Source organism: Falco rusticolus, chromosome 15, assembly GCF_015220075.1.
Source record: "Falco rusticolus isolate bFalRus1 chromosome 15, bFalRus1.pri, whole genome shotgun sequence".
NCBI lineage: Eukaryota > Metazoa > Chordata > Aves > Falconiformes > Falconidae > Falco > Falco rusticolus.
Window position 1 is genome coordinate 3,275,588 of NC_051201.1, and position 131,913 is coordinate 3,407,500.

Sequence of the window (131,913 nt, forward strand, 5' to 3'; positions counted from 1 at the left end):
TTCTCAGATAAGAGTTGGGTTTGCTCAGGTTTACAGAGTTACATTTAATTGGAGTGCTCCGAGTAGCAAGAACTGAGAGGTCTCCATAAAGACTTCGGCAGCCGGGACATTAATTGCATTATTTTCTTTACAGATAAATCTTATTTGGTGGAGCCAGCATCATCAGATAAAACACAGATAAGATCAAACCTTGTCTTTAAATTCCAGATCTCCTGGCTTGAGAAAATATGGAGATCAGATTACAGTGTAACTTTTAATGGGCTTCAGAGATTTCTGCCCAAGCGGGATGGTAAAAAATGTAGATCCTTCAAGATCCTGGAAGGAGCAGATACCCTGTATTTGTGCAGTAGTCAGCAGTTTCAGATAAGGAACAGAGGATATTCAGGTCTGATTGCTGCTTTGCTGATGTTTTCCACATAAAAGCTGTGCTCTCCTTCAGGAAAAGGATTCAAGTCTCTTCAGCAAACATGAAAGCCAGCCCTTATACCCGGTCTAATTCTCCTTGTCGGCTTTGATCCAAAACATTCTTCCAAGCAGGAGAAGGCTGGGGAAGGGAGAGAGGAAGGGACCAGGGGGAAGATTGAATAACGGAGCCAAGAGGCTGCTCTGGAAAATCACGGCTGAAGTTATAGGAGGGGAATTAATCTTGAGAGGCTGTACATAGCAGTTTCATCCATCAAGCAGGACACTGGTGACATTATTAGAGAAGATGGAAAATGAAATCACAAAATTATCTGTTCTGTTTCTTTGACATTTTTTTTTTTCTCCTTTCTTTTCTCTTTTCGTTCCAGGCAGCGTTTGCAGCAATACCGCTTGCACTTGGCAGTGGGTTATTAAAAGCACCTGGCCATGAAAGGCAATCAGACCACAGGGCATGTTCGGCAGTGCCGCAGTTGCAGAGCTGTTGGTCCACACGAGCAGGGCACCCAGCCGAGGGGCCCCGCGTGGGCTGCCCCAGCCACTCGGGCTGCCGGTCACGGCAGCTCTGCCGCACAGCATCGCTTCCCACCACACCACAGCTCCTGCCAGGCTTGAAATCCCTGCCCATCTCTGAGCATGGGGACATTCAATCCAGCCGGAGGTGCCAGAGGTGGGAAACACTGGTACTGGCTAGAGGGCACCTGTGTTAGTATTCCTTTCTCCTCCTTCCTGATGCTCTGATGCTCTCCACCTCCATTTCTTGCTTTTTGGTCTTTGCTGCCCACCTCCTCACATTTCCACCAGAGATATTTCACCCTAAAGTCCCACTCCTTCCTCTTCCAGTCTCTCCTCTGCAACTTCCAAACCCAATTTGAGAGCAGTGGGAACATGGTAATTTAAAACCAACAACCTAAAAAAATATCTTCACTGGAAACTAAAAATAGTTTTATTTCTAAATAAATTTTAAAAACCCTCAACAGACTTTTCTTTTGCAGTCCAAACACAGGGACACCCCAACTTCATGGGAATCCAAGAGAAAAAGGGACTAGAAGGGAGCTATTGCCCAAAGTTCAACAGCCCAAGCTGTGTCCCTCTCCCAAGTGATGTGCAAAGAGTAAACACGCAGAATAAAGCATGAAAAGTGGTTAAAAAGACTCAGTACTCTTCAGACGCCAAGTCTCTTAGTAAATTGGAGGAAGAATTTATCACACAATGTCAGAAGTGGATCATGCCCTAATAAGAGGAAGAGTTCTGGTTGGTTTTGAGTCCTAATTGACTATTATCTCATAAAGAAAGTAGGGAAAGAGAAGCAGCAAAGAAATGACCTGAGGATCTCTGAGTTGTGCTGGTGGAAAGATCAATTCATAATGCTAAGAAGAAATGTAAATAAATTGTCCATCTTGGTGGGAACTGAACCCTGGGGTTCCCATGGCCTGCCATCAAAAATAATTCCTTTTTTCTTCTGTGTGTATGCATATATATGTGCATATATATATGTATAGTTATATGTCTTTTTAATCACATAATAGAGCTTGTGGGCATTTGGGGAGTGGTACCCTGGTGAAACAGCATTATGTTAAAGACTGAATTGTACACAGCAGGCAGTGAGGTTTGTACTGAGAAGCCTTTCTCTCCTTCGCTTGTTTTTTCTCTGCCTGATTTCTGGCTTTTTCTGGCTGTTGCATTGAGGGGTAATTTGTAGGGGTCGACACACTGTAGACTCGAGCACTGTGACTTATGCCGCTACTGTTTTCACTGACAGCAGAGAGTGAATTCTGTATAATAACAACAATAAGTAGTAATATCCAGTTCTTGCAAAGCTCTTTAATCTGAGTTTCTCAAAGTATTTTGCAAAGGGAAAAGGCATTAGAGCGGTTACTCTAATGGAAAAAAAAATTTTCAGCCACTTCAGTCAGGGGTTTCTCCTCATCCTGATGGAAATAGATTTGGCAGCCACGACCCATGGTCACTTGGCTTTCGTGGCTGTCAAACTCAGCACTAACACGACGGGCAGAAACCGTACAGGAAGGCTGGTCTGAAGAGCTGCTGTCTCCCTGCAAAGGGACATGGAGATCCACATCATCTCCAGCACGGAAACTGGAAACAGATTTGACTGGTATCAAAATACCTCATGGAGATGGATGCTCAGCTCCCTGCAGGGGCTAGCTGTCCTGCTGTGACCAGAAACATCCCTCAAAGGGTGAGCAATACCTCTCCATAACAGGATGGAGGCTGAGGCTAGTGGGTTTGTACTTTTTGCGGGCCTATTTTTTCTACCATCAGACTTGGAGGACACGATGTATCTTCTTTGCATTGATTCTGTCACAGTGATGGAGAAATTGCTGCATCCAAAGGAAGCAACGTGACCTAACAGAGCACAGCCTGTGAGGTTCTTTCCTCCCTCCTGGGCACTGGGAGAGAAGATCCTGGTGATTTCTGGGTTTCCTGACTTGGTTCTTTGCAAGTTTGACACAGTCCTCCTGGGCTGCCTATGGCAGATAATGTCTTGCTGACCGTAAGATGAAGATTGGATGGATGGATGGATGGATGGATGGATGGGACTCACTCACACAGCTCTGCTTCTAAGCTAGAAGGAGAGAGCAAAACCTAAGCAACAAAAATACAAGCAAAAAGAGAAAGCAATTCTCATTTTCCCATTTTTCTCCAAACCTGCACATAACCTAGACACAGCAATGATGGTCTTACATTAAAAACCAAGTTAGCCCAGAATACAAGAAAGCACATGTGGGAGGGTGGTGGTCAGTAGCTGGCTCTGGGGCTACTTATCTGTGTCTGTCCTGGCCTCTTCAAGTGCCTCCATCACCATAAAGAAGTCAGAAATGCCCCTCTGCCCTCACCCCAACCTCTGGTAATAAATCTAGGGAGATGCAATGTATAGCACGAGTGAGGGACTGTGCCAGAACTGTCTCCGGAGTAGCACAGCCAGGACAACAGTACCAGGAGAACATAAATTTCAGCCTGCTCTGCCTTATACCATGAATGCTGAGAGAGAGAAATGTAATACAAGCCTCTCCCAGGCCATTCCTGTGCCAAACAGCAGCCTCTATATCATTTGTTGGTTTATTATAAACAGGCTCCTACTGCAGTTTTGAAGCAGATATTTTTTATGAATAAACGTGGGGCTTTTTTTTTTTTTTTTTTTCTTTTTCCCCTGGAAAGCCATTGCTTGCAAACCTTCACGTATCAATGTCAGAAACCTCAAGCATCCCTGCAAGCCTTGGAAGCCCAGCGGCATGTTTGACTTCTGGAGCCGTGCGTGGGGCGCAAGGGTTATTTCAGGGTTACTCCTGGAAATCCCACTCAGAGACTTGTTATCATTTGCCTTTCCCAGACCCGCCTGTACTAGGAGCCTCCGCAATGTTTCCTCCATAAATGATTAGCAGCAGTTTTAATGTTCATACCCAGATTCCCTGTTTACTACTTATGCAAAGGCTTTTTTTCCCCCCCCATCAGTGTAAACACAGTTGATCACTTTATATCCTCTGTATATTGTTTCTCAATATGAATGAAGCGAAGCAGGCTAAGCAGCAGGCATTCAGATTATGGCTTAACATAAACTTACAGTGGGTTGCAAAGTGTTTGCTTTTGGAAACTGTGAAAACGACTTGAACTGTGTAATAAGGACGTGGTCATATTGTTAGCACTTACCATTTGATATTTTAAAAAAAATAGGGCAACGATATCTTTGGTGCATACAAATTTGATCTGTTTACCTTGCTGGGGTTTTTTTGCTCTTTTTTTTTTTTTTTTTTTTTTTGGTCTTTTTAAACAGCTCTCACTGGACAAATGTTATATCTGCTACTGCATAATCCAAGACAAACAAACCTGCTGTGAGTGCATTTAAAAGAAGCAGGTTCTTACATTCAAACGAGGTAAAGAGAAAGAAATATTTGACCTTTTTGCCAAAAATATTATGGCTTACATTTGTTTTTTATTTTCCTTTTATTAAATCACTTTTATAAACCACTCAGAAGTTTAAGTTTATTCTGTGACAATTAGTTTATGGTGTTTCTGAAGTGGATTTAGATTTAAGTGATAAAATTACAGGCCAAAATTACAGCCATAATGGAAAATACTGGTTCATGTTTGGCTTTGCATACCACAACTGAAAGATTACTGGCCATTGCCAATAAGCAGGAGGAAGTAAAGATAATAGCATATGCGTTTATAGACATGATCTGGATTCCAGGACATGCCACAATAGATTTGTAGAAGGTGAACTGGAATATTTTAGCTGTGTTTCATTAATGGAGAAAAATCTGGCAGGTTGTAAAGAGGTAACTGTAGTTCAGACACTTGATTTGTATGATCTTTCCAGGAAAAATGCAGATCTTTTAAACCTTCAAATTAAAACAGCTTTCTGAATCCCAGTTCATCTGATTCCATCACAGCGTAATTCCCTCTTTCCTTGGTGTTTTCAAATAAAAAACCCTGAAGTGATCAGAATGTTTTCTTGGGATGGAACTTGTTGGTTTTCAGGGGAACACTTACAAAACCAGAATAGTCTTCTGGGAATGGGACATATCACCAAAACAGAGGGTTTGCAGCTCAGCAAGATGGTCCTGCATGATCCCAGCTGGTGCAGAGCCTTGTGGCAGTCCTAGCTCAGGCATCGGCCCCTTTCTCCCATGCACTGCCTCCAGCATGCTCCTTGCTCACAAATCCCATGGGCTGCATGAGTGCCAGTGAACGTCAGTCAGACATGGAATGTCCTGGGGGCTCCCACAGCAGGTTCGGTTCCTCCTCCCTCCTCCTTTTTCTCCCCAAAACCTGAAGCATCAAGACCTCGCCAGCAATGGGCAACAATTGCACCCCATCTTCATTCGAGGTGCTGCCCTCCAGGTCTCAACCCCAGCCAACAGCAGTGTCAGGGGAGCTGCAGGATTCACCTCTCCTCCTTTTCCCTTCTCTCTCCCTCCCTTTCTCCCTCCTTCCCCCACCAAAGGCCATGGTTTTTCCTCCTCTGTTGACCTGCCTTTGCTTTGCTTTGCCTGATCATCGGGCAGAGCAGAACCAAGAAGAGAAAGCCAAGCCCCAAAGCAGAATGCTGTTGTTCTGCATGTACACATGAGAAAACATCCTTAAAAGCTGGAGCTTTCCAATCGGTTTGACCTCCCGCTACCCCATTGTAAAAAAGAAGGAAACCAAGGAGGTTTTCCACACAAAATGTCTTTGAAACATCACGCATTTGAAAGTTTGCCATGGACCAAGGTGATGCTTTTTCACCGCGCGTAAGCAGGGAGCAGGGTGGGCACCTAATGCATGTGCTCCTGCCACTTCTGCTATGGCAGCACCTGCACTCACGGCTCCGCAGCGAACTCATCCCCCTGCCTGCTTCCATCCACGCCCAGAGGAACAGGCACTGGAGGGAAGGAGGGTTGTGCACACACACGGGAGGAGCGGGGCCGGGGGGGTGTAGTTTGGGTTTTGGCGGTTGGTTGGACACCACGGCATCCATTCCTCAGTCAGCATCTCTCTCTTTTGCTCTTGGTGGGTGCTCTGGTGTCTCATAAGGTACAGGGACGCTATGGTTATGCTGCAGTCACAGTGCAGACGGTCAGTCAGCTACCAGACACAAATCCACTGCAATTTAACCTTTATTGGTTTGGATGCTCATGGGGAATATTGTCTAGGTCTGAAACTTCCTAAATTTGGTTTAACCCAGAGCACATTCACGATGAAAATAAGCCCAGCTGAGCCCTTCGGTTTTCCAAGCATTTCCAAATTTGCTGTTGCACAGGAAGTATTACATAGGACTTGATGATCTTAAGGATCTTTTCCAACCTAAATGATTCTATGATTCTAGGAATTAACACAGCCCGCGGGCAGAAGAAAACAGGTTACTCGGACTATGAGAAAGCACTATGGAAGAAATTAATGTTTAACGGTCCCCAGGTAAATTTGCTTTGAGGGATGCAGATGGCTCAGAGCCTGCTTAGCGTCCAATTAGCTCTGAGAAGTGGGTTTTATTCTGATTGCTAATTTGCAGATGCAGAGCACCACGTGAAAGGTTTGCTGTTGAAGCGCTGTGATGAGCACTTTTTAAAGACTGTTCTTGGAGAACTTTGAGGAGGGTTTTTCTAAAAAAAAATGATCCAATGCTGTTGAGAAACCGAAAACATTAGTGGTCTGAAAGAGTGTCATTTTCGCTGTAAAAATGTACAGGGTAGTTTGGCATCTCTGTCTGACATCTGCTCCTCATTGTCTTGTGCCAATGCAAACTCATCAAGTCAGAAAAGATGAAATACTCCCCTCTGCTCCCAAACCCACCTCTCCTCTGGCTTGCTCGGCAGCTGTCAGCAGCTCAGCCACCTTGGTTTCATTACTGAACCATTCCCCCTGGCCAGCCACTTCTGCTGCTGACAGTTATGCTCTGAGTCTTGCTGAGCATGTTTAAGAGGCAGCTTCCCCATGGCTCTCCACATCTCCTTCCCTTCCAGAAAAGTCATTGTGGGACAACTCTTATGAGAAACCCTGTGTCTTAATGTAAACCCGTGCCAACAAGAAGGCTTAAAGATGAGTGTCTGCACTGTCCTTCACTAGGGAAAACTAAGCAATATCAAAAATAAAAATATGAACTGAGAAACCAGAGGTCCAGAAAGACAGACAGTGTGGAAATGTAACCATGAAAGTCATAAAAAGGTAAATATTGCAAATTTAAATTTATTAAAACCTTTCAGATTTGACACAATTTTACCTGGTTCATTCTCTTGGTTTTGCTTGAGGTAGTGAGTCTTTTGCTACCGATTGAATTAACAACATTACGCATGCAGTGGTCAAAAGGGGAAAAGGTTGGGAGGGGGAGGTAGGTCCCCAGGAGATGTTGAAGGGTTATTTAGAAATCCTACAGCAACAGGAGTTGCCAGGAGAAGAGTTTGGGGGAAGCAAGAAAGCTTAGGAAGTCAATTTGTGCTGAAGGGCTGTATTTTTGAATCTAAACCAAGGCAGCTTTAAAACAAACCAAAGACCCAGTGGATCCAGGCTTCTGGATATAGCATGTGAAAACGTTGGCCCCGAGTGATGCCTAAATGTATTGCAAATCCCAGCAATTGCACACACAGGGAGGCCCGTAAAAGCTCAGCTTTATGGGACCTGAGCCTGAGCTCAGAAGCTGAAAGAAGCTGCAAGTCTCTCCGGGCCCATCTGCACAGCCCAGCCGCCTGCTGCCGGTGTACAAGCAAAATGCAGCTGCAGAACAGCTGTGCCGAGACCCCGAGCCTGGCGTGGCCCCACAGCTACCCCAGGCCTGCAGTGTCTGCAGAGAGCTGAGGATGCCTGCTGGGGTGGGAGCTGCAGAAGCACCATCAGCTGTGCTGATGACCCATTAATCCAGCAGCTCTTCACACCCCAAGCCCTGCAGAAGCACTCAAGGTCCTTACCCAGCACCTGACCCCAATCATTCTGCTAAGGAGCACACAACTCTCCTTAGCTGGGAGTGCCCTCACTGCCTCTACCCATCAAAGGGTGAGCCAATCCCATCATTGCTGTAGGGGGGAGTTGCATTCCTGGGTCTATTTCTACGAGCTCAGCCCTAAGCACCCTTCCTCACTTTGCTCTGGCCATAGCTTGTTGTTCTGGGGATGGACCCTTGGATGGTGTCCTGCTGCACAGGCATTGCTGGTTCCTCATCTTGGTTGGGCTCCTGGCTCTGCTTCCAGTCCAAGTCACATGTGAGTAATGCCTTTGATTTCTTCAGTTCTTTGCTTTTGTTTTCTCCTGTGTTGGCACCGGAATTTAAACATGGCTCTGTCTGCTGAGACTGGCTATTCTTGTCTTAGTCAAGGTCCTCTTGTGGGATCTTTTGCCAGTATGCTTTGAAAACTGTGCCAGGTATGCAAAAGTGTTTAAATCTGTGCCCAAAAGATGAGCCTGGGCTTGTCTCAACACATGGTTAAGGTATCAGTGTGGCTTATAGAGAGCTTCATTCAGGAGTTCTTTAGGATCATTGCACTGCTGTGTATTTGTTTTGGAGAGATTGCTTGAGGTGTCTCTACCAAGATCAATTTGACTTCTTTGCATGCCCTGGCCATGTGTGCAGACAGCAGCCTGGGGTTAGCAATGTACAGCTATAAAGTGCCGAGATGGATTTTAAGACCTGAGCTTTGGAGACCAAAACTATTGAACTCCCCTCTTAACTGAGAGCTTTTTAATGTCAGATTTTTCGTGGCTTCTAGCATTTATCCTGGTTTGGGCTTGTCCATGTTCTTAGTTCAATGTAGTCGGTACCATTTCTGAATTGTAGCTGAAATTTGCAGTCTTCCCCCAAGATCTGCAAGCAAACCAGCAAGCTGCCTTTTACTTCAAGCTGGAATATGTCCCAAGCCTTTCACCACTCATCTCAGGGTATTGACAGCTCCAAGCGTTTTCTCTAAACTGTTGATGTTGTTGGTATGGTTGTGATATTTTCTCCTTAGTCTTGAACTGCCGTGCTTCGTTTCTTTGTTTATATAAGCCTCATAGCATTCATTAGGAGAGCCTGGACTGGAAAAAATGTCTCATGCATAAAGCAGTTTGTTAGGAGAATGGAAAACCAAATCGAAGGCTATGGTGTGGTGGACCTATACAATAGTTTATACCATACTAGTTTTTCAGGGCACTGGTGCATAGGTCCAGAGTCGGTGCTGACTTAGTGGGTGCACAGGTTTAGCTGCTTTCTTTCCACTGTCAGGGCAGCTGGAGGAGATCTCCAACACCTGGGAGGTGGGTTGCACCAGTAGGCCTGATGACTGGAAGCTCTGGGAGGCTTTGCAGTGAATCTAATGTGTCCAGACCTGGGATGCTGAGTGAGAAGGTGGTTTGCGTGGTCCGCGTTCGCTACGTGATCCCTGCACCCTGGCATCTACACAGGAGCACTGGACAGGAGCCTTGTATCCCAAATGAAGAAGTCTCAGCTCACAACAGTCCTAAACCCTCTTAAACTGTGTTCTAGGTCTGTGCTTGCCGTTGGCTCCCCAGTGTTGGACAGACAAGCCAACTGCCGGGCCCTACCTTGAAGGGCTGTTAAAGTGGAGATGTAATGTCTGAGCTGGTGCTCACCTGAGCCTGTCCAGCCTGGGGGTGGGAAGGGGGGGTTGTGCCCTCTAGATGTACCCAGAGCAAGCCTAGGGGTCATACCCAAATCTAAAGCCTTTCTCCAGGCTTTTACGTGGCGGAGGGACTTTCCTTAGTTTGTCAATACCTCTCTAAGGGCTCTGAACGCTTTCAGAGACTGATGTATGTCAAGGCCGGCGTTGGTCTAGGTATTTCCTTTCTGCTCAGTCGGGGCCACTTCTGTCATCCTGATTATCTACCGAGGGGTTAAGTTCCCTGTGTGAGATGCTGATTTCATTACAACCCTCAACTATAAACACTTCGTGCTGCGTGCTGCAGCACTGACTAATTGCTGGGTGTTATTGGCAGATGGAAAAGCGTGCACGTGGGCCAGGAGATCAATTCAGCCCCTTGCTCGCTGCCAGCAAGTGAGTTATCTCCATCTCAAGTGATTTTTATTTCACTTTTTAATCTTATTTGTAAATGTGATCCCCTGATGACACAATGTACAAAACCTTGGCTTGCAGCACTATGTTGCTGAGATGAGGCTGGAAGGAGCTCCAAAAGGCATAAGCTATTTTAAATGTGAACTTAAAATCCTCCTCCTTTATTTTCTCCCTGTTTGGACTGGTTTGGGCTAAGTGCATGAATGAAAAGGGGAGATGTTGCTTTGTGATTTAAAGGAGGAGGTGGGAAACATGCTTTGCATCTAGATAAGGAACCAGAACCCTGGTGGAAGCTGGTTTCTTCACCCAACTCTGTTTCCCAAATATTACCGAATGGGTTGCTTTTCACTTACTCCAGGTCTCCTGCTTTTTCTGTAAGATTTAATCATAACTCAGATCTGCCCCTGAGAAGTTGCAAGGATGCTAGAGATAGTTCTAGTTAAAAACCTGCTGCAGCTCTTGTTCAGCTTGCTACTGAAATACTCCGCCATAGGTATATAGGAAGGAAGGATTCTGTTGAGCCTGGTCTTTCCATAGCTTTGTGCAAGGATGTGTTTAATTAGTGAAGCTTGCTTATATCTAATTCTACATGGTTAAACATACATTTAAAGTGTTGTTTCCATCTTCAGAAATGTTGGAGGAATGCTTTGGCTCCAGCGGGAGCTATGTACACTGTTACCTCTCCTGATCTAGTCCTGACCAAGTGTGACTCTGCCCATCCCCACCTGCAGCCCTGTGGGTGCCTTTGCTCAAGTGGGCAACCACAGGAAAACCAGCGGAGTGGCTCAGGGAGGTTCAGGCTGCTGCTGTTGGACAGCAAGGCATGATGACACCCATGGGTGTATCCTAGAGAGAACAGCTGTTGTGTGCACCATATGGGGGATCTGCTCTGGGATGTCAGAATGGTACGCGGAGAGGATCCTGCCTTGCAACAGGGAGAAGGGGATGGGGCAGGATGGTAAGATGCTGGGAAATCCCTCCCGGCCTTTCTCTGAATTCATGTCCAGATAGGGCTGGGAGATAACTGCATCTACCATCCAACTGCTAGGATTTCCTCAGAGCATGAGAAACACTTTTTATGCCTCTGACCTTGATCTAAGTTTGTTTCCTTTTAAGCTGCTATTTAAAAGGACGGGGCGGGGGGAGTGGAGTGGTGTAAGAGAAAGAAGAAAAGTTTGATTTCTTTAATGTTCATGGAAGCAAGCAATTGATAACACTTGCAAGAGCCAGGCAGAGAGCCAGAGGGATACTGCATGAGACAGCTTTGCCAATGAAGTACAGCGCTGCTGGCTGGGGATGCAAAGCTCTGCTTGTTTACGGATCCAGGCCACCCTTAGAGATGCTCTTGCCAATTGCTCCAGACTGAAGGGAGTTGCGCACTGAGCTTTATGATCTGAACAAATGCCCACCAGGGACTGGGTCAGGACCACCAGCTTCATGGTCCTTTCCAAAGTCTCCAGGCAGATGACTTTCCTGCTGGGAGGCGAAGGGATTAACTCCTGCCTTGAACACTCCTTTCATGACTGCTTTGGTTTTGGGAAAAGTTGTGGGGGTTTACCTCTTTTTAAGAGAGGAGAAATGCATGAAAAAAAATAATCATTGTTGCATTTTTATTTGTGAGTAGAAAATAGTTCTTATCACAGCTCTGGGAAACTATTGTTCTGATTTTTATAAATATGCTTGTATTCCCCTTGACTTTTTTCCTCTCCCTCCCCACTTGCTATCTGCCCTGCTGTATGCCCTTGGCTGCTTCCCAGATGCCTCACGATATGAGAGAAGATAAGCTGTTAGAAGGAATAAAAATCAGAGGGGCTGCACATCTCTCGCTCCCCTAAATAGAGTCCTTGCCTGGAAATTCCCATACATTCAATGTAAAGCCCCATGATTTCCACCGAGACTACAAATTATCCCAGCCACCTTCTCTCCTGGATGGAGACTTGCAGATCAACTTGAGGATGGGAATCGTGTTTCTGCATCCCTGGGCGCATGCCTGTCAACAACGTGTGAACAAAGCCTGGGTGACCTTGCCAGCATCTGCTCTTGGCCAGGCGCCCTTTGCTGACAGCCTTCGTCCTGCTGGGCAAGGCCTGAGGGTTAGAGGGGAGGGGGAACCAAGAGCCCCCAGGCAGAGAAAGATTTTCAGCAGTGATAAGAAATTTGGGCTGAGCAGGTAGATATTCGGTGTTTTGGAAAGTGAAAACCCCAATGCTTTTACAGTGTTTTGAAGGTACTTTTTCTGTAATGCTGTGGACCGGTGTTTGGGAGCGAGAAACTTCAAGGATATCTGAGAATCAGGAAAGAAAAATCCTTTGCCATCCCGTTTTCAAGCACTGGCCCCAAGGATTCGGTTTTAGTCTTCTGGTGACTTGCAGAATGGCATTGGCTCTGTTCTCCTTCCTTGAAAAGGAAGTAAATAAGACTAGCAATCCATCTTAAATATATTGTAACATATCGGATTGCCTTTTGCAAAGTGTAATAGCTTCTTGGGGCAGAAGGTGCTGTGTACAAAGCCAAGTACCAGAGGGTGTAAATCACTGCGATGGGATGAGGTTTCTAAGAATCCCTCTGCGATCAGTCCCCTGGATCTGTGACTCCCTCTGCAACGCATCAGCATGCTGCAAGGCTTGGTGTCGTTACCCTTTAAAATCCTTATGAACTGAGGCTTCTTGGACAGGTGGGAAACACTTCCAGGCCAGTTTTGGGGGACTCTTGTTTGCAGATGAGATGGGTTTGCAGAAGCATCTCACGCTGTTTGTAGCATGTGGGAGAGTCACCGGGGTGCAGGGGGGAGCTGTCAGAAGGCAGTGATGTTATGGGAGGCTGAGCAGGGGTGGTTAGATCCCTTTCCTTGCAAAACCAGCCAGGAGGAGGAGGTGTTTTAGGGAGAGAGGAGGAGGAGGGGAAGAGCTGACCCCCACTAACGCTGTCATGCTGCGGTGCCTGCTCTGTGTTAAGGGAGGGAAGGAACGGTTACGTTGCTGCCCAGCTCACCCGCAGCACTCTGCCTTGCCTTAAAAGAGGCAGAAATCTAAATCCCTGGGTAACTTCAAAGCAACTCGGGGAAGATTAGGCTCAGAGTCAGGCAGCAGATGAGCAAGAGTGAGGAGGGATTTTGAGGCTCAAATGCTGCTCAGCACCCTTAAGCCACCTCTCTGGGGAGGAGGGAGGGAACTTGCCCCTCTGGTTTGGAGATGCTTGTTGCAGATCCAGGACCCTGTGGCCCATGTTACCCCCTGCTTTCTAGTTCCCAAGCTGCTGGCTCTTCCTTCCTTTCTCACTGCTCTCTGCTCCTCTTCATTAGCAGCGCAAAGGAATCGTACTCAGAAGTATGAGTTCATCTCCTAAAACTTTGTACTGATGCCAGCGGGTCAGTCACTTTGCAAAAAGAAACTTCCCTTCAAGAAACACTATCCCTTTTGAGAAAAGGCCAACAAACCAGAAAAACAAACTATCAAAAATACTGCCTTCAAAAACAGTCCTTCACTTAAGTCTGTTTCTGGTCTTGCCCAGTTGGATAGCTGTTAGCGTAAGCAGAGCCTCCTGCGCTCTTGCGGCTCTGCCAATGACCTACAAAACTGCTCCTGTTGGGTGACTGAACCTGGCCACCCCATACAAAAGCTGGGCAGCAGTTTCTGGCAGAGGCAAAGTGAAGTCTTGCACAGTTCCTTTCCCATTAGAGAAGCACATATGCTGTGTGAAGCTATTGACCGCATATATCCACCTCTTGGCGCATCTTGGCTTTGGTCTGAGGACTGTCTGGAGAGGCTGGTAGCTATCAAAGAACTACTACTGCTAAAGCTGTTTGTGTAGACTTCTGGCCATCACTCTTGTCCCTAGGACCAGGATGCTTCTGGGGAAGGAGTCAGGGTATGTCAGGCTATGGCAGTGGCACCAACAAGCATGGCACATCCTTGTGTCATAGCAATGCCAGGTGGGGTTCTCGACCGTTTCTCATCAAGCACGAGATGGTTATGTATGGAAGCCAGTGCCTCCTTCGAAGGAGCCGTAGCTTCAGCTTGCTCCTTTTGCAGTCAGTGATCCCTGTGAGGAACAGCACACCCTGGCTAACACTTGGTTGGGAAAATGTTATCCTGCACCTCCATTTCTCAAAGCATCCAGACCCCAAATCCCAGAGTTGCTTCCAGTGTGTGTTACTTTACTCCCTCACAAAGTCTTCTCTCATGCTGAAAAAGTTTTCACATTGAGCAGCAGTGAAGGCAGCTGAAATGTGTTATTCCTGTAGTGAAATAATGTTTTCCTAATCTCAGCATCTTTTTTTTTTAAGCATGTCCACATGTAGTACACTTCCAGAGCAATTCAAGTCCAAGGCACAGCTGCAGAGAGTACTGAGAGAGATTTAACTGCTGGCATGTTCCAGTCCTGCACGCCTCTGTCAGTATAAGAAACTAGACCAATTACTTGCCTACCCCTCTGCTTGAGTGAAATTTTTATTTGTGTTTTCTTATTACTTCCTCCTTCCTCTCCTGAACGTAAGCCAGATGTGCAAGGTGGGCAGAAGGAGGGACAGAATGCCTGTCAAAGATCTCAGGGTGGAGGAAGTGTTGGTAGCATGGCAGCACTTTACCTCGAGCTGATCAGTCATCAAACTGGCTGCATCAGAAAATCTCCAGCTCAGACATGCAGGAGATCCCGAGGAGCTACAGGTCATGGGGACTCGGGCAGTAAGACATCGCATACCCGTAGGCACACTGACCCTCCGTGGCCACGTGTAGGGAGCAGTCTGCGTGGCCACTTGGGTGCTCTGAGAAGTAGCGCTGGCCATGAATTCCTTGATAAAAGCATAATTTGTTTTATCCTTTTCTCCCTGGAGTTTTCATGGCCCTAGAGATGCTGTGTATTGGGGCAGAGTTGTATTCCCAGTCGGTGGTTGAGGATCTGGGCTAAAGCGGAGATGTGCTTTCCGCTTGTAAGGCTTTCAGCCAGCTCTCCTTTGAGGTCATCATCCCCATGTGTTCTTCCCCCTTGCCAAATCTTCCTCTCCTCCAAACACACTCACCTGAGTCACACTGACAGTATTACTCTGGACTGGGCTTCTTACGTGAGCACAACAAGGGGAATCATGGCTTCAGGCTTGGGACCAGAGCCGGTGGTCTTGCTGGCTGCCAAGATGGAAATTCAGACTTCAGGAGTTCAGAGTCAGAGAGGTTGCCTGCATCCCTGCTGATGCTCTTTCCTTGTTTTCCGTGCTTCCTCTGGCAGGACACCCGTAGGCAATCCTCTAACTTAGTTTCTAAGAGGAAGCTGAAATGGTCACTGGTTTTTGTTCTTGATAGAAATCTGGGCATCGCCATGGCAGAGGGCTAGTGAGATGAGGCCAGGTTGTTGGACTATTGCAATTAGTAGATGGTCATTCCACTAATGACAATGTTGCCAAGATTCAGTTAAATACAGTCAAGTATTCCATGCAAAGAACTAAAACTGGCAGTCTGGATGGTGATGCAGGCTGGAAGGGACCTCGGGATGTCCTCTATCCAACCTCCTGCTCAAAGCAGTCAGCTATAATCTTGCCAACATCAGGAAAAGCTGGAAATAACACCACTGAAGACAGTGTTTACTTGTTTAAAGACAGATCAGTTACAAGAAATGGCAGATATTTTACCGTGGTTTTGTCTCTGGCTGCATCATGGAGAAGGCAACTCAGTGGTTCTTGGAAAACATTGAGTTATGCTTTGTCTTTATTGCCCTGCTAAATTCCCTAGTTCTTCTGCCTGACTTCAAAGCCCTGGCTTTCCAAATATGTGAAGGATGCTTTTCGGTCTTTGCTCTAGGAGTATTGTCTGTAACTGTAGCTATGAGGCAAATGAATCTGTTCTGTGAATAATTCAGATTGATTACCTCAGTCCTGTTCCTTAAACTGGGTGGATGTTCAAAAAGCTGCATAACTGTCACCGTGGCTGTTCCCTTGTCTCTGTTGATGTTATCAGGACCGAGCGGCTTAGGAAAAGTGGTAATGGAGTCACTTGAATGTGAGCTGTCTCCTACACAGAGACATCTCATTATGGCTTTTACCCCTCTGAGGTCTTGTGGCTCGCTTTTCCATGACCGTGATGGTGGAGAAGAATACATTCTGTCTTTGCTTTGGCTACATGGTGAGTGCCACACCAAATGTAGTTACCTGGGTGTGCTGGGGTACCTTTGGCTGCTAACCAGGGTATAGGATGCATTCCACATCAGGGTGTTGGTATGGCAATGTCGATTTGAAGGATCACCTCAAAGAGAGGCCATACTGATCTGAATAGACTCATCTTTTAATACACATAAGAAAGGGAGACTTGGAGAAAAAACCAGCCTGGCCGATGTTTTAATATAGCTGTCACCTTTCACTGCTGCCTTTTCTCTTTACTCTGCCACCAACTGAGTGGGATGCTTATGCTATTAGCTTGCCTAACCAATCTAGAATTGGATTTTTTAAATAGAAGCTGGCCTTTACCACTCCAGTGCAGTCCTGAAGGCTGCAGCATGCAAACCAGTGCCCCAAATCCTGCTGCAGAAGCATCCTCTTGGGAATGAAGATGAAACTCTCCCGTTTCTCCTCCTGTTTCTGTCTAGCTGACCAAACCAGAGCTTTCAGGAGTGAAATGCATCTCATCCCACTACTACTGAATGCTATGCAACCTCCACACCTGGGGTCTGAGGTGATTGCTAACTTTTTCAAAGCTCCCATGAGCCCTGACCAACAGATTTGTCTAGCATATTCCCAGTAAAAAATCACTGCTTTTGATTACTCAGCTGCTTCTAAGTAAGCCTGACTGCTTAGCACTGTCAGCTGCAAAGGGCTGTGAATGAAGGAGAGCAAAGCCCATTAGATCTAACCCTGAGCTGCTGGAAATGAATCCTTTACCGTGCTCAATGTGTTAAGGAATCCAGTGGTTTTCTCCTGGATAACTACTTTATATCACCCTTACCTATTAACTTCTGAGTTGTAGGCCTGTAAAGCAGCGATAAAAAAACGAGGGATATGGATTAGATCCAACATATCTATTTATTTCTCCCCGTAGGCAGAGATGAAGATACAGCAATCCTGAAAGTATGTAGCACATGCTGCTGTTTTGAGCCCGACGACTTTTAGTGTCAGCCCTTATCCCCTATTCTCTTTAGGCTCTCAGGCTGATGTCGTATATCCTAATCACACTTAAATCTATAGGGTACCACCTCATTTGTCAGTTACCACAAAGCATTTTTGCTGTCAGCCAGGACGAGGTCCATGTTCAAGCCATGATCAAACCTTGGACACAGAGCGTGAGCAACAGCTCCAGTGAATATTCCTGTCAGTACATGGATTAGAGTCTTCTCTAAAGCACCTCCTGCCAAGGGTCTGATGTCATCTGTCTTCTCAGATCAGGGAAATGGTGTGAATTCAATTTTTGTGCTGAACAAATCCCTTTCTACGAAAGCACTCAGGCTCAATACCAAGAATTCGACTGATTTCTTTTTTCCCTTCTCCCCTTCCCCCCCATCCCCACCCTTATGAGGTAGATGCTGGCATTTGCTGTGGTTATAGTGTATGTGAGGAGATGACAATTTATGTAATGATAGCCTCTCAGTGGACAAAACTTCTTAGAATACAAAGGACTGAGCCCAAGTTTGAAATCAGGAGCTTAAACATGGAAATCTAAGAACTGGAGGATATTGTGGATCCCATAACTTGCATTCAGTAGTGGGCATGTGCACCCAATTGGGCTTAATACCAAGATCTAAGCTACAAATATTCCTGCCCCAGGTTAGGCTGCACCCCAGGCTTTGGTCTAAAAATGACATGGCCAGAGTGCAGTTATTGCTTTCTGTACAAGCTGGTACTGGTACCTCCAACCCTACTGGACCTCTGTCTCAGGACTTGTATTGACACCTACAACCACAATGAAGCACCTTAAATTTCTCACAAAGGCATTACTTGGTACCATGCCTTCAGAAGTACACACCAAGTTGGAGACAGATTTGAGGAATTCCATGAAATCTAGCCCCAGCTGCTTGTAGAATGGGGTAGAAGGTTGAATACTCCTGGATGTCTAAGCTGGCTGTACTCAAACACGAGCAAGATGTGCTCAGTGGTGATCCCATGGGTCTGGGACATAACTAGAAAGCCCTCTGTGAAGAGGCATCATCAATTTATTTCATCTCTATTGCCCAGTAGGCTAGATGTAGAGCCCTCTGTGAAGAGGCATCATCAATTTATTTCATCTCTATTGCCCAGTAGGCTAGATGTAGGCTCCTAGATTGGCTGTGACCTCCCTGAGATCACACAGGAGATCAGGGCATTGCCAGATACCAAAGCAGGTTTCTGGGTCAGTGTCCCCAGAGCATCTTCACGCCCACCTGGAACCATGCACGGAGCATGACTTTTGTTTAAAACATAGCACTCCGTGGGTTTTATCCCTCTTTGGGAACAGAAGAGTTGAATTAATCCATGTTGCTTTTATGTTGTTTTGTCACCTTTATCCCCTTGGTACTTATTCTCTGGAACTGCTAGGGTCTCGGGCAGAATTGCCAGCTGAAAAGTGTCTCTGGAGCTTTCTTGGGAATGCAGCTCATGTTGCTCTAGCCAATGTGGCTTTAAACCTTGTAGCTCGAGAACTGCTGTGACAGCACAGCATTTACCGTGAGCTAACAGAAGTATACAGCTAGCTCCTTGAAGATTTACAGTTCATTTGTCTTTCTGCACGGCACTGAGGATAGCTCTGCTGATTTATGTCCAGCCTATATATGTTGACATGAGCTACATGTAGCCTCCCTGAGCACCATCAGATGCCTAGCACTGGTGATGGTGGGTTTCATGCTTCCATGGGAAGCCTGGCTTGCAGCAGCTCCGCACCTAGGCACGTCCTTACTTCAGGTGACAGGTACAACCTCACCCGGAGCCTGAAGTGCTGCAGTGCTTTGAACTCCAGCTCAGTGCATGGTTTGGTGACAACCATTTAAGATGAACTTAAAATCTGTTTTTAAAGGGGTGTTGCCATTTTCAAGTTTCAGTGTTCGGTCCCATCTCCTCACAAAGAGTAGTAAGAGCTGTTGAAACAATACCAAAAAACCATTTTATAAAATAATCCTCTCGTCTTCCTTCTGTCACTACTACCAAGCTGAATAAAACCCAGAATTTAGGCCTTCATTCAGCAAAGCACTTAAATGAGCGCTCACATTTTAGTGAGCACGCTTGCCATGGGCAGTTTCTGTTCCAATGCATCGCTCTTGTCGCCTTTCTGAAGAATTATTAGTTGTTTTTTAGAACACACCTTTCAAAAGAAAGTCTTCCTCCTTCCACAGTGAGTAGTCATCAGTCTGACAACCCTGCTTTCTGCAACAGTAGATTGCAGAAATGCATTGTGGAAAAAGATAAGACTGTCTTGGGAGTGCATTTGTTAAAAATGGATTATTTTTTTTAATAGGACATTGTATATTTGCTATATAGACATGAATTTGGCAGGTGGTTTGACTGTAATAACCAAGATATTGCAGAAAATTGAAAGTGTCTTTGCCAAACTGCAGAGCTTCCAGTTTGGATAACTTTCATCTAGAAATGGATATAACTTTTAATGGGTTAAATCAGAGTAGAGAATAATTTAGAGATGAAATCGGATTAAGCCAGTCCTGTTTTGGTCAATATGCAAGTAAAATACATCTTTTTATACTTTTTCCTTCTTGTGTAGGGACCAGGCTGACCAACCTATGATCCTCCAAACTTGTGTTATAAGTGGTGGTTGCTCGACTAATTTTGTGCCGTGTGAGGTCTGAGGAAGCAGCTCATGAGAAACTGCAGAGTAACTTGGGGTGAAGCAATGTTATTTATCATAATAATTACTAATCCCTTAAGAAAGCAGAACAATGTTTGGATTGGATGTGCAGAAAGATTAAAATTTCAGCCTGTTCTTGAGTTTCTCTTGATTACAAGGTGTTCGTTAGCAGACTGTAATACTTTTAGATCTGCAGTGTTTAGAAATCCAGAGGATACTCGTGAAGCCAGCTCTTCCTTTAGCAGACCCTTCCCTAACCAAATACCCACCCAACCGCTGGAGGGAATGCCCTCATCTGAAACAGATAATCCTCCCCCAAATAAAACCTTCCTTTCCTTCTTTTTTCTTCCCTTTTTTTTTTTAGCCGCTGCTATGCAGTATCATGTCCTATTGTATTCCATTATCATATCTTGTCAAGTCATGGCATGGTATGAAGCAGCTTAATGTGGTGGAAGGAATGCAATGCTATCTGAAGCCAGCATCTACAGTAATCCCCTCTGTCACCTTTCCTTCCCAGAGCCTGTTCGATGCGTTTTGTGCAAAGTGGAATCGACCAAAGCTTCTCATTTTCATATCTACATGGTATAATGTTACCTAAACAAGAAGAAAATCCTGTGTGAGATATCAAAGAACAAACCTAATTCCCAGAAGTCATGCCCAGTATTTTTGTTGGACCATCGCTGCCTGCCTCTAGCCAGAGAAACAGCTTAAGCCACAGTTCTTAGATTTTTCCTTTTCATAGATTAAACATCTGTAGTACCTAAATCCTCATCTTGTTTCCATGGTCTTTGACAATGAAAGTGTGATCCTTTATAAAAACCTGGATGGCTTGCAAAAACTTTAGTCAAATCAGTATAGAGATTTCAAACCACCACAGTCTTTTGGGAGAGGGGAGGGGAAAAAAAGTACCTTTTGAGGTTTTATTTCAGACCAGTTGCTCCCATAGACGTCTCTCAACTGTCTGCTTCTACTTCAACTGCACGGGAATTTCAGCAACATCTTTACTTCCCAGTGAAATGTCTGGGCAGGGATGCCTTTACATAACTTCTCTGCCTAAGTTGCATAAAAATCAGTTCTGCCAAGAAAGTGAGTGAGTTTGCACGTCTGAAGTCTTCGATCGCTATATATGGTTTTTATTTCACTCATTGGACTTGTTATCACATATCATCCTTAAAGGTGGCTGAACTTATTTCCCCTCTCAAAGATAGGGGTGGTAACAGAAGAGTACATCAATTTGGTTTTATTTTTAGGTATAAAGTCAGAACACTGGAATCCTAGCACAAATGCATTATAAACTTCAGAGTAAAGCAGGTCCTGTTTCTATGTTGTATATATGTACAGTATCTGGCACAGCAGGATTCGGGCAGGTAACTACAAGCATTGTTAATGCAGATGATGGCAAAAGGGGCCTCTTCTGGGTGAGACATGATTTACTTTCTGCCCGCTTCCAAATATATCAAAGATTCACAAAAATCTCTATTTCAAAGAAAAATGGGATAGCATATTTAAAATGTCTAGAGAAAGAAAGCTGGGGTTGAAGGAGCTAAATTAAGGTCAGCTTGAAGGAGGAAAGCCACAAACTTCTGAGCTGGGGGTGTGCATGTGTCCATGCAGATCTGATATTGCCATCTGCGTAACGAACCTGTCCTAGGAAGAGGCCACGGTAAGAGTTGCAGTCTGTTTCCCTGAAATAATCCTGCAAGATGCTATGAAGTATTCCCAAACTATGCATCATCCCAGAGTGTATCTGTGGATGAAGCATTAAACCTGTGCTGTCAGAAGAACAGCATGTACTTTCTAGATGCAGGAAGGCTCTCATCTGTTTTTTAAATTCTGCGTCAGTGCTTCAACTTTGTTATCATCAATTCAACCTACCGCATCAACACTTACTGCTTCAAGACTAGCCCTTCTGGTCTTTCCAGTGGGACACCTCCAGCTCTAGCTGTACAGAAAAACCTCTCCCTTTGACTCTATTTATCCCCAGGAGAAACAGGTCCAGTGTCTCTAGCTGCCCTGCATTTACAGTGGTGCCATCAAGCCACAATGGTGATGGGGCTGGAGGAGAATCAGGTCTGCCAAGCAGTTGGCTCTGATCCCACCTACTGCACAGCTAGATGGGATTTACATGTTGTCTGAAGCCAGGCTGAGAGGAAGCCACCTGCAGAAAACCGTGAGCTTGACTGCTGGTCCTGGGCCACAGTTCAGTACAGAATGCAAACAGAATTTCTCTGGTAGCGTTAGGGACATTTCCTGGCAACTTGGTGGCATCAAGTACCTTAATTTTTCCCCCCCCCTGAATAATTCTCCCTGGATTGTCAACCCAAGTCTTTCAAGCTTGCAAGATGTTTTAGGCTTCAGTTGCCCTCAGAGCATCAAACACTCAGCAGATCTCCTTTCTGCAGCAGCTTTCCTTGCGTAGCAAGTGGTGTGAGCCCTGTCCCATGCATGGGGAAGTGTGTGCGCAGAGGTGTGCAACACTTGGATGGTGTGGTCCAACAGCTGGAGTCATGCTTGTGGCATCGCAAATATGAGTCCAAAAACTGTTTAAGGAGTTTCCAAGTCAAACACTTGAGCACATTTTGTAGCCTTTGAAATACAGCTGGCTGAAAACTCCTGACAGTGTGATCTATTAGGCTGTGGAACAGTTTCCCCAGGGAAGTGTTGGAAGGGCTATCATTCGAGTCATTTAGTGTTGAGGGGAATATACTATAGGGAATAATCCCTCATTAGCTGGACTAATGGATCTTTCTGCTTAAAATTCTAGTGCTCCTACAAAAAAATCCATTGACATCTTCTTGTTCTTCCATATGCTTAAATTGGCAGGGTTGTGGGGCCGCTGGCTACATATTTTAGCTTTTGTTTATAAGGCATATAAATTTATCAAAGGGGGGGGGGTTCATGTGTCAGGCAAAGTGTTGTAGTGTCAAGAGTGATCTAAAGAAAACAGTCATGGGGATAAATGAAATGTACGTATGTTAATTTCTAAAAAATAGGGAGACTTGTAGATCCTCCTTGAGAAGCTCTAGCTCTGAGCAAGCTTCAGGCAATGAAGGCAGGACAGACAGCTGAGTCAGATCGAATGCCGAGTTAACCAGCCACTGGTGGATAGCAGCTCGCTGGGCCTGGCTGGTGCATTTCCAGTACATCTCTTACTCCCTTTGGACTTGCTCCTGGGATAGCACATTAGGTCCTGTGCTGCCTTCAGAGCTGGTGTGATGTGTCATTTTGGTCATGTCTGGTTTCATATTAGTCATTCTCATGCTCTGGATGTGAAAGTATCCCAGGTCTGGTCCTCTGGCACTGGCTGTGGGAACAGCACTGTGACTTTGAGGACCAGGTGGCTGCTTTTTGGATGACAGCTGCTTCTTTCATTCATGATCTTCCTGTGTAACCTTGGGGATGTCACTTAGATATTTGAGATCACTTATTAAAGGTGTAAGGTAACAGCTCTAATGGGCAATTCGCTGACTACTGTCTTAGCAGGCTGGATCCTCACTGGCTTTGTGTTATTGATGGAGAACATGGGAGGTACCTTCCCAAACCTTGTTATTAAGACCTAGTATGAGTGTTGTGGCTTTCCTCCCGTGGACTGTGTAGGTCAGCCAAGATCTTGTCACTTCAGAGAGAACCAGCTCACTTACTGCTTCCTTGGCTATAGCTGCCATAGGTGCATCGGTGGCAGTCTGTCCTCTCAGGGCAGAGGAGGTAATACTGATGTAACTTCAGAATTTGTAGTGGAATTCGTTAAGGGCTATTTTTTTGGGTGAAACAGCCTTGGCTTCCCAGTGTCTTGAATATTTTCCAGCAATGATGATTTTCCCTTCTGTGCTTCTTTTTTTAACATTATATTTTCCAAGTGGACAATCCCAAAGGTGGCCGGTTTAACTGGGGAAAAAAGAAAAGAGTCACAGAGATATTTTAAATGCGACGTGAATTTTATGCCAAAAAGTGTCTTTTCCATATTTATAAGCCCCTGTCATCCCCTCTCCCTCCGCCTCCTCCTGCTTAAAAGGAAACTCCATTACAAAGGCAGGAAAGAACATCAAACAAACCTCGCTTGGCAGCCATGTCTATATGTGAAATTACTGTCAGAGTACAAAGGAAGACTCAAGATTTAGAAGGTAACATGTGACAAGAGAATGCCGTCCTTCTCAATGTCTTTACCTTTTGTTGGTGAGAACTGGGAAGGGGTTGTTGTTGGTGCTTTTTTGTTTTTTTTAGAAAAAATCTTGCCAATTATAGAAAGCCAAAGACACAAATCACGGTGGAAGCCCGCAGGCTGTGGGCTATCTGGCTCGCTGTAACTGTACGGCCCCGATCGCAGCAGCCACTTCAGCCAGGGTTGTGTGTAGGCACGTGCTCACCCCAGCTCTATCCTTCGGGGAGGTGGGTACGTGTTTGGGCCACCCCAGGAGCAGCCATTGTGTGAGGACACAGGAGCCTTTGATGGAGCCACCCTGAGCTGCTGGGAGCTGGGCAAACGCTCTCAGCTTGCCTTGGTCATAAGGTAAAATGTGCTCAGTGGAAGCAACTGTGTGTGCTTTACATGTTGCCTTTGCAGTGGTTTTAAGCAGATGTAGGGTTTTTTTCCCTAGGGAGGCAAATTAAGGGCTTGTAGTTATTCCTGCTCAGTGAATTCAAATTAATTCATGGATTAATGTAACAGTGGTATCCTGTGTCTTGAAGTAGCTGTATGCCTTGTCTTTGTCTTCATCTTGGAGACTGTTAGGGCTATTCTTATTCATGCTCTGGCAGTCCCACCTTTTGTGCCAAAACAGTGCTCGTTTTCCACCCTTCCCAAGCACAGGTGCTGCAGGAGAGCAGGGCAGTGAAAGCAGAGAAGGAACACGGGCTGCCGTACCCCAGCCCTGACCCCCCTCTGCAGAGACGTGGGACAGGAGGGACTGCTGCCCTCGCCAGCCTTGGCTGCTTGGGCTCTGCTCACAAATTTAGATGTTCAGGTGTTGTGACAGTGTTTGTAGCCCAAAAAATACCAGATCACAGAGCTGGCTGTCTCATTTGGGTTTCCTACTGTGGGTGGAAGCATCTGCCCTGCTGTTCCCCTGCCCTGCCCTCCCAAATGAACGCTAAGCTGAGACCAGTTCCATGCTTGTCTTCCCCTTAAATATTTTATAAAATGTTTGCATTTTTCACCTGATTCTTGCCCTGTATACTACTGTGGTCTGTCCCCTATGCCAGAACTTCTGCAGAAGGAGCTGGTTCATGCTCTGTGTGGCTGTTAAGGTGCGAGTCTGTCCTTTGCTCTTTGAAAGAGGATTTTTTCTAAAAGCAAGGCTTTAATACAAGAGGAATTTTTAATCACTGTCTTGAAAATTATTTGAACTCCTCTGCTGTAATTAAAATGTGAATTTAACTTCTCAAAGAATGGAAGTTTTCTTTTTTGGCTGTTGTTGAAATGTTTGTACTACAAGGTCTTTCCTCCTTTATTTTAGGGGACAGAGGTATTGTTTGCTTGGGTGTTGTTCTGGTTTTTTTTTAATACAGAGTTGATCACAAGCTACAAGTGACATTTGACCTCAGGCCAGACATTCAGAAGCTCCACACTGACCATATCTTGTATCGTTGGGAAGAATAATGCCTCTTCCTCCTCCTTTGAGAACAATAAAACTGAGCCTTTTTCATTTTCCCTTGGAGGAGCAGAACCCTTTTGAAAATCTGTCCGGGGAGGCATGTCTGCAAACCTGGATTACACTTTGCTTTCCAGTCTCATCAGAAGTTTTCTTGAATGAGGTGCAAAAAGTGGCTGAAAGCATGGGGGGAGGAAGAAAAACTCTTCCGTGCATGTGCACACACATACACACACACACACACACACACACACACACACGAGACGGAGACACTGGTTAGCAACATAAACAAAAGGTGGGTGGTAACCCCCAAGCTTTTTTTTGACAGCCAGTGGTGGCAGTGATGAATTTGTGAAGTTATCTAATTTTCCACTGTTTTAATTAGAGGCCTGGGCTATGAGACCTAACAGCTGGGCTCTTTGTACTGCTTTCTGTTGCCTGACAGAGAAAAATTTCTACTGTGTCTTCAGCCAAGCTTTCAGTCTGACCTGAGCAAATGAAACTTCTGGGACTCATAAACTGTGGTTTCTGGGCAGATTGCTTTTTGAACTGCTCCTTAGCTATCCTAACATGCAAAGAACACAAAGGCTTACAAAGTGAACTCCCTTTGTACTTTAAAGCTAATGGTGATGCTCATTAAAGAGGTAGGAGGAGAGTGGGAGGGGAGGGAGGAGCTCTCCCTGGCATATTAGAGGACTTATCAAGTGTAAAGTTTCTTCTGATGGGAGACAGCAGAGTTGAGGCCAGTTGGGAAGTTATAATGCTTGAGTCCTTGAAAGACAATGACTTTGGTTGCCAAGCATGGCCAGTTGAGCAATTTAATTTATTACTCAGTTCCTGCCAAGTGATTTTTAAAGCTTTACATTAGACTGGATGTGCATCACAGTTCATCATCCCTCTGCTTCTCAAGGCATGCACTGTAACTACTTTCTTTCACTATAATCCAGAAGGAAAAAATGTCAGAGGAATTTTTAGACCTGAATTCAGCTAAGTCTTAAGTCTTTACTTAAATCCCATTGGAGTCAAAGGAATTAAGCAAGGCTTTGACTTAAAGCACATACTTAATTGCTTTGCTGAATCAGAGCCCATATTCTGATTTTCTTCTTCAGGAGCACTTCGTACCCAGAAATGTGTTTTCAGTCTGTAAAAGACTGGCGCTCCCTCTTTCCCCACCTGCTCACCTATGGCAAACTTCCTTGGGGCTGTTTTGCCATAGGAGTCAGAGGGACTTGGTGATGACAAGGGTACTCAAGCCAATGCAGTTCCAACAAACCAGAAAGTCAATTGATTTGCAAGGAACTTGGTGAAAATAGCTTTTCTGTAAAGGCAGTTGAGTAATAACCTATCACTCAAGCAGCTGTAAAAAAAGAACCCTTTCCAGCACGTGGGTGAAGAATGGTGCTTTTAGTAGCCACAACTGAAGTCCTGGCTTGGATAAAAATGTAAGGCATGTCCAAATACTGCAGCAGATGAATTGGGCAGTGCATTGAGGGATTTCAGGCCTTCCATCATTCACACTGGGAACAGGACCATCATCTGCTACAGCCTTCTTCTTGCCCCTCAACCTGTGCAGCATCCCTACCAACTCCAGGAGAAGGGGTAGGGGAAAGAGTGACCAGTTCTTGCTGTGGTCCATGGCTGGAGAGCAGCAAGACACCCACCTACAGATAGACTTGGGAGCTGGGGGATATTTTCCTCCTCTTCCTCCTCCTCCTCAGATGAAAAAGCATCTGATCCAACCATGCTCCTTAACCCTTTAGACAGCAGTTCAGCTTTGCCTGTGCTGCTGAGAAATCTTGACCCAGCACTACTGATGTCTTTCTCAGAATCCCATTCTTTGGAAATATCCTGAAGCTGTACTGTTGAAGCTTGCTTGGGGAGCAGCAGTTATGTACATACGTATTTAACCTTGAGCACTGGAGGTTTTGGTCAAAAACCACATCAGCTGTAATGACGTCTCTGCTTTGCTGGAGGCACAGAAACTAAGTAGCAGATAGTAACCAAAAGTCACAGTGAGACAATAGTGGAAGAGTGTGGTGGAGCACGGTTTGGGCCGTCAATGTCAGCTCAAAGTTTTTATGAGAGCACGACTACTTCCAACAAAAATCTTTTTTCCAATCTGATAGGAAGAGGGACTTTATGGCAACTTGGTCATGCTTCATTCTGATGCCATCACAGTGGTTTTCCCCGTAAGTTTGGATCTTGTCGTATCGTATGAATTCATCACTGTAGCAGGGTATTCAGGGTCTGCTTGATTCATCTTGTGTGCAACATGGAAGGAGTGAGAAGGGAGACCGCAGTGCTCCTCTGCTGGAGGAATCTGTCTCCCTGATCTGCAAAGTGAGACTCCTTGCATGCACTGACTTTGCTGCTTTCCCTTCCTATGTGATAGGAAAGGATGGGGAAAAGCCTGTTGTGACTTTCCCTGTAAGCTGGTGAGTGGATTCCTCCCATGAAAAAGGGAAGATCTGGATTTGATCTCCATCCAGTCCAGAAAGGTCTCCCACCCACAACTCCCTCTTTCATGGGCAAGTGTTGGCTCTACTGGGCAAAAGTTCTTGTTTTCTGCTCTTGTGTCTCTTTGGGTTGTCCTGTGCAGCTCTCACGTGCTAGGTGTGATCTGGGCACAGCTGTGCCCGTGTGGGGGCTTTGGGTAGAAAGTAGGGATTCTGCCAGCCCTGAGTCTAATTAGTGAGACAGTGCTGAGTGCATTTTAATGGAGGCTGCTCTGTCGCCCCATGTGGGAACAGCTGCACTTTTCTCTAGGATGAAGTGATGGCTGACATTAAGCAGTTTCCAAGTCCCAGGTGCCGAAAACCCAACTAAGATGGGATTTAAGCCAAATTCAGGTTGCATTCCAGTCTGTGATGAAAGGGAATTTTGAAACATTTGACTTCCCTGCAGAGCAGAAATTCCATTTCCCAATCAGCTCTAAGTAATCACTTAAAGATGGACTCTAAACTGAGATTGTTTTAATGTGTCATCTTGGTTTTAATTGCTTATAATCCTGAACAAATGTTATCAGACCATCAGAGTCTAAGGATGAAGCAAGAGCTGGGTAGTGATTCAGATGGGATCGCCTGTTGCCAAAGAGGAAGTCCTGGGACAGAGATGACTCTATTGCTAGAGCAGAAGACAAGACAGTGAACTCTCTGTTTACAGTTGGCCACTGAAAGAATGGGATAATTGCAATTATCAGAGTGAAACTGCATTTTAATGACTGCTTCATTTTAAAAATACGTATGTAAATCTCCGAGACAGTGGAGAGGTGCCAATTTGCCCCGGCCGAGCAGTGGACCCATTATCTCCTTCAAAGAGCTGGCAGCTTTACCCGTGGCAGAAGTCGGACATCGGGGCAAACTGTGCTCTCCTCAGTTAATGAGCCACAGCACCAGGCATGCACGGACCACACCAGGCATCAGAGGAGAGACCCACAGCAACCGCAAAGAGAAGAATATCTTTTCATTTCCTTATAGTAATCTCTGTCGACAGCTCTGGGAAGAGGAGGATGTGGAAGTTTTTGTACAATAACCTGCATTCATCTGGAGGAGTTTGACTGGAGGAGATGCTAAACTGTGGGTGCTTTTCACCCTCTGCAGTGGGTGATGAATACTTCTGCTTCTACGGTTCTCCCTCCTTCTGTGTGCTTGCCACCCTCTTCTTACCAATTTACCTCCTTCCCCATTTCAAGTGGTTTCCCTTCACCAGGATACACGTGACCCATCTTCCCTGGGACAGAAGGGATACTACATTTCCCAAGTTCATCCAAGATACTCAACTCTATGCTCTAAAGAGCCTTTGTATTTCGAAAGCAAAACTTGACGAGCTGGACTTTGTTAGGATTGCTGCCTCTCAAAACTACTGATGATGAATTTCTGAAGAGGCCAAAGGAATAAGGAGCCAGCACCTCTTGGGTTAGATGCTTTGGGCCCATTAAAGACACTGGGGGGTACAATGTGTAGACAGAGATACACAAATGGTCAGCAAGATGTTGGGAAATCAAGATGCTTTAAAGGATAAGACCTTTCCATACATGGGTACTGGCCGAATTCAGCCCTGTACTATGAGTAACTGAACAGGAGCTGTGCTCTTAACGCTAAATTTATTAGTCTTTTTGTTTCAAGGTCTTCAGTAATTACCATCATGTGACTGGGGTTCATCGAGCTAAGAATGTTACACGTCCTGCTATCTGGTGTGGGAGTTCTCATATACACAACCTAAAAATGTGGAGAAACCACAGATTTATGAGATCATGCTTTTTAAGTATGCCCTCGTCCAAGAAATAGTAGTTTCTAAATCACTCGCACTCTACATTCTTACCGACATATTGAATTTGCTTTTATGAAGTAGGCACTGGTCCATGATATTAATTGCCATATTAGTAAAATATATTTAGAGAGGACTGGAGATTTGCCATGTCACTTTCTAACTCCTTCTCTCTTCCCGACTCGTGGAGGGGAGGAGGGGAACTGCCGCCTGGATGCTGGCCAGGCCAAGAGGATGGCTTGACGCACGTTGGAGAGCATGAAAGCTCTCACTGAAATATGCTAAAGACACTTGAAATGGCTGGCTGAGCTCTGGTTCACTCGTTTCATCTATCGTTCAAATCTCCCTCCCACGTTAAAGAATTTCCCTCCGATGTCTCAGGCCCCAAAGATGACGGTGATGTAGGCTGGTGGGTTCCCAGGAGCAGATCTTTGTGTAAATTGGTCACAGCTCCTCTGAGTTTAACGCTGTGGAGTTTGCAGCACTAAAGCAAACTTTGCTAGGAAAAATCAAGCATGCCCATCTATTAGTCACCACCCCAGTTAGGAAAGCTGATGAAGAGCCTTTCTAATTAGTCCTGTATTGCTAGGGACCTACAAAAAGCATTGTGAGATGAAATTCAGGGTTTTTTTGTTCCCCAAATCAATAAACCCTGTCCTTTATTTGAAAGATCTGCTTAACAGGGTTCTTCCTCTGCATTTTCTTTCAAGATAAGGCTTCCAAATCCACAGTCTGACAGTGATGATGAGATTAAAGATATAAAAATAATTTCCATAGAGGATGCTGGTACACTTTTGTATTTTTATTATTTTTAACATATTTCTATATATAAATGTCAAGTATATATTTATATATTATATTTATAAATATAAATAAATATTTATATATGTTTTTATGTATAAACAATTCTATATATTGTGTATATATATATACAAAGATTTGTACTTTGAGTACATATTTGTACTCAAGGTACAAATCATCTGTTACAAAACTTCTTGGAAACATCAACTGACCCTTATCTGTGGGTGCAAGGGGGTCTGTTCCACTGGTGGTGCTGGTTCTAGGGACTCATATTTCATATAGCATTTAATTACTTGGGGCCATTTGTATTCATTAGTGTGAGTAAGCAACTGAGTGGGACACTTTTAAAGTTAAGCGTGACTCGGTGCTTTATGTTGAGTTTTGTGGGCTATACTCATGTGGATGATGTATACAGCTCCTCTCTGTCCTCCCCTGACTTGTATTATTAATCTGATACCCTTTCCCAGCCCTTGCTGATTCATTCCTTTGCTGTTTCTTCCTTAAGCTTGCTCTGTGGAGGAAAAAACCACAACTCTGGTTCATGGGCTTTTACCATCTAGGAGACATGGACTCCTGTAAAGGCTTATCCGTTGAGAAAGCATTCAGCACTGAGTTTCTGTATAATGATAGGGTGGCTTGGATGACATGGCAGTAACAGGCAGAAAAATCATAAATTATTTCAATGATGGCAACCTAATGTCAAAACACAGCACAGTGCAAGAGTGTGAATTAATCTCTGTCACTGCTGCTGCAATCCTGCCTTTCTGCTCCTGCTGCCATGTCACCTCGGTTCCTTTCCGCTGGCCCTAGGACTTGTCTAACCTGGCTGAGCCAGCAGAAAATGCTGTGTGAATTTTGGGCTCAGTTTCCTGCTGAATCGGTTAATTATGGAGTCAGGTGAGCGCAGAAACTGGTCTTAAGGACAAGTGAATGGGGGTTGTATCCTTGCGCCACCCTCTCATTGCTAGGGTTCAGGTATTACTTAAGCTAAAAAGCTAGAGTGAGGCGTGCAGTAAATCTTCCTGTTACTGGATGGTGCTTTTTTTTAAGCATTTCCAATGGGTCTGAGATTTTGCAGCTCTCTGGGCTCACCCAAGGGGGCAGGGTAATCAGTGGCCCTGAGGTTTTGCAGAGCATCCATGGCAGAGGTGGAAGTGAGCAGCACTGCTCCTGGGAGCCAGTTTTTACTGCTAAAGCACTCATCCAACATTTTTTTTTTCCTAGGGAAACTTGCAGAATAGTTGTTTGAATTAAATTTCTGCAATTGATGATAACAGAGTGTTTTAAGCAAAGCACAGGTAAAAGCTGAGTGAATGCTGGCTAACTGCCTACTTGTCTCACTTTGGTTTTTTAATTTGGACTTTTGATTTTGCAAAACCTCCTTTCCAAAATTGCCAAACCTTTGCGAACCTGACTTGTGTTTTCTGATCAGGATAATTCACAGTTCCAAAGATCCTATTTCACCTGCCACTGCAAGCTCACTTCCATTTTTATTGTAGCTTTTCCATTCGCAATAATTTTATTGCTCCTGAATTCCTGTGCCTGAATGCATCACAAGAAGTTAAACATAGAAAGGAATATTGCTGCCCATGCACAGACCTTTAGCAGAGAAAGTCCCATTATTCCCTAGAAGAAACTCAGAACTAATTCCCTCCCGTGTCCCTAGCCAAGACACATTTTCTGCCTATAGGACACCTGTCAAAGAGGAACAGACTTTTTATAAAATAAACAAAAATCGTTTGGTGAGCAAAATCAGGGAAGAGAAAAGAACCAGCCAAGTTCCGGATATCCTGGACAGCAGTTTTCATGCTTCCTTCAGCTGTCTTGAAGAAAAATATCATCCTCTTCTAGCCAATTCTAGTTTTATTTTCAGCCTGAGGATCATGCTAGGAATAACTGGACAACATAGATGAAATTTTCTTTCTTGCCTAATATAATCAAAGGCTTAGTGGACAAGGTGAATGATAGCAGGAGCTATAATTAAATGTTCTAGGTCTTGAGGTATCTAACTGATCTGAATGTCAAGAGCAGGATGAAAAATTAACTGAAATGTGCGCAACGGACCTGTGCGGAGATGTTCCCTCTCTCTGGTATGGCCCGGGATTAAAGGGTCACATTCCAGCAGCCTTAAAACACGGCAGTGCTCAGGCCTGGCACGCAGCTTTGGGCTCGCCCATCATCTTGGTGAAGTTCAGGAAGGACTTTGGGCTTCTCCTCTGGGGACAGTGCAGGGACTCAGCTTCATGGAGAGGCAAGCACTGAGGCCTGAGTTGGAGCAGCAGCTGATGACTCATGTTGGGATTGTGGTTGATTGCGTTGGACTTGATGATCTTCAAGGTCTTTTTCAACCTAACTGCTTCCATGATAATATGATTCTAAGTCCTTGATGTCCAGGGCAGAGATTTTGCCTCCTGTCTTTATGGCTGGTAGGGTACCAATTATTGAGCTTTATGAAAAGATGGTGTGGCCTTGTTGAACTTGCCCTGGATCAAAAACTCAGCTGTGTGGTGCTAGAAATCAAATTACTTCTGGTACTGAGCATGGGCGTTCATGCCTTTTCAAAGGCTCTGTTGCATTTGTGGTGTGTTGGGTCCCTGGCCCTTGTGTCCCAAATCCAAACACAAGATGAGATGGCAGATGGATGTGGATGGGCAGGGTTAATCTGGTACCAGTTGGGCATACTCTGACTCCCTGCTTAGTTCCTACTTGGCTTTTCCTTTCTCTCTTGACCTCAGTAGTCTCCTTTCCTTGCACTCTCTAAACAACACCCTCCCCTAAAACTGTATCTTAAAAACCAAAACATCCCAGATGCACTGTTCCTAATTCAGAAACTCCGTTCAAATCAGGCAAAGAAATTGAAACAAAGACCAGAGCAATTTAGACAAAACAGAATTGCCGCATGTTTTAATTTGCTGCAATTTTCCTGCATGCAGCTCAGGAACCTCTGGGCGTTTTATATGGTAAAGTGTGAAATTACATTAATGCTGGGAGGTGGAGGCCTTTCCATCTTAAGCAGATACTGTGCGACTGTTTATCCACAAGTTACGAAAATGTTTCTGCTGTTGGCTGATGTTCAGTCCCATGAATAATATTTTGCAGAGGAGTTTGCTCTCAGATTAGCACAAAATGATCTCTGCATGTCTAGGAGCAGCTTTATGGTTATTCTGCTTGAAAGCAGGGAAGGTTTTTGAAATCCCTCCTGTTCCTTGGAATATCTGTGTTTGCCTTGGCATCCAGGCAGCGCAGAAAGTAGGAACCCCACAGAGGAAAAGTTGCTTTACCCTGTGCAGATTGCGAGTGGAACATGATCCTCTGAATCAACCATCTCATTTCTTAGAAAAAGTGAAAAATATTAAATTACTCATGATAGGGTGGAGCCACTGCTGCAGTCTGGCTCTCCTTGCATTTTGAAACCCAGTGGTGTTCAGCCTTTTTTTTCCTCCTCTCAGAAAAACTTGTTGCGTTTGAGCTACCTGAGCCTAATCCTGCTTTTACCCTGGGGTAAATCAGCAATCCATCACTCAATTCAATGGCGTTTCCCAGTGACTTATCAGGATTTTTTTTGGGGGGGCGGGGGGAGGAATCTCAGATCCTACTTTTCTCACCATTGGAGAAAGGATTTAGATAACAAATTTAAGATTGATTGTTCTTGGATTCTTTAGAAATAGCTTCTGTATGTCCAAGTCTCCAAGCTACACAATGAATGTCAGTTGGGGTAAATGCAGGTTTGGGACCATTACAGTGCAAAGACTTCCTTGAATTTCATTCTCTTGTTCTTACAAAGGTGAACCTGAGACTCCTGAATCACTGCTGGACTGTTCCACCCCTATAAAACCTACATAAATTTGGAGTAATGCATTGGTCAGGCTTCTATTTCTTGGGTTTCATCTTTTATTCATTGCTTTTGAAGGGTCAAACATTTCCAGCTTTTGAAACATGGTGGTTTCTCCCATCTTTTTTTTGATTCTGAAGGAGATCTTTACTGCAGTTCAGTGAAGCACAAATGCCTCTGTGCTGTGTGCTGGGAGCATGGGCTGGTGCTGGGTCGGAGATGGTGATATGCTTTGCTAGTGACTGCGTAGCCAGCTCTAGAGACTGAACGAAAACACTTGCTCAGCTTTGAGAAAGCACTGTTTCAGGACAGAAGGCGGTGAGCGCATACAGCAGGCAACAGCGCTGAAGGAAACCTCATGTGTAGGTTTGGTGACGTTACCCTTTAATTCCCTTACAGCAGTTTCCTATCCCTCCACTCTCAGAAGCAGGGAACCTGCTCTTAAGATTTCTCAATTTTATATACTTCTAGGATAAAAATGCTCACTTTGCTTTTTCTGCTCAGAGTTAACAATTCCCTGTGCTGTTTTCCAGTGGTTTTTTTCTTTTCTATAGTTTTCCTATCTCACAGTTTACCTTTTAGCTGAGAAAATTGTGTTATTGCAACTGCTAACCTTTGGGATTGAAGGGACCTGGTAACAGCACAACCCAGGGAGCAGGACACACAGATTTTGTGATGTTCTCAACTTAAAGAACACAAAGACATCTCAGCTTGAGAAACTCTTTCAAGCTCCTGATGATCTTCAGTGTTGTCCGCAGTGACAGAAACATGTAGCTTGTGGTTTAAGATAATAGTCAGTTTTTTGGAGGATGGTCAGATAGGAACACTGGCAAATCAGCAGATCCAACACTTAGCTGCAGCAGCTGGAGTCCAAAACAGATAAAAGCTTTTTAAATATGTTGATAAACAAGATTTTCTATAGTCTGCTTACTTTTCCTACATAAAGGAAGTTATCTCTGGAAAAATGGAGGAACTGAGCAATATGGAAAAAAGGCATCAGAAGGCCTCAGTGACCTGAGGACGAGCTTTAGAGGGCTTGTATTTCAGCTCAAGAGAGAAAGAGCAAAGTCTCTAGCCACTTTTGACCAGATGTCTTTGAATTTTAGCCTGACCAACCCAAAAGTGGTACACAGGGGAGACAGTATAACACACTGAAATAAAATCCTTCTCGCTGTCCTAAGATCTGTAGTGAGGAGGGTTTCTCAGCTGAAATAATTCATTAAACAGATTAAGGAGGTGCTTGTGCATATGGAGGTCATCTTTGCACAACATAGCATCTCTATTGACAGGATCAGACCTTTTCTCACTCCAGATGACCCTACCAAGGCCTCTATATTATGTGCATGTCATCGTTGGGAAAACATACACAGGCTTCATTGTCAGAAGGTATTTTTTCCCCCTGTGCCTATTGACATGTTTACGATGCTCCTTACTTTTTCTGTTTTGCAAGCAGCATACAAAGCATGCTTTGGGAAAATATTTGCAGAAACTTTGGCAAGGGTAGCCTTAGCTTTGCCCTGTGCTTCCTGCAGGTCCGTGGGGAACCCGGTCTCCCGAACAATGGGCTCCGGCTATCAGCCCTCAATGCTTGACCTTTCTGCGTTTCGGCTGCAGGTCGCTGTGTGCACACATCAGCTGTACTTTCTCAGCCCCAATTGTTTGAAACTGCCTGAAAACTTCCTATTGAGCAAATGGATTAAAATGACCACATCAGTTTCCATCCCCCACCTGCTTGGTACCTGCAAAACAACTCAATTAGTACAATTTGTAAAAATTTCTACAATGGTGGTACATTGTTATTTCCTGCTCATGCACCTGATGGTTTTGCACCCTGTGCTGACTCAGAAAAAAAAAAAATTTGACTCATTAAGACTGTGAATTGGACTGAACAGAGAAAGGCTGGGGGGTGAGACAGAGACCTGAAATGAGGAGGGGGTGGGAGTGAAAGTAAGAGGATCAGAGCAAGCAGGACGGGAGCACCAGCACTGGGAGCGTGGCTGGGCTCACCCTCTGGAAGTGCCCTTCTACCCTGACAGAGAAAAGTTCTAGTTAGCCTTACTTAAACAGAAAGCCTGAGCTGTGGCATCTCCCTGCTGCTCTTTGCCTTGTCCCTATTTCTGCATCCCTCCCCACCAGGGCTTCTCAGAGGAAACCAATTCTCTCCATCTTATAGAGGTGCAGAGGTTAACTTGCTCATTGCTGGGGAAGAGGCTGACCTTGCTTCATGGAGACACATAGGATGCAGGAAAATACAAAAGAGGACAGAAATGACTCTGTTCTGTACAAACCTTTCTTTTTTGAGGTTGGTCCTTTTCCAAGAGCATCCTCAGCATGTTCTCTGGAAGGTAGCAAGTGAGCAGCTGCCAGCCTGGTGCACCTCACCACCCTGTGCTAAACCCAGGCAGTGGTTTTGTGGTTTTGTTTTCCCTTCTGTTGTGGAGGAGTTGCACAGGTTCTGATCCCTGCACTTATCATGTGTGCACTTATCAAAGCTTGTAATTAAGATGTCATTTGAGGAACTGGATGAATGCTTCTTTAAGTAGAAGCAAGCAGAGTTTTTGGTGTATTTATACTTTGCAAAGTTTGAGGAAGGCTGTTCAGTCAAGACTGGACCGCCCTGGCAGCCTTCTGTGGTTCGATCCATTTTCTGTTTACAATAAGGGGGGGGGGGAGAAAGAAGAAGGAAAAAAAAACCACTTCTAGTCATCTGCAACATTGAAAGCAGAAGGCTGGAACTGTATGAAAAACTGGAAGAAAACTTCCTCTGGAAATCACAGGCTGAGATTCTGAGCGAAGTGATGCCATCTGCCAGACTGAACTAGTCCAGAGGCGGCCAACCTGCAGCTCTGGGTTTGCATGCCAGTTTGCTAGGTGCTGTGCCAGTGAGCCATCAGGAGCTGCTGGATCAGGCATCTCTGGGTCACTCTGGGATCTCTCTGTGTGATCAGCCTGCACTAATCCCGCCAGAGAGCACTGGAGTACCTGGGGAGCTGCTGGAATCCGCTACAGACACACATCTTTGCAGGCTTTCCAAAATGGGAGCTAAATCTTGGACAAATTAAGTGATGCATGTGGTCTGTGGCACTGGGCAGGTTGGTTATCTCTGTCCCTGCATCCCAAGCCTGCTCTTCAGCTCTCTGTGCAGCACAGTGGGTGGATCCTGCCCTACCTTGATAAAACTGCTCTCCTGTCGTATGCATAGAGCAGTGATTTTTTTGAAGAATACTGGGATTATCAAGGTTTGGATTAGCGAGCAATTTCCTGAGTTTCTCAACATCATAAATGGGGTCAAAAAGGTCTTTTTGAATGGAACCCATTAATCTCCTTGTTGTTAGCAAGGAAACGTTGAAAAGTGCAGGTGTTAACAGTCTCTGTGTTATTTTTGGGAGAATGTGAACTGAAACACTCACAGGAAGCATAGTATTCCCCTGCCAGCATCCTGGAGTATTATTTTAGGCAGCAGAACTAAGGGTTATGTGCAGGATTATGCTTTCATCACACCTTTAGGGCTAGAGCACTTCGTGTGCAAGAATTTTGCCTGGAGCATTTCTCTTCTCTCTTCTGTTTTTGAAAATTAAAATAATCACTGTGGTCCCTGTCAACCAGCAGCGTTATGATGCAAGTCCTGCATAAAAGCAGGACAGAAGGCGGTCATCAGATCACAGAAGGGATGCTGCTCTGCTTAAGGGATCATTTCAGCTTGCTCTGAAATATGGCAAGACTGCAGCATTTGTTCCCGTGGCTGCCCTTTGAAAGGCTTCTTCAGCAAAGCCTTTCTACAAATGTACTTCTGGAAATGAGCCCAGGTAGGAGCTTTTGGATCTGGATCCAATATCCAGCCTTTTTGCTGACTTTAGGACCAGACTGTGAGATAAGTGAAACAAATGAACGGGAAGGGATCAGGCAGGTGTGGAAGTGAAGTGATAGGGTGAGGGTCCCAGTGTGCCTTAGTAGCAGAGAAAATCCAAATTAGAAGAGCTATAGCCATCCGACTGCTGCTGCCTCCTGCTACGGACTCTTCTTCCTAATTGAAGGAAGCCCTGTAGCTAAAGCAACATCCATATCCCTACAACAACAACAACGCAAGCTTGTGTTTCAGGCGCACATCTAAATATGTTCACCAGTTGAAAGGTTTCCAAAACATGTGAACTTCTGTGTGCGCTGGGCAGAGCTGTAACATGTTCTGATAGCAAAGGAAACGAGCTGAGGGACTAAAATAAGCAAAAATACTCAAATTAATGTTAAAGGTAATGAGCAGTAAATAAAGCAACTTGGTTGAAGCATGGTTTTCCAAGCATGGATGCCTTAATGTAATGTGGCTGTGGAATCGCTTGTTTTCCAAGCATGGATGCCTTAATGTAATGTGGCTGTGGAATCGCTTGTTCTTGTGAAGAATGACCTTATGTGGATGCCGCTGCCTAGCCAGACAGTTAACAAAGGCACATCGCAGGGTAAATGTCAGGCAACACTGGTGGCTGAGTGAATGTGCTGGCTGGAGAAACTTTCCCCAGTGACATGAGATAGTTATAAAAAGAATCATCTCCACAGAGATTCATAGGGAAGCCATCCAGGATCCCTCAAGAAATTAATGACCCTCAGAGATGAAGGGCTTGATGTTCTTTTCTGATACAAAAATGCTGAGTGGAGGAGCAAAGTCACCCCAAACCTTCCCATTTATGTGTTTTGGTTTGTCCTCCTTTTTATGTTACTGGAGTACATCAGCTTTCCAGCCAATAGAGCTGGTAAGAAAGGCCGCGTGTCAGTTGGGTTTTTTCCATCAGCTGATTAAAATCTAGATTACAATCAAACAAGAATCTCACTGAATATGTAAGAAATTCACTTCCCATCTCCACCAACCTGTCTTGCACCACTGCTCTGGCAGGCCAGGCAATTTTCTTCTGAATATCTAGAATTTGAGATGGGTTAGTCATCCTCAGGCACTCTTCCAAGGAGCCCTTTATCAGCTAAGAGTTCTTTTTTAGGGTTTGTGGAGTTGTGACTAACAAAGGAGGTGCAGCTTTTAAACGCTGCAGAAACCTTCTTGGCTAAGAAAGCGTGGATGCTCGAGGTCCGCCCCAGTCGTCATGCCTATGGACTTTAAATTGGGCAATGGGATCTCTGTGCGGTTACTAAGTCTGCAGATATATGGCTAAATGACTGTTAAGCTTTGTGTTGCCTCAATATTTACCAGATTTGTACCCAGTTACTATAATTATGTGACTAATCAGGTGCATAATAGGACTTGCTTGGTTTTAGTGCTGACTTAGAAATGCCAGGAGGAGCTCAGGTTTTGCTAGCATGTTTACAAAACAGCAAATGGGGGACCTAGGAGGCTCCCAAGAATACACTGCTGGAAGCTGTACAACACAATCCAAACTGGATGCTTTCCCCAGACAGCAGGCTAGTAATGACTCCCAGTTTTCTACCCTCTCTTTGCTTAGTGTGTTAAATGTTGCTTCCCAAGGTGATGGAGACTTCAGCAGAGCAGGCTGATAGGCAAGCACCCTAGCCCACCAGCACTCCGTGTTTCTGATAGGGGAGCTAGTGATTGCTGGCCACTAAAAGGCAAAGGGAGGATAACTTCCCAGTAACCAAAGCCATAAATACTCTCTTTCACCTTAAATGGGATTAATAAAGATACTCCCTTCTCTTAAATGCACTAGTTTAAAATAATGCACTAACTCCCCAGCACATTTTTTTTTACCTGACATCTGTTCAAACATCTGCTCAGCAGGATAAGAATGAATCATATTACACTGATTATATTTGCTTAATTCTACCATGTAGTCTTTGATCCACATCAGGTCAACATGCCTAGCCAGATACCGCGAAAACCAAACTTCAGCCTGTGTGTTATTGCACCAAACAATTACAGTGAAAGGCTCAGACCCTGACTGTTGGCTGCTTCGACACAGCCCGGAGAAAAGCCATTTCTTGTTCACAGGCTGCTGTTCCCAAACAGACTGCGTGTGACGGGGGGGGGGGGAGGGGGGGGAAGTTTTGCATCTGGTTGCTCAAGTTTCTCCCAGTGAAGGGTAGTCTGTAGCAGACTGTAGATTTCCTCCGGATGAGGAAAGCTCTTCCCTGCTCCCACGATACATGAGGTTTTGCTGGGCCGGTGTGCAGCGAAGGGCACAGTTTCTCCGATGCTCCTCGAGCACATCTGATGTCTGCACCGGGCTCCCCCAGGGCTGTTCCTTCATTACTTGTTCCAAAATCCTCGTTAAGGCTTTGGAAGGGGAAATCTTCTTTTCCTCATTACATCATTCCGAAAGGGATGCTACAGTAAGAGGATCACAAGCAATTTGATTTTTTTCCTGTGTGTACCATAACCTTTGGCATTCAGTCTAAACGAGCTCTACACACATGCGTGACAACTTGCCGCCGCTATATAGGATTTCCAGCATGTGCCCTTTCCAAAGTGCTGCTCAGAATAATCCCCTTGATATGTGACTCAGAAGACTTCTTTTGATTAAAAAATAAAAGGAGGAAGAAAGAAGAATTAAAAATCACCTAAGCCAAATTATTTTATTCCGTGGTTTTAATTAGGTAGTTGGGAGCATACCAAGATGGAATTACCGCACATTTGGAAGCATCTCAGGCAGCAGTACAAATTACTTAGCTAAAACTAAAAGCTTCAGAACTCCCATGGATTATGTGGAGGCCCAACTAGAGCTTCACAGGACAAGTCAGACGAGGAAAAGCTGGTTTTATTTACATTTATTAAAGTGCTCATAGGGGTAGAATATACAATACAGCAGGATGATAGTCTTTTCATTTTTTTTTTACATGTGTGTATAGATTATTTTTTTCCCAAAGATGGCATCAAAACTCTTGGAGTCCAAGACAGTAAAATGAAGAATGTCAGAACTGGAAAAGAAAGCTGGGAGGACTGAAACGAGCTCTCTCTATCCAGTAAACCTTGGTTGTTTTCTCCCAGATTTTCCTGTGATGTGCTGTGACAAACTGGAGAACTTCCCCCCCATGACAGCATTCATGAAAAAGTTGCCTGCAACTTAATTAAGAGACAGTTAATAAACGGCTGGGATGTCTGTGGCTATGCAGGGTTTTTGTAGGTGTCAACAAATGTTGTTTCTAGCTCCAGAGGTAAAACAGGGTGCACAGGTGGGAGGACATGCAGATGCTTTGGGTTAGGGCATCTTCTGTGGGCAAAGTGTGCAGATGAGCCCAGAGGCTGGATCCCAAAGTGTCTTTTGATGTCAGCTGAGCTTTCTAGGTTTGCTCATAACCACAGGCTTTTTTTTTCCAACCCATTTGTGTTGCCCATATTTTGAGGGATGCTTTTACTCTTTCGAAAGAGATCAGCCCAAAACCGGTTAAAATTTTTTAAAAAGGACAGAGAAAGCCAAAAGAAAGACAAAACATGCTGTAGAAATTATCTGGGCATCCCATTTTTCTCCACCAATAAAAAGGAAGGAGAAAAAAAAAAAAAAACACCAATAAAAATCCATGCCCAGGGAAAGCAAATGACTTCTCCCAAATGTCTTTGGTTAGTCAAAGCCTTGTTGTCTTAGAAAGGGAAAAATGTGTCTTGAATAGTTTCCAGCTAGTTTTAATTGGGATATCACTGCTTACGTTCCTTAGAGGTTTATGTCAGGGTCACCTAGAGCAGATGGATGAGTAGCCTGTTGTAGCATCAGTTCGAGTCCAAGGTAAATAAAAATGGATGTTAATGACACTTTGTTTCCAGCCCTGATGTGCTAGGGAGCCCAGCGCTCCGAGGAGGGGAGGGGGAGCAGAGGACGGATGCCCGCTCCAGGCACTGTACCATTTCTTCATCTTGACGTGTTTGGGTGTTTTCTCAAGCCAAGTTTCCTTGCTTTTGTCCTGCTCCCCTGCTCCTTTCCTGGTACAATTCACACACACACACAAAAAAAAAATCTGTTTATAGTGCCTAAGACACCTCGTAAATAAGCCAGGAGGTCTGTAAGAATTTACTGGAGCTTTGCCGATACCTGCCAACCTCTTATGTTTAGATGTGGGTGTCCTCTGAAATAATTTTTGGATCCTTTCAGGCACAGGGGGTGTTTGGAAAGACCCTAGAAAAAGTCCGGGTGATGGAGGTTTGGATCTCGATGCCTCCAGGTTTCTAGAGCCCAGCTACCTGGTTGCCCCCCAGCCTCCCTCTCCCCACTTCTCTGATTCAAGGTTCACTTTAAGTCCTCTTTCATGACATATCGACTTGCTTTGGGGCTGGAGCACTGCAAATCAGAGCCTGCCTCTGGGCTTTATCATCTTATGAACACTGAGACTCCTGTGCTTAAGCAGTTGTGATAGCCACAGAATAATTGACGTTGGAAGGGACTTCTGAAGATCCCCTGGTCTGTCAAAGCGAGACCAGCTTTCAAGTCGCACGAGGTGGCTCAGGTCTGTTGAATTTCTTCTAGGCAGGTATCACACTGGAAGACCTTCTGCCAGAGCTGGCAGTGATCAGCTGCTTTCTGGCAGAAAGGCTGAGCACTTTAAGCATCCCAGAAAGCCAGATGGTTTCCTTAGTCCCCCCAGAGCAATCCCTCCATGCTGCATTGGAGGTAGCTCAGCAGAAGGGCACGGTGGGTTGAAGCTTTCATTCCCGATTCCAAAGACTAACACTCATAACACCTTGCCCTGCTCAGGAGGAGGGGGAAAAATTAAATATTAATAAAAAGCAAAGATCAGTTGGCCAGTTAAATCATCCAAAAGCAAAGCAGATGCAAAAGGATGACAGTTTCTTGTTTGTCTGCTGGCCAATTCTGTTCCTCAGGATTTCAATTACAAACCTCAATGCCTGGAGGTGGCAGGAAAGGCTTAAATTGTTCCATGTAGAATTGCGGCTCAGATGGAAGAAAACATATTTATTTTTCCTGATGAGGATGGGGTCACGGTGATTTCTCCTTGCTGGGTTTCTCGCCATGAGCACGCTACAGGGGGAAGTGTGGGCTCTTGTTGGGCTTCCAGAGAATTTACTTTGAAACCTTTTGCAATGCTTCTGAAAGTAAGAAAAATGTTCCCATTCATTAATGCTCTGGTGCAAGAGGGAGGCAGAGGCAAAGGAAAGTACATGGTCAACTAGAATAAATGCAGCATTGCTGGGATTAAAGGTAGAGAAAAGGCAGGGGGAATATGATTTTTCACAGGGAAAGAAAAGAGCTGAACTTTAAAAGACATGTTTTTGCCAGAGCTCAGTGCTGCCTTTTTATTATTCTAACTGTTGTGAGTTGAAAGTGATCTTCGAAGATTTATTCTAGTCTGTGGTTTTGGATTCCTAGCCGATAGCTGACCACCTCTGAAACATGAATAATCCAGACTGGATCAAGCCTCTACCCATGTGCAGAGCAGTCTGTGCCGTTGCCGAAGCGGTTGTAACTTGGACAAAATGGGAGAAAAAACAGCCCCACCTGTCACAGCTCTTCTCTGCCCCATCTTTTCTCTGTCCCCTGAAAAGCTCTCTATCCAGACTTGAGGAGTAAGCTCCTGTTCTAATAATATTTTTTAAAATAAAAAATTCAACGAGATCAGCCAAATTTTTGTCCTACATTGGTGGGTTCTCTGCTGGAAATGTGTGATGGCTCCAGTTTTTGTTGTGGTGGTGAGAAGCCACTGGCTTTTTGTGCGTGTGAGCAGGAGTGAAGAAACAACCAGAAAAAAATGATAGGGCCAGAGATGGGACTTTGCCTGGTGCAGCCAGGGCTACACTGCTGTGTCCCCTCTGCAGCTGCCTCTGTCCATCCTCATCACCTCGGTGAGGAAGGCAGACCGACCAGCCTCAGACCATGACTGGCACTGGGCTCAGGCCATCTGCCTGGAAAAGTGCCTGGCAAAGCCAGCAACAAAATTAGTTTTCTCAGCTTGCCAGTAAAAGAAGTAGTATTATCGCGTTCTTCGTAACCATAATTAAGGCAAGATTGAAAAGGACCATGTGAAGCTGTTGGTGTTGAAATTATATAAGGTCTGATTAAATGCCTTTATTAAAATCCCATTTAACCTGCACATGCAGGCAGGGGAAAGTTTCTGTGTGCAGAAATCTGATTTACCCCTCATAAGCTGAACTTGGCATTCGTTTGACTATCTGCAAAGACCAAATTTTATATACATATATTTATACATATATCTTTAAAACATCTGGAGAGATTTTCCTGTTTTTCTGGCTATTGAAGCTTGCAGGAAATGTACCACCACATTAATTTATTCTTTTTTAACTTTTCAAAGGTCTGTAATCACTTAGACTGATGCTGCTCTTTACAAACATATTCCCATCCAATTTTACCCTCGTAGTTCAATGTGTGTTATACCGTTAGACAGAAATTGTCAATGGAAGAGAGAGGACCTGGCAGCAGCATCTTGCCCTGGTTTTGCTTTCAGTAAACCCGTTAATTGTTGAACGAATCAAAGCAGAAATTTCCAAGAAGAATTAATCTCTCATAGTAACATTATCCTGAGCACTCCTAAGGATCAAGGTATCGAAGAAGCTTTTATTTTTTAACTTAGAGGAAGTCGCAGGAAGATGGTGATCCAACACCTGATCCTGAAATTGTCTCCACTGTACTGGCCCCCAGCCAGCTGAAATTTTGTCAGCGGCAGTTCTTTCCATTGGGTTGTGTCCTGTAGGGAAAGTTTTACTGAAAATCATAGCGTACCTTGCGCCTGCATGAATCGCCAAACTGGATCAGGCACAGCCCTGCGCCCGTGCTATGGCCTGGAGTGACTGACACCTGTCAGTCAGAAAGGCAGTGACTTCTTCATTTGGGACTGGAGATATTTAGCTACAGATACAAGAACGAGGACAGCTTGGTGGGAAGAGTGGAGCAAGATCCTCTTAAAAAGAAGGCTGGCAGAGCTACAGCAGACCTATTTGTGCGCAGGGCCACAGGCACGCTGGAAGGGGCTGGAGAGCATGGGGCGATGGTGAGGAGATGGGGTTCCTCTCCAAGAGGTAGAGCTGGATTCTACACTTACTGTTACATACGTGCATGTTGTGCAATGTGGAAAAATGGGTTAGTGCCATCCACGTGCTTCTCGTGGCCCTAATTCCAACCTCTGAAGTCAGTGAGAAACTTTCCGCTGACCTTGGGAAGACTCAGGGAGGACCCCCTGGCTGTGCTGTGGTTAGGGAAATGTCTGGTCCCTTCCTTGACCCGCCGTGCAAACCTCATGCTGGCCGTGCTAATGGGAAGGCAAATGCCCAGGGGTGTCTTTAACGCGTCTGTCACTGCTGCCTCCTGGCTGTTCCGGTAAGGGTAAGGCACAGAAAGGGATGCTGCTCTCTGATGACTTTCCGTGCTCCTGAGGTTGCATTGTTTTAAGTGTGGAATTATCAACACCTTTCACGTGGACCTAAGTCTGCTCCAGGTCACGCTAGCAGGAGGCAGCAGGGGTAGCACCGCCGGGTGGGACAGTTAGCCCTGGGTGCATACTGCCATTTGGTTTTTGCTTAAATATCAACACACTTTTTTTTTTTTTTGTAAGTTGGAACATTGCAAAAACATAAAAGCTCAGAAATCAAAGGTTTCCTGTTATAAATAATCTTGTATCCCTTAGGCATTGAAGGGGAAAATATAGCCAAGATTAGATTAAAAGATTTTGGGGGCTTTTTGTGGTTTTTTGTTTTTTTCTTCTAATTTTTTTTTTTTTAAATCTAAAAATAACCTGTGGGTGGGAGGTCGAGGTAAATGTTTCTTTTCAATTGTTTCAGAATATGTTTATTAGTGTGGAGTGTCAGTTTGTCTTTCTGGCAAAAATGTTAGAAATACATATGTCTCCACCTCCAGGGGTCCCGAATCTCATGCTAATGGGGATCCTTTTTCGGGAATGAAAATTTCACTCTAGTAAACACACAGTAAAAAGCTGCAGTATTTGATCACTTCAAAAATCAGTTGCAAAACATGGGGAACTTGAAATCTGTGGTAACATAGCTGAGATCCAAAAGTCCTAAGAGTTTTTTTGATACAAATACACTGATTTTATTCAATGCTACGTGTCTGTACTCAGATTTATAATTCTTTTCCCAGTGGCAGCAGAGAGGACGCTAGATTTTTGGATCCATTTGTACACTTGGTACCCAAAACAGCCACCGGGCAGGATTTTTTACAGCGTACAATGATGAGGTGTAAAAAAACTCCGTACTCTTACTTGTTTCAGGACCACTGCCTGATCATTTCATTTGAAATTTCCAGCTTCTGAGCAATAGGGAGAAATTGTTCCTTATGCCCTTTGCCTGCCACTCATAATTAAATGTTTGTCAAATCTTCCTCCTCTCCTTTGAGCTTTCTCTTTTTCTAAGCTGTAATTCAGGTTTTTCTTCAAGTGTAAAAATTCAAGCTGAGTTACAGTGAATTTTGTCTGCCATTTTTTCATTCATTCATACAGTAGGATCTTTCTTTAATCCTCTACAAAAGCTATTAGTTTTGGGAATATGTTTGGTATCAGGAAAATCTATCACCTGGCTTATCTGTTTTCTTTAACAAAAATGTATGAAAATATCTGCTGATCTGCTGGTTTAAACAGCATCTCTCTCCTCTCCCTTTAGAAATACTGCACAGATGAAGGCATGTACCCTCAGTTGGGAAAAGTGTAGTTGCATCCTGGGAAGGATGGGAGAATGGTGCTTGTTTATCAGTTCTGCTCTGGACTGTGGGGTGATGCTTCTGCTGATAGCCTAGAAGGAAGCATTTTGACAATTAATGAAGTAAACGTATCCACTGCCCCAAGGCTGTGTTATACCAGCAGCTGTGACGGCATGCTGAGGTTGGGTTAATCTGTAATTAATACTAGGAGAGAAAATTAAATACCTGGAACCTACGTAAAAATAAGTTTGGGTGTGAAAACCTGTAATCTGTGCAAGAAGAAAGAGGTAATGTTTCCATTTATGAAAGGCATTTTACAGAGCAGCAGTAAAAACCTGCACAAGCCCCGTTAAGCCTGAGCTCGCTGAGGCACGGCGGCTTTATTGCCCGCGAAGGTCGCGGCACGTGCTGACACCATGCAGGTGGCTCGTGTCAAAGCAGAGTCCGTGACCTCCTCCTTTTGGGGAGAGGGGTCTCCTCCTGGCCATACATCCTTCTGTTGTGCCTTCTAGGGTTTGCTGTAGATGACGGGTGCCCATCGTGGGGTGAGCAGGTTGGACTGGCATCAGAGGTCTGAAGGCTGTTGCTCTTCCACAAAGGATGGATGAGGAAGCAACTGCTGAAGCTTCTTAGGCTAATGAGAAACTCAGTGGTCCCATGGGAGGATGCAAAAATGTGGGTCCTTGGCTCCACCACTGCGCCACTGGGAGGTCTTGGGCATTTCCCCCTGGTTGCCAGATGTACCTATTCAAGGAAATTCTCTTGGGCAAGACCCTGTAGTCCTTCCGTGCTCACCCATGGCCACCTCTAAAGCCTCCAGTTCGTGTGGCTGTACAAATAGTGCTGTGCTGCAAGGCACAACGGTGCTCCTCAGGGGGCCGTGATGGTTCGCAGGAACATCGCTAGGTGTGGCGTTGATCATTCAGAGGACGATTAAGCCTATTCCTGCTATAAATAGCATCGAAGATCTTTCTCTTTTTCACCTTGATCACCTGTAGAGATTCTTCATTCGCAGTCAAATACCTTACTGCCTGATCCCTATGGCAGACCTCACACCAAATATCCGTTGCCTTATGACACCCAAGAGTTATGTATGGGCAGGAGCAAGGCTTGGAGTCAGGAGGAGGAAGAATTGGACTCAGGCCAACATTTTCGAAACTGCCAGGGTGACCGTATCCTCAAGTTCTCATATCCTTTACCTCAACATCTACGTAGCTTTGCAATTTCAAGGCACATGGAGATAAGACTTTTGTCATTGTAGAGTGGTTCTGATCCCCTCTGATTCCCACTGGCAGGAATTTTCATTTGTTAGTGTTAATGGAAATGACTCCAGTGATGTAGATATCAGTAGAAACAAGTGCCCTTAGATATTTTTTTTTCTGGAAAACCTCCAAAACCTTTTGGTAGGATTATGTTTCTGTTTTATTTCCAGGTTTTATAGTCTTGTAGATAATATAAAGTTAAATAAACTAGTCTCGCTCCTTTAGTCTGCATTTATTTATATCTATCATTTCCATGAAAATCAAGAAAACACACACATGTAGGATCAGAGGTTTGTTCCATATCGAATTTGCCTGAAGTTAATTGAATTGCAGGGAATATCTAAGAATGTTGCAAAAGTAACTTCTGGAGAGAGTAACCTGAACATGTCTTGAGATAAATTTTCAGTGGGTATAAAAAACTGTATGTTTGCTTCGGGAGACTATTTACCCTTTCATGGTTTTTTTTTTTGTTTTGTTTTGGTTTTTTTTTTTTCCAAAAAGTTCATATACACACAAGGAACACAGCTTGAATCCATTTTAGCAAGTTCTTCTCTGGTGAAAATTAAAAAATATTAAGGGCATGTGCCAGTTTGTTGGCTTTTTGATACTAGATCCAAAGAAAGAAATTCAGCTTGGTAAAATGACCTGGTGCAAATTTTTTTAGATCTTGCGCATTAGACTCGTAGCCAGCTACGTTACGATGTGATTCTTTATGACACAGCTGCAATAGCAAGTTACTAATAAAAGGATTAATGGTTAGAATAATAGTAATTCTCAGCAAACTATGTGATATGGGAATACTGGAATACGCAATATGAAAACGCAGTCGTATTACTATAAAAAATCTTGCCCACTATGCACACATCCACACGCACACATGTGGTTTCATAATATCCTAGATTGCAAAGAACAAATGGAATTTAGGAATGATTTGGTTTACAGTTCCCTTAAGTAACATTATCTTGTTAAAGACATTAACCTCAGGCCTTTACTGTTATATATTTGCTTTTATTGTTTTCATCCTGGGGAGCAACCTGTAGGAGAGACACTCAACAGGAAAAGAAGGTTCAAAGGGCATCAAAACATTGATTTTCAAGATGGCTGAACAGCTGTCTTGGGAGCAGTGTGCAATTATGAAAAACAGACATCTCTGTTTAGCCTTCCTTATTATTAAAAATCTTCACATACCTTGGAAACCCTAATAACTGGGGTAAGATTTAGCCCAGCATCATCAGTGTTGCTCCACGGGCTTCGATACCTCCGCTAAGCAGAATTTAACCAGGTGAAGCATACTCTCCTGTGCGCTATATACCACCGAGTGCTGGCAGGAAGGCTGAAACCGAGTCAAACAGCCCCTTCCAAAAAGATTTCCCCCAACACAACTGTAGCGATCTACGTGGGATTTGTTCTTTCTATTTACCCTTGGGGCTTTTAGACGGTGTTTTGTTTGCTGTGGGTTTATGGGTTAAGTATGCACAAATCTTAGAATAAACTTTGGGAGTAACGTTTCCATTTAAGTTGCTTGACAAGTCCATTTTAAAACCCCTCTGGAAGCCTCTGCATATGCTTTCCAGAATTGCTCCTATTCCTTAAAACAGGTGTTCTTCCTTGGTTTCTCTTTTCCCTGCTGAAGGCCAAAGCTTTTTAAATGCCTTTGGCAAACCCTACACTGGCTAACATGCTGTCTAGGGACAAATTATATCGCGTGATGAGTTATGTCGTTTCCAGAGCATTTGCCACAGCTTCTCACCTGTGCTTTAAATGAGCTGGGGATGGGGTAATGCTGCACGCTCCCAATTGCATCATTCCTCATGGGCTCAGCTGCACAAAACGCTCCGAGCAGAGAGGTCCTAAGCTGCCTCCCGTTTGACTAGATGTGCCCACGTGTCCAAATACCTGCTGGCTCCTCGGCTGCCCTCCCTGAGCACGTTGCCCAACGCGCAGCACCGTGCTCACAGGTGGAGGCAGTCTGCATCTCGCAGGCAGGGGGTGGAAGGAGCTGGGCTGTCTGTGGAGCCCTCCTCCCTGAGGCAAAGCAAGTGAAATAGAGGTGACGCCAAAATAGACAAGACCATGAGAATGGGATATTCTGGGGAAAACCCAGCTGCTCCCGAGGGAAGGGGGGAAAAAAAATCCCTATGTAAAATATATACATTCTTTGAGTTCCATTATTCAAAGAGAACTCAAAGTCCCATTAATTTCTTGTGCAAGTAAAATAGCTTCTCTGGAACATACTCAGTACACAGATGCCCCAGACACAATGAATTCTGAGCTCTTGCCTCAAGGTTTCTAATCAGAGTCAGCTTATTCACATAGTCGCAGATTCAAAGGTCATTTTGAGCAGGCAATGCTTTTTTTTTTTCCATTTGCAGTTGTCCTCTTAGTTAAGGCAAGGACTCTGTTAAGTGACATCCATTCAAGAGGTCACTGCACACGGTTCACAAGGACAAGCAGGCTCTTCAAATTTCTACCAGCTCTCATTTCAGGCTGCTTGCAAACTCAAGCACCAACCTCTTTAATCAGTTACAGCTGAAGGGTTATTTCTTTCCCACGACCACAAGAGATAGAAACCGAATAAAAAAAAAAAAAAAGTACATATGCCTGAAACTGTGGGTTCTGGAACAGAAAATAGCAGCTGAGAAGATGGATTGTCAGATGGTGTTGCTGTTACTGCCTCCACTGGCGTGAGTGCTTGGGGCTCTGTCTTTGCTGTTCCCCAAGGATGTAATTAGGATGCAGCGCCGTAGGTCTCCATTCATGGAGTTTCCTGGAGGCCAGCAGCTGTCCAAGGGCTTTCCCTTCTGTCTTTTCAATAGCCTAAGACTTGGGAATTTAGAATTATTCCTTACTGTCATAGCAATTTACTGCAGAGAGAAAATGAACAAATCATGTGGCAACTGACTGAGGAAAAATCAGTATTTATTCTGCATTGATTACGAATCACAACATGTTTCCTAAAGCACAGATGAATAATGCTATAGTCAGATGCCAGCTCTGTATCTAAAGGTACACTCACAGTATTTAAGAACGTGCTTGCCTTTTAAACACATTGAATTGTGGTTTCATCAATGAATGGTATTATGTCTACCTTTAAAAAAAAAATACAAAAACTGGAATACAAAGATTCAGGAATGGTGTATGTGAATGTGTGAAGTCACCAAAATCCCTTTTCTCCCCATTTATGCAGCATGTCCCAATGATCTTTTTTCCAATGTGCTCAGAATGGAGCTGTAGGATTGTGTTGTTGGATGCTGACTGGTGGAAAATTGGTTATTTAAATTCCAGGAAATGTCTGATTTTTCAACTACAACTGGTTTCTAATTAGGGAAGAATCCAGCTGTCAGGCAGCAGAGGAATTATGAAATGTTAAAATCACTGGGGGCGATGGAGAACAATTAACATTCTCAGCCGTAGCGTCGTCGTTGTGCTCTCCAAATGCTGGGCTGCTTACCTTGCAAACGCCCGTGGTCTGCTTGGCTGAGGGATCCTATGGGAGTTGCACATGACAAGAGAACAGTTTATTACTTAAACTCTTCTGGGGTCAGCAAAAGGTCATGGAGGCCTAGAGTTTCTTCTCATTGAAGTCACAATAATCAAAGGTTTAGAGCCAAGTGAGTCAGGTGGCGTGTTTCAGCACAGCCCCGTTGGCTTCGGTGGCTTCAGTGGGATGTGCAGTCACCAAGGACCTGACACACTGGCCTTGGTGGGAGTGGGATTATTAGAAAGCAGTTCAAGATTTCTCATCAGTTTAGGCAAAGCTGCATCTTGTGGTCCAAAGGCTCAGGAACCAGAGCCAAGCTGGGCTCTTGCTGCTGTTGTGTTGGAAGGAGGAATTGGAGGAGGAAGGTGAAGGCAGAGAGACAGAGCCATGAGGTAATGGCCAGCCTTATGGTTGAGTTGGCACGAACAGAACAGCTGTAGTTGCTCAGCTAGAGCTGGCCCAGACTTGTGACTCTGCAAAGCTTTTGGTGGAACCACCTGGGTGAGGGCAGGTCATCTGCCCTTCATGCTTGAATTTGAGTTACAGCAGCTGGTTCCTTGCTGAGTCTGTGGAAACCAGTGAAAGGCCCCGAACTGTGGAGCTCCATCCAAAGGCAGCCAACCAACCCAGCAGGAATTTGTATGAGGCAGCTTGGGGAGATGTTATCTTATTCTGGAGTGATTGTCCTTGTTTTCTTAGTCCATACCTTCAGTACGGATTTCTAACAGCCTAGTAATCAAACTGAATGTATTGATAATTTTGAACTGATATTAATTTAGAGCTGCCTTTGTATTAGTCCAGGTTTGTGTTATATGTGATGTTTTGGCACTCTCGCATTGTGCCCACGTGCCTTGAGTGAGAAGCCAGGCTGGTGAGATACAAGATACGTGCATCTCACTTCGGCTTGAGAAGGTACTGGCGGGAAGACAAAGTAGCTTGGAAGAAGTTTCGATGTTATCTGAAAAGTCAAAAAATCAAGAATGTGTTATAGTTGGAAACAATCAGCAGAGATAATGCTGGACTCCAGGAGGTGGAAAAGAAGCAGCCAAAAGGTGACCTTGAGGGAGCGCGTATGTGTAAATACAGAAAGCACTGAGTGTTAGAAACTATGGTTGTTGCCTGGGACAGCGATGACTCTTTGGACAGGCTGGGAAAGGAGACAAAAGTCATGCAAGTTCTGCTCTGCGGTTCTCATTGCCCAAGCTGGATGTTAGTTACAGCAAAGCTCAAGCCAACAAGTTGGATCTGAGCACCCTTGTCCAGATCCAAGTTTCATCTGCTTGATTTTGTTCTTGTTTATGTGGGAATGACTTGGCTAGTGTCAGCACTTTTTGCAATGTTGCAAAATCAGTGGAAGTGTGATCAGAATTTGGTCCGACCTGATCTATAGCGAGTCGATCCTACAATGTCGTGTTAGAAACTCAACGCTGAACTTGCAGTCATATCCCTTCCTGCTTCTTCTGAGATCGTGGACCACAGACCACCCAACTAGTCACGCTCTTGGCCCTTGAGGATCTCCCACCCCACAGGACTGGCCCTACAGAGGGTGCGCTAGATTCCCCCGAGCCAAGCCCAGAGGCAAACTTTTGGTGCCCAGGTCTGACCCTTCTAGAAAATGCAGAGTGAGCTGGGAACTTGGGCTCTAAACCTGGATGTGAGCCTTGGCTCAGATCTATTGATACCAGTCCTATCTCTCTTTTGGGGATGAGATAAATATTTAAGAGTGCTCAGCTGTGTGTTTTTGTAAGGAATATGTATATTCTTGGATAAGAAGATGAGTCACGTTTATGAGATAGTGCCTGGCTGTTACTGCAACACTGTAAAGCAGCTATGTTAAGACTATATTAAGCAACAAGTTGAATAATTATTTAAAGATGAAAAGTCACATTTCTCCACTAAAAGAAAATGTTAAGAGCTCTGTGACTTACCGTCTCCTTTCCAACAAGAAGAGTTTTACAGGAAAGGACTGATAACCCCAAAGAAAAAGAAAAAAAAAAACAACAAAAAAACAAGGAACGAGGCAGAAAGTGTGTCCCACATGCAGTGCCAGGAAATCAGATTACTGTTATTTGCTTATTAGATAACGCTGCCTTGGTAGGTAAGAGATACAGGTATGAATTAAGAAAAGGCATTTGTGGCCAAGGCTTGATACCGCAGAGCAACAAGTGTCTTGGTGAAATGCTGCATTCAGTCCTGTGCACAGAGCACAGGCTCGGTAGGCAGTGAGGAATGGCAGTGCAATCTCATACCAAGTCTGGTGCAGCAGGGCCTGGAAAGGCTGAAAAAGGTGGATTTTGGGAAAAGTAACCATTTCCAAGGATCTACCTCCTTAGTATGGTCTAGAAAAATGTATAGAAGCAGGGCAGGTTAAGGGATGTACTGTACGGTGCTCGGAGGATGTGTAAAACCAAGCAGCATGCAAAGGACTGCTGTGACTTCAGGACCAGTCCAGTACGGGTGGTGTAACTGGAAAATGCTGAGACTCTAAAGGCTTATAGGTTTATAGTTGGAAGTTCGGAAGGGACCATCACTGAGAACACCATGCCTCGTTCTTCCCATTGCTGCAGACTTGTGTCTGCTGGAAAACAGGACTCGGGGTGACAGCACCAGAGTTTGCAAAATGTGCTTGGAGGAGCTGGCACAACAGAGCAGCCCCTGTGCGGGGATGCGGTGCTGCAGCCAGCACCCTTGTGGGTGCGCAGCTCCTTAGCGTGGAGAGGATGCTGCCGAGAAAGTATACGACAACCTAGTATATATTTTCTAGGCTTTAATTCCTCTAATTTTTTGCACCTGAATAGGTTGTGAGTATTAATTGATGTGACAGTATACATAAAATACATATGAAGCAAAAGCCTGAGCATTTTTAATGTGGAATGCATGCAGAGGCTGCTGTGGGTAGATGGTGAACTGGGCACCCAGTGACCACAGACATTTGCTGGTCTGAAGGACAACTTGACTTCAGGTCATGTTGATTATTAATCACCTGTGTCGACCTATTTGTTAGGTTAGGACCAAAACCAATCCCCTTAAAAAACTTTAAAAGTGAAATAACCCCCCTCCCACTTCCACCGGAACAGCCCTCCGTGCAGCCCGCTGGATTTCCAAGCTTGGAACGGGATTTAAAGCAGAGAGATGACATTACACACAGCCTGTCAGCACGCCCTTCCAGAGCCCAGGCAAAGCAAGACAGCCTCTCTCATTACAGGTGGAAAAACATTTTTTAAGCAAAGCTCTCTGTAGAATTACCACCGTGTGCACGCAGCGGAAGACAGCGGAGGGTTTTGCACTTTATCAGCCGTGTTTCCGATGCGCGTGCTCCCACAGTGTCAGCTCGTCCGCTGGGATGGGATGTCAGATAAACAGGTAGTTTGTACTTTGCTGGAGCCTTCCTCATCCTCAGCCAGGGAAGTCGGCTGAAATCCGAGGTATAAAAAAATAGGAGACCAGATTCCTGAATAGGTGTAAGCTGGCGTGCCTCCATGGCATCGGTGGAGCTGCGCTGATTTATGCAAGCTGAGAAATCTGCTCCACGGTGTGCTGGAATAGATAATTTTTCTTTGCCTTGCTCTTGGAGGGGTGGGAAAAGGAAAAAAGTTATAATGAGGATGAAATTGTCATGGTTTTGAACAATGGCTTTGGAAATTTCTATTCTCGCAGCTCATGGGGAATATCACTTCTCAGGGGAGAAGGGAATGGCTTCTAGAGGATGACACAGCTTCCTCCAGTTCCATTTTGGAAAAGTCTGTGCTCGTTTCTTCAACACCAACCAAACAACACAATAAAACGAGTCATCGAGCACACCTACTGCTGATGTCTTCTGCATTTCACGGGAAGGTGCCAGACCCTAATAAAGCATCCAGCTGCGGACCACCCTAGGCTGTGGGCCTGATCCAGTGGCAGGACTGCAGGAGAGTGGTCTTCCATGGCCTCGATACTTGTACTGCTGTGCTCCCCGGGGGCTGCAGCTTCCAGGCTTGCTGGAAGCACCCTCAGAGTGGCTGAAACCTGAGGCATCTCCTGGGGCATCCTCCCAGCAGGCTCCCAAGATGCTGAGAGGTGCTGCCAGCACAACAGACTGAACCAGGGTTTGGGTATCCTTCATCTCTGCGCTGTTTTAGAGCTCATCCTGAAACCATGGCTGGCTGACAGGTGTAGGACTTCCCTGGCATGGTTCTGTTCAAGGAGCTGCGTGGTTTTGGCAAACCTTTGTGAGGAAAAGAGGGGAAAAAAAAAAAAAAAAGCCAAATGAAAGGATATGACATAACTGATTTAGTTACCTTAGGTTGGTAATTAGCAAAGATGCGATGTAGCCTCATATTGTGGTAAGAAATACGTAATTAATCTGTGGAACTCACCACCGCAAGACACCACTGAAGCTGAAGGGCTTAATGATTTCAAACCCAGCCTGTAGGATTATGTGACCATGGTTGTGTTCAATTTGATTAGTTTGGGAAAAAATCAAAACCACAGCAGTTTGGATGAAATGAAATCCTACATGTTTTGGTGCAGGACTGAAACCTGAGCCAAAGGGTAGAAGATGAGAGGGAGATTTTTGACAGGTTATTCCGTAACTTCCCAATTTGGGATTTCTTCTTGGAAGCGAGATACCAGAGAACAGGGAAAACGGCTCCAATCCAGTTCAGAAGTTACCTAGGAATGTGCAGACCTAAACTCCTCGGTTTCAAGAGGTAGAAAGCTCTTCCTTGCTCCTTCCCTGATTTCCCAAGCAGAAACCATGGACATTTGCTAATGCTTTTGCTTATCGCAGCCTTCCCCCATCAGCAGATCTCTGCCGTGCACTTCAACTTGAACTTGACCACAAGTCAACAGGAGGCCTTGATAGATAGACAGATAGATTTTGCATGTCTTTTCAAGCCGGTTCCCTTCAACAGGTGTTTTCTGTGTCTGAGGTTACTTTGTTTATATAATCCTTGTTCCATTTGGAAGGATGAAAAATATCAGTCCATTTTATTGTAAACAGACTTAGGTTCTCTTAAACACTAAAAGGAAAGGTTACAAGATTAGTCATAGGCTTCTCCCCCCGCCGCCACCACCTTGCTTTGTTCCCCCCTTGCAAAATGCATGGGAGCCAGCAACCCTCCCCTCGCGCTGCCGTCGGGGTGCGTGGCGCGGCTGCTGGTGGGGGCGAAGCCTCCCCGGGCTCCAGCCCTGCGTGCTGCACCGTGCTCCAGATGAGGGCTGGTTTGCTACGTGGGGGGTCTTTGCGTGCCGCCTGAGCACTGGCTATCAGTTTCCAAATACAAGCTTGGATGAGTGTCCAGGTTTTATCTTCCGTTTGCTGCCAACAATTCTCATTTTGATTTTTTTTTGCCTTTTTTTTTTTCCCCCGCCTCTTTTTTTTTTTTTTTTTTTTCTTGACAAGCATCCATGAGTGAAAGCTCCATCATGGAAAGACAATCTTTTATAATGACAGAAGCAGAGCCAGGGATCTGTGTCAAAGGGCTGAGATACTGCCTTGCTGAGAAAGCAGAGCAAGGGCTGGCCTGAGCTTGGTGCGTGTACAAGGTGCATTTGGAGAAGAGATGGGAAGGATGGAGCCCACTGGAATAAGTGTGGGATGTAGCAAAAACAGGCTAGCAGCCAGAACTGGGTGGCTTTACTGCGTTCCTAGTGACCCTTATATATAACAGGGCTCCCCATGCCTTTCTTCAAGAGGTTGGCCCATGGCACGGCCATACCCCAACACCAGGACAGCCGGTGTCCGGGGCTCTGGTTTCCCCTGGGCTCTGCAGAAAGCCCCGGTGATGTGTATAAATGAGATCTGTGCAAAGCCTGTGCTCGAGTCCGTGAACTGCAAAGGGGCATGAGCATCTTGACAGGGCCTCCTAACATAAGGCATGTGTGCGTGAGCCATGGTATGAATCATTGGGGCCTGGAACGGAGCTTTATTTAGGATGCAGAGTCAGAGAAAATTCCACCCTTGTCCTGGGAGCAGGGGAAAGCAGGTGTTTTTTTCCATAAACTGTCCTTAGCCCTGAAGTTAACGGCCATAAATTAAACAGGGGAGGGGAACAGCAGATGTTACTCTAAGAATCCACGTGTGTGTGTGTGTCTGAAGGTGAAAGCTAAATATAGGGGGTTTATTTCTTTTTAAATCAAAATCCAAAGAAATGTCCATACCTTTTTCCTTTCTGGCTTGACAGGTCACACAGTTTTGAGAAATGCACCTTTCCCCCCTCCCCCCCAGGACTGGCTCACCCCTCGCCCCCCGCATGGTCCCGTGGCTGAGCAGGATGCGGGCATCCCGCTGCCCCTGCTCCGCTCTGCATCTGCCTTCAGCCACCACATCGCTCCCAAGAGCCAGTAGTGAGGGATCTGTTGCAGCCTTTTGGTTGAAAGAAACCCCCTGTATTCCTGATGAGATCTATTTCTTCCCTTTTTTCCTAAAACGGCCCAGTTCTCTTTCTCCCAGTTCCTCTCACCCGTGAATCCCTGGGGAGGATGCACTGGGAGCTTGGCACCCAGAATCACCCAGGCACAGCCCACTGTTGCTGTCCCCGTGTCCCCAGTGCCCACGCAGGGAAGGGCTGGTGGTGTCAAGGCTACCTAAGCTGCCTGTCCCCGCACCCTGTGCCTTTGTGGTTCAGCCCCGGTGGGATGCTTCCATCCCAGCTACCCCTTCCTGCCCGGGATGCAGGCTGCAGCGCTGAGACAGCCGCCCAGCTGGACCTCACCATCACCTCCCATGCTTTTGCCCTCCTCCCCATGGCCGGTTTACCTAATGGCCTTTATAAACACAGGAAACATGGTTATTTTCCAAAAAAAATCTGTGCGCGGCTGTTCACAAGAGGCACACCATCAGGCAAAGCAGCGCTGATGGGGTGTGGGCAGTCCTGGGTTCATGGTTGGACTTGATGGTCTTAAAGGTCTTTTCCAACCTAAATGATTCTATGAAATACAGCAGGGAGGACAAGCCCACGCACTGTCCCGTGGTGGGGAGGGGGGGCACAAAAGCCCCAGGGAAGCATCTGAGGGCAGGATGAAGAGGGATTGCTGGTGGGACAGCATTTAAGTCCTTTTCAGGTGTGTGGAGGGCTTTTGGGGCGGGTGGGGGGTGCTTTGCTATTCAGATTGCCTGATGGGCTGCGTGTGCACCTGGACGAGGTGGGCTGCACACCTGCTGTATAAATAAATGGGAAAACTGAGGCACACTGGAGGCGCATCAAAATAGCCCTGTTCCCAGTATCCCCAACCCCAGTCCTTGCTGGATCCAACCATAGGTCTTTGCCAAGCCTTGCAGCTGTGCATGCAAACACCAGGCACCCAGAGGCCGGGGCGATGGGCTCAGTGTGTCCTCTCAGGCTGCCCTCTGCCCACTCACAGATGTCTCACAGTGAGTGAAGCTGGTTTAGGTTTCTCCAGCCAAGATGATTTTGTACCCTGCAAGGGCAGAAGGGGATGCTGCTAGCCACAGAGACCATTCAGCCCAAGGTTCGTGCTCCATGGCCACCTTGCCTTGGAAAAGCTGTCCAAAGGATGCTGCTTCAAGCTGGGCATTTAGGAGCACCCCAAAACACCCTCGGCTTTGCAGTTCTCTGTGAATTGCTTTAAATTGTTTCTTTGCAAACTGGGCCAGGGATACAGGACCACTGGGGTCCACTCCCAGAGCTGGGAAGGGGCCATCTTCACCTACTCCTTTGGACCTTATTTCCACATGCTTTTCCTAGTAGATCTGCATCTTTCCCACGCGCTGCAACACCCAACTCCTCCAAAGCAGGCAGGAGGAGAGGAAAGGAGGAAAAAATAGAAAAGGAAAAAAAAAAAGGAAAAAGAAAAAAAAAAGCAAAAAAAAAAAAGCCCTGGGGCTAAATTGAAGCCATTAGTAGCCTCGAACTGATGACAGCGCAATAAATTACTAATTAACCTTCAGGGCGAGTTCAACACCTTGGGGATAAGTGTGAAAACACGGAGTAATAAGCCCTGACAAAGTCAGGGAGCAGCAGCTCCCGCCGGGCCAGGGCATGGTGCACTGCCTTTGCTTTAATGGGGATTGCTGTGCGGTGTAGGGCGGACAGAGAGCAGCAAAGTGGGGGCACCACGGCTGGGACCTTGCCTGGCCTCAGTCCCAAGACCTTAAAAAAATATATAACCGCATTTCTGCCTTGTTTTTGCAAAACTGCATCTTACTCGGATGTCTGGTTTAGTGCAGCCACGCTTGAAAAAAAAAATATGCCACCCGCCTATGGGAAATGTCTTCAATTACAGAGAACAAGGGCTGGCTCTGGGGGATGTTGTTGCTGTTGTAATTGCACCAACCGATCAGTCCCTCGGACTGACTTTTCCAGAGCAGGCAATTGCCTTGAACCCCTTGGCCATCCCTGCGGGAGGTTTCTCTTGGATCTGAGAGCAGCCCAGGCCTGGAGGGCTCGGCCCGTGTCCACGGGGGATGGGGCACCCAGCACCAGCCCCCCTTGGCTGAGCCCTCTGTGTGGTGATTTGCCCTTGCAGAGATTTCGGCACAGAAATGCTTACAGTGATTAATGCTGTGCAATGCCAACCTGATTAGGGCAATACACCTCATTAGGAGAAATGACCACATATTGCAAAGAATTATTATATATATATTTATATTTATATATATATATATCAATCACTGTGTTGCAAGAAGTGGAAGGAAATTATAATTACCCCAACCTGAGCCTAGTCTCTGCAGGTTTCTGTGGTTGTTGTTTGGATTTTATTCTCTGGCAAGGGGGGAAATGCAATCCTGACCACCCATGAAGTGCGCGGAGCTCTTGGAAATGTGAACATGTTGGGAATGGGGAGCTGCAGTTGCTGGGGTCTGGGAGGGGGGGCTGTGGCAGAGGACAGTCCCCACCTGGGTGAAAATGAAGATGTAACATGTGCTTGAGGCAGCAAAGCGATTCACACATCAGGAAAAAAAATGTGCAAGCTTTCAGCTCTTGCCTGCCCTAAGGAGGAGCCCAAAGCCACCCCAATCTGTACAACCGAGAGCTCTGAGACACCACCACCCCCTCTTTAATTTCCCTCCTAGCACTGGAGCAAGTATTTGCAAGGTTCATTCTTTGGCATCTTGCTGCTGATCAAGCAGGGGACGTTGCCAATAGAATTGCATCAAGGTCTTTTCAGTTGTAATGGTGTATGACATTTCTGAGACCAGATATGGCTCAACTAATCATATTTTAATAGCCCTACCTTTTAGGAATGGACTGGCTTGGAGTGTACACAGTAATATTTTAATTTCTGAGCTCTGATGAGCATAATTTTGAGCAGGTATTCAGTTTCTGCATGTTCTGAATCGTGCTCCCAGATGTTCAATGCCAACGGACTATAAAGAGCAACTGCAAAAATATAATATTTAATACCAAATGTCAGTTTGGGTGTTCCACTCAATTTCCTGGAAAGATCTTTAAACTCGTCTTATTTAGCTTGAATACCCAATCAGTTCCATACTCCAGCCCGAGCTATGTAATTCCGCATAACTAAGTTCTCTAATTTCTGAGATGCAAATGTAGAGCAGATGTAAAAGGGGAGTGGAGGGAAAGGGGGATGTTCCTGCATTTTCAGCAGCACCGGTTATCAGTGCTGGTTGGATCAGAGGGAAAGAACTGTTAGGCTTTGCAAAAAATGCAGCCCCCAAATGCTTTGGACCTTAAACAAGGGCTGTTGGAGAGGGGGTGGGTCAACCAGATGGCCCTAGTCCTGAGAAATCAGCCTGTTGGGGTGGCCAGTTCAGAGCAGGAATGAGTCCACTCGGTGGACCTGCCCTGCTAGCAAAGCCCCATCCCGTTAAATGAACCTGAGCTGCTGAAAGGAGCACTGAGATTTCAGGGGACTGAGGATGAAGGTGAGCTTATGGCTTTCTTGGCACTGGAATGGGACAGAGAAGAAGCTGTGATCCTCCGAGGTAGACCCAGACTCACTTTTTGCTGATTGCCCTGTTGTCCCACATGTAGATACTCTGATGGTCTGTGGCCATCAATTTGACTCGTTACCTATGAGTCACCTCTTTCGTCAGCTGAACATCTGCAATCACTGCCCGTATAGCTCCTAGCACCGTCCTGGCATTACTGTCACGAGGGGAATCAGTAACAGCAGAAGAAAGATCCTTCCCTTCCTTGGACCCTGGCCCCTACCAGCCAGCAGCTGTCCCCGCCGCAGTCACCGCAGCTCTGGTCCAGAGGGTTCATGCGTCAGACCCAACACAGTTCCCCACCAAGCTGGTCCATGTGGGTCAAAATCTGAGCTACGGGAGTCCCAAGGGAGCAGGAGCAGAGAGGCCACCCAGTCTAAGGGCTCACTGGTCTGGAAGAGGGCAAGGCGGGGGGCGTAACCCCTGTGGCAGCCCCTGCGAGCGCTCCCAGGGCTCGAAACGGAGCAGCTGCCACTCGCAGCACTATCCATCACCGCGGGCTCTTTGAGTGCGGTGAAGTTATTTGACCTTTTTTCTGCTTTAAAAAAGAAATACAATAAAAATGCGATTCTGGCTACAGCTTCTAAAGCAGAACTGACCAAATACCATATATAGTATCAACTAAGGACAGCCACAGACTTCCTTCCATCTTTTTAAGCCATCCCCCTTCCTACAGCACTATCCAAGTTGCATTAATCATGGGCTTCTTCAGAGTAAACGAGATTAATCTGCCCTCTCGCCATTTCCCTGATGTTTTGCAGCAAATCTTGGATGCATGCAGGATCCTGTGCATCTCGCAGGCTCGGTGGCCGTACGATGCAAAGGAAACAGTAGCTATTTCTATCAGGTCAAGCCTCACAGTGTTTCCTGCTCCTCCGAGCAGATCAGTCCCAGGTGGTCAGAGCCCCATGCACAGTTAGGTCAAAAATGCTCACTTTCTCCATGCTTGTTTGGCAAAAATAAAAGCCTTTTGCTGAGTGACCCGTCCTACTTCTTTGATTCAAAGATCTCAGCAGCTTCAAAGACTGCTTCTGTGTCCTGGTCTTTGAGCATTTGTTTTGAAAAAAGCTCAGAACAAGCTTCAGGAATTGAGCTGGGTGAATGTTTCTAGCTACCTGTTGGTGTCTGACTCCCTGGCAGTTTCTTCCTTTTCTTGTTCCCAAACACATTTGCCAAAGAACTCCCTGGAGATGTGCTCAGTGTTAAGCAGACATGTGTAATGTAATGCATGTATTCAGAAACCATTAAAAAAAACCCCAAACCCTCCGTGCTTTATCTAAGCTCATCACAGTCTTTCTCTCACATGGGGGATATAGGTCCTTCATGTCATGTCCTAGTATTGTTATAAACAAAACTCTTTAAAATGTCTTTTTCTCTTCTTTCCTTTTATTATAATGGGAAAACTGCTCTTGTATTCTGCCACATGAAAGTAGATTTGCCTTCATTTGTGGCCATGCTGATTACAAAGCCTTGGAGATCTTTAATTAAATCGCTTGGGTTTTGTGTATTTCTTTCAAAGAAAACCATCAAAATAGCATTTGTGACTCATTACAATTATAACAGCGATGCTATCGTATTTGCCTTCTTATATTACTTATTTTGATCAAAAACGCTGCATGCCACGCATACCTTTAGCAGCTCGCGGGTGTGCATCCCTCCTGCACCGGGAAGGCGATGCTCCCCAGCAGCGCTGAGGCATGGCTGGCCTTGGCATCCGCCAAGGGGAACCGAGCACATCTCTAGCTGGTTTATCACTCTGCTGAAAGCCACGAAGTCAAGACATTTTACACATACTCAAAGCCAACACCTACAAGTGACTGGAATAAGCACAGAATTTATTCTTGATATATCTGTATCATTGGGGTGTCCTGAAAGCTGTTGCATGTTGCATTCAGTACACTGGTGCTGACCTGCCTTGCTCAAAATTGCTCTCCAGAGGGTTTCTCTCTTGCCTTTTCCCCTGTTTTTTTTAAGAGCAACAGGGCCCTGGCAAGGTAATTCAGTGTCTGCATTGCCTTCTCTGGCCCTTCAGCCCACCAGCTGAAGTAACCAGCTATATCGACCGCAGAGCCCCTGTTCTGCTGGAGATCGTTGTACGTGGGCGCCTGTGTTAACTGTGCTGAGTTTCTTGTTCTCTGGTTTTTTTACCCCCTCTGTTACATCAGTACAATGCAACTTTTTTAGACCAGGGATGGGGCTCATTGACTCCTGCAGGGACACTGCAGCCCAGCAGATAACTGGTGCCACGACAGCCCCCAGCAAAGGATAACATCAGAGTTACAAGCTTTCTGGGGAGATTAATCCCACCAAAACTAGCCATGCCCTATGACTGTCACTGTGACACAGTGACACAGCTCCTGGGGCACAGACCTCTTCTTAAAGACAGAGGTTACTGTGGAGAAAGACCAGAAATGAGAGCAAGGCTTTGAAGGGCTCTATGATGGGGATGAGAAAAGGGCTATCTCCCACCCGTGGTAATCTGGAACACTTTGTGGGTTATATTTTAAGGGCAGACATGCCCTGAGTTTTACTCCTTAAGATGGGATCAGGATATTCCCCTGCTGTTGTTCCTAATGAAGTTGCAGCAGAGGTCCCTCCGCTTTTGCATGAGGTTCTGGGTAGGTCTGGCTGCAAACGGGGTGGACCATGAGGGCTTTTTAAGAGAGGACAGGGATGGAGTTGCTGACTCCCCAGCTGATCTCACAGGTCCCACCTGTGGGAGAAATTGCAGAGGGGCTTCATGACTATGCAGGCATGATTTATCAAAGCTTGAGGATACCCTAAAACCACATTGCTCATTTGTCCATAGTCCTTGCAGGACTCCTCATCTGTGGTGGCCTCAAAAGCCACCCTTCGTGTGATCATGTCCGAGTGGCAGGGGGGGAGCAACACATGCCTTTTCCCACTGCTGCTTCCACTTGCTGGGGCTGGGGAGAAGGCAGTCCTGGCCCCAGTGCTGTCGCACTGATGATGATTGCCACTGGCACGTGTTTCCTCATGTTTGGTTTCCGATACTGCGGGACATCCCTGCTGCCTGGCGAGTGGCATGTGGGTATAATCAGTCTCAGGCAATTTATTTTTACTACCCTGCGTAAACACTGTGCTGAAATTGTCACTGTGATTTAGGAGGTGCCAGATTTTTCTGTTAGTGATTTTTTTTTTCTTTTTTTTTCTCGACACCTTCCACTCCGTCTCTGGAATAACACTTCACAAGCAGCTTTCACCAAGGCTTTCCCCGGTGATGGGACATGTCATTGAAGTCTGAGCTCTGCCTCTCCAGCCTTCCCTAGGCGCTTTCTTGGAGACTGTAAGAAGAAGAGACAAAATTACCTTTCTTTTTTGCCCAACAACCATTTTATGTGCTGAAAATAGAAGTATCATTTTAAATGAGCCACTCAGAGAGACATAATCACCCAAATACAGATGAAATCACTTAAAAATTTTGAAACTGGCAACCTCATATATTTTAATTATAGACTACAGTGATATTCTGCTGAAAGCAATTATGTTGTAGCTCTTCCCACACACAGGCAGTCCCAGTTGTGCTTCACAAAGACCAGCAGTTAAGCATATAAGGCATCATGTATGGGTTTGGTTTTTTTTTTTTACATCCATTTTTTTCAGCACTTTGAAATAAGGCAAGAGATTCAATGTCTGGACATGGCCTTATTGCATGTATGTGGGGTGCATTTAGGTAGGCGAGCCTAGGTGCGTTGATTGCAGCAGCAGAAACACATATCTGCTGCGAGAACAAGTTTTTTTCCCCCACTTTTTGAAAGGCCTCTTGTTTTTGCAATGAAAATGGCCGTCCCTGCTTCGTCAGGACTTTTTAAACTTGCCACGGCCAGAAAAGATACTTCTGTTTAAAATCAGAGAAATGATCCACTAAAAAGCTTCAAATGAAAGATATCTATTTCACCGCGTTGGACTGGCCAACAAGCGTGGCTTGCTGAAATGTGGTTGAGACACTCAGATACAGTTCATGCTACTGATACCCCTTGCTCGCCCTTCAAAATTAGCCCAGATGAATGGGGCCTTTTGTAGTGAGGAAAGAAACGGGCAGAAATCACAATAATCTCTTTCTAGCCAGGCTTCTGTAGTGCGGGGTGAGTCAACGGCTCTGCCTGGTGCTGGAGAAGAAGGAAAACAGCAATTTCTCAGCGGTTTCCTTGGCATGTTGGAAACTGAAGGCGATCTTCTCACACGTAGCTCATTGCACCTCGGGCTGGTCGCTCCCGTTGACTCAGTTCCAGCCATTTAAGGGCCACGAGGCTGTGGAGCATGAACCACATCCTTCACAGCCCAGCACCATGGCTGAGCAGGTTTGACCCAGCCTGGCACGCTGGTACACCTCGGTGGTGGGAGGTGGCGAGCATCTTCTGGCTTTGGAGCACGGTGGCTTTTGACTTTTCCATGCACGCTTCCCAAGCCAAAGCCTTTGCTCTCAGTGAGAAGTTTTACTTCTTTCCTGTTATTCTAAAACTAAGTACTTTGCACATTTGGGAAGTATTATTAAGTAATAGTCTGAGTGACGGTCTGTGGTTGGAGTTAATTTCTTCCAGTTCTCAAAGTGTCTAATTACACTTTCTTCAATGCTAACTGTACAGATTGTTTCAAATGTGCAAAGACCTCTTGTTTAAATTAAAAAAAAAAAGAAAAAGAAAAAAAAAAAAAAGAAAGAAAACCCTCAGTTCATCCATCCAGAATGCAGGTCTGGGACTAGAGGCATAATCCAAATGTCTTCTGACTTCAACACCCTTCATGGTTCTGTACATCTTCCCCCCAGTACCTTTGAAAGAATAAAAAAACAACAAGCCAGATGCTACCTGGTGTAAATCCAGATCATCCCTTTTATACAGTTCCAATATTCCCCACCTTAAAGCTACGTCTGTCTTTAACTTTGATCCATGTCAACTGACGAGATGGTTAGGCACATCTAGACAAGCCTGTGCCCCACTTCACTTGCGATCCCCGTGGTGAGGATGCTGTGCCTGGCTGCCTGGTCCTAGTCCAAGGCAATGCCAAGTGAAGTGGGCACTGGGAAAGGGCTTCGGGCTGGTGTGTTTCACCACAGGGTAGGAGAACATACATGGGATCTCTGGCACGTTAGCTGAAAACATCAATTTGGCAAGCCACCATAATTTGGTTGTGCTTAGAGATCACTTGAGCCTTCCTTTAATGGTTGATGGAAGAGCAACACAGCTTTTACGTGGATACATCTCTCAGAAGGAGAAATTCCCTTTGGAGGCACATTTCTACCTCTTTGCTACGGCCACTTTTCAAAAACAAACACATCCTGCAGCTGATTTTTCTGATTACAGTTTAAAATGCATTAGGTGGGCGGCAAGGGGGAGATGAGAGGGACAGAGCCACAGGTGGGGCTGTGAGAAAAGCCAGCGATACCCATCGCCCTTCGGTGTCCAGGGGACAAGCTCCGGGAAGGCACCAACAGCTTGCTGCTGCCAATGACCTTCACATCAGCCTCGGCTCAGGCTGATCACAAGTTCTTGGTCGGTCCTTGACGTTGGCCATGCTCAAAACGAGGGTTCCATGGTGATCAGATCTACTTCCCATTGTCAGATCATGAGGGGAAAAATAACACGGAGAGTTGGGAAGAGGGGGGTGAGATGGGCATCCAGCTCACGGCAACGCATGGGGCTTTGCTTTGCATGGGTGGTTTCACATGACAGCACGGGCTGATGCTGCTGATGCGTTCGCTGAGTTCTCTAAGGGATGGACACGTCCGATTGGAATGGTGGCCTACAGGACTAGGCATGGTATCCTTCCAGACTGGGCAAGCTCACACTGTGATTTATTTTTCTTTCCTGGGCTTTGTGACTGAATCAGACGGGAGAGAGGAAGTGAAGGTTTGTTCTTTCTAAAGATTTATTTCGTTACATCTGCAACAAGTCAAGAAGAGAACAGGGTAGAAAGGCTTTTGGTTTTGGGCCTGGAACAAAGCTCAGTACTTGAGATAAACAAATGGGGGGAAAGGAATTATCAAAGAAAGAGCTGGCCACAGACTTTGTTATGAGCTTTACTGTAACAAGCTGAGAAATTTTGGTAACTTAAACCAAACTGAAAGCGGACCGGACTTGCAGGGTAAAAGGAAAAGCAGATGATTGAGGTACCTCGAGGAAGAAAATGTTCTGTCTGCCTGCCTGCCTATCTCTCTCTCCTACATTGCTCGTATATGTAGATACTTGGTATGGAAAATATCCCAAGCTTTGGATTAGAGGACCCAGCAGATTTCTGCAGTGTGTGAGTTGTCCTGCCATTGACTTTGATAGTCATGAACAAGCTCTGTTGACTCATCCATCAGATGAAGTAGTGGTGCTCTATTCATTTTTACAAGATACGGAATGTGAGACAAAATGTAGGTACTGATACGGCCAGGCACTGTGTACCGGTGTGTTTTACCTGCCAAGTGTAATGTGTGATTACACACACAGCCAGAAACTACATCTACACACAAGACTTGTCTCTGAGTTGGCTGCAAAATTTTCTGGTCTTCTATTGCAAATGATCTTTGAAAAATGTTGCAGAACAACAACAATACCTTGTCCAAGTTTCTTTGGTAAGCAGGTGTTAACGATTCCTACCTAGTTCTGAGGCCGGTGTAGGAGCTGAATTACTTCGCGTAGGTCAGCAGAGGTGGTAAAAGATAACAAAAGATCTGAGAGATACTGTGTTTGTGAAAAAAACATAATTTATTTTTTTTGTGGGGAAAAAGAAAAAGGAAGGGAGGGGGAGGAGAAATGATGAAACCTTCATTTCTAGAGTGTTAAATTAACAACAGCAAAAACCACTCAAAAGAACAAACTGCATGTTAAGTAAATTTAAAAGAATTACTATAAAATGAATGCCAGCTTGCTTTCCCAGTGTTTGCAAATTCTGAGTCACCAAAATCCCTTATAGCACCTCCTAAAAAGCTTTGAGGAGTGTGCCGATGGCAGCTTCCCTCCGCTTACCCTTAGGACCACCGTGTCCCCCTTCAGGAGGCCGGTGCCTCAGGCTCTCAGCAGGAGATAACCCCTCCAGAAGGCAGCTCACCCCACCGCAGGTCCCACATTCACCAGTTACCTGTGCTGAGTGCTCTTTATCTCACTGATACCCTATCAGCCCTGTTCAGGGCAAGGCTGGTGAGATAGCAAAGTGGCACAATTAGCAGTAATTAGCCTAGTGAGAAACCTGTTCTATGGTGGTTCCTGAGATGGAGCAGGTCCATGTCTCCTGGTCCATCCAGAGAAGCTGGTGGGGTTGGGTGGCCATTGGCCTGGTAGCCAGGATGGGGTTTGTGCTGCCACATCCCTGTGCATGATGGGGCTGCGTTTAGGGGCAGAATCCCCAGGCAAATGAGGGGATGGTGCAGGTACCTTCACCCTGGGGTGGGAGGGTGTGTGGGAGGCTCACACCTCCACATGGGTGCACAGGCAGCCCACCCCATGGCGTTGTAGAACCATTGGTCTTACTAAAACTGGCCTGGCTGATCTTGCACATGATGCTCCATAACCATAAAGTACCTTGCTAGGACCTGCTGCTCCTCGCTGGGACGCCTGGGATGAGGAAATCTTGGTCTGGTGGCAAATTCAGAGAAGTGGAAAATGTGAGTCTCTCTAGTACAGTGATACTGGGGGTTTCTACAACAGCAAAGCCCTAGAGATGACCCAGCAATCAGTACACCCTAGAGAAGAAGAGGGGAAAACCTCACTAAAGGTGAGGTTTGGGATATTTTGTGCGCACGCAGCCTGATTTGCATGGCGGTCTATCTTGATTGCCCGGGGCTGGAGAGGGTCACCTCAGTTACTTGCTCCAAAAGCTGGCCTTGCCTACACTCCTTAAGCACTCACCCTTGAGATGAGGGTTGTCCTGCCTCCAACCCACAGCTCAGTCCTGCAGCGTGGACGTCCTCCCTCCTGCATGCACACAGCTCACGCATGATTAAAGCCCCTGTCCATGACATCTCCGAATTAGTGGCTTGGCCATGACAGTCATTGGTGCTGCTGGCCAGAAACCTGTAAAGCAGAAGGGAAATGGGTTTGGTGGCAGAACTACAAATACTCAATAAAACACAGCTTGTTTCGGTGCTTTTTTATGTGGTTCTGCGATGACTTTTCGTCCCCTAATTCACAGCAGAAGTCAAGCAGAGTGTAGTAGAGATTGAGCATGAATCCTTTGCGCTTGGTTAATGGGAACAATTACAGAAGTTTCTTCTTTTTCTTTTGCCAAGCTGCGATATGAAATCATTTGCTGGGTTCCTGTTTCCATGGAAACAATTAGTTTCATACCCTCTTTCATATTACACATCAATGAAGTGATTAACTAAATGAAGGCCAACACTTCGTAAATGTATTGTCTCATGCAATAATCAAGTAGCTACCAAGTACCACAATTAAATGCACTTAAAATGCAATGAAACCAGCTCCATAAAACGCTTACGAGTGTGTGAATGTTTACTGAGCTGATACGGCACATCATTTACAAGCCAAAAATGCCAACAATACCAAACGTGGGTGTTTAGGTGTTGCAGCACTTACTGGCTTTTGAGTAAAGCCTCATTTTCTCAAAGGAGCTGGTCACCTTGAGCCATCTCCAGGAAAGGGTTTAGGGACCTGTTGTGTGATGCAGATGGACTTCAGCTGCTGGCGGTGCCGAGGGCTGCCTGCCAGCCACGGGTCCATCTTGTAGGCAAAGGGTAAGCCAAGGGCAAATGACTTGCAAGACCTCCTAGCCCTGTGGTTACTGCGCTCACAGGGACGTGCCTGGTCCTCGGCCTTTCTGCAAGGACTCTCTACATATTTTCTCCTTAAAACAAAATATACAAAGAGTCCATCCGGCATGGAGTGGAATTCAGGACTCTGCCCGCTCCCTCCCAAGCACATCTGGGAGCCTTTCCTTCGCAGAGCTGAGCAGCTGCACGGTGAGAGAGGGAGGGAGGGAGGAAGGGAGACTCCCATGCTCTGCCACAGAGGAAAGCGAGGGCTGAAATGGGAATTTAATTCATGGATGCTGCAGTAGATGGCTCAGCCCGAGGCTTTTCCGTGGGACAGGGACAGGACGGCAGTGAGGTGCAGCCTGGGCTGGGCGATGGGCAGGGCCGACTTCCCAGACTTCAGACTTACAAATTCAGTTCTGAAAATGAGCCACTTGCTTAAAAGGCTCAGTAGGAGCTGGAGTAGCTTGTTTTAATGAGTAGTTAGGGAGGAATTCACAGTAAAATCCTCCATATTGGACCCTGTTTCTTTGTTTCACCGGGCAATGGATTGGAGTCTTCGCTGGTTCCAGCCCTTAGAGAAAAGGAAATTACATTTTCCCCTTCGTTCACGAAGGATTTATACACAAGCAGTTGTGCAAAAAATAACAACCTGATTTCAGTTTAGCTACTTCAGAAAATCAGAATTTTGCTTGGAGCATTCTCTTTTTTTCCCCTTTCCCTCTCTTGAAATACATCCTGGGAAGGCACTGTGATGCCCACAGAAACAGTCTCTCCCTGTTCCTGACAGTCGGCCCACGTTCAGTGACCCCTTCCACAGCTACTTCTTGGATGAAGCCAGTTAGTTGGCCCTTCCAGACAAATGCAACAGAAATTTCACAGCGACGCTTCACATGAAATCATTTTTTGACCATAAATCCCGAGGATAACTTTTGCACAGGGGTGAATGGTTCATCGATGTGTACGAGGACCCTAGCTATCTAGTGCAATGGTATTTTCTGTAACCCTTTCTACTGACAAGCTAGCAGATGGTGAGTACCACAACATGGCACAAAAAGAAATGTTCTGTGATGGATGAAAGCCATAGACAGTGCTGCAGCTCCATCCACCTGAGATGGACACCCATCTACTTCCATCTGACAGAGCTGTTTCTCCCCTTCTCCTACGTGCTCCCCTGCTTATTTATACTTTCCTTTGATTATACCACAGCATCTCAGCTGCAGCTCATGCTAAAAGCACCCTTGTTGCCCTACAAAAGGGTAAGATGATGCCTAGTAGGGCTGGCTGCCTTACCAGATCCGTCCTTGGTCCCATTGGACCAAGCTGCATGACCAAGGACCAAGGGTGCAGAGCACGCACGGGCCACCCTCATCCAGAAGACTTTGAAGCTGGGACTGCATCTGTGCCTGATGCATGTTTGCATGCAAATGACGCAGATGGGCAGCAAATCTGGAGAGAACAGGCTCAAGCCTGCACTTAATGGCCAGCATAAACATCCCCCTGAAACCTCTTTGCAGAGCCAGCCTCAACTCTCCCTCTGCTATTCCCCACTCCCCTTTCGCCACCCAACCTCCTGACCTTGCAAAAATATGTCTCTGAAGGGTCAGAGCTTGGGCCTGGAGCAGATGCTGATGCCTGGGATCAGGGGTGGGTGGCCTGAGGGCTGGACAGTGCAACATTCCTGTGCAGGGTCTCCGGTTGAGATAAGGCAGCCCCATGCTGTGATTTACTCCAAGGAAGCGGAGTCTGAGTCAGTCTTGCATGTTCCCTGGCAGATTAGGCAGGGGAAAGCCTTTAGAATAAAAACCTTTTAATCTGTCAGTAACGATTTTCTTTAGAAAAACATCTGATTGTATATAGCTAAAAGCACCATGTTGGTCTGGACCACAAGCCATCGCTCCCAGTCTCCAAGCCCAAACGCACTGGAATTTACCAGGGACTGAGATCATTTATTTATGTTTTGGTTAACCCTGTGCCAAATCCTACTGGTTTTTCAATCTTCTCCTGGTTGGACTTCAGTAGCAAAGGTGAGACAAAGAGCAGCAGCACTTCCAAGTAAGAAGAGCCCACATGAGATGCTTAAATTTCAGGGCTTAGGGAGGGTCAGGGCTTTAAAAAAGGATCAACCTCTCCCCCACCAAGGTGAGCATACACCTCCTAGAGCCAGCAACTCCAGATGCAACTGTTTTGGGCCAGCTGGGAAGAGAGCAGTGAATGCTAAAAAACAGAAGAGTGGCCTCCATCCCTCAACGCCCTCTCTGAAAGCTGGTATTGGTGGCCTTTCTCCCCTAAAACTGCTCTGTCACAGAGACTAAAGAATAGATCTGCAGTGGATCACCAACAGGTTCTTTCTTCTGATGGGGGTGTTCGAGTTTGCGATTGCCCCCACGCAGCATGGGTGCTTCTAGGTTTAGACAACAGGTAAACCAAGGTTTTAGGATTGCAGTTCTGGGCTGGAATGCCTTATATCCAATCTTTTTACCCTTTTTTTTTATTATTATTATTATTGTAATCTCAAAATTACTGTCTCTACAGTATTTGAAAAGACATAACCCATTCACAAAACAGCTGGCTGGGATAGAGGGTGTGAGTTCCCAACCCAGCGACCCAGCAGTATGGAAAGATAACACAGACAGAGCCTGAATTCTCTCTCCAGGGGGAATTTCTTTGGGCAGTTTGATGGGAGGTTGGTGTATATGTCCCCACCAGCCCAGCCTGCCATTTCCTTCTCTTAATCCCTCACATTCCCACCGTGCTGCAGACACAGAGCCAGCGTCTGGGGAAAGGGGAGAGCCAGCCACACCAGTATGCGATCCCCTGGCCAGTCTCCATGGAAGGAGGAGACCTGCAGGAAGACTCTTCCAGCCCCATTAACTCATCCCCACTGGAGTGCAAATATAACTCGAAGGCTCACAGCTAAGAAAAAGTGAAGATACTCATGGATAAGCATGGCTGGCGTGACCACCAGGAAAGCTCTGGACTGTGCACAGTATGACCACAAGATAAGCAGCACGTGCATTTGCAGAAACAGATGCTCTTGCAGTAAAAGCAACGCTGCAGCTAACGCCCTGCCTCTGGTCCCTCTACACCTGCCGTGCTGGCCCTTGGGACACCCAGTCCAGATGCCACCAGCCCCAGTGAGAACCTGGAGCTACCAACGAGCCACTTTTCCAGATGCAACTGGTTCCTCCTTGCATCCCTCTGGCTTTGCACCAGCTGACAGCTCAAGAGCCTTGCCTGTCCAATGTGTTTCCAGCACTGGTGGGTAATTCTTGAGAAATACATTCAGGGAAAGAAGAGTCCAAATTAGTCTGAATTATGACTCCACATCTAAGGTCACACTGAGGATATGACATCAAACCTAAGGCTGACCTAATTTAATATATAAAAAAATGTTCATCAAGCAAACAGATGACTTTGGAATTTGAGCACTTACTTCTTTTTCCCCATATACTTTCTTACGCAATTTCTTCTCCCTAGAAGAACACCAAGTTCTCTTCTTAGTTTTTTAAACAAACCAAAAGAGGTAATACTAATAATCTGGTGCACAGCTTGCAACTGTTTCTTTTGCTGCTGCAGTGAGGACCACAAATGGTCTTAACCCTATCTAAGGAAGCTCATTTAAATGAATCAGGTAACAAATAGAAAACATACAGTTTATGCAACAGCATGCAACTAAGAAATCTTCCCTTGGCAAAACAATAGGGTCATTGTATTCCCCATCTGAGAAGTCGGTAAACTCCTACTAGTCTGGGGCTGTAATGAATTAAAGGCTTTTCTGCAGCAGATACAATTGCTGTTCGTTACTAAGAAAAGTAGGCTGTCTGGGCATCTGCAGCGCGCTAAATGCAAGCGTTCATGTTCCCAGCATAGTTAAAACTTGCAAAATAGCAGAGAGGAAGGTGATTACCAGGCTTGAGTGACTCAACTCTCTGCTGTCGTCTCCCATTTCATAGGATATTATTTCTCAATAACACGGTAGCAGGAATGCTTCTAGACAAAACAGCTGCTGCTTTGATAGCAGAGCTTGGCAACCTGGTGGGATGGACACAAGCGCACTGACAGCTCCTCTGCTACCTGGACTATCAATGTTCATGGTTGTTGGACTCTGTCCTTGGAGGTTTTCAAGGCTCAGTTAAACAAAGCCATGGCTGACCCAGTCTAGTGCTGGTGATGGACCTGCTTTGAGCAGAGGACTGGGCTAGAGCCCTCTGAGGTCTCTCTGGATGATGCAGATCCCTGCTGAGGCAGTGGCATCAGGACAATAGGATACAGGATGGGGTATCAAGGCACCAGAGTTGGCTTTGGGCAAGGAGCTAAATCTTCCCTTGGCTATATCTCCAGCTCTAGTCAGTCAGCCTGGACAATATTGGATGTACACTCCTCATTTGGCTGGAAGGGCAGAGGTAGAGGGCGATAGGTATGAGACATTTCCAGCAGGCTCTGCACCACTACTGGAAAGCTGTAGATATTTGAACACCAGAAATGGTTAAAACTGATCTGTTAGCACTTCTGATATGCCTGTAGCAGCAATTAAGGCTTACTGTGAGACAGAAGAGATCAAATCCCGGTGGTGGAAATTAGGAAGTGAAATGCCAAGAACAATAACTAGAACAATGTCATGAATTTCCTCCACCACAGCACTGAAGGAGGGTGACAGGGAATATTTTGATGGGCCTAAATAATTCAGAGCATTGGTTTCACTTAGGAAATTCCAACTAAACATGTTTGATGCTCGTGTTTTGTTTTTAAATGTTAGTAGTGGTTTGAATTGTTACCAGGGGCATGCATCATTGGAGCAGATCCTGGGCTCCCATCTTGCTGCTCCATGCGCTCCAAACCGGTAAGCAGCTTAACAGAGCTGGGGAAAGGGAGCCGAGACCTGCGAAACTGGCTTTCTCCTGCATCCCCTTTCCCAGAGCGCACACATACCATGTGTCATGTTAAAACTGGATGCACCTGCTAGAGGAGCTGTGTGGGGGCAGACATTATGCACCAGTTATAAATCCTTAGGCTATCAACAGCCTTTAGTAAACATTTGGACAATCCTTCCTACCTCTCAGTCGTCCAAATATTTGCATCATGCAGGGCTGCTAGCCGTTTCCTGACATGCTGCATATCTAAGAATATCCTCAGATCGTAGGTCGGTTCCAGTGTGCTGTGATGGATAGTCTTATTGGATGAAATAAATGTCCTGGGGAGAAAGAAAAAAAAAAAAATATCTGTGTCCTGATAATATATCCAGGTCAGGATGGAATGAAACAGCTTGCAGTCATGAATGGTATTTTTAGAGAGCTTTTAGGATCTGATCTGAAGCACCCAAGGGTTAATGATGAATAGCCCTGAGCTCAATTAGCGGGTATACTTCCCTCAGTGACTCGGACCACTTTGGACCAGGCTCTTGGAGAAATGGTTGAAGATGCTCCTGAAAGCTCTTCCTTCCTGCTGTGCTGAGCACAGGGCTGGAAATAGCCCGAGCCAACTTCGGATATAAAATAAGAGCCTGCTGCACCAAAGTCGGGTTTGGCAGCTCTTCCTCCAGACCAGAGCATCTCCCGGGTGAACCGCGGGAGGAGACCACTGCAATGCACAGGGTTTGTAATCTGTACGCGAACCGTTTAACGCAGCAGCGTTGCCAAACAGAAACAAAAGTTTTTCTTTTTTTTTAATCTTAATGCAGGTAGAGGAAAGCAGCCTGGACTCTACTTCAGTAGTTAATAAGGTTTAGCAGTTAATAAGGTTTAGCAGTCTTAAACACAAAACTTGTGGTTTGTGATTAAGGCTACTGTGCTAAATAACAAAGTTTGGAAGATTAAGCCTTGCAACACAGTAATTTTAGTTTTCTACTCGATACATGACTGGTACTTTATGGCTAAATATACACTGTAAAAGCCAGCGGATTTTCTGATAGCATACTAAAGGAAATAATCGACCCACAGCTTAACCGCGGGATTAAACTGCTTGGGGTGTAACGTGGCTTTTCCACTGCAACTTCAGCTCGGACCTTTTGTTTTAATCTTCTCTTCCCTCTCAGTAAAACCACCAAAGCCACGATAAGTAAAAGCAACGTGGCTTGCTGTCCTGCGACAGCTGAGACGGAGGGTCCTGTAAGTGCTGTTTCTAATTGCCATGTGGGGGTAACCCATGCAGAGGGTTTGCCCACCCCCAGGTGATTCCCCTCTGCCACCCCCACATCCCCCAGTTTCTCCAGCATCTCCTCTGCCTGGTCATCACTTCCTTTTGGGAAGCCCAAAGCTCCGACCCCTCTTTGGACAGACTAAACAACATCTGCGAAGTCGCCTCTCTCCCCCCCCAGCCCTCCCCGGGGAAAAGAGCCAGTCCCAGATGGACAGGAGAAAGCCGGTGTCACCAGGGAGGGCAAGCGGGGCTCCCGGGGGGTGCCGGGGAGCAGGGATGTGGCGGAAGCATAAAGCACCTGTTGGGAGGCTATTTAGGGATTAGCCAAGTGCTGACAGACAAATTGGCAAGATTAATAAGAGCAATCAAGGCTGTGTGGGCTCGAGTTGTGAGCTGACATTAATGTGACATCACTTTCATCTGCTTTTGCCTCACACCGCATAGCTGGTCTGCGGCATCATTAGTGCTTCTAGAGAGCAGCACGGTTGGATGGGGGCCTGGGGGGGAGGTGGTCTCGGAGCATGTGTACGTGGGGGTGCATGGGTGCACACGTGTGCATGGTGGGGTAGGGGACAGCCCTGTGTGCCCGTCCTTAGCTGGTCCCCAGCACGGGCTGCCCGCAGTGACCAGCGCAAGGTCCCTGCTACAGGGCAGGCACCAGTGAGGGGCTGTGTGGTTGGGGACCCCTGGACCCCCTGCCCTGCTGACCCTCACCCCCAGCACATACACAGGGCCTAGCTGGCTCTAACAGCACAGGGTTACTTTTGGTGACATTTTCTCCAAAGCCATCTGCTCTACTGGGTTTGGGGTTTTTTTTTTTTCCTGAGAATCCTTCCTACAGAATGGCTGAATGTCACTGGGACAAAACTATGTTCCCCCCCCCCCCCCCAAAAAAAAAAAAAAAAGGGGAGGGGGGCAAAGAAAAGCATAATTGAATAAAGGCTAATTCCAGGTGTGGGGAGAGAACAAAGAAACTCCTCTAGGTTTCACTAAGCCCCATGCTGGGAATCTCCCCTTCCCACAAGGTTTGACCCCCTAAGGATATTTTTAAGGGAGAAAAAGCTGTTTTCAGAGCACTCCTCTGCCTCCCAAACCTGGCAAGAAGTCCCCTGCAGCTCTAGCACAGCACAGCCATTACATGGGGAAAAATTTGGGTAGGGTTTTTGCATTTTCCCATTTTTCCTTTGGTTTGTTTTATTTTTTTAATCCCTTCCCTGCTACATTTTCACTCACCCCAAATTTTTTCCCATCCCCTTCCAACAGCAACTTGTTTACACTCTGATTTTCTTTGTGCTCGAGTCAATGAGGAATCATAGCAGTAGTAAAACATCTGAACATACAAATCCTCCAGGTCCGCCTGTCCCTGCAGAAGAGGCTCCTTCACCCAGAGCTTTTGCCCACAAAAGGAAAGTGTTGAAAAGGAGGGAGATGCCAAACGCTGCGCACACATTTGCTCCCAGAGCTCCTGGGGGGGAGAAACCCGCTCCCAAAGTGGATCCCTCCATGCTGGGAAATTATCTAGTAGGGGCGGGAAAAAAGTCTGTAAAAATCTGATCTTTTTAACTATCGACAGTTCAAGCATGCCAAAGCAGATGGGGATAGAAATAGTGGGGGAAGCAGGAATAATTTTGGAGAGAGGGGGTTTTGTTAAGAAAATTAGGAGACTAACGCCAAAGTCAGATCCTGAAATCAAAGTAATGAGACGGATAGCTGCTTCTCCCCCCCAAAAAAAAAAACTTCTGTATTTTTCTTTTTATGTAAATTGACTAATTGATTCATGCTTAGTTAGCATTTAAAAGGACTGGAATTATATTATATATAATTATTATTTTTTACCATCTCAAATGGTAAATTACATGGGGTTTTGAAGCAAATTTCAGGTTCTGCCTGGCTCCACCCGGCAAGGACAAACCCCTGAGCACAGCCGATGTTTGTCCCCCCGTACAGCTGACATTTTGGGGGACATGCCCCGTTTGCCACCGGGAACCCCTCTGCATCCTTGGGGGGTGCTCGGGGAGGGCGAGCTGAACGCCCCCTTCCCCTGCCCTCCTCCAGGAGCCCAGGGCTCGTTTTCGTTGTTTTTTACGGCTGATTCTTAGAGATGCTTTTCACTGCAACCCTCCTCCATCCCTCCCCACCACACCGGGAAATGCAGCCCTGACACCGGAGGGAAGGGGCAGCACAGGGTTCCCCAGAGAACCCAAATGTCTTTCCACTAAAAATAATAATTTTTTTTAAAAAAGTCGTATTTGCTCCCAAAAACTGATTAGGTTTAAAATACACAGCTTAGACCAATCCGGCAGCAACATCCCGGGCATTCAGTGGTCTGTTTGTAATCTCAGCCTTTTTCATTAACATAAACACTACTTCAACAAAAATATACACGGCCACCTACTAAGCCGGTGAAGCAAACGCGGAGCCGGTCGCGCCGCGGGGTTGAGCCGGGTCCGAGAGGCGCGGGGCGGCCGCGCTCCCCGACGGGCGGCGGGGCCGCAGCTGCGCGGGAGCCGGTGCTCAACCGCGGTCCCGATCGTGTCCCTGCCCCGGGGGGCGCGGGGAGTATCCAGAGCCGTCCCACACTGCCAGTTCCCCTCTCCGGGGAAAGATGAAGGGAACAATAAAGCATTGAAGCAATCCCCCCTGGGCAGAGGGGTGCCGGGCCGGTACTCCCGCCGTTCGGCGGCGCCCGGGGCAGGGCTGGCGGCTGCGGGCAGGGCTGCGGACAAGGGCTGCGGGCAGGGCTGCGGGCAGGCTGCGGGCAGGGCTGCGTGCAGGCAGCGGGCAGGCTGCGGGCAGGGCTGCGGGCATGGCGGAGCGGCCGGGGCGGCAGGTACCCGCGGCCCCGACGGGGCGGGACGGGCAGCGCCCGCGGCCACGCTGCTCTACCCGCAGGAGCCGCTCCCTCCCGGCTCAGCCCAGCTTTCCAGGGAAAACTTGGGTTGTCGATGTCTCATTATTGGTTTTGCAGGAAATTAATTTCCCTTTTCGTACTTGCTTTCTTGCGTTTGTTTTTTTTTTTTTTTTCTCTTTCGTGCTCTCTCTCGTTCTCCCCTTTCCTGCCGTTCTCTTTTCTTTCTTTTTTCTTTCTCTTTTCGTCTTTCCCTTTTTCCATTTTTCCCTTTTTTATTCCTTCCTTTCTCTACCCCTTTCTCCTTTCCTTCCTTCCTTCCTCCCTTTCATTCTGTCTTTCTTTTTTGGTTTCCCTCTTTGTTTCTTTTTCTGTTATTCTCCCTTCCTTTCTTCGTCTTTTTCTCTTTTTCTTTCTTTTTCTTTCTTTCCTTCTTTCCAGCTTTTCCTCTTCCTATTTTTTCTCTTTGCCTCTATTTTTCTCTCTTTCGTTCTTAATTTTTGTTTCCCTCATTTTTGCCTCTCCGTTTCCCTGTTCCTCTGTTTCTTTCCTTCACCCTCTTTCTCACTCTCTTGCTTTTCATGTCTGTCTTCATTTCTCTCTTTTTCTCTCCTGTTTCGCCCTCATTTTTGCCTCTCCGTTTCCCTGTTCCTCTGTTTCTTTCCTTCACCCTCTTTCTCACTCTCTTGCTTTTCATGTCTGTCTTCATTTCTCTCTTTTTCTCTCCTGTTTCGCCCTCATTTTTGCCTCTCCGTTTCCCTGTTCCTCTGTTTCTTTCCTTCACCCTTTCTCTCTTTCTCACTCTCTTGCTTTTCATGTCTGTCTTCATTTCTCTCTTTTTCTCTCCTGTTTCGCTCTTTTTCATATTCTCTGTCTTTCTTGTTACTTCTCGTTCTTTATCTCTTTTTCTTTCTCTCCTTTTCTTTTTTCTCTCTTTCTCTCCCTATGTCTTTCTTTCTGCCTTACTGTGTGTAGTTTGGTCTGTTCTTTCTTCTTCCTCGCTCTCCTGTTCTCCCTCCTTCTTTCCCCTCCAGGACACACACACTCTCTATATACCCATGGATCTATTTCAGTGTTTGGGGGCACTTCTATTTTCCTCTTCTGGAGCTGGGGGACAAACCAGACGCCGGGCTCCGCTCCAGTCCTGCTCTGGAGCCTCTTCCCGATGTAAAGAAAATGTCCTTTCCCGCCATGCCATGCCAATGTCACAGCTCGCCTGGATTTAGTTTAATCCCCGCCGTTTGACCCTTACCGAGAGGGTTTGAACACCCCCGGGGGTCGGACCCCCTCCCTCCCAGCGCCGGGTTGCGCAGACACGTTTCGAGCGGGGTTAAGGGCTCAGCACCGCGCCCCGACGGCACCGCCCGTGGCTCGCCCCGTCCCACGCGTGGCGAGGGGGGGGGTGCACGGGCGGCCCGGGGCTGCCTCTGCCCCCAGCACCGACAGCTCCGCCAGTCCCACGGGAGCCCCGCTCCGGCGGGGGAGACTCGGCTGCGGGGGGACAGAGGTCCCCGAGCCCTCGGCGCTTTGCGTGAAGCGCTCGAATTCGATCGTTTCCAGAGGGGAAACGAATAATCCTGCGAGAAAAATTACTGTGCTGCAACCCAAGCCCTCGGGCAGCATCTTTCCTCGCAGGTAGACCGCAAAATCTGCTGGAGAAGGTGATTTGCCTCCAGTGCCTTGGCGGCCAGGCAGAAATTCCCTCATTCATCGATTTTAAGGGGGTTAGATGTAAAATGATTTTGTATATTTTAAGAACTGGAATTTAAGGGAGATTAAGGGCGCGGATCTGAGGGTGCTGTGAGAAACGCGCTGGGGGGGTTTGTAATTCAGCGAGCGACTCTGAAAACAGGAAAAACAAAACCATTGCTGGATTCGTTATTCGAATTTTTCGTGAGTTCTACGCCAGTTTTGGTGGGGTTATTTTACAGATTTCTTCCCCTTTCCTCTCCGGCTTTAGCACACGCACATCCCCTTCCCCAAGAAACCCAGATGCGCAAGGGGAGGGTGAATGCGCCCGTTCCCGTTATCAGCCCGATTCTCGCAAAAAGCAACCGTTTTGCTGCAGAAATCGGTTACCGTCGGGACATCACCACCAGCGCTGCGGGACGCCTTCCCACCTTGGCTCGGGGATTTCAAGTATCCACTGAGCATCTTTCCCGGGAATGCCAACCGACCACGCTGTTCCCGGCAGAACATTTTTTAAAGCCCCCCCAAAATCGCTTATAATATTTAACTAGGGACCTGTTGTGCAAAAGGGATCGTTTTGCTAGGCGCTCTGCTGTTTTGCTAAGGAGGTGGGAAAGATGATTAACCAATTTTTGGTGTCTTTTAACTCTGCACCGGTAACTGCGAAGCAAAGGGGGACACGAATCTGCAGCACCCCGCGTAGTGTGGCTCCACATCATTACTTGGGTGTTTACTTATTTAAAATAATAATAATAATAACGATGTGAAACAGGTTTTGCCGGGGCAGCTTCCAAGGAAAGGCATCCCTAGGTCTCTGTAAGGAGGGGAGCAGGGAGAGAAGAATTGCAGTTGTTTATAGCGGGGATTTTTCACAAAAAACACGAGTCCCGAACCCCCGCTTTGGGATGGGGAAGGGGCGGGGGGGAATAGAGTTTAGATACGGGATTTATTCTAGAAAAAAAGTTTAAAAAATCAGAAGGTTGCCCTGGGACACAGGTGGTGGCTGTGCGGGCTGAGCTGGATCCGGCCGGGAGGTCCCGCCGGGATGGGCAGGCAAAGCCCACTGCAGCCCCTCCGACCCGGGCCGGGGGCCTTTGCCTTGGCCAGTGCAGTCCCCCCCTCCGCCTGCCGCGTGCTGCCCCTTAGCCCGGGGGCTGCAAGGCCGCTCTGAAGCCCAGCCCCTCTCCCTGCAGCAAAAAACTCGGGGAAACGGCCCACGGGTGAGTTTGGGGTTTTTTCCCCCAGAGGGATGCTCCAGGGGTCCCTCCAGCGAAAGCCGCTTTTGCAAGCAGCGTGGGAGCTCCGTGGGCACAGCCCAGAGGGACAAAGCCCGTCTGCTGCACCAGGACCTTCTCGCACGCCAGGACCCTACGGGGGCTTTCCTCCCCCGGGCAGGTACCTGGGTGGGCCGGTACCTCCTGGCAGGTCGCTGTCACGACCCGGAGATGGTGCCAGCCTCGCCCGGCCCTCCCGGAGGAGCCTTGCCCTTAGCATCCTTCGCTGGCAGCCGCTCCTCTTGTCGCATCCCTCCCCACGGGGGACCGCCGCGTCCTGCGTGGATGGCTCTGCCACCGCAACCCCCTCTCCCCACTCTACAGGTGACAAGGCAGAAGGGGTGGTGGCTGCGGGGGACCCCAGGGACACTTGCCCTGGGCAACCCCCGGGTGCTGGCACCCCCTCCTCCCTCGGAGCCGGGTGATGCTCCTGCCTCAGGAAGGACCGTGCTACACAAGGTTCTTTTTCCTCCGAGGAGCCCACCCGCAGCACCGGGGACCCACTGGTGGCTCCACACGGTGGCAGAGACCGTGCGAATCCCCCCCGTCCCGGGGTTTTCCCCTTAGGGATCCCGCTGCCCGCACCCCCGGCCCGGGGTACCTCGCCGCAGCCGGGCGGGCCCCCACGTCCAGGCACTGCTGTGCCCCGGGACTGAGCACCGAGGGCCAGCACAGGGAGGCCAGATCCTTCCCCAAACCCAGCGGGTTTGTTTTTTCACATCTCTCCCCGATCTTTAGTAGACGAAGCCGCCAGCTTGGCTGTTACTCAGCCCGGCAATGTACCGTCCCCGCAGGGTTTAGTACCCGTGGAAGAAAATAATCCTTTTCTCCTTGATTTGGGCTATTCCGTTTTAACTTCTCGCACCTCTCCGTGGAGACGCGTTTTGCGTGATACCCCGAAACTAGGGGGCCGGGGGCCCTCGCCTGCCCGCCGCTAAAAATTACGCACACACACCGCTCCTCTAGCATCGGCACGTCGGTGCGATTTCGGCGGGGTTTTGGTTTAAAGTCCGGAAGAAAACAACGAAAATGTTCAGTCAGCCTGGAAATAAGGCTGAGCCCCGGGGCAGCCCCTCGCGCTCCCCGTCTGGAGGGGGCTCCCCTGCCCGGCTCGGCCCGGCCGGGCTTGTCGCTCCTGCAGCCGTCGGGGGCTGGAGGGGATTCCCGACCCCAAAAAGCTCAGCGGATCGAAATGTTTTTTCGACCTCGCTGTCCCCATTTCACCGCTAACCCGGGCTCTGGGGCTAGAAAAGCTGGAAATGGCTACTAATTTTATTTGCACGCCACACTGCTCTGCCAAGGAGCTGGGTGGGTGTGGGGGGGTGTGTTCATTCCCAAGGGTCCTCTTTGGGGTTCGGGGGCATCCCCAGCACCGGGCCCCGTCGCTGGAGGAGCCCCCAGGGAAGAAAACTTGTCCGAGAAAGCATGGATGTCTCAGCAATGCCAGCCTGGATTTACCTCTGGATTGACACCTGAATTTACGATTCGAGCTGTCTTTAAGGGCGAATTTGTTGAGGGATGGCCGGGAGCATCCCTCGCCTGGTCCCAGCTCTACTCCGGCTCAGCCCCGCTGTTTCTCCCGGTACCCAGGTCGCTCTGAATCCCAGTTAGTCCAAAAGCATCCCTCCCCCCTCCACCCCCCCGGGAAAGCTATCCGTCCCTGAGCAGGGATGTAAATACTTTGATATTTTCAAGATCTCTGTGGGAAGCGATTGTGCCTAAGTGGTAGCGCTCGGAGCTTATTATCGCTGGAACCGATTTGTATTGCTGGGACTGCGTCCTGCCAGAAAACTCCCAAAAAATCCAGCGCTGAAAAGGGCTGTAAATTCCTGTGCTGCAATATTTCATCGAAGGACGTCATGGAAAATGTGGGCTGGGGGGGGGGGGGGGGGGGGAGCAGTCTCGGGACGGGCAGAGGGGGGAAAAGGGTGACAAGGGGGGGGGACACGTGTAAGATTTTTCCTTTTTTTTCCCCCTTTCTGACCAAAGCCTGAACTTCTGCCTGAGACACGACGGCTGACAGCCAGCCCGCACCTCCCCACAGCCGCCTTAGGTGCTTCGGCAGCTCCGCTTCGCATCCGCTCCCGATTGCGGCTTCTTCTTCCCTAAAAGCTCCCGCAGGTCCCGCTCGGAGCCGGCGGCCGAGCTCTGCCCGCGGGGGGTGCCCGGGGGCCGGGGCTGGGCTCTGGCTGCCACCGGGAGAGGGCCCGTCTGCCACCGGGCACACGCACACGCGTGGGGCAAAGAGTTGCCGTGTGATGGACTCTCAAAAATGGTTTGGGGGTGCGTGTGTCCCCCCAGATCCCACTTCTCCCTCGGTCCGTTCACCCCCTGACACCCACCCACACCCAAGCGCCTATGTCCCCAGCCTTGAGCCCCTCGCTTGAACGTACCCCCTCGGCCTTAAATAAACCTTTAGGGATCGTTTTGCTACGGATTTGGAGCCAGCGGCCACGGGGATGGTCGCGACTGAAAGAAAAAAAAAAGAAAGAAAAAACAACAAAAAAACCCAAACAAACAAAAAAAAAAAAACAGCCGAGGGAAAAGGGATGGTGCTGGGCAAGAGGGAGGCGGGGGGGTGGGGTGGGGGGGTGTCCTGCGGGTGGTGTTAATGCAAAGCAGGGGCAGCGGGGAGGGGGACATGAGGCGGTCACTCCCCTCGCCCTGGGTGGTCCGGGATCGCAGGAACACCCCGGCCCCTCTCCGAGCAGCACCCAGCCCGCCTATAACAATACCACCTATATACATTTCCATACTCGGATTACACCCGGCCTGGTTGCAAAGTTGACTTCACTTAAGCAATTAGCTAGTAAAAATACCTTCGGCGCAGGAAAAGGAAGAAAGCTTGGATTTGTCTATTTTTACACAAAACACTGCCGAGTTTCGGGGTGGGGGGTGGGGGGTGGGGGTGGCGGTTGGGAAGCGTGGCGGGGCTCGGGGGTGGTCGCGGGGAATATGCGGGGCCAGGGCGGCAAAACGGGCTCCAAACGGTGCCAGGATTAGCAGGGCTAATTGCTCTAGATGATCTTTTATTGTCGTCTTCTCCTCATTTTTTTCCCCCTTCCCTGCATCTCTCCCCTGCCGGGGGTGGGGGGGGCAGTTAGGCCACCCAACCCCCCTTAACCCCAGGACAAGCGGGTCCCGTCCACCCGCACACCATCACCCCCCTCGAATATCAGGCACAGCACGGCTTCTCTTCCCCAAGCTCGCCTTTCCCCGGTTCAGGGGCTCGGTGTAAAACCCTCCAACCTTCCTGCTATTCCCACGGCGAGGCCTATAAAACCTGCAGCGATATATTTCCATTTTTAACGTTTGCTGGCTATCATAAATATAGAGGAAACCAAATCTTCGCACTCCAAAAAGATACTGCGAGAGGGGGAAAGGGGCACTGGTGCAGGGGCTGGTTGTCTGTGAAGGGGAATGGTTTGATTTCCACGGAGAGGTTTTGGGTTTTTTGCTCGGAGATATTTTATTTCCTAGTGGAAACGCTGCCGGTGGCGACGGTTTTGAACGCGGGTTTTACAGGAGCTCTTTACGTTGTGTTTCGAGCTCATCCCCGGGTGTTTTGGGGACAGATCGGGAAGATTCAGTCGCAGAGAGATGTAAAGCAAAGAAACCTACCCTTCTGGCGTCTTGGGGAGGGGGGGGATGCTCGGGGAATTCGATGCGGAGCAAAGCTCAGGGTCAGCGATGCCCTCCCTCCGCAAAAATAAAAAGAAATACAGCGAGAAGCGGAGGATTTATTCTGCACCAGCTGCCCCGGAGCTGTAAGCAGCCAGGAAAGGTGATCGCTTTCCGAAAAAGCATTTTGGGGTTTTTTTTCCCCCCCTTGCCGAGCAGCCGCCCCGCTCCGCGCTCTGCTCCGCGACCCCGGACGGGAGGGCGCAGCGGCCGCCGCCTCCCCCGACAGCCCGGGCGGCCCGTTCTCCTCTTCCTCAAAGGAAAAGCTCCAGAAATAACTCCCCCACCTCCTCTCACCCCCTCCTCGGCTACCTGCCCCTGGCCTGGGGTTCGTCCAGGGCTCTTCTCTGCCTGTCCCTGTCCCCAAAGCCCCCCTCCCCCCCCTCCCCCCCTTGCCCCGGGAACAGGAGGGCCGGTGCTTTCGGCAGGATTTATTTTTCGGAGAGGGGGCAGAGGATGGGAAAGGGAAAGAAAGACGGGGAGGAAGGAGAAAAAAAGGAGAAAAAGAAAAGCCCCTGATGTGGAATCCCTCTTGGTTGTATCACAGATGTGACAGGCGCCCCGGAGGCTGCTCACAACTGCTCGCGAATAACGCGGAGGGAGTTTGGAAACCCGATCGGTATCTTTCTTTTAAAAGGTATTAAATTGTCATTAAAAACTTTAAAAGCAAATCTGGAAGACGGGGGGCTTGGGGGGTGTCCCCCGCTCGCTGTTTGTGCAGAGGGTGCAGGGGGCCGGACCCACAGCACTGCGCTGCGGCCTGCAGCGGGGCGGGGGCGGGGGGGGGGAAGTTTTTCTTCTTTTCTTTTTTTTTCTTTTCTTTCCCCTTCCTTTCCCTCTTCCTTTCCCCAGTCTTGCAAGGGAGTACTCTGCGGCAGCCAGCAGCCCTGAAAGCTCCTGCAGCCGTGCAACCCGCCCTGCCGCCCCCCGGAGCGCAGGTTTCCACGCGCGGTTCACAAGAAGGTGACAAAGGTTTCAAACGACTTACCTTAAGTGACAGGTCTCCTGATGGGACGAGGTTCAAAAGGGTGGTTTTTTGGGGGGGGCAGGGTAAAGAAGGGGGTCTTTGCCTCCCTGCCTTCCTATTCTCCTTCCCCCCACCCCTTGTGCGTGCCCGTGGCACCCGCCAGAGCCGAGCACCAGGCTCCTAGGATTCAACTGCAAAACTTCAGCACAGATTTATATCCACCCCCCCGCTAAAAAAAAAAAAAAAAAAAAAAAAGCCCAAAACACACCCAGCCGAAAAAACAAACCGAAACACCAACCCACCCTCATCCCTAGAGCAGCCTCGGAGCAGGCGAGGGGTCCGACGCCTGCTCTCATCCCCGGCGCGGCGGCGCAGGCAGAAAAGGGCATTTCGAGCGGCAGCGGGAGTTTTCGCCGATTTCTTTTTATTAAAGCACCCCCGAGCCCGTGTTTACATTGCGCAGTATAAACATCCTGCCCGGGCCCGCCGAGCTTAAAAGAGCGCACGAAGAGGGGGTTTGAGGTGGGTGAAGCTCCGCGCTGCGCGGAGGCCGCGGCCGGGCAGCGCCTCCCGCCCCCGCCGCCCGCGGAAGTTGCGCTGCCCGCAGCCCGGGCCGCACCGCCCGGCCCTCCCCACCCCCCCCGCCGTGGTTCTCAGCAGTAGGTGGCAGGGGGATGGGGGGGGCCTGCCCACGCAGCGCCGCGGTCACGCGTGGGACAGCCCCCCCCCGCCCCGTCCTGGGCAGGGATGCGGCCCCCGGGGCGGGTAGGGCGGCGTGGAAAGGGCTCTTTAAAAGCTGCCCACCAGCTGGGAGCGGGGAGCGGAGGGGGGCCGGGACAGGGCGGCGGAGGGGGCCGCCCGGGAGGGCGTGGGGGAGCGGGTCGGGGCGGGGATCTCCGCTCCGCTCTTACGTCTGTCAAGGAGCGGCAGACGCCGCTGCGAGAGATAAAGTACAAGGCGAGCGGCGGGGCCGGGGGCAGACTCGACAGCCACCGCGATGGGAAGCAGCTCCCCGCAGCACCGGCAGCGCCGGCCCAGCTAGAGCCGGGGCGGGGCGGGGGGGCACGGCGGCGGCGGAGCCCGGCCCGCCGAGGGGCAGCGGGGCAGGCGCAGGCGGCGGCCGCCGGCTTCTCTCTCGCAGCAGCCGAGCTCAGATCGCTTCCACCCGCCCCCCCATCCCGCCTCCCTGCGCACCCCCCTCCTCCCGACCCTCCGCCTCTCGCTCGCCTTCTGCAGCCGGGCTCGGATTTAGGGATAAAGTGGGAGGAGGAGGGAAAGCGGAGGGGGGGGGGGGTGTCGGCGTCGCTTCCATTTGTTTATCCGCGGAGGGGTGAAGTCTCCCGGTGGAGAGAAACCCCGCCGGGGGGCCGGGAGGAGGCCGGGGGGGTGGGGGGGTGGGGGGTGAGCGGCGGCGAGCCCCCGGCAGCGTGGCCTTTTGGGGGGGCGCCTGGGGGAGGGTGGCGGAGGAGGGCCGGGGCTGGCCGCCGCGGACCTGGCCGTAGATGACTGCAGAAGCGCAGCAGGCTCTGTCCTCTCAGCCCCCTCCTCCTCCGGTGCAGAGCAGCTACGGCCCCATGTCCTCCGTGGCCGAGAAGCAGCCGCAGAGCTCGGCCATGGACGCCGCCTCCGCGGCGCCCGGCGGGGCGGCCGGCAGCGCTCCGGGGAGCGGCGGCGGCCCGGGCAGCGGCGGTCCCAAGGCGAAGAAGACTAACGCGGGGATCCGGCGGCCGGAGAAACCGCCTTATTCCTACATCGCCCTCATCGTCATGGCCATCCAGAGCTCGCCCTCCAAGCGGCTGACCCTCAGCGAGATCTACCAGTTCTTGCAGAGCCGCTTCCCCTTCTTCCGCGGCTCCTACCAGGGATGGAAAAACTCGGTGCGCCACAACCTCTCGCTCAACGAGTGCTTCATCAAGCTGCCCAAGGGGCTGGGCCGCCCGGGCAAGGGCCACTACTGGACCATCGACCCGGCCAGCGAGTTCATGTTCGAGGAGGGCTCCTTTCGCCGCCGGCCCCGCGGCTTCAGGAGGAAATGCCAGGCGCTGAAGCCCATGTACAGCATGATGAACGGGCTCAGCTTCAACCACCTCCCCGAGAGCTACGGCTTCCAGGGCTCGGCCGGCGGGCTCTCCTGCCCCCCCAACAGCCTCTCCCTCGAAGGGGGCTTGGGGATGATGAACGGGCATTTGTCCAGCAACGTGGAGGGGATGGGCCTGGCGGGACACTCCGTGCCCCACCTGCCCGCCAACGGTGGGCACTCCTACATGGGCAGCTGTACCGGCTCCTCGGCGGGGGAGTACCCGCACCACGAGAGCTCCGTGCCCGCCTCCCCGCTGCTCGCCGGCGGCGGCGTGATGGAGCCCCACTCGGTTTACTCCAGCTCGGCCTCGGCGTGGGCTCCCTCCGCCTCGGCGGCCTTGAACACGGGCGCGTCCTACATCAAGCAGCAGCCCCTCTCGCCCTGCAACCCCACGGCCAACCCGCTCTCCTCCAGCCTTTCCACGCACTCCCTCGACCAGTCCTACCTGCACCAGAACAGCCACAACACCGCCGAGCTGCAAGGTAAGGCGCGGACACGCGTGGGACACACCGCGACGGCCGCGGACACGCGTGGGTCCCGGCCCAGCCGCTCCGTGGGCAGCGGCCGTGCGCTCCCCGGGAGGAGACCCCCGTTCCCCGCCTCCCCTCCCGGGGGCAACCGGGAGGCCGTCGGGGCTCGCCGCCGCTGCGGGTCTGGGGACCGCCGGGCCGGGGCTCCGCTCCCCGGGGGCGGCTGCTCCGCCGCTGGGGCAGCCCTGGGCCTAGAGCCGGTGGGCTCCGGCAGGGCGGGAGCTGCGGGAAGGCGAGGCCCGGGGGGTCTCACGCCTCCGCCGGGACCCCGAGGGAGGAAAGGGGGAATGTCCGCTGTCCGCACCCCACGGCCCGCCGGCAACTCCGCTCGGGGTTGCGCTTTCCCGGCCCATCGCCCCCCCCCGCCCTCCGCTCCTCCGCCCCTGCGGCTGTCGGTGGCCCGGGCCCCCCGCGCCCCCCAGCCCCGGCCCGGGGATGGAGCTGCCGGGGGTGGCCGTGCCCCGGCTCTCGGAAGGGGGTCGCGGTGCTTGGGCTGGGAGGAGGCCTGGGGAGGGCCGAGGGCAGCGCTGGGCTTCGTCCTGCCGCCCGCGTTCACCTCGGGGCGCGGGGATAGCCCTGGGGGCCGTGGTGGGGCGAAGGGACAGGTTTGGGGGGGTCCCTGCACATCACCCCGGGCCTTTCGGGGGAGCGGGAAGCGCCTGGCAGAGGCGGGTGTGAAACGGAGCGTTAGCGGGGCAGAAATGGCAAAGCGAAGCGGGGCAGAAGCGTCAGGCGGCCGGTGGGGAGCAGCCGAGCCCGGGCCCAGCACCGGGGGTCAGCACCCGCCGGCGGGCACCGTGCGGGCCCGGCTCCGGGGGAGCACGCCCGCATCCGCGGGAAAACGGAGGAAAAATCCCTCCCGAGGAGCCACCGGGCCCGCTCGCGGCCTTCACCGAAACGCTCCGGATTAACAGCGGAATTGCGGGCGGCGGAGTGGCGGCAGCGCGGGTCCCGGGCGAGCACCGCGCCCCGTCGCACCCGCGTTCACCTGGGGTTTGTGCCCCGGGGTGGCGGCGGCAGCAGCGGCAGCGGCCCCGCTCCGGTGCCGTTTGGGCCTCCCCGCCCGGGCTCTGCCGCCGGCCCCGCTGCACGAAGGCGCTTTCCCCCCCGCTCCGCACCCCGCGGATGTTGCGCCCGGGCGGAGGCGGTGGGAAAAGCACCGGGCACCTCCGAGGGCGCAGAACGGGCAGCAAAGCCCTAAACCCGGCGCGGCCGGACCCCGGCTGCTCGGAGCGCCCCTAGGCCGGACAGGGAGCGCCCGCGGCCGCGGGGTTCTGCCACCGCACCTGTCCGCGCCCGCGGAGCCCCGGCGGTGCCCGGGTGCTTGTGTGCGTGCAAAAATACACCCAGTTCCGCGCTGACACCCGGGGGCCGCGGGGGCTGGGTGGGCTGGTTATTTATTTGTTTGTTTATTTATTTATTTTACCCCAGACGGCGGCTTTCTCTTTTCTCGCCCCCTCCGCGCTCAACCTCCTCTACTAAATGTAATTCCCATGGCTGACTATCTTCCCCCCCCCCCCCCCCGTCCCGCAGGCATCCCGCGGTATCACTCCCAGTCTCCGAGCATGTGCGACAGAAAGGAATTCGTCTTCTCTTTCAACGCCATGGCCTCCTCCTCCATGCATTCAGCGGGCAGCGGCTCCTATTACCACCAACAAGTGACATACCAGGACATCAAGCCGTGCGTTATGTGATACGGGGCGGAAAAAACACCTCCTGGGGCCGGCAAGGCCTGACCCGGGCACCGAGCCCCCCCCCCTCCAGGACCTTCTCGATGGAATGGGGGGGGTCTCTGCAGACTGGCTTTGTTCGGGAGGTATAGACAGGCGCCCCGGGGAGCGGCAGGGGACGGGGCGTGCGGCCCCGGGGCTGAGCCTGCCCGCAGCTGAGCATCGGCCGGGCCCGGCCGCCACCACGGGCCTGAGTCACCGACGGTCTCTGCCTTCTTCTGCTTCTTCGCTTGGGGCTGGGTTGAGAAGAAAGCAAAAGCAGCCCCCTCTCCGCCCTGAGAACCCTGACGGCGAGTTTGGGTGAAGAGTCTGACAACTGAGGTTTTGATGCTTCTTTAAAAAAGGGGGGGGGGGGGGGAAGATAAAATTAAATTACTAATTCAGTTTTGTAATTGGCATTGAGCAGTGTCGCCATCACGGTTGGTAGGCGGACAGCCGGATCGGGCTGGGGATGGGGGGGGATGTGCTGGAAAGGACCCCGACCCCAAAGCCGGCGCATCCTGCGCCCGCGGTCCCCTCCGCGCTGCACCGCGAGCAGGAGCAGGCCCGACACCGGGGTCCCCCGCCCCAGCCCCGTCGGTCCCGTCTCACTTCGAGCCCCTTCTTAGGAGAAATTTTTTTTTTTTTTTTTTCCGGCAAACACCCAGGGGGCAGAAATCTGTCAGAGGGATTTTTTCCTTTTAGCTATTAATTTTTTTTTTGCCTGCATAAAGACTGCAGGATCAGACCCTATGCAGAGAGAATAAGGCACTTTGACAAGAGACAGCCATGCTCATTCTGTTATTTATTCTACATATTTTTTTTGTTGTTGCTAATAATCGAGACACGAGTAGTCTCAGTTGATCAGTATTAAATCGGTGAATCTCTGTTGGCAATATTTGCCATATAGATTTTTTTTTTTAGTTAACCTTTGTAAATTTTAAACCGATCATGGTCTCTGTAAAGACAATCCTCCATATGTTTTTATAGAAATATATATATAATGAAGGATTATTCCCCTCCCTCCCCTTTCTATGGTTTTTTTTTCGCCCTGTCTTTGTACAGTTCGGTGACACCTATTTTAATTCTTTCTGCACTGTATAAAATTGTAATTATGGGGGTATTTTTTTCGCCCTGCCCTTTTGTGTACGTTTTGTCCCCAAAGGAAAAAAAAATCGAACCGAAATAAAACATGTATGTTATTTGTACATGGGCTTCACGATTGTATGAGCATCAAATAAACGAGCATGCGGTGTAACACGCGTAATTATATCTGAGGAGTGTGTGAACTCCGCCGAGCTGCGCGGAGCGCTCCGCACTGCGCGGGACGCCCGGCCCGGCCCCGCAAACCTCCCGCGGTCGGTGCCTCAGTTCCCTGCCTCGGTGCAGGCTCCAAAGGGCCCTTTTTGGGGTTCGGCTGCGGCTTCCGAGGGGTCCTCCCGCGCCGGGGATATTTAAAATGCGGGTAACGAAAGGAGGAGGGAAGAAAAACCGGAGACGGTTTTTATTTTTATCTTTTTACGGTTATTATTATTTCACGTTGTTCCCCCCAAGGAGAAAGCGAAAGGCGGTGTTTCACGGCTCTTTGCCTGTTTCTTGGAGAAAATACAGCGGGGACGGAGCCTGTGCCTCCTTTTCCCCCCCCCCCCACCCCGGGAGGGACACGGGCATTTTTGGGGCAGCCCGAGCCGCGCATCCCCGCGGATCCCCGCCGTGCTCCACCCGTGGAACCTCCGCTGAGAACGGCACGGCGCTGCGAGTTCCCGCGGCTCCTTCCCCTGCGTGAAAAATAATAATAATAATAAAAATTAAGCAGATCATCTCCTGCACCATCACCATCCCATGCTGTGGGATAAATCCGCAGCGAGGGGACAGCAGGCAGCGGGGACTGGAAAAAAAAAGTAGTTTTTTCCTTGCAAAGTTTGGGTTTATTTGATCCTAAATGAGGGTACCACCATACCCAGGAAATTTTGCTTTAACCCATGGGCCAGTATATCTATATCAACACTCATACTATGAATATACACATACAAAACAGCGTGTGAATTAATCTGATTAGTTGGCTGTGTATTTCTGTCTTTATATAGGGAAATTAGGTTACTGTACACTATTTAGCCCAGCTGTGTGTGATCAGCTTAATTAAAAGCAAAGTTAGCTGGTAACAACAACAGCTTAATTATTCTTTTAATTTAAGCAGGTGGGAAAGGCTTTAACAGAGTTGGTGGAGGCCTCTCAGAGAGTTTTTTTGTTGTTGTTTTGGGGTTCTTTTGGGGGGGAGGAGAGGGGTTTTGGATTTGGTTTTTTTTTTTTTTTGAGAGTTGGTCTGTAGTGGCAAGCAGCCTGCAGTATTTATGGGGGTTTCCTTGTTTTTATGCCTTTACGGGTGGATTTTGTTTTCCATCGTCTGCACTGCTGCCCGTCCCCGTTGGAGGTGAGCTGTGTTGTTGCCATCCTTTTCATATACCAGCTGAGGACTGAGGGTTTTGCTCCTGAAGCACATAACTGCGCTAGGTGTGGCTGAGATAAAGGCCCAGGGTTAGGAGTTCAGTCTTTGCCAAGTGGTTCTTCCTTCCTTGAAATCTTGCTGTTGCTCCTAAGGCTCGTTTTCATCCTTCAGATTAATTTTGGACTTGCTCGTTTGTGTGCAGGACTGGTGCCTTCACAGCCTGGTCTCCGCCAGGCTGGAAAGGGCAGAGCAGGTACCTTGCAAGCCTGAGGTCCAGCTTGAAGGGGGTTGATATCTGGTCCCCAACAAAGGTGTACATGATTTATTTTCCTCCCTCCCATCGGTTCCTAAACCTGGAAAAACAGAGCCACCGCATACCACGGACGCCACATATTCCTCAAGCCAGTGAGCGCAGTCTAAACAGACAGCTCTCCATCTCAGACACCTCCACCAGGGAGGAGAGGATGAAACCCCGCAGGCTCCTGCCCCCAGCCCTTCTGCACAAGACAAACTTGATTTTTTCCCCTGCATGTATTGTCCCAGAGGATGGCAAAACCCCCAGCCGCTATCACAAACGGTGCCTTTATGCAGGCTCCGCGCCTGTGTTTGCAGGGTTGGTTTGGGCTCTGGTGGGAGGCGAGGAGAGAAGCCTGCTCAGAAATGCTGTTGGAGCCCTGTAACAGGAGATGAGACATGGGCTTGCTCAGAAATGTGGTATTTGCTCACGTAACGGCCCAGATCTGAGCATGGTCAGCTGCTGTGGCTGCGTTGGGTACCAGCAACCCGCTCGCTGCTCCTCGGCACCCGCTTCCCAGTCTGTGGGTGCTACACCCCCACCTTTTCCTTGGGGCTTTGGATTTCTCCTGGAGGAAAGGTCTCATTGCAGATGCAGGCCCATGAGTTTTCTACAGGGCTGAGATTTTGAAGCATGACGAGAAACAGGGCCTGGTGTCTCCAGCTGGGTTTGATGCAAAGCGAACCCCTGGCTCAGGGGACCAGGGGTTCACAGGCGAGCTGTGCCCCGGCCGTGCCCTGCCATGGCCAGGAGTTGGGGACCTCGACCCTTCCCTCTGCTCCTCCCGGCACGTCCACCACCCTCGCAGGGCCACCACGCATCTGCCGCCACCCTGTCACCCTCCCCCCGGCTTGTGTCCCCAGGCATGTGGATGAGGGGCGCATGGATGGTCCCGCGTGGGGACACGCTTGAGGGGCGTGGGGTCACGCAGGGACCCCAGAGCAGGAGCGCCCACCGCTGTGACAGGAGAGACGCGGCTGGGCCCCCCCGGGGGGACACGCACATCGCCGGGGGGCGTCGGGGCGGTCTGCGGCTCGTTTTTTGGGGGCAGCATCCTGGCAGGGATGCCGGGGGGGGGCTCTCGGGGCGGGGCCGGGGGGACCCCGCGGGGGGAGCGGGGCCGGGGTGGGGGGCGCCCCGGCAGGGGGCGGGCGGTGCCGTTCCCGTGGCGGCAGCGCCACCTGGTGTCGGGGACCGGAACCACCGCCCCCCCCCCCGCGCCTCGCCCCCGCTCCCCGCCCCGCCGCGGGTTCCCCCAATTTGGGCTTAAAACCTGGCCGGTTCTGGGGATTTCTGACCTTTTCTCCAAGGGTTGGGTGTTAAAGGTTTGCTTTATTTTACTTTTTTTTTTCTTTTTGCCCCCCCCCTTCCCTCCGCCCCCGGCTTCTGGCATCCGGAGCTCTGAAGGTGAACGTTCCTTTATCACACCTTCAGATGTAGCATCGTGATAGTGGTGACTGAACATGCCACACCAAACTGGTTTATGGGATGCTTCTGATCAGTGCCCGGGAGGGACAGAGGGGGCTATTTGGCATGGCATAGCATGAAGTAGCCCATAAATGCCGACACTCGGCCCATGATGCTCTCAGGTGGGGTTGGTTACCCAGAGTAGCAGAAAACTGGGTACCCTGGAGCCTTAACTGAGGGGAACAGACACCTTGAATCTTAAGCAGGATTTGGAAGGCCAAGTTCTGATTTTGGTACCAACTTCTTAGCAGGCAAAGGCTCAGATCCATCAGAACAATTGGATGCCTGATTTCTCCCTCAAAACCAGAAGTCTGGGACCTGTGTACAACAGGGCATCCGAGCCACAGTTCTTGTCACTTTTGAAAAGGGGACTTGGATTTCTATGTCACTGAAAAGCTTTTGGAAGACCACACCTGAACATCTGTTCCCTTTCCATGCATATTTACGAGCGTAGCTGCTGCCTGACACTGATCTCCTCAGGACAAGACAGTGCTGGGGTGCTCCTGTGGGCTTTGCATTTGCATATCCCTGCCAAGAAGTCTTTGTCACTGGGAGCCATCCTTGGGGATAAAATATCTGATGCAGGTAAGCGTGACTGGCCAAAGGAGACCCCCCCAACCCCCCGATGAGCAGGAGGTGCCCTGGGCACTAGCAGCAGCTCTGCAATCAGGGGCTGATGTTATTCATAGAAACAATTACCAGATCAGATCAGCGAGGGAAGGCCCACAGCTCAGGGGTTTTTAAGTAACTTGCACCGTCAGTATCCATCCTACCCGATAAGAACTTAACATCAGAATATTGCTGAGGAAAGACAACGCAACGAATAAACCTGTTACTGAGCTTCTGGGTTGGGGATTTGTCTGTTTGCACAGTTTTACAAAAAGCTCTTTGAGACCAATTCCCATGATCAATAGTTGCTCTGATCCATCAAACTTCTAATAAATGTTTTAACTCCAATCTTAAAAATGAGCTAAATTTTTGCAAGGGAGATGCAGATCCTTCAGCAAATGTCACTGAGGTGAATCACTTTGTCATAAACATGAATTTCCTCTTCTCGGACACTTCTCGCAGGTCTTCTGAGAGATCCCAGGAAGCCTGCAGGCCACTGGTACAAGCAGCAAAGAGCAAATGACAATTCTAGAGGACAAAGCATCTCTACCTGATCATGGAAAGAGATGCGGGGACACTGGCAGTGCCACTTTACTTCAGTGGCTCTTACATGGGTGTGAGCCTGAACATAGGCGTTTCTTTACTTAAAGCAGCAGGAGTTGAAAAACCCAAAGTGGTGCAAAAAGGCAGTTCTGCGGCTCAGCCCAGCCTCAGGCTAATTACTGAAAAAATAAGCAAACACACCTGGGAAAGCAAGATGACATGGCCTGGAAAGTTTTGCAGGGACTTACAGTACCAAGAGTTCACTTGCCATAGCAATGGTGTTCCTCTGTGGTCAAGAAAAGCCGCTGCAGACCAGCTACCCGAGCAATCGCCGCCTTCAGAGAGATGGAAACACTATGCTGCAGAGTCTGAGCAGTGCAGGTGCCTGGAAAGACTCCGAAAACATGATATCCCTCTGGAAAAATGTAAGTGTTACTCTTGTCTGACTAATTATTCACTTAAAAATACTAAGGAGTGGCAGCAATGGATACACTAATGCCTAGAAACGTAGAAGCTTTTGCAGCATTTCATGTTTCCCTTCTTTCTGTGCCCCCTTTTTTCTTCTCCCACTAACGATCCCATATGTTTGCCTTATTCCTTAAAGGAAGAAAGTCACCCTGGTCTAGCTCCATGTGTTCCTGCATGGGATGGCTGGACTGTAACACATGTATGTGACTAGCTAGACCTGGGGAGGAGGCGTGTTTGGAAAAAATTATCTATTTCTCTCGCATGTCTGGTCTCACAGGGCAAGAGAGCTGTGGTTTGTCCCTGGGCTGGGAAAAGGCTTGTGCTGGGTGCCCTGACTGGAAGGCGCTTGTGGAGCAGGATGGGCAGAATCGTTCCCAGCCACAGCAGGGCTGACCTGCGCGTGGAGGCAGCAACCACAACACTGCGGCTCTCCATTGGGAAGCAGCAACAAGGTGCCCATCTGGGACATCAGGTACCTGTCACATAGAAAAGTCCAAAGGCTACCATGCTATGGGATTTTATTTTTTATTTTTATTTTTATTTTTATTTTTATTTTTATTTTTATTTTTATTTTTATTTTTATTTTTATTTTTATTTTTGATGAGTTTCTAGTCTGTTCCCTCCAGTTGTTTTCCAAAGTGGTTGGAATTGCCATTTGCATCTAGTCTATCAGGAGCCATCTCCGCCTTCCTCATTTTCCCATCTGTAAAACGTGGATGTTACTGGGGCCATGTAAAGATTGACTAGATAGGTCCGTATCCTGAACTCATTTCTCCCAGTGACTTCAGTGGGATGCCCAGCCCAGAACAATGGCAGGATACACGACCCTAAACATTTCTGCAGTGCTTTGAAAGATGAAAAGCAGTGACTTTTATACCTATGTCAGTGTAGGAGCAGGCAAACATTTCATGATGTTTACAGCAGACATCACAGACATTACACATGAAAACATGGGAAATGGTGCACTTTTCTTGTAGGGAGATAATCTTTAATAGATGGCAATGAGGAAATAAAAGCATTTGTACACAACAGCCTACCTCACGGAGGGGTATGTTTGCCTGAATAACGTGGCTACAGCCACAGATGTTTCCTCTAAAGCCAGAACTGCTGCACGGGGCTGTTCCTTCTGAGGAACCGGAATGAGAGAAATCCCAGCACATGCTTTTCTCCCAGCTCCTCACCTCTTGCTGCAGTTGTGGAGGCAGACACAGCCCCAGTGCTAGATTTTTCAATGGAAACATGCCCCTAGAAAACATTTGTTTCTCCCTTTGGAGCAGCAAAAGACGATGAAATCATAAAAAAAAAAAATAACCCAGACATGACTTGAAGATAGTATTTAACCGTCCCTTTTCTACGATATTTTATTGGTCTCCAGAGATAATGGGATAAAGCCTCTGTCCTTAAGGCCTGCTTTCTGGGGGGTGGGACCAGGGACTGATGTGCATGGAGATGGTGGAAGGGGGCCTGGCTGCGGGGCCCAGGGGAGGGCTCTCCTCCCTCCCTACCCTGATGAGGAGATACTTTTTTTTCTTTTCTCTCTCCATGGAAACAAACAATCTCTGAGTCCTGTCACTCAGAAGACTACACAGCAACATGGACTTGTTTACCCGCTGTTGTCTTCGGTGTATTGAAGCTGTGTGGCCTTGTCCTTGTTCCAGGAAATGCATGGACGTAGCTGTCTGAAGGAAAACCCTAATTATTGTATAGTTTTCAGCACTGAGTGGCAGTTAGCCACCTCGCTTTTATTGTTAGCAGATTACAATGTTGCCTCACTGCTCTGTGCCACACACCACGCTGTGACTAATATCATTCAACAAAAGAAAAACCCCTCCAAAGTGACCCATGTTCTCAAGTCTCGTGGATCTGGTAGAGGCTCCATTCATCCGATACTGTTTTCTCTTCGCATCTCTCCCATGAGCGAGGATAGGAGGAAGGGCCAAATTGCCCTGGGAAGCTCACGTCCGTGATGTGACACCTAGGGTGGTCGCTGCTGGATCCCACACCCTCCCGGCTGCCATGAGGGTGGAGCGGGGTTTGCTCACACCGACCAGCCTCCAGAGCTGTTCAGCATCTTTCCCCGCTGAACCCTCAAAAAGAGGGGTGTGCAGTAACAACATCCTAACTTGTTTGTGCCATGAAAGGAGCTGGAAAGAATGCACTGAACCACATGACAAGCGAGGACATCAGGCTGCGCAGAGAATAGAAAGACCTCATTTTTAATTACTTCTGAACAAAGTTGGCTCAGTAAAGTATTTCCCATTGTACTGCTGAACTTTTCTTCTCATCACACAGCAGCGAAACACAGGCTCCTCTGCTGCTGCAAGTGAACTCAAATCGAGCCTGGTTAGGGATCACTTCATTCCCTATTAAAAGCAGACTACCCATCCGTCACCAGCGTTTCAGACTCTCCTGCAGCATCCACGCAGTTCTTTGCCACTGCAGATGTTTTTATCATGAGAGTCTTAAGAAGCAAGGATGCCCCACCGTCCTTACAGAAAGAGTGTGGGGGTTCAGCGCTTAAAAGATACCTTCTCCTCACTGCTCCAGGCATTGGCGGTCACAGGAAGGCCATTATGGAGAACTGGTTTGAAGAATTGAGGCCCCCAAAGTCTTAGACCGGTGCTTCAGTCCTAGGGAGGTAAGGGCTGGCATCCACCCGAGATGAGGCACAAACTGCATCTACATAGATGCAGCCCAGTTCAACCTACACACGCTAAAGGCAAGGCCAAAGCTACAACAGGTACAAACCCAAGAATTCTTACTTGAGTAAAGGTTCTCATCTTTAAAGCCTGTTAATTTGGACTGTAAATTCTTCAGGGCACAGGCTTTACTGTTTGATTGTTGGTATGCTATCTTGTATAGTCTTGGTCCAGGCCAAAGTAAAACATAAGCAGCCTTCAGTGCCTTGAGTTTCATGATGAGATCAGAGTCCAAGGATTCACTAAAACGTATCGCATTTCAGAGTTTTGTGGATTTAGAGAAAAGTCAGAAGTGACTCATGTATAACTGATGTCTTCCTGAGCATGCAGAGAGCCTGAAACAATAGATCTAAGAGATGCAGGCTGCCCCATTCACTTTTTCTTCAAAATCTGCTGTTTCCTCAAGTAGGAACTTGGTCAGCCCACAAGAAAAAATCCACATCTTACATCTAAAGGCACCAAAAGGCCTTGTAGGCGTCTGCCTTGGGCAGTCTTGCATTATATAATTAAATAGCAATTTAGCATCTTGCATTGAAATGTCTTTTAGCTAAAGATGAGCAACTTCTCAAGCAGCAGGAAGGGCCCCATCCTTGTCACTGCTTCCCTCGCTGGCCAAGACAGAAATTGCATTAACTTCAGGGTGCACAGGCTCAAACTCTGGCTGCATTGGTACATGCCACTTCAAAAAGCACGAGCTATACCCTCCTCTCACAGGAAGCTTATAGAACAGCTTTGCTGCAAGCCATGCTGGTTTTTTTGCAGAATGTAACTACGCAAGTTCTTGTTTTTGCTGTAGGGACCCTATAGCAACCCAAAGGTGATTTCTGAGGAGTACTGTTTTGCCTCCACGTAACCCCTTACTCCTAAACCTCTGCAGAAGCTCTGAACCCCGGTAAGCCTTCTGCAGCTTCAGTCTCTGTTTTTAACAGCTGCCTGTTTCCCTGCAGGTTATTGCTCTTGAAGCAGAGACGACAGAAATGAACGTGTACCTGTGTGCCTGCACTTCGCTTGCTACTGATTCGCCAAAGCTGCTGGTGCAGATGGGTTTGCAACAGGCTGCCGAACTCTGACTGGGAGCACCTGCCGCTTTGAATTAAACCCACTTTTTTCATGGAATCACAGAACAGTTCGGGTTGGAAGGGACCCTAAAGCCCCCCCAGTTCCACCCCCCCGCCAGGGGCAGGGACACCTGCCATAGCCCAGGTTGCCCCCAGCCCCGTCCAGCCTGGCCTGGGACACTGCCAGGGATGGGGCACCCACAGCTGCTCCGGGCAGCCTGGGCCAGCGCCTCGCTGCCCTCACGGGGAAGAATTTCTTCCTCATCTCTAATCTAAATCCACCCTCTTTCAGTTTAAAACCATTACCCCTTGTCCTATCACTACAGGACCTATGAAAAAGTCTGCCCCCATCTTTCTTATAAGCCCTCTAAATATTGAAAGGCCACTATAAGGTGTCCCCAGAGCCTTCTCTTCTCCAGGCTGAACAACCCCAACTCTCTCAGCCTGTCTTCATCTTTAATGACAAGGCCCAAAAGACCTTGCCATTTACTAGTAACCTGGATCAAAAATGACTACTTAAGTTGGAAAGCCAACTATCATAGCATCAACATCACTATTCCAGGCCATTCAAAATGCTAATGAATGGTGCATTAGCTTGAACTTAACAGTAATTCTTCTTCTTCTCTGAGCCCAACTACTGTTACATACCTCTGTCTAGTTAGTAACTTCTCTGTAGCGTGTTTTGGACAGTTAATTGCCTATTGGGAAAGTAACGAGGTATTAGCTAGCACTGTGAAATGTGGCCTCACAATACATGATGGAAAAAAGTGATGGGTCAGCAGAGATCTGCCCACCTGGATACAGAGCTAGCACAGCTCACCCTCCGGGTTACACACAGAACCACAACTGCAAACAGAAAACCATCTAGATATGTTTGTCTGAACAAAACTGGCCACTGACTGCATGCAATGTTGAGAGCAAAGCAAGCAAACGTAACACATTTATGTATCACGTAACACATAAACATACCTGCACTGAAACTTCAGATGTTAAGAAATCAAATAAGGTAAGGAGATAACATTCCCAGAAATTTGACCAGAAAAGATTGGTTCAATCTGCGAAGCAACAAGGGATGTTTGAGATGCTGGAAGTTTTCACTGGCAAAGTAACTGCTTTTTAACTGCTATGGTCACCTGGGCATCCTCACCAATGCAAGCAGCATTGCAAGAGTCAAAAAGAACATCACATGATCATGTTACTTATTTGCCCTCATTTGGAAGGGGAAGGCAGTGATACATAATTACTGTTTTGCTTTTCTTGCCCAGGCTTTCTAAGCTCATGATGTAACCTGTATGTTTAAGTAGTAACATAACACCTGACTCATCCTTGAAATGCACAACTGCTGAAAAAAGACGCAGAGGACTTCACAGTGCTTGTATTTTAATTCAGACTAAGTGATACTGAAAATAATTTTGAGTCAGAGAAAAAGAGAGCATTTTAGAGCATAGTACTGCTTTTTTTCCAGAAACCTTTCCTTTGTTGACCTTACAAGAAGCTGAAGCAATGCTTTCCTTCAGCCCCTCCGTACAGAGTGCTTGATAATGACGAGAACTTTTTATTTAATACTTTATGAAATGCCTGACCCTTGAGGCATAATAATGTGCTTAAAATATACTTAACAGTACCCTCTGGCTAAAAAAAGTTTCCAACTCATACTTAAAAAAAATATCCATTTAGATGCTTACTTTGACTATGTGCCCAGCATCAATGGCAAAAGTGCTTCTGTTTAGAAAGGATCGTTCGGCCAAAATTCAACTTGTTTTTCAGGAACAGGAAACCATAGAAAAAAAAGAAAAGTAATAAAAGCCATACCAAATAAATCCTCATTTGCCCTTACACCCTAAGTGAACGTTCACGTGCGTACAACTCTTACTGTTCAAGCTAGTACTTGATAGCAGTTTCACAATGAAAAGCTGCCAGCGCTGCTGCCTAAGCCTCCTCGCTGTCTGATGTTGCGGGTGCAGGAAGACCACACTGGTGGTGACAAAGGCACAGCAGGAACAGGCATTGCTACTATCTCCAGCAACTTTTCAAACAACTCCATACCAGACTAGTCACCCACAAGTTTTGACTGTGGTCTGTCTGCTTTTCATTTCCACTACAATGATTAATATTAATGTCATTTCACAGAAGCAATGGAATCACAGCAAGTTATGAGACAACCAGGAAAAGCATCTATTTTATAATTTTCTGCATCCATGAAAAGGCAGCTGAAGTGTTTTGGGGAAAAGCAGAGCAGAAAACTGGTCTTTACTTTGCTCTGCCAGACTGAAATAAGAAATATAAGGTTTACAAAGGGCTGAATTAACCCAACAAAGCTGAGAAAGGGGCTACCATCTCTTCCACCTGATGTTAACAGCTGTTACTAGAACTCAGTGGCTGAGCCAGCGTTTCCACAGCCATTCTTCAAGAGCACAAAAAATGGACAATCTCTCCCCCAAGCCATTTTTATGAACAATATGCTGAAAATTCCCAACAGGCAAAAGCCATTTTTCAGTAAACAGAATTGTAACCCTTAAGACAGGTTTTCCACAGCTGGCTTTTAAGCTCACAAGTACAAATTCGCAGGTACAGCCTTCAAATGACAGAACATAGCCACCTTGCTACATGTGGCTGCATGCAGCTACCAAGGGGCAGGTTTTTGATCCAGGCCTCACAAACGTACACACCAAATGGCAAATCAACCTATGGCCAACCAAAACACAAATACACAGAATGTGGGTACTTTGTGGATAACTGTTTAGAGAAACGGCCCCTCTGACACCTGTCTAGACAAGTACACTTTGCATGTACAACTGCAGGATGAGGCAGGCAAGTCAGCTGTGAGATGTATGCCTTGTTTGTGTGAAAAGTTGGCCTTGCACTTTGCTGTTCAGCCTGCAGAAATCAGAGGATATACCAATATCCTTGAAAACTTAGGTTGGATTCTCACAAAACAATGAAAACACGCCCAGTTTTTTCCTCTATTCATATTCATTTCTGACTATTGATTTCTACTTGCCCTTTGTTTCTCTGATTCTTGGCCAGCTCGACTCGCAAAGTATTACCCCCGAGGCTCAAGCCTTTCAAAGAGGATACAGCACTCTCTGCGGTTGCTTTATCCTTGTAATCGAGAAAAGCCCTATGCTGTGCTGCTTGCCAATTCAGTCGTAAAGGAGTTGCATGGAATTCCCTTAAAGCACATTTCAGCTCGCTCACTCTTAGGCTGGGAGGTATGTTCCCCACATACACAGTAGCAATCATGCCAGATCCCTCTAATCTGTGACTTAGAGAATCACTTTCAGCACAATGTTGTCCTATTTGAGCTGAGCCCGTAGCAGCCTGCGGTCGTGTATTTTCAGCCACTACCTCCTCATTTAACGCTGCTGGTGTGTTGGCATTTGCCAAGTCTGAATGTTCGTCTTGGAGGGTGACATCCTTGCCAGCCTGCTTCTCTCTGTATCGAAGACTCTTTAGGATGGGGATTTTTCCCAGCATCTCATAGCTGACCTAAAAAGGAGGAAGACAGATACAACTATGAGATTTCTCGCCTTCCAGAAAAAGACAACCACCATCAGGACCCACTTGTGCCATAAAAAGAGAGGACCTTATTACATTGCTACATTCAGAGTGCCAGAGCATTCAAAATGTTACTAATTGCTGGCCTGATTCTGAAGCTGCTCCCTAAATACACATTGCAGGACAAAAATAAACATTAGTTACTCTTTAAGCAAGCAGCACAATGTAGATCCAGCAGGAAAATCAAAACCAAACTCAGAACCATCCGATTTTGACATTTATTTATCAGAGTGCTTTCAGATTCGTGTTCTCATTGTTATCCCTTAATGATTGCTTTGACCAAGGTCCTGTGCTCCTGCTCTGGCAGTATCTTAAATGCTTACAATTCATCAGACCATCAGTTACTTTCATTCTGCAGACCTCCTTGCGCTCTTTTCTCTCAAAACAGGATATCCCGTAGGCTGGATCATATAATGGGGAGGGACGATGGTGTTGAGTTTGCAGCTGGGGAGCGTGCCTTGTAGCAGGGCTCCTATGAATGTGGGCCCAGCTGGAGGCACGTTCTCTGGTTGTGGCACATCAGCACGGCCTCCCTCTTGTCATCTGACCTCACACACCACCTGCAGCTACTCATCAGATCCCACATCAGTCTGCTGGGTTGGATCACAGAACGGAAAAGCGCCTGGACACTATACTTCAAAACTGAACCCTCTATCCCTTCCACCCATCCCCAGCTCACAAGCAGCTTTTCTGGAAGGGCTCTTCCTCTCAACAGCTGAACCCTATCCATCTCAGGCATGAGCTGCCCTAGGCTGCACTCAGTGACTGGCAGGAAACGCAGTGGTTCCCTAGCTAATGTGGTCTAGCTCTTGGCTTGCAGACTGCAGTTGGAAGGAGGAATAATTCGTACTTGGCTGCTGGACAAGCAGAACATCCATCAACACAAGATTCAATTCTTAAATTTAGGGAGCAAAACAGAGCCTAGGGAAGCGATGCCTGAGCTAGCAGAGACCCAAGCTAGTAGCCCACACAGTGTGAGCAAGCCACTTGAGCAGGGTCACTACTCAGCAGGCTGTATGGGACTAGCACCACCATATCCCGGCTAGAATATGCCTGCAGATCTCCCAGCTCAGATCTCTCTCATCTCAGAGCCCCTGAATTCTACAATTACAGTCAGATTGAGTTTAGATCTGCCTGCACCACTTCAAGGCTAAAACGTACAGGAAGAGTAGCCCAGCTCTGAAGTGACCTGAATAAATCAAAGATGGGGTGGGGGCAATGCTGGGTTTAGGTAACGGGAAAGCCAGTCAACAGAATTATCTCAAACGTTCCCAGGGCTTCTCTTCTGAGAAGCAAACAAGCAAGTTTTATTTTGGGCTGAAACTAAATAAAAATCCAATTTACATAAAGTGGGTCCTAGCTCTGTCTTGTTAATATAGTATCAAACAGCAGAATAGGACTAACCAGTATGGGCAGAGGCTACCTCCATTCTGCCACACTGCAAACCCAGAGTCAGGGTGTTTGGGATCAGACCCTTTAAACTTCATGACTGAGAACAATTTCTGAACAAATTTGGCCTGATCTGGCTGCCAGTACAGAGAGGCAAGGACTTCCTCTGGGGCTCTGGGAGCCTCTGCACTCTGAAAGGTACATGCCATTTTCAGATTTTGAAGAGTTATTGCTCTGTGGATTCCTGGCCTGATTTGTTTTTCTCAGCCAAGAATTCAGACTGCTGTGTTTGACAGCAAACTCCCCTTCCCTGGGTGATACAACATCAAACCAATGGCTGAAGCCATCTTACTTTGTTTTTACTGGCCAGCAATTAGGAACATTTGTTGTCCTCTGTCAAATTTCTATGTGAAACGTAAGCTCTATGCTAATTAAACAAAACAGGAAAAACATTTTTCTATCCTCATGCAAGTAATCACTCCTGGGCCCAAAGCACAACCTCAACCTCTTACCAAGTGTATGTACAGCTCCTTTGACCCTGAAATTAAACTCGGTTCCCAAGGCATGGACTGGGTGTTTAGTTAGAAAGATCAATGCCACCAAGGGCAAACCCTCACCACTTTGTACATCAAGGGAATCAAAGAGGTTGGCACTGAGAGGATGAACTCTGGAACTCTCAGTCTTTCAAGGACAAACCAAGGAGAGGATTTAGATGATCCAGGGGCCAGCATACTCTCTAAGAGACTCCAGCTGGCCAGGCTCAAACATGGCCTCTCCTCTCACTAGAGTGCCCAGTAGTTTTCGGCATCTGTTTCAGGCTCCCAGCAAACTCAAGAAGATGTAGTTACAACAGCCCCTTTGTAAGGGCTAGGAACTGTTGTTTTCTATAAAAGCTGAAGCTCTGATCAAACATCACCACAAAGTGAACCCATCATTACTTTAAGTTCAGCCCTACACAGGTATAAGAGTACGTAGCCTTTACAATACCAAAGCAACAAAGGCAGATGTTTTGGCACTTGGATTTTTTTGTAACAGAAAACAATCCATAAAAAACATACATTAGACAAGTTCTGACACTATCAACTTACATCCTTCTGCCACAAAAGAGAGACAGAGGATTTACCTTAAGGGTTGTTTTCCCTTGGGTCTAGGAGAAACTTTCAGCTGGGCCAAACCTTCTAAATCTTCCCCTATTTTTCCCCACTTTTATGTAAATGAAAGGCAGAAACTCGGTTTGGGATTTCAGAATTTTGATTCAACAAACCAAGCCACTACCTTTTCTGGGGTGCAGGGGGTGAAAGCCAAAAGGGCAAAGGGGGCAGTGGGTGGCAGAGGAGAGGAAAAAACTTGCTCTGCTCTGTTGCAAAATAACAAACAAAAGAACTCTGTGGTACTACAATGTGTTGCTAATTACGATCATGCAAAAAGTTTCTTTTGTCTTGTGAGCTGTGGAGGACTGCAATGATTTATTTCCATGTGGAGAGAGGCCAAAGATATTCCTCCTCTCTTTCAAACAAGCTGCACGTTTCTTGGTCCTGTGCCGGCTGGTCACTCCTCCCTAGCCTTGCCTAGTGCTTTAGGCTAAGCCAGGATGCAAAGGACTTGATCCCGTTATGTGGACCTGGGTAAACCCAGTGGTGGGAAGCTTCTTCCCTTGCTCCCTCTATCCCTACAAGGTCAAGGCCAAACCATTTATTGATGTTTGTAAACTTCTTATTGAGTGTTGGGATTTAGCTAAATGATTGGCTTTGGCAGTGAAGCCAGCTGAAGAAGTTTCCTATTATCCCTTGACCACCAATTCCCAGGCCAGTTCCATACTTCAGCCCTCTGGAGTTGGCCAACAAAAGTGCTTGTGGGTCTGCGCTATGAACTCAGTAACTGAAGTGATTCAGGTTAAAAATAACTCCACCAAAGGCAATTAATCATTTAACAATCCTGCCTACTCCCTGCCATAGCTGGGAGAGCCTTGGGGAAAGAGGACAGCAGGGTAGATGAATTCTTCTGGCACACAATTACCGGGCTATGAGAAAGGAGCTGAGAAGGGAAATGTGGCCCCTTTCTGCCAGAAACCTGAAGAAAACAGCGCCTTGGATGCTGAGTGCCAATACAAATCTTGAGCACTTAACCCTGAGCATCCACTCTTATGACACCTGGTTTGGTCCCAAAACAATGAGGTGGCAGATGGACTTACTGCAACGTCTCTGCTGCAACATCAGAGCTCTCTTCAACCTCTGTTATTCCAGAACAGTGAACACAGCCACTTTCAATATTTTGATGGGGAAAATGAAAGATGTGTTTGTCCTCTGACAGAATGAGTAATGCTGACCCCTGATACAGTACAGGCCAAGCCAAACACCACTTTGATTTCCCTGGCAGCAGAGGCGGTGCAGTTCTGATCTACGGCAGATGAGGGAAGGACATATATTGGAGCTATACGATGAGGCAGATGAGGGAAGCGATATATTGGAGAGCATGCTAAGTCCACTATTTAATTCTGCTTCACACAGCTACCCATCTGCACACACCAACTGGTAGAAAAGCCCATGGCTCGAGACGGAGACAGAAAATGCTGCTGGCCCTGCTGTGGAAGGCTGCAAAGACCACCAGTCTTTAGTACAGCACATCCACCAGCTCTTCCAAGTCCTGAGGCTGGTAGGCAGAACGTGTTTGAGAGATTCATCTTTGCCCACCTTGAGGGGTCTCTGACCCAAGACTGTTCATAAAGGCCTCCAGGACTGAGCCCACTCTTCATGTTGCCTCCTTAATCAGTTGCTTGTTTCAAGGAGCACTGAGCTCACAGGGGTTTAAAACACAGATAAAGTCAAGACAGCTAGGACAGGCCAGCACAGTTGAACTTTTTATCATTCATTCGCACAAAATGTCCAAATATGTGCACACAATCTGAGGGCATATTTCTGGGAGCTGGCAGCCCATTAAGTCTGCTAGTGTCCCTCAGGAGAAACTTATGCAATCCACATTTGGAATACATCAGCAAAAACTGACTCTGTGGACTCTGCAGCAAGGGTCATATTTGCAAAGGTGTTGAGATGTTTAGCCATGCATGGAAGCATGCCCTGCTCATGTCATCCCTCTGAAAAACAAAACCAAACCAAACCAAACCTTGGCTTAAGGAACAACAATTTTTTTCTGATGGCAATGCTGTGTCCCTGGTAAAGGTTTTACCAGCTTGAATATGTGAATTTTTTTGAGCTTTAATACAACATAATTTTGCTTTCCAAATATTCTATCACAGACCTGAATCAAAAGCTGTTTGTTGTCAGATAGTTTCCACCTCTGCCACTGTGTACTAAAATTTCAACATTGGACCCAGGGATTCCCCCCAGTTCATTTCATTTCGAGAAAAAGATTTTCCTACTTCTACAAGATTCTCAGCAAAAGAATGATTAAAAAACCAGAAGGAAATGCTTGCTAGAATATAGTGATTTTTCCACCAACTACTCTCATTTCCCTCTTCATGACCCCAAATATTTTAATTGGTCTGTACAGTTTCAATTTAAAATAAGCACAGAACAAATAACTTCATAATTGCAACAAATATAATAGACAACGTCACAGATAAAGATCACAGCTACCCATGCAAAATACTAAATGAGAAAGTAAGTTGTTTCATGAATTTACAGTTCCCAGAAACAATGGGTTAGATTTTCAAGACAGATGAAGCCAAATAATTCTCCACTGGCATCCAAATAAAGTTTTCCAGAGTGCTCAGCTCTTAGCAGCTCTTGCTGTCCTCCAACAGCACACACTGATTTCTCAAAACCCTGAACTGAGATGCAGAAAAGTTATCCATATACACACTCCAGTACTGCCTTTGTATTTAGAAGTGTTTCTAGAATGCCTAGCACTAATATCGATAATGCTTCTTCCATATTTATAATCTTGTAACTTTTATTTCCTTGGAAGTATTTAAATCAGCATTTCCATGACAAAAATCACAGCTAGTGATTCACATATTCCTGTTTGGAAAACCTTAATACCTTGACAGCAAGGAATAGCTCAACTGGAAATTATGCACCAAGAACTGAAAGAAGGCAACTGAGGACAAGCCATGCCAATTATCCCAAGAAGTGAATCATTTACTCATAGAGGAACACCTGTGTACCCTGTCCCCATATCTGATGTACTACTTCCTTCCTACATAGCACATAAACAGAAAGACTCCAGGAGAATGCAGTACCTTTTTGAGCACAGAAACTTAGCCTGGAGACGTGCACTTTGCTGGTTGCATAAGTACCTTCTTACCTTTTTGGAGATGAAAACAGACTGCATGTATTAACGGCTATTTATCCTAACAGCTTCAAGAAAACACATCCTTTACAACAGTGCTTAGCTGTAATCCCATGTTTGCAAACACCTTTAATTTAAGCTCTTAAATCATTGTCTTGGTTTGATCAGCCATGTTCCTGAAGAATGAAGGGTTTTTTTTTCTGCAATGTATTTTATACATTGCACATTTTAACAATAAAGTTAAGCTACTTTTCTGTTGACAAAACACTGCATTTTAGAAGTGGGTTATTTATTTACTCACTACCTCTTGGTTCATTTAGTTTTGCTCTGAGGAACATGAATGCATCAGTAAAGCCAGGATTTGAAGGAGAAAAGGCTGCAGAGAAAAGGATGCAGAAGCAGCCAGGAAAAGTCAAAGGACAAACACTTAAATAGCCTGTATCAAATCCTGCATTTTTAACACCCTGTTGATTAACTAGACCTCCCACCTCCAAGACCCTCTGTGCAAGAGTTGAACATACAGTTACCACCAGAAGTACAAAACAAATATACATGTGGTTCAGCTCCCTGTGAAAGAATAATGCTAATTTCTGTCTTCTTGATATAGATGCAACACTTGTCCCAAATGGACAGAAATGTAATGATTATCCCTGCTCTGGCTAGTGTTCTCCAATATTCTTAGCTAATCAATGCATGCTCTGATCAACAGCCAAAAGCAGCTTTAGGCATTAAATCAACATTCAGCTATTCAAATAAAGGGTCAACCAGGTAATGTGCTTCATTCTTAGCGAACAGTGTAGAAAATTCAGCGAGAGCTGTATTTTTTCAGACAACACCACTCATGTAGTGAAACTTTTTCTAAAGGGTTTTCTATCTCATGCAAACTGGCTAAAGTCAGTGTGGCGCAAGCTTTAGGCAACTCTGCTAAACCTCTCTCCTCAAGCTTTAGAAACAAGCGCAAAGGAGTTGTGGCAGAAATTTCATTAGGTTATCAGGCATGTATTATAATACTGATCTTGATGTTTTCCTATGAAAAGCAAAGACAGGCCAAGGTCACATCACATTTGATACATCGCTTGAGACTAACTGACTTATCACGAATGGCAAAGTTTCACAAAAACTCAATGGCCCTTGCAAGAGACTGTTTCCCCAGACTTTTGAAAAATGTTGCTGCTAAAGGGAATCAGGCAGAAAAAAAGAAAAAAAGTGTTAGCAAGGCCACTTACTGAGGCTGAAGTCTGACACTAAGACAGACAAATTGCGATCAAAAGTATGTTGGCAAGATGGATGGACCACGAGGGGTAGGCCTTCAAAACAATTACATTCAATAATATCCTTAAAAAATTATGATTCAAAAATAATTCAATGGAAAAAATGCACTAGTACAGACAGAGCTTTTATTTATTTATTTATAACCTCAACTCCGCAACCACATGCAGGGTAAAATACTCTCCCACCATAGGAATAAAAATAGCACTGGCTAGAATTATTTGTTGTAGATACATCACCTTAACAAATTTAACTCTTTTTGCTAATCGGCAAGTGCTTAGCAAACAACTCTTGATTTCCCTAGAAGTATTCAGTAACAATTCCTCAGCGGTTTCTGCAAGACACGGGTATACTATTCCTCATGTGTGCTCCTACTGTTACTCAATCATGCAGGATTGTGTCTGCTCCCTAACTGCATGACTTTAGGAATGAAAATCTAATGACAAAGAAAAAGTTTTCCCAGCATGAACTTCCAGTAAAACAATTCACTAAATGCTTTTCTGAAACCATTTGTGAAGCTGCTGAAGTTTCTGACAATCTTGGGCGGGAGGGGGGGGGGGGGGGGGGGGGGGGGGGGGGGGGGGGGCAGAGAGGCCAAACCCATAAAAGAATAATTATCAGTAAATAATGATTCATGATTTAAGGCTGTATAAAGTCATTATTCCTCCACCTGAAAACAAGCTCCAGCCACAGATTTCTCTGTTCTTTGAAAGTTAACCCCATACATCCACTACATAAACAGCAACGTACCAGCCACTAGGTCATGCCTTCCTTTCACAATCACAGCACCACATACTCTACCCATCCCACACAGCCATAAAGTTCTGCCTACGGCATGGTCTCCAGAAAACAGACAGAGCCAATTCCAAAGAGCCCTGAGGAATACAACACCTAAGGTGCAGAAGCCCCTCAGCTTCCACAGGCTATTATAACGCTAACAACTACAAGAAACAACATTTATCTTAAAAATCTACAATGTTTCCAGTGACTCTTGCCCTATAACCCATTTGATACAGCAACACCAGGTTCAGGAATATACTTCTCACTTCAAAACTTCACTTCGAAACACTGAACACAGATGCTGTAGTTTTGTTTCATCTGACAAACACATCTGCTTCTTTTACAAGTATTTCTAATACAACAAATGTGTTTATATGTAAAAAATGGGGGTTTTACAACAGAACGTCGGTAGCAACAAGCCACTGTTACCAGAGTTAACTTGCCTTATGCCATATTATTCCCTGAGGTTTTGGTCGTTTGCAATTAGTCTTGATAGTTCTTGTTGGAGTAAGTATATAATCCACAGTTAAATCATGATCATCAAGAAGGTCTTCTGCTATGTCAACCACCTACAAAGAACAAGAGATTTGCTAAATAGTTAAAAACAAGTTCACTAACATTGTGCACCATTCCTGATGTCTTGAAACACAGGCAATCTGTCAATGCCAGTGGAAACAAAGTAAATGACACACCAACATAATTCCCTGTCTCTTCTTTGGACATACCACTCAGTATCACACAGTTATGACTCGTCACTCAAGAGTGGATATTTTAACTTACCTGACAGTCATGCACAATAGTAATTACAGGTGTATCCTCCTGCACTGCACCCATTGACACCATCATTGCATATTCCATGTCTGCATAACCTTCCCCTTTTCCAATTCTCCAGCCTAAAATACATAAAAGTGAACAGTGATAGTAAATGCAGAAACAGCAGAGTGGAAAGGCTGGTAGCTGTCAAAAGCACGCAATTAAGCTAAGCAGTCTGTAACAGATAAACCAAGCACAGACTTGTAACTCAGGGAAAATTCAGATCAGTATTTCTCACAGAATGCAACTTCCCTTGTAAATCAGCACTGAAATTAAAATAAAACATTAGTTTCAGTGAACTAAGGGATCCCAGGAGCCTCCCATTCAGAATAACCCAAATTTAGTCCAGTTCAATTAACATAGAAACCTATTTTTGTAAAAATCACCATTGTAATTAGAACCCTTTACTCATGTCAAACATAGGTTAACTTCATGTGGGTAAAGAGGAGTCTGGGTCACATACAAAAAGCACATTATTTTTAGGCAATGGATAAAGCCAGTGGAACATTTTTCATCACCAGCAGGTCTTCAAAATACCAAAAAATGCAAAATCTGATCCCCAAATAGGTACTGAACCAGCAGCCGTTAACACATGTCCTTTCACACACACTGTGTGCGCAGAGCAGATCCTCTCAACAGGGAGCCCTCCTTGATTCTTTAAAAAAATAATATATAACATCAAAAATTGCTTGCTTCAATTCTACTGAAGGCCAAAACACTGGCCCACATGCTCTAAACCGGACTGCTCTCTGCCCACTGAAGTCCTGGCAGCACTGTTGTAAAGCGGGCACTGATTCTTCCTGGTTGGATTGGGATCAGCGGCTTGTCACACAGAACAGGCAAAAATGCAAGACCATAATTCAGTTCCAAAGATATGTTCGGGTCTGCCAAAAGGAACAGGACAGCATAGCCTGCTGACATTGTGCATGGTGACTTAGGACCCTCCTCCTGAAAAGCTTACATGGCTTTATCTTACCTTTTTCAGAGACGGCCACTGATCCTACAACAACCAAGTCCACCCGTGCTTTCCCATCAAGACCTACAGGCACACTGTATTCTTTTATACCCTGCAAGAAAAACGTAGTTTTAGATTTGCAGAGTGCAGTCTTCCAACCAGTGAGGCAGAGATCCAGAATATTTTGATAAATACAAGTAACTCCCCACATTTCAAAGTGTTTCTTCCATGTATAGCCAAGCTGTACATGTCTGGAAAGCTGTCCTCTAGGGAATCCTAGAATAGATTCCCTACTACAGCAAGAAGAATTTTGGCACATTCAAGGAGAGCTAAGGGAGGTGGGCACTTTTTAAAGCAAGGTTACTTATTTAGGATGACAAACTCGTATTTTGAAACCCTTTATTGGACATCTATTTTTCAAAATGAGAGCAAATTACACTTCCTACCCTACTACTACCTTAAGTCATAATATGTAAATTCACACCCATGAGGAGTACCAGAGCACAACAAATTCTTAAATTCATTCTCATGTACAAATTACTAAATTAATTTAGACACAGACCACTACAGCATAAAGTTGTTAAGCTGCTTGCCTGAAGTCACACAAAATGCTTTACTGCAGCACAACCAGGTACACAGTGTAATGTAAATCCTCCTCACAACAATGCAACTTTGCGCTAAGTTAATCCTCACAATAGAAAGCCAAACGTTTTCCATGCAGAGCACAAAACCTGAGAGATCAGCAATCTGTGGCTGACTATCAGTAATAATGCTCGTTATCCACTTCACAGCAGCGTGGTAAGAATTGTTTGCACAGTGCTTTGTAAATATAAACTGCTAATAGCATCTACTCATAGTAAGCCTGGTTGGGGGAAAAACCAGACCCATGGTGGTAAGATCACAGATGAGATATGAAGGCTGAAGCAGGTCAAGAGAAAGGTCTCTTTCAAAAGTGCTCTTCAACCCTGAAAAGCTTAATTAGTTAATGACTTTAATAGAACTTCCAACAAAGAAAGTCGCTACTAATTACCATCCATTTACAACCCTCAGTTATATACAGGATTACCGTGGAACTTTATTGCCCTTAGCAGGAGATAAAGAAGGAAATAAACTTATACAGCTGGCCTATTTATTTTTTACAAGTTACATTTTCATATCAAATAAAGACACATATAAACTAACACAGGCTTCTCTGCCAAATGACTTTAGCTGTACAGTATGATATTTTAACACCAGAGGGCAGCAACATACCACACTTCAAAATAAAACTGTCAACACATTTCTGAACCTCGGTTGATGCAAATGACTGAATTAATGTTATTTTAGACTTAGGACTCTAAAAGAACTGATCTTTCCTATTTACTAACATCTAATATTCTACCGACGCGATTATGCAAAAACTGTAAACACTAAAATAGTCCTCATAGGGTTCACTAGCTCAAAATTGCAGAATAATATAGGAGTACTATTTATTAGAAACCTAAAGATCTAACTCACCTATGAAATTTTCTCATAATGTTCCAAAAGCATTCAGAAAATACTGATACCATTCTGTTAAGAAAATATAGTGAAAACTCTAAATTTCCTCATGATTTAAGTACCAACAAAAAAATAATTAATGGTGGTTGCGTACACAAAACCAGGAGTAACACACTAGCAGAACAGTATTTCAGGTAGCATTTTGGTTTTCCAACTTCCAGTTAGACTATCATAACACAACACTCTTCTACAAGTTAATTCAGACCTCCCCCATTCTTCATTCCTACCTGGGACGTAGCACATACTCGCAGGATCTCCTTAGTTGCACCTGAAGGGGGAACGATCTTATTGAACAGGCCAGTTCTCAGACGTGGTGTGGGAACCAACAAAGTCTTCCTTGCCTATGTAACAAAAGAAATTATCACATTAAAAGGAGGTGGGCACGTTTTACACTAAAGAAATATTCTTACCATCCCAGAGGTCTCCATGTGGTCAATCATCTTATTTGCTATAGACTAGTTCGCATTGTTGATTGTGTAGCACTTGTAGGTGAAACCCCTCCAGTACAGCAAAATTCCAGAGAAGGTTTTAAGAAACAAATGGCAAGAGACACCTATTGATTTAAAGGGCACATCAACGAATGAGCTACCCACATTAGCAAGAGCACGTGCCAAGGTCCGAGGTAAGTCTGTCACACATTCATCTTGCAATAAACACAAGGCAATCAGAGGCAAGGCTGCCTTACGTGTTTTGGGGAATAAGAATACAGTAATGGTGAAACAGCTATTGCTCTGCAGAAACATATTAATATCCCCGAGCCCCACCTGCACTTTTGGTATTTGCCAAAAAGGCAAAGACATCCTTACATAAGCAACCTCATGAGGCTTGGGACTGGTAAAGCTCCCTCTGGAGAAAAGGCTGGCACTGACCATGAGATGCTGCCCAGCGCTACACTGCTGTACCACCCTCCTCCTTAGGGGTGAAAAGGTGCTGTTACCTGCAGCGCAGCTAGCCGAACACCTTCTAGAGGTTTGTCAGGATCCACTTTAATCTCACGTGCTTTGTTGAACACATCCAGCTCTTTAATAGAGCAGCAAGCCTGGTAAGACCCCTGCATGAAGAAAGGAATCAGGAGAGAACTCGTTCACTTACTTCCAGCGTTAGAAAGCGAGCATTCTTCTGGGGAGCATCAGGATTTACTTTTACAGTATTGGCAGCTTTGAACTCCTGTAAACCCAGAAGCCTTGTTGCAGCATGCGAGGCACCCTGTTTTCACAAGATATCAGTGCATCACCAAGGAGCTCACAGCAGAGATGGGCAATTTACAATCTTTCACACTATAGAGAGGCTGATTTCCCCAGATTTTGAATATGAGTGACATAGTGTTAATTTTGTGATGTCTTCTATGGGAAACTCTCACATGCCAACAGATGCTGAGCGCTTGACTAGTATCTCACAGACCTCAGAAAAAGAGGGGATCCAAGTACAGTCACTTTGCCTAACTTCACCCTCTTTCACAGCTAACTGAAAGCAGAAGACCAATTTCCCTTTTTAGTCAATACATACAGATTCCTTCAAACACAAGCCATAGTTGGAGACTCTCTGGATGAAGACTTTCTGGACAAGGCACTCGCTTTAGAGACTATACTGAACTCACAAGATGTGCTTCTTAACTGAGTAAGGTGCTCAAGCTTAGCAGCGCACGCACTCCTCTTGTAATTTAAGCTGATATCCCCTTGCTTTAGTCCCAGGCTTCCTCCACCTGCTTCAGCACCCGTTTTACCTCAGCACCAAAGTAAGGTGCAACACTTCTGGCAGTCCCTTGAGCAAAAGCAGAGCCCATCTCCTAACACTACTCATGGGCTAAAACAGCCAATGCACACCCCCACAACGCTATTTTAGTCATTGTTTCTTCAGTGCATGGCAGATACATGGCTACACACCTTGAGCTTAGATTAAAACAGGCAGATGACAAAGCAGTGGCCTGACCAACTGAATGCTTGAAAATCCTCTTCTTTCTTTCTCCCAACCATCAAACTAGGGACACAATGAAGCCAGAGCAGGAGGGAGGTTCTGCCAGCACCACTTTGTCAGCAATAACTCGGCCACCATCCACATTTTGGCAGCACACAGTATGTTCCTACGTCAAGTCCCACAAGATGTGTGACCTCAGCTTTCCAATCCCACGGACCTACTTAAGGCCCTGAGTGAAATCCAGTTCTGAATGCCTCAGCCTTCCCATCCATAAATATGTTTACTGCATTCACAAGGTGAGTGTGTATCCACCAATTAAAACACCACACACACCTGACACATCTTGTCAGGTACAGGCACCTGCATTTCTTTACTCGGTATGAATTACACAGGCATGCTGTTTGCATGGTGGTGTCTGTTAGAGCTCTGCCAGCCTGGGGGGCGCAGGCAGGGGAGCTGGGAGGCCCTGCCGGCCCGGGCTCCGGGCTCCAGAGCCCGGCGAGGCCCGAGGCTCTGACGCAGAGGCCGCGGCCCAGCCCCGCAGGCAGGCCGCCGTACCTTGAAGTTAGGGATGCGGCGGTGCACGGGCCGCGGGAACTCGGCCAGGCCGCTGGCCTCCAGGTGGTCCCACACCTTCTCCCGGACGTCCCACTTGGAGGCACCTGGAGGAGGGCAGAGCTGAGGGCGCGGCCGGGCGCCTCACGGGGGAGCGCCGCGCCCGCCGCCGGGCCGCCCACCCCGCCCCTCTCCCTCACACCGACGGTCGCCCCTCAACGGCCACGCTCGCGCTCCCACCCGCCCTCCCGCCGCGCCGTGACGCAGCCCGCCGGCCCGCCCCTCCGCGCACGCCGCTCACCCGCGCGCAGCCGCACGCCCCCCGCCATGGCGCCGCGGCCGGCGGCCCGCGACGGGGGCGGAGCTTCCGCCTTAGGCCCCGCTTCTGCGTCTACGGCGGCGCGGAGGGGTCAAAAGGGCGCGAAGGCGAAGCGGGAGAGATGGCGGCTGTGGGGCCGTTGGGCCAGGGGAAGGGCCGCTCGGAGGCTATAGTCGCCTGAGCGAGGCGAACCCCCAGGGAGGGGGAGGCCCGTGCTCCCACCAGAGCCTCCTTTTGCTGTGTGAAGGCCTAATGGAGGGTCCTTTCCTCGGGGTGCCGGGCCTGGCGTGTGTGAGGCGAAGTGTGGCTGGGCAGGAGCTGGGCCTGTGGCGGCCTGGGCTCCCCTCGCTCCCCTCGCTGTCGGCGGGCAGCGTCCAGGCTGTGACATGGCGCCCTGCTGCTGGGGGTTGCCAGCGTCTTCCCTCTGGGGCCGCACAGGCCCAAATCTGCCACGTGTCACCATTCCTCCTGAAAGCCAAACATGCGAAGGGACGTGCCGTATCGTTCATGTGGGGGATACTATGGAGTTCCAATCACGTGCAACAGCTGCAGTAGAAACCCACCCCACTGTTCATAAACTCCCAAATCAGTTATTTTTCCCTTTAAAATCGGCTGGTTGTGAGTAAAGCAATATCCAGCCTTTACGAGGGATTCCAAGTCTGCCAGCTTTCAGAAAGTATGCTTCTCGTGTGTGTTTAATAGGGCGGTAAATAATTTGTATGATTTATTATTTATGGAATTAATGTATTTGACAATTACCCCAAGAAGAGGGAGGACATTGAGAATCCCGACATTCCTGAGCAGAGTGGGATGGAAGGGTCATGGGAACAATGAAACAGAGGTTTATTTTAAAGTGTGTTGGAGAAGAGGGGGAAACGGCTTTTGAATTTGGTTTCTAATCTGCTTGGCTTGGATGCTACCAGTACACATCGACTGTCAGAGCTGACTGTTACTCTGCCAACCAAAAAGCGGAACAAATTCGGATGCTCTTCTCTGAATAGTTACAGATGTAGCTGGGCAGATGCAAACGCCTTTTCTCTCTGCGGCTGCTGTTGATTGCTGGACTGTTTTTTTCACAGTGCAAATCAAAGGCCAGGACTCCGCTGGGTTCAGGAGTCTTCCCCCCTCCAACTATGTGTGTTTTTCAAACTCATATTGGACTAAATGCTGCAGAGCAGCTGTGGTGAGCCTGAGGCTTCACCTTTCCAGTGAAGTTCCTCCTAAGCATTCAAAGAAAGTACTTAAAGCCCTGGGTCTGCAATGGGGTGCATTTAGGAATAGCCTTTTCACTACCTCGGAGTGCTGCTGGAGCCAGTGGGAATCCATCCAGGCATAATAGACCACCCATGTGGAGCTAGGCCTAAATGTTTGAAGCTCATTCCTCTACTTCCTACTCACGGAAAACTCCCAGCGACTTTGATATCTCTACGGGGACTTCAGGATCGGGCCTTTGGTGAGCAATTTAGAATCTCTCTGTAATTCAGTGTTGCGATTTGCACTCACTCCCAGGCTGCGAGTGCCAGCGCTGTCTGTCTGTCGGCTGTCACCCACAATTGCCACACTGCAGCTTGTGTGACCTGTTTCCACTCCAACACACTCTCTTCCTCCTCTCCTTTGAGGAAGGGAAAGCGAATGAGGTAGCAACAATGCCATTAATTAATACATTAACAATCAAGGGGGGCTGATATCCTACCAGACCACCTACATCTCCATCCAACCTCCATGCAAGATGCTCAGTAAAACTGTTCCTTACATGGATTTGGCTTCCAAGAAAGAAGGTCTGAGCTGGCTTTCCATAAATCAGGGTACTTTGCCTTAAGCAAATGAGGAGTTTGCTAATGGGTGATGTCTTTTCTGCTGGTCCAGCTCTCTGCTTTGATTCTACAGGTCTGAAATTTGCTCCAAATTACTTTGCCAGGTTCTCTTCTATCACGTGTACTGGAGCCTTTAACATTCACTCTTGCAGCCTGATGTGGCTCGTATGGATGCCCCTGGAAAGCCTCTCTTTTCAGTGGGAAGCACACAGGGCTACCTGTATAACTTATAAATGGAAGTAGTCTATTGGAGGTGCCTGATTCACATCCAATATCCCTTTTATTCCAAATTGGATAAAATACTCTAGTGAAAGAGGTTAAAAAGGGATCCTGGGCTTTCATACAAAAGGTGGAATGCAGCTCTTGCTTGAAACACCCACAATTTGGGAAAACACCTAGAAAAAGGGAGTGCCAGATTAGCGCAAACCCTGTGAGCAATGCAGAAGGAAACTCCTTGTGCTGTGGGAATAATTTCTCTGAAGTGCAGGCTGAATACACAGGGGCAGCCACGGGAAACAGACAAAATGCACCCAAAGAGGAGCACTAAACTAGTGATACTGCTCTGCTTGCTTTTCAATATGGAAAATTGAAAATAGGCTGCAAATTTTAAAGACAACAGGCTTTAATGAGGTTTTCATTCACACAGAATATTAGCTGGGTACTAGAAACTAGTCTTTTGGACCACTGTGAAATGTATTTCCGTGTGTGAATAAACGGTGTATCACCAAGTTATTGTGCTTACGAAAGAACCTGGCAAAGGAGGCACATTAGGGCAGGTGGAGCTGGCCCACGCTAACCTGTTTGAGCCCAACAACATGGCCTGCTGCTGGAAAATAGGTGTGGGTTTGTGTCAGTTTGTGTACTGGCCCTGTAACCAGCGCTGGGTGCTCTCTCCTGCATTGGTCACCAGGACAGACACAAAACTGGTGAATGAGCAGAAAGCCATGTGTATCAGTGGGTCTTAGCTGGACTGATGCCACTGTTTGCATTGCCTTGGCATAGCTTTTCCTTCCTTCTTTCTTTCTTAAGTTCTTTCTTTCTTTCCTTCTTTTTTCTTTCTTTCTTTCCATCTTTCTTCCTCTCTTTGTCCCTCTCTTTCTCTTTCCTGCTGTCCTTTCCATCTTTCTGTCTTCCTCTCTGTGTCGTTCCTTCTTTCTGCCTCTGTCTTTTTCCATCTCCTTCCTTCTTGCCTTTTCTTTTTTATTTCCATCTTTTTTTGCACTCTCTCTTCTTGCTTTCTCTCTCTTTCCTCCTCTCTGTTTCTTTCCTTCCTTCTCTCTCTGTCTTCCTTTCCACCCCCTGGCACTCTTATGCCTTCTTTCTCTCCCGTTCCCATTCTCCATTCTCTCCCTCTCACACACTCCTTGCTCGCTGGTTTTTGCCTGCTCACTCATTCGCCCTCTCTTTCTGCGACCCCATGTCTCATTCCCCCCCCCCCTCCCGTTTCCCCCCTTCGCCTCCCTTCTGCCCATCTCCCCCTCCCTGCCCCCGGCCCCTCTCCCCCTCGCCGCGCCGTGCTCCCGCACACCCGGGGACGCGGGCCGGGCCCGGGGCGGCCGTGCAGACCCCCCGGTGTCCCCTGGGGGGCAGCACACGCCGCGCAGAGCCCCCGGGGCGGGCAGGTGAGCGCTGCGCCCGCCGCCGGCACCGACTGCCGGCACCGGCCCCGCCGAGCACCCGCCCGCCGCGGGGCCCGGGCAGCCGGCGCGGGGAGAGCCCCCGGGGAAGGGAAGGGGTCAGGCTGTTGCTCTCGGGCGCTCGCCAAAGGCGAGTGAGGCTGCGGAGGGAAGCCCGGGGCCAGTGGGGCAGCCCGGGCCGCCGCCGCTCCCGCGTCCCGCGCAGGAAGCGGGGGAGAAGCCCGCCGTGCCCGGGGGACAGCGCGGCTCCCGGTGCCTCCAGCTCCCTTGCTCGGAAGGACCCCTCTCCTTGCGCTCCCCCCTTTAGAAGCTGGCTATTTTTCATACCGATCCTTTTTTTCCTTCTTTTTTTCCTTTTCTTCCTGCAATTTGAAATTTGGGCTTTCCCGAGCCCGTTGATTTACTCTGTTCAGTTCCCAGCTGCAGCAAGCAAAGAGCTATCGCTGCTCCTTGATTTTCTGTAGAAATTCATCTCGGTAAAAGTTTGCAGCCGAGGAGAGGTAAGATTCAGGCAAGGTTATTTCTCAAGAGCGTACAGGCTTCTAGGAAGGGACAGCTCTCGGACGCCGCAGGGGTGGCTTTGGTCAAACTTTTGCTTTTAAAAATTCCTGCCTTTTAAAAAGTTATATCGTTTAAGAAATTCCGTGTGCTTCTGTACGCTAACATAACGCCCTAGTTTTTATGAGAAATATTATTTCTTTGAAAACCGAAGTAAAAAATGTGAAGTCGTTTTCATATTATTCCAGAAAAAAATAAATAAAATGTTTTCTCGATGGTCCTACATTTACGTGAAAAGTGCCAACGGACCTCGCAGAATTTGCTATTTGTTTTTGTAAAAAAAAATTCCCGGACGTTTGTTCGGTCGATGAAACCCTCCTAGAACATTTACATTTATTTCCATCAAAATTAAATAACAATTTCGAAGCGTCCGGAGAAACTTTCCAATCAATTTTTCCATCGCGGATAATTCTTAAACATACCTCCTTGTAGAGGAGCTCCTTCTTTTTTTCTTTCTTCCCCCCCCCTTATCACATAAAATCGTTTCCTTTCTTATTAAGAACGCCCCCGGTAATTAGTAGCACCGCCGAGTTCCCACGGCCGGAGCCGGCTGCGGTCTCGTCCCCACCGCCCCGGCAGGGAGCGGGGAAGGGACCCTCCGTACCAGCAGCCAGCCCAAATCCCAGTCTGACTTTTGATGGCGTGTGTGTGGGGAATAGCTTTGTTTAAAGCCCTACGAAGCCACACAAATTGCCAGGAGGGAAAGGCAGAATTACAGTGTAAGAAACCAAAAGATCACCGCTTAGACATCAGAGCAGGAGCAGCCGGGCTCGGGGGAGGCAGCGGCAAGGAGCCCTGCCGAAGTGACAGCTAATTAATTTCAATCTTATCTTGGTCTTTTCGGGCTCGAATCGATTTTGCAGTGACTATATATATATATATATATATATACACACATTTTTATTTTTTTTTTCGGAGCGGGGAGGGGGGAATCCGCTGTTTCCCACCTTCATTTCTTCGCTGGGCAGATCCACGCTTCTCCCGGCTGGGACAGGGCAGCGTGCAGCAGTTTCCCCAATACCTGGGTTTACACTTGGTCACCATGCGTCCCTAATTGTTCCACTCTGATTGCCTGTAATGAAATCATTAGAGAAAAGGCAAAGGGGCGGATTTCACATGCAGAAGAAAATCCGCCTCAATGGCCGGAACGAAAAAAAAAAAAACAAAACCACTTAAGTGCCCTCACTTCTTTCTTTATTTAAAAAAATAAAATAATAATTAAAAAATAGCCTCAAAGTCCCCCAGAGCGGCAGAGGAAGCTCCCGGCCCCCAGCCACGGCGAGGCCGGTGGCCGCCGGGGTCCGAGTGCGAGGGACACAGCGGGGCGAGGTGCCACTCGCCACCGGGCGAGCGGCGGGGCGGGAACCGGGTGACCTTTCCCGGCGCCGGGCGAGGAACCCCCGGGCTCTGGCACTTCAAATAAATACATTTAGAAAAGAAGGCAGAAGGACCTGCCCGGCACAGGGGCACCGTTATGTCGGTATCGCGGGGCGATGCGGCGGTGCGCGCGCTGTCGCGACTCAACCTGGCTCCCAAAAGTGCTTAAAACCATGGGGGTTTGGTGGAGCGGGAGGGACGGTGCCGCGGGCCGGCAGAGCCCCCGCCCGCAGCCGCCCCGCGCTGGCTCCTTTTAGGGCTAAACCGTTAAAATGATAGAGAAAGGGGGGACGGGTGGGATGTATGTAATTGTTTAATGTGCGTCTATATGATTTTAGGGGAAGGCGAGGCGGGCGCGCGCCCACGCGCGTGTGTGGGGCGCGCGCCCGCCCGCGATGCTCGCGAACGCCAACCCGCATCCCGCCGCCGCCCTCCCATTGGCTGCGGCGGCGGGTGCGCGCCCCGCCATTGGCGGGCGGCGGCGGCGGGGGGCGGGGCCAGCGGGGAGTAAAAGCGCGTCGGCGGCGCGGGGCGAGTTTTGAAGCTGCGCAGCGCGGCCGAGGAGCTGGGCGGCTCCGCGCACCCCGCGCACCCCGCGCACCCCGCGCCAGGACCCGGCGGGGCCCCGCCGGCGCCGGAAGATTTCGGGCCGTTGTTGTGACAAGAACTGGGTTTCCGCAAGGCTGCTTTTTTTTTTTCTTCTTCTTCTTCTTTTTCCCCTTTTTTTTTATTATTATTACTTTTTTTTTTTTTTATAAATCCCTTTTCCTGCGAAAACAGGCCACCCCCCTCCCCCCCCCCCCGCCCCGCTCCCCGCCTCCCGCTCCGCAGCAGTGCCCGCCGCGGGCCGTAGGTGTGCATACAAGAATCACAGTAATAAAGAGGGAGGGAGAGGCGGCCAGAGACCACCCTGCCCCCGGCGACCCGAAGGATGCTGCTGCTGCGGTGCCGCTGCTAGAGGACACGCTGGGATTGAGCTCGCCTCTGAGACTCTCTCTCCCTCGCTCTCTCCCTCTCTCCCCTCTTCCTTCTCCGCAGAGGGGTCCCGGACGGGGGTGAGATCCTTCCACCCCTCTTCCTCCTCCTCCTTCTCTCCTCCCCGGCCGCGGGAAGCCCCTCTCCATGATGCAGGCTCGCTACTCCGTCTCGGACCCCAACGCTCTGGGAGTGGTGCCGTATTTAAGCGAGCAGAACTACTACCGGACGGCGGGGACGTACGGCGGCATGGGCAACCCCATGAGCGTCTACTCGGGCCACGCCGAGCAGTACGCGGCGGGCATGGGGCGCTCCTACGGCCCCTACCACCCCCACCAACCCACCGCCCCCAAGGACCTGGTGAAGCCACCTTACAGCTACATCGCCCTCATCACCATGGCCATCCAGAACGCCCCCGACAAGAAGATCACGCTCAATGGGATTTACCAGTTCATCATGGACCGCTTCCCTTTCTACCGAGAGAATAAGCAGGGCTGGCAGAACAGCATCCGCCACAACCTCTCCCTCAACGAGTGCTTCGTCAAGGTGCCCCGCGACGACAAGAAGCCAGGCAAGGGCAGCTACTGGACCCTGGACCCCGATTCCTACAACATGTTCGAGAACGGCAGCTTCCTCCGCCGCCGGAGACGCTTCAAGAAGAAGGACGTCTCCAAGGAGAAGGAGGAGGCTCGGGAACGGCTGCTGAAGGAGCAGCCCAAGCCCCCCGGGCTGCCCGGCGCCGACCTCCCCAAGGAAGCCTCCTCCTCCTCTTCCTCTTCCTCCGCCTCGGCGCCGGCCTCCGAGAAGAAGGTGGTGATCAAGAGCGAGACGGCATCCCCCGAGCTGCCGGTGATCACCAAGGTGGAGACGCTGAGCCCGGCCAGCGGCGGGGCCCTGCGGGACAGCCCCCGCAGCGCCGCCTCGCCCCCCGCCGCCGCCTCCCCCGAGGCCTCGCTGCCCGAGCATCACCCCGCCGGCAACGGGCTGCCGGGCTTCAGCGTGGAGAGCATCATGACCCTGCGGACTTCCCCCGCGGGGGACCTCAGCCCGGTGAGTGCCGCCTCGGGCAGGACGGGTGCCGGCATGCCGCTGGGCTACCCGCCGGGGCAGCCGTCGGGCTACAGCGCGGCGTGCAGCCAGGCCCTGGACACTAGTGGGAGCTACCACTGCAGCATGCGGGCCATGAGCCTCTACAGCGGCGAGAGGCCGGGCCACATGTGCGTGCCCCCCGCACCACTGGAGGAGGGTCTGGCCGAGCATCCCACCGGCGCCCCGTCGCCCCTCGGCACCCTGAGCCTGCCGTCGGGGCAGGAGGGTGCGCTGGGGGCCGGCCATCCCCACGGCGGCGGAGGCGGAGGGGCGGCGGGGGGGCAGCCCACCGCCTCCTGGTACCTCAACCACGGGGCTGAGCTGAGCCACCTGCCCGGGCACACTTTCGGCTCTCAGCAGCAGACTTTTCCCAACGTCCGGGAAATGTTCACCTCGCACCGGCTGGGGATGGAGAGCGCCTCGCTCAGCGACCACCAGGTGAGCAGCAACTCCGCCTGTCAGATCCCCTACAGATCCGCGCCCTCCCTATACCGCCACGCCGCCCCCTACTCCTACGACTGCACTAAGTACTGAGTAGCCGCGACCCCCCCGCCTAGGGCCATCCTCCAAAAAAATATTTTTTTTTAATATTATAAATAATAATAATTATTAAAAAAAAATCAGGAGAAAGGAAACCACACCAATCGTTTCAGACGCAGGAAAAAAATTAAATCTGACAGCTTCCCCGTAGACCTGGCAGCCACAGAGTTTGTAGGTCCCAAGCCCCGTTTTGGGCCTCCTTAAATTCCAGGCAAGTAAAATTCTACTTGAAAAAGGGGATGTCTCCTAAACAAAAAAAAAAAAAAAAAAAAAAAAAAGGAATACTTCTATATATATATGTCTATCTAAAAGTGGCAAATTTTATATGCTAAAGTATAGGGGGTCTCAGAAAAGTAAGTTATGGACCAATATCACAACGACCATTTATACGTTTTAAAAGGAAAAAAGTATATAAATATATATATATAAATATATGTCCTGGGTATTTTTTAAGTTCTCTGTTGTGCTGTAAAAAATGTGTGGATTTCTAATCAGGCTGATTTTCAGAGCCATTAATATAATATTTAAAGTTGAGTTCACTGGATTATTTTTGTCTCGCCCAACGATTCCTAACTTCCAAATTAATCACAAGTGATTTCTTCTTCTTCTGTGTACAATTATGCAATAGTTTCTTTCGTTTTAGAGCTGTACTTTTCGCAAGACGAGGAAATAATTTATTTTTTGCTGGTGGATTTTTTTTTGAAAGAAAAAAAAGACAAAGTCTCTAATACTTTTTTATTATTATTTACGACGTGTGATGTTTTGTATAATAGATTTCACCTTGATCATTCCTAAGGACTATTTGCTTTAACCTGCTTCAAAGTTCGTTTGTCTTATGTGGTCCTAATTGTTGTACTTACCTTAAAATAAATCCATGCTGTTTTTTTCTGCTCCAAGTCTGGCGCTTGTCTGTGTATATATGTGGGGTTTTGCAGGTGTTTTTTTTTTCCTCCCTTCACCTTTCCTTCGTGCGGAAAACGTGGCACTGGTTGTTCTTCTAACAAAGTCGTTTTCCTGGAGCCTTGAACGTTTATTATGGTGATTATTTCGGTGAGAAAAGGTTTCGTTCAGGTGGAGAGCTGGGCATCGTACAGCTGCGGGGGGAAAGGAGTAAGGCACCGCGGGGGCGAGCACCGGCTTTCTGTCTCAATCCCAAATCCCTGGCCAGCTTGAAATTTAGGGAAATTTCCCAGCGCCGCGGTGGGGAGAAGGGGAAGAAGAAGGAGCCGGAGGGAGGAGGACTCCTGCTTCCCCTGCCCCGTCCCTGCGAGCGCAGGCCTTGTGCGGTGCTTTGCGTGTCTCCGCTGGCTCTTTCCACCACAGAAAGCAAACAGAATCCCACCCCTCCGTTTTTTTTTTATTTTTAAAACAAGCCCCAAAGGCTACGAGTGGGTGCTGGTGCTGAGAGCGGTCGTTTAAACCCGGACTCGCTGCGGAGTCTAGAGCTTGGGCATCATTTTACAGGTTTTTAATACTCTTCCCTAGGAAGGCTGGGCTGATTTTTTTTTTTTTTTTTTTTAACCACCTCTATCTATTTAAACTCTTATTTGCGACGCCGGGCACTGACAGAGATTGCGCCTTCCCCCAGGTCACCCTTCACCTGCTGAAGCAGGGAGCAGCAGTGCCAGAGGCAGGGAATGCCGGCCCTGCCGAGGCGGCCCGTCGGGGGGGCTCCGCCGCTTTGCCCGCCCAGCTCGCTGGACCCCCACTCCTTCCCCGGCTGCCCAGACCCCGCAGAGGCTCCGAGCCGTCCAACAGTGCCCGGCCGTGCGCCCCTTCCAACCCGCCGCAGCCCCCCGGTGCGCCGCTGAGCTTACAGAGCGGCTATACCCGCGGTAGGCTGTTAAAATCCGTGATATCAATTGGGTTTGATCGGGTAAATTTCGCATGCGCTGGAAAGCTGGCAAAACCCACTGAAACTCTCGGTTTGAATGCGAAAAAATGTCCGAGCCTCACTTGATCTTGTGCTTTAAGGAACACTCTTGTAAAACTCTTTGCCATTTTTCCTGGCTTTCAGAGGGTGTTTCGTGGTTTGTGTTTTTTCTTTTTTTTTTCTTTTTTTTTTTAATGCAACAAAGCCTAAAATGTTATTTTAAAGAAAGAAAATACGTAGGGTAGAGGGTAAAAAAAAAATAAGGTAAAAGGATAAAAAAAATCATAGGGTAAAAGGGTAAAAAAGGAAATAAATAGGGTAAAAAAAATTCAAACCAAAAGGGGGAAGAATTCTTCCCCCAGTCCAGCCACCCTTCCCCGCGGGTTTCCCCCCGGCGCGGAGCCCGGCAGCAGGCGAGCGCCGGGGGGGTGCCTGCCCCCCCCCCCCCCCCCCCCCCCCCCGGAGGCGGCGGGGCTCACGTGCCTGCCGTGGGCTTTCCCACACGAGAAATCCCGGGGCCGCTGGTGCTCCCACCCCTCCCACGCCGGCGAAGGGTGCTGGGCGCACGGGGACCCGTCCCCTCGGCGGCGGGCAGGGATGCCGGGGGGTGCGGTGCTGGGGCCAGGGCCCCCCCGGGGCTCTACGACCTCCCCCATGTTGCTGCTGGACAGTTCCGGGGGGGGCGTGTGTATGTGCACAGCTTGAGCCGAGCTTGAGGGTCCCCTCTGCTCCCGCAACCCCTTATCAATGGGGTTTTTCCCACCCCATCGGGTGGGATGGTCCCGGCCCCTCTCCCCCTCCCCGCACTGCTGCTTCGCAGCTGTCAGGGTTTCAGGATTTCAGGAGCTTGGCAGGAAAAGAAAAACCTTCTATCAGGTGCTGGGAGCAGCGCGGGCTCTGAAGCCGCAGGATCAGCATCCAGGGCAGGGTGGGCATCCAACCGCCCCCTCCCAGGGGCTGGGGGCTGAGAGCGTCGTTCCTTTGCTGTGCCCCGTCCCGTGCCGGGGTCAGAGCCCATGTGCAACCGCGTCGCCCCCCATCGCCCCCTCCACCCCGAGGGGAGCCTTGTGGGGGGGCTGGTTGTGCAGGTGAGGCGGGAGCCAGGTGCGGGACTCAGGGGTCTTTTCGAGGCTGCTCGATAACGCGATAGGAGCCTGTCGCGACAGGTGACTTCAGCCTGGCTGGGGCAGAGGGGGAGGAAGAAAGGGGGAAGACCCAGGGTAACTGCCGCACAGCCGCGGCAGGATCGGGCCCCGCAGGCCCTCGCAGCTGAAGGACCAGCATCAGCCCCCCGCAGCAGATCAGGGGGGCAAGCTCGGCCCCGGGGGGGCTGGCTGAAGTTGCTGCATGGCCGGTTGCATGGAGCCGTGGCCCAGCGCAGTTCGAGGCAGAGGATGAGGATGGTGGACAGGGTTTTTAGTTTTATTTTTTCTTTCTGCATTACCATTAACGTACGAGTTTGCAGACCTGTCTGAAAGCCCAGACAGCTCCGGGTTTCGGGAGGGGGAAGGACCGGCGGTTTTCCAGCTTGTCCCCACCGGCAAGGTCCCCGCAGCCCGGCCAGGGAGCCGTTCCCTGGTGTTGCAGGACCCGGGTAAAGCACGTGCCTTCAGCAAGCCCCCCAGGCCTCTGCACAACCACGGAGCTGCCTGGTGCCCCCCCTAAGCCATCCCGCCCCCCTTAGAGCTCGGCAACTGCCGTGGGAAGGAGCCGGACAGGAGGCTTTGGGGGAAGGCCGCTGGCGCTGCTGTTACTTCAGAGGGGACTTTGCAGAAAATCCGTACCAGGCGCTGGGGGGCCGGGAGAGACGGGAATACACCCCCAAGCCCGGGCCCATATCGAGCCACCTCGAAGCTGTACAGTGAGGGGGCGAGGGGTGGGCAGCTGCCACCGGGCCCCTCCGACAGGTCGTGTCTAAGGCAGCGCAGGCCGGGATGCAGCAGGAATGGGGGGCACTGATATGCACCCCTACTCCCCCCGAGCAGAGCTGCGGCAGGAGTGGGGGGCACTGATCTGCACCCCTGCTGCCCCCAGGCAGAGCTGCGGCAGGAGTGGGGGGCACTGATTTGCACCCCGCTCCCCCAGGGGCCGGGATGCAGCAGGAGTGGGGGGCACTGATTTGCACCCCGCTCCCCCAGGGGCCGGGATGCAGCAGGAGTGGGGGGCACTGATTTGCACCCCGCTCCCCCAGGGGCCGGGATGCAGCAGGAGTGGGGGGCACTGATTTGCACCCCGCTCCCCCGGGGCGCTCGGGCGGGAGCTCTCCTCGATGATGCTTTAAAAGGGGCCTGTCAGCTGGAGAGGAGGGGAAACGCGGCCGGAGCGCTTCCGTCGCTGGCTCCGCGTTTGGTTTTTTCTTCTTTTTATTCCGTTCAGGGGAAGAGCGACGGTAACAACAACCACAAGCACAAGCACAACCACAGCCCCCACCTTCGCCGCGCCGCTCGCTCTCCCGGTCCCGCCGCAGCCGTCGGAGCCGCCCGGAGGGCTGCTCCCGGGCCGGTAACGCGGCGAGCGCCAGCGATGCCGCCGGCAGGAGCGGGACAGCGGGCAGCGCATGAGCTGGGAAGAAAGAGCAGAGAGAAAAGCCGCATCTTTGCCTCCCAGGATTTCCTACCGCCAAGAGGGGAAAACAAGGAGGAAGCAAGAATTTTACTGGGGGAGGGAGCTCAGGGAGCGAGCGGGAGCCCGTGTGTCTGTCTCCTGCCGTACACGCGAGTATTTATTGTTTTAACAATCCGTGCTTGGAGTGTCCCAAGGAAGGGAGGACTCCCCGAGGTGGGGAGAGGAGGAGGTTCGGGGGGGATGACCCTCAGCCTCGGCAGGCTGCCCTGAGGATGCGTCGGGCGGGTTAGAGCAGCCGGGCTCTGCTCCATCCCTCCCCAGCAAGGATGCTACCGGGGGACGGGGGGCCTGCCCGGGGATGCTGGTCCTCAGTGTCGAGGTGAGGGGAACCCCCTCCCTCCCCACACCGTTCTTTTGCCTCTTTTTTTTTTTTTTAATTTATTTATTTATTTGGAGGCTTATTGCATTTGCGGCACGCCGGCTGGGTTGTGCAGCTCCCGGGGGCCGGCGGGTGTGCGCACCGCGGTGGCGGGATGCGGGATTACCGGCAAGGGCAGTGTGAGAGGGGTGGGCTGCCCCCTCACGCGTGGGGCCAGCCGGTGACCCCCCCGCCTGCGAAGCCAGCTCCCTCGACACCCCGGCTGTGTTTCCCAGGCTGACAAGGCGGTTTGCAGCTGTAGCGCCCGTCTGCGGCTCCGCAGCCATCGCGGTAACTTCTACCCCAGGGATGAAAACCCTTCGCCCGATGGTTTGCGGGGGGAACGGCAGGACGGGAGCAGAAGTGGGCGAGAAACCCCACGGGTGAGCTTGCAGGGAGGTCGTGGAGTGGGTGAGGGGGCATCGCCAGGGCCGGGTGGTGCTGGGGGACACCTCGGAGCCCGGGTTTTACATATTCCCCTCCAGGTAAAAGTCCCACCACGGACGTGGGAGCTGCAGTGATAGGAGCTGCTCAGGCCTCCTCTTCCCTCCCCCAGAGAAACGATGCTCCACGGAACAGGGTCTCCCCAGGGTCCAACGCAGGTCTGGGCCGTGGGGGGCTGGGGGAGCAACAGACACCTCCAACTGCATCGGAATCCCTCGGGGCCTCGGATTAAAGCTGTTACATAAGTAAATTAAAAAAAAAAATCCAACAACAGAAAACACAGCCCCAAACCTGGACGTTTATACAGAAAAAGAGCATCACAAATTCCTAATGTAAGCACCGGCCAGCTGTGTGCACTTGTAAAGTTGTTATAATCCCCCTCCTTGTTATAAACAGGAAAGTACATAATATAAAGCAACAGGCCCGCATTCACAAATACCCACCCTCCTCCCCGCGCCTGCCAACCGCCCCCTTTGCGGAACTCGCTGCAGCACCCCCCCCCGCAGCCCTGTGGCTGGGCCGGGGGTCGCTCTCCGCCCGCGCCCGGGTGGCCCGTGGCGACGCGGGGCGGGGGGGCGCGGCCGCCGCTCCCAGCCGCGACCCCGCACGGGGGACCCCCGCCACACCTGAGCTCCCCCTTCCTCGGGAACCCAGACGGTGCCTTTGCCTCCCTCCCCGCCGCAGCGCTGCCTTCTCCTCTCACCCATCCCTCTCTTTTC

The 131,913-nt window shown here is 48.4% G+C and overlaps 3 protein-coding genes and 2 long non-coding RNA genes across 8 annotated transcripts in view; 2 read left to right on the forward strand and 3 right to left on the reverse strand.

Moving 5' to 3' along the window:
- Nucleotides 1-64,503: 64,503 nt before the first annotated feature.
- On the reverse strand, nucleotides 64,504-87,045 carry LOC119158062. Of its 3 annotated transcripts, none has more exons than XR_005107748.1 (4): nucleotides 86,964-87,045; nucleotides 75,121-75,258; nucleotides 69,202-69,366; nucleotides 64,504-64,656 (listed from the first exon to the last, which is right to left on the reverse strand). It is a non-coding gene; the product is annotated as an uncharacterized LOC119158062 (long non-coding RNA). The 3 variants fall into 3 exon arrangements; XR_005107747.1 differs by lacking the exon at nucleotides 86,964-87,045 and adding an exon at nucleotides 86,683-86,831; XR_005107749.1 differs by lacking the exons at nucleotides 64,504-64,656; nucleotides 86,964-87,045 and adding exons at nucleotides 68,086-68,928; nucleotides 86,683-86,831.
- A 1,071-nt stretch (nucleotides 87,046-88,116) lies between these two features.
- On the forward strand, nucleotides 88,117-92,247 carry FOXF1 (forkhead box F1). The gene is made up of 2 exons (XM_037409579.1): nucleotides 88,117-89,223; nucleotides 90,805-92,247. The coding sequence occupies exons 1-2, from the start codon at nucleotides 88,164-88,166 to the stop codon at nucleotides 90,963-90,965; spliced, it is 1,221 nt and encodes a 406-aa protein (XP_037265476.1). The 5' UTR covers nucleotides 88,117-88,163; the 3' UTR covers nucleotides 90,966-92,247.
- A 9,681-nt stretch (nucleotides 92,248-101,928) lies between these two features.
- MTHFSD (methenyltetrahydrofolate synthetase domain containing) lies at nucleotides 101,929-117,950 on the reverse strand. Of its 2 annotated transcripts, none has more exons than XM_037409298.1 (8): nucleotides 117,887-117,950; nucleotides 117,589-117,692; nucleotides 116,054-116,167; nucleotides 115,344-115,457; nucleotides 113,599-113,689; nucleotides 112,590-112,702; nucleotides 112,253-112,378; nucleotides 101,929-104,054 (listed from the first exon to the last, which is right to left on the reverse strand). In XM_037409298.1, the coding sequence occupies exons 1-8, from the start codon at nucleotides 117,912-117,914 to the stop codon at nucleotides 103,539-103,541; spliced, it is 1,206 nt and encodes a 401-aa protein (XP_037265195.1). In that variant the 5' UTR covers nucleotides 117,915-117,950; the 3' UTR covers nucleotides 101,929-103,538. The 2 variants fall into 2 exon arrangements, with proteins under 2 accessions (XP_037265195.1, XP_037265196.1); XM_037409299.1 differs by lacking the exon at nucleotides 116,054-116,167 and adding an exon at nucleotides 116,209-116,322.
- A 6,138-nt stretch (nucleotides 117,951-124,088) lies between these two features.
- Nucleotides 124,089-126,779, forward strand: FOXC2 (forkhead box C2). The gene has a single exon (XM_037409599.1). It carries the CDS (start codon nucleotides 124,413-124,415, stop codon nucleotides 125,886-125,888), a length of 1,476 nt encoding a protein of 491 aa, XP_037265496.1. The 5' UTR covers nucleotides 124,089-124,412; the 3' UTR covers nucleotides 125,889-126,779.
- A 3,338-nt stretch (nucleotides 126,780-130,117) lies between these two features.
- LOC119158076 overlaps nucleotides 130,118-131,913 on the reverse strand; it is a 1,801-nt gene continuing 5 nt past the window's right edge. Inside the window, exons 1-2 of the long non-coding RNA XR_005107752.1 lie at nucleotides 131,821-131,913; nucleotides 130,118-131,428 (exon numbers count right to left, since the gene is read on the reverse strand). The exon at nucleotides 131,821-131,913 is cut by the window's right edge and continues 5 nt beyond it. This is a non-coding gene — a long non-coding RNA (uncharacterized LOC119158076). The remainder of the gene's footprint in view (nucleotides 131,429-131,820) is intronic.

Bases quoted from the DNA above. Each gene is read 5' to 3' on its own strand.
- FOXF1 (XM_037409579.1), top strand. From the start codon at position 88,164: ATGACTGCAGAAGCGCAGCAGGCTCTGTCCTCTCAGCCCCCTCCTCCT. The intron at 89,224-90,804 runs GTAAGGCGCGGA...CCCGTCCCGCAG, and splicing joins CAACACCGCCGAGCTGCAAG to GCATCCCGCGGTATCACTCC.
- MTHFSD (XM_037409298.1), bottom strand. From the start codon at position 117,914: ATGGCGGGGGGCGTGCGGCTGCGCGCGG. The intron at 117,693-117,886 runs GTGAGCGGCGTG...GCCCTCCTCCAG, and splicing joins GGGCGTGCGGCTGCGCGCGG to GTGCCTCCAAGTGGGACGTC. The intron at 112,703-113,598 runs GTAAGATAAAGC...TATGTATTTTAG, and splicing joins AGTGGCCGTCTCTGAAAAAG to GCTGGAGAATTGGAAAAGGG.
- FOXC2 (XM_037409599.1), top strand. From the start codon at position 124,413: ATGATGCAGGCTCGCTACTCCGTCTCGGACCCCAACGCTCTGGGAGTG.